Genomic DNA, 144,179 nt, shown 5'->3' on the forward strand with positions numbered 1-144,179 from the left:
AATTCAGTGACATCACTCATTACCTGGAAACAATATGAACATGCACCATCAAATAAGAAGAAGCCAGCACTTCAGAATTTGAATTTCATGACGATTTTTCCCTCCATCACTGATGCTTCTTCTGGCTACTTTCAGGATCTCAACATGACGGTCTGTGGTAGGGGTTGGATAAAAAATCAAAAATCATTATATTCGGATTTTTTTTTGTTTGACAATATCAAAATCTAGAATATTTGTCAAAAAAAAACTTTTTTTTCAAATTCAAATTCTTAATTTCAGTCTTTGTTTATAAACTGGATTGGGAAAAAGTTACCACTTTTCTCCTGCAGAGGGTGAAGTGTTTGTCTCTGACTCATGTAATATGCATTTATGGGAAAATATAGCTCCTGATATTGTCTGTAGAAATTATCATCATCATTTATCTTTTTCACATGGTCTGGCATAAAAAAAACCCTAAAAACTAAAAAACGCAAAAATCATAATAAATATCAAAGAATTGCAATTTAAATCGAATTGGCACCTCAAAAATTTTAATAGAATTAAATTGTGAGAATAACATATCATCCCAGCCCTAGTCTGTGGGGTCGTAGAATCACACAGAGTGTGTAATTTAGAGTTGTTATTTTTTTGCATGAGGTCTACATTGACTTCATGAACTGATATAATTCACACTAAGCATTTACAGATTTGCCAAGAACAGGCTTTAAAGTTTGTTAGTCTGAGTATGAAAATTGGGATTAGGCTGAAGAGTAATTTTGGAATACATGAAAAAATAAGCATTTTTGAAGATACATGAAGCAAAATAGTTACATTAAAATATGTATCATGTCTCTTACAGACCAGGAAGTACATGAAGTTTCTCACTCATGCTGCTTTAAAAAAAAGTAAATTTGACATGTAATCAGCACATGCCCATTAGTAATTAATTAAAGAGGATGTTATAAAGATCTGTTTCAATTAAACTGCAGCTACGCCCTTTGACCCGGGTCACACACACACACACTATTGTTAACATGGCAGGTGTTTGTTTTGGAAATGAATGGAGATCTGATCTTCTTTTAAAATCTACTTTTCTTTGTTCAAGACAACTTTATACCGGATATGACATGAGGACATAAGGTATTTGTCAACAGTTACCTAGCGTGTCAACTAGCAAACTTTGTAGCGTAGTTTAGCAGCTGGCTATATTTAGCTTAACTGGCAGCCCAGTGCTTTAAGACGCGTCATTAGTGAGTGTTCTTCATGAATCTTGGTCATGTCCTACCAGCGCCCATCTACCAAGCAGAGCTAACGTAACCTCCCTCTTCATTTTATTGATAGACTCTTAGGTTTGAACAGACCACTGCAGAATAACTGCTGCATGTGGTTGGAAAGCTCCTGTGTCCACTATTACTACAGAATAAATCCAAGAAATACTTTTCAGCAGAGAAAATCACAGATCTCTGTTATCACTACTAAACTTTGTCAGCCATTGTGATGCTGTCATAAAGACTTTGGCGCGCTGTACATCAATCCAGTCCTGCTTGACCTGATCAGGAAGCTAAAACAAAAATTGGATTACAATCAGGCATATATCTAGAAGGGAGACTCTTTATTACTCCACATTTGCCCTCCGTGTTTGTGTTTCTGAATCATTGTTAATTTTTTTGTCGTTGTTGTTGTTGCTTATCTTGTAAGGGATTTTCTTGATCCTAATAATTAAAGATTGAAGGCAAAATTTGAACAACAATTTTGATTGAAGACCCATAAGCTACTTCATTTACAGTATTCGATTGCTTTTATGATATTATATTTTTACCATGATGGTATTGTTTGCTAAAGAGTAAACAGCATAAGTTTGACATAGTATTTCAGACCAGGAGGCTGAAAAAATATTCTCTGATATTTCTGTTTGATCTGCCATAATTACCTTGCTAACTCTCTGTAATTTGAAAAATTATAGTTCATTGTTTAGTGTCAGATCAAGGCTACATTAGCTCAAGGGTACAGGTGCAGCAGAGGATGGAAGCTGGAGCCTTGCCAAAGATTTATGCAAGAGGTGACAACTTATTTTATAAATGACATATACATATTTTGTGTTTACTGCACCTCTTCTTGTCCTTTAGTAGAAATGTAAATTTAAAGACTATGTAACATAAACCATATATATATATACATATGATAGAAACAGGTTAAAACAAATCTATATAGTCATGTCTCAATAATTAGAAGTGTTTGTGTTGAATGTTTTGCTCCTTTCTGAGAAGTCTCTTTCTCTGCAATCATACCATCATATACAGGTAAACAGGCAGCTAAAGCACTACCCCCACACCCACACATACAGTCACACACACCACGTGTTGTATACGTATATAGAGGTGAAAGTCTAAGCTGGGTGAAGGCATCAAGGATGTCCACAGGAGATAACCCTGAGGAGCCATCCAACAGTTAATACACCATTAAAATGCTATACACATTAACCTCACACATGACAGTAAACCGATACATTACGCTCATGTGAATGTAATTACAGCTAATATGCAAGCCACTCCGCCAACTTTAGTGCAATATTGACCTGTCGTCTTCGATTACTCTACACGTGGTGAACAAGAGAGGCCAACGTTTACGGGCCGTGCAGTCTTAATTAGCAGCCATGTTCGTTACCTTGATTAATATACCGCTGGAAAGGGATTGAGACTAAAAAAGAGGCTAAACTTTGAGACTTTTTGTCACCAGTGGTCATGTGACACTGCTCTAGAAAGAGTTTGACGGCTTCACGGCTGGTCTGCTGTAGCCATCAAACCACAGAAATGATACCAGCACAGGGTCAAACACCAGAGCTCTCAGTCACACAGAGACCGCTAGCTTGAGGCTAACAAATACTTCCTCCCAGTGTCAAAGAGGCCATCCAAAATCCACAACTCCTCCTGACCTTGTTTTGTCCGCTCTGTCCTCTGTCGGACCCTTCTCAGCCTCACCCTGCCTCTGACTAATGGATAAAGGTAATTATGACACGGCTGTGCCCACATTCTGTTGGTGGGGTGAAAATTGATATTCCAGCTTTGTTGTTCTCACCAAACTGTTGATGAAATTGCAACGCCCCAGAGCAATACCGACTTGTCATGTTATAGTAGAGATGTAGAGCATGGGTTTTGTTTCCGTCTTCTTCAATTTAAAGAGGGTGATTGCATGTTTTTGTTGTAAAAAAAGGTGTGTGAGTCTCTTCTGTCACCTTTTACGCTTTCATGTATTCAGAAATGAAGACAGAAAGAGGCTCAGGTCAGGTAACACAAGTGCTGGAATGCAAAGAGGCTGATTAGAAGGCCTTATCGAGTCCTGTCTGGAACCAAGCGACCCCCACAACCACACATGAATAACACAAACACACAGACAGACAGCAAACAACTCAGTGACCTCTGCTCCTTCCCCTCAGTGGCCTCGATCACACAGAATAAGAGGTCTGACTGATATAATGACCAATAGTCTAATCTAAATGACACTCGTCATGTTTATTGCTGAGTTTGGGTTAAAGGATTTGGATTTGTTGACATTTCAAAGCTCTTTCTCTGGAGGTTATCGCAATTCATTGACAGATGTCTGGTATATCTCTGCACCCGTAAAAGAAGTAAACTGTCACTGCAGACAGTACAATGAAATATTTGTGTGGAATTGTTTGACATGATAACATAATTCCTGAGCTTCTCCTGGAATCCTTTCTCTACTCTTGTGTAATAACCACAACCTGGTTAGCCTTTGACTTCCAACCTGGTTCTGGTCCTTAAAAAATCTTGGTGGTTGTCTTTTGTTATGTTTTCACTGCGAGACTACATCACAAGTCATTTTTAAGTGTCACTAAGATCAAGACAACAGGCAGTAACCTCGGGTTTGAATGCAGGAACAGATACAACTGCAGACATTGTAAGAAAAGCAGAGAAACCTTTTTTTTTTTTTTTTTTACCTAGATAGAGACACTTCTGACTGACACAGTGAGATGATCTAGGACACGGTTGTCAAATTTATTTTAGTTGAGTCCACATACAGCCTAGTTTGATCTCATATGGGCTGAACTAGTAAAGCAAAGTATTGTTAATCACGGTTATAGATAACAACGGCCAAAAAGTTTTTTTTTTTTTTTTTAAATTGAAAAGAAACAAAATTGTTCACTTTTTTCTTTCCTTCCCCCCTTATTTATTTTTTTTTTCAACAAACTTTAGGAAACCTGATATTCTTTGAAAAAGAAAGAGCAGTTGCAACAATATTTTACCTCAGTTTATCATTTTCCCATATCACAGTGTATATATACATATATATATATATATATATATATATATATATATATATATATATATATATATATATATATATATATATATATATATAAATATATATATACATATATATATATATATATATATATATATATATATATATATATATATATATATATATATATATATATATATATATATATATATGATTAGTCACAAATGATTTAGTCACAGGTGTCTGAAACTGAACAATACCTTTTTTTACTTTATGACCAAAACAGCTTGTCAAGATGTAGGAATTGTTTGATTTTAACACTTTTTCCTTATTTTTGTTCTAACAGGGAGCTGACACACCTCATCATACAACCTTAAGACTAAGTTAAGGAAAACAGTTAAGTTATCCCCCTGCCTCACATGAACAAACTTCTGTACCACAGCTTCTCCTCTCTGTAATTTTATGTTTTGCAAAGTCATCCAGCAGGCCAGATTGGATATCCCCCCTTCAAGAGTGTTTTTTTTTTTTTTTCATTCATACACACACGCTGTGATGGTTGATGTCCAGTATTTTTATTACTGTTTGTTTTTTTCTTATGATTTTATGAGATATACTTTTTCGTTTTGATGCTTTTTAATGTGCGTTTCAGAGAGACCTTCAAAGACTTCCAGATTTTCCAGAGAGACAGCCCTGAGTCCCTGTGTACTTACCAGGGGTAAGAATAAAAGTTTTTAAGTGCACAAAAGTTGAATTTTGATCTCTATGCTAACACTTATATGGCCTCTCTACTTATTATGGGAATAAATCAATGGAATTCTGGTGAAAAGCAGGCTTCAGAGGGATTATAAACTGAGACTACCTTACACCCTTTTAAAGTGAACAATGACTTTTTTATTCTTCAGATGCTTCATGAAAGTGTAAAGACATTTTCTGTAAATTTCAAGAATACATTTTGTGTTTAACTATGAGGTAAGTGGCCTGCTTTAGATGTTTTGAGGAAACTATTGGGAGTGTTTGGAAGATGTTTTTTTTTTTTTTGAACCATGGACGATATTTTTTTTTTTACATTGGTCATTAAAGTACTTTAGCCACAGGTTTTGAAGCTGTGAAAATGTGCATCCACATGAAAAGCATTCTTTGCAATGCAAACTATCAAACCTGATCAGCCTGAAATAAGAGAAATTTGTATTTGCTGTCTCTGTCTAACAACCTCACTCCTCCATGTCCTTTGGCTGCTATGGTTTCAAAAATATTCCACATTTGCAAATTACAAAAACATTTCTGGAAATGGAATTGACCCTTTAAATGGTTTGGTAATTTTTCAGTTCTTTTCTGCCTCATTACAAGAACCTCTTCCTCTCTGGTTCCACACGTTCTCCTCACAGATCCTCTCCACATACTGTAGATCCCTCTCTGCTCTGCATCATCAATAACTTCAAAGACACAAAAGCAGCTAAATTAGGTCCGCCACTTTCTTCTGTCATGACTAATGAGCTCTCCCTTCATTTGTGTATTAGTCCCGCTCTACTGTGGCCGTACCCCAGGGAGTGGGCTGCTGCTGCGCCTTCCCATGAACAGGTAAGCCCAAACAGACGACGAGGACACAGAATGGAATAGAAACAATGGGGTACTTTTGACTTCTGTTGGAGTCAAACATACTCCTGTAACTATCTGCATCAGTTAAGACCTTATAAAAACTCTCTGCAACTCAAGACTGTGTATGTCAGATCATCTGTAATGTCACATCAACTTACAACTTTCCTCAGTATCATTTTTTTTTCTTTTCTGTCAAAATTAACACATCCTATATTCACAATACTTCATATGTGCTCTTGTGCTGACAGTTTTGACAGAAAACAGAAAGAACAAGGTAGTGTTTCCACTTCATTTAAATTAGAAAATAACTGGAGGACACCTTTTAATCTGTAGTTCAGAACAACCACAGCGCCATATGGTTATGAAAATATCTCTGTGATTGGCAGGATCATCTTCCGCAGCTTTTGGCAGCAGGGATGTGACTGATTTGGCCTGTCATTAAATAGCATGCACCCCCAAATCTAAAAATACACCGTGGCACTGATGAGGTCATACACTTAGAGAAGAGGGAGGGAGAAGAGGGGGAAGAGGGAAGGAGAGGGAGACTATGATTATAGGCTTTTGTCACAGGAAAGAAACGGTTATTTGTCAGCAGCATGTCAGAGGAGGCCACAAAAGAAATCAACACTGACTGGTCAGAGAGACGAAGCCTCGGTGTAGCTTACATCACTCTTTTCTCAAACCAAATGCATTATTATTGAATGAGCAAACTGCCATGTGTCATTGGTTAACTGGATATTGTCTTTAACGCAGAAACAATTGGCTTCCCTGGCATGCCAGTGTAAGTCCTTTTCAGTGAAGTCATCTTTACTGTTGAATGTGTGTGAATGTAAAGCACTCATGATGAATAATGACATTTTTCTAAATTACATTCACGACTCAAATTCTTACATAAATTACAATTATACATTAAGGGGACACTTGAGATAAAATGAACCATTCACAGTTAAGACTGAGGATTGTTTGGGGTGTTTAATCCACACCATTCACAGTGGCACTGGATACACAGTGAATATCCAGACTGCCTTATGTTACTGTTGTATTCAAGTCAATTAAAAGTAGGAGACCTCTGTACTGAGATAAGATGCAATGTTCAAGAGTGGTTTATATGACTCCACAACAACTGGTGCTCAGATAAAGTGGTGTTTATGGCTGCGGGACATAAGATCAGTTTGGAAAGAACACTGGGTTCACTGACATGGATCCTGCCACTCAGTTCTGACTCTCTTATGTAACTGCTCAAAGATTCAAGATCTCCCAAATAAAATACAGACAAAAAAAAAAAACATCTTTTTGGTGTGTGCTGTGAGAAAAAAATGTGTTTTTCTTCTTCTCTTTATGAGTTCTCACCCTGTTTTTGAACATTTGTGTGGATTACAGTGATTGAAAGGAGGGATCCCATGCCCTGGCATGTCCAAAAGGTGGCAGTGTTGAGTTTTATAATGGTGCGCAAAGGCATAACAAGCCTCCTCAATCCACCTTTCATACTTTTTGTCAACGGAGCCTGAGCTTACCGTATAATACTGTTAATTTTGTGTACGTCTGTATGATAAACTATAGTTTTCATATGATAAAATAAAGATAATTAGCACGACCTTCAACGAGTTAGAGCGACTCTTCATGGAGGGACATCTGTCAATATGCAGTTTTAAGAAACAACAAAAATGAGATGAAATATGAGAAAGTTTTTGAGCAAACACGTCAGACTCTACTTTCTTTAAGATAAAACCTTCATGATTCACTTTGTAGAGTTTGTAAAGCAAAACAAATAACAACAACAACAACAAAAGAATAGATATCCATCTCTCGATCTCTCGCTTGAACTATATCTCTTACCATCCATCTATCAATCCATCTATCTGTCAATTTGTCGAACTATCTATCCTATTCTATTCTGTAGTCTCTTGTCGATAAATGATCCATGAATAATGCTCCTGTATAGATATCTGAAGCATGCTCGCTTCGCTTCTTTCCACATGAATCCGAGTAAACAAACAATGATAAATGATTATTCTTTAAACAAACAACGCTTAAAGTTAAAGTTTTAGCAGATAAAGAGTTAAGAGTCCGTGTCCCAGCTGACAGTCAGCTGATGGCCTTTGACAGTTGCGAAAAGTTTTGTTTCTGTGGGCTACTAATATGCTAATTAGCTCTCGGAGTGTGCGACCCTATTGGCTCTTCGTCCGAGTCAATTTCGCAGCCTGACGTCAGGGCTGCTACAATGCTCTTAAACTCATCTGCTGTGTGATCCCTCTAAAAAATCGCCCCACCAGTCAGCGGCTTCTAACGTGCGAGGCTGCATTCACTCCCTGACTTTCGGCTGCTCTCCCTCTCCGCGTGCGCAATGCATTCATGAGGAAACCGTAAAGTGTTAAATGTTTGAAATCCAAAACCGCCGAATTCACATGCTGAAAAAGGACTCCGCTACTCGTGCGCGCGGCACTGCTGTGTCTGTGCAATAGACTCTGCTCAGAAAAACTCCTCTCACACGCCTGCAAGAAGGACGCTGAAAAGCTCATTTCTCAGTTTTCAAGACAAACGCTCAAAAATCAAACTGGCTCACGTTCTTCACAACCAACCCAGTTTGACAGCTGCGCTTCACCCCGTTTGGAGGACTGTCAGCAGCAGCAAGAGGATGGCATCAGAGCTGGCAATGAGCAACTCCGACCTGCCCACCAGTCCCCTGGCCATGGAATATGTTAATGACTTCGATCTGATGAAGTTTGAAGTGAAAAAGGAGCCGGTGGAGCCCGATCGCAACATCAGCCAGTGCAGTCGCCTTATCGCCGGGGGATCCTTGTCTTCCACCCCGATGAGCACGCCGTGCAGCTCGGTGCCCCCTTCCCCAAGCTTCTCGGCGCCCAGTCCGGGCTCGGGGAGCGAGCAGAAGACACACATAGAGGATTTCTACTGGATGTCCGGTTACCAACAGCAGTTGAATCCAGAGGCGCTGGGCTTCAGCCCCGAAGACGCAGTCGAGGCGCTGATCAACAGCAGTCACCAGCTCCAGTCCTTCGATGGCTATGCCAGGGGACAGCAGTTTGCTGGGGCAGCCGGAGCAGGAGGCACCATGGCCGGGGAAGAGATGGGCTCCGCCGCAGCGGTAGTGTCTGCAGTCATCGCTGCGGCAGCCGCTCAGAACGGAGCGCAACACCACCACCACCACCATCACCACCACAGCGGCAGCCACCACCAGGCGCAGGGCGTCCAGTCCAACGGCACCTCGGGGACAATTCACCCACACATGCGCCTGGACGATCGGTTTTCGGACGAGCAGCTGGTCACCATGTCCGTGCGGGAGCTGAACCGGCAGCTACGGGGGGTCAGCAAGGAAGAAGTGATCCGGTTGAAACAGAAGAGGAGGACCCTAAAGAACAGAGGCTACGCGCAGTCCTGCCGGTACAAGCGGGTGCAGCAGCGGCACGTCCTGGAGGGGGAGAAGACTCAACTCATCCAGCAGGTCGACCACCTAAAGCAGGAGATCTCCAGGCTGGTCCGGGAGAGGGACGCGTACAAAGAAAAGTATGAGAAGCTCATCAGCAACGGCTTCAGAGAAAATGGATCCAGCAGCGACAACAACCCCTCATCCCCGGAGTTTTTCATGTGAGTCTCGACACATCCGCGAAAAAGAATATCAGATGAGTTACTCACTCCAGCTTAAAATAAGTTTTTCATTATCAAACTTTTTTTTCATTTGCCTAGACCAAGAACTAATTTATCAACTTTTCGATTTTTTCATTTTATACTTTTTTTTTTCAAACGAGTTTACTCATGTCCGCGGCTGTTTTCAGATTTTGAGGGCTTTGTCGTCTGTCTTTTAATTTTGGAGAGGCATATTCAGAAAACCTTTCTTTTTGCTATCCTACACAGTATATAATGCTTAGCCTGTTTGTCGACATTTTTCATCGTTGTTTATCAGACTTGCAGTGTTTGAGTAAAAATGATTTTTTTTTTTCAAAAAAGTTGATCCAACTTTATGCCGCAGTATACAAAGTGTGCATGCATGCACCAAGTATAAAGTTCCTCAACTCGGCCTTTTTTCATCATTTTTCTTTGAATTCAGTGTACAGATTTCTGTCAAACCTGCATCCATCGACAATATGTTTTTTGTCTTTTTATTACTTTGCCCCTTTTTTGTCTGCCAAACTTGGAGGACTGCGAGCCTGCCGTTTGACGCCACCTCATCTCATGCGTTTGCTTGTTATTGTGTTGAGCAACAAAAAGACTTGATTCATCACAAACTATTCATTGTTTTTACAGAGATTTGTTATTGAACTGTACCTGCATGCTGGACATGTATGGTTTCTTTTTTTTCTCTTTTTGTGCTTGAAGATGTCCTTTTTTTCTCGGATGACTCCAGCATGGCATTCATACTTCATTTGTGGCCTCCTCACTTTTTTGGGACAGCAACAAAAAAGTGACAGGACTTCCCACCTCCCCCCACACCTTGTCAACTGTATGTGCGTTTCAGCTGTGTTGAAGTGCACCACCATCGGCTGTCATTAGGCTGCAGTGAGTGCGCAATGCATTCCTGCTGGAAGTGGACCAGCGGAGAGACAAAAAAAAAAAAAAGACTTCACGGAAATAACAAAACCCTGTCCTGGAAGTAAATTTGTTGCTTAAAGCCTATGTTGTTATTTAAAGATATCCCACCTTGCATTCAAACCGTTTTTTAAGAATAATTTAAGTTTTATAATCAAAGTCGCAAGAGGTAACGTGCCACAGGTTGGAGCATATAGAATAATAATTATTAATGAGATTGCTGCATTTTCTAACTTTGGTTTAGAGGAATTGGCTCGGCTCCAGTTGACACAAAGAGCAGTATTGTGCAGTGCATAAACAGCGCTTTTTGCAGCATGTGCTTCAAACAGAAGTGTGACAGCTCCACTGGATATTGTATTACAAAAAGTATTGTTGAACTTGATAATCCCTCAGCTGAAGTCAATTATAAATTGCCATGCTTTTTTATTTTGATGTGTGTGTCTTCAACGAGCCGATCTTTGGGACTGAGATGCACTAAAATCCATCGCCTGTTTTAATGTGGGAGGAAAAGAAAAGTTCAATGTAGAGAATAAGTTACGAGGCCTTCGTAACATTTTGATACTTTATAACCAGTTCAGGAGAGACTGTTGTTTTGTCTTAAACGAACTCAATATCTGCGAAGCAATAACAATTATTATAATCAATAATGTCTGGACATTGTTAGATGGTCAGGGATTGACACCCTGCATGTACAAAACGAGGGAGTTTCATTCGCCAATAAATCGTGAGAATATGTTCATTAATCTTTCTTCTTCTATATAGTATATTATATATATTTTGCTGTGCAAAATTATTTCACTCACTAACCATATGTGATGTTCATATGTGCTCGTTTTTTTCATTTCATACAATTAAATGATATGCAATAAATGTATGTAATTGTCTTCAACACGTTTCTCACTTTTCTTTGGACTTGTCCTGATAGATTTTGTGTTAGGAACAGAAAGACTCCAAACATGACGCAGACTTCTCACATTTACACCTTGCTTAAATTTGCTGCTTTTAGCGTTAATTACGCCAACACTGAATTAATAATAACGGGCCACTCTGAACGAAGCAGCATCACCACTTTTCCTCCTTAGAGTCACACTGATGGAAAAATTAAACGACACGCATGGACGTTAGAAAGGAGAGCAGGTTAAAACACTTTCCCACTGCAGCGCTCACATGTTGAGAAGGTGACAGATACATGTCTGTTGTTGCAGATAAGTTGATGAAACCACACACAAAGATTCAGGCACGCAGTGGCCTACATTATAACGTACCAATAGGTCACACACGCTATTGTTTCATACATTTAGATCCCCCTTAAAAACCCTTTTCTTAATCTGATCATCAGGAAGTCACACTTTAACTTAAATGATACTGGTTATAATGCCTGTGTTAATATTCCCACACCATTTTCATTCAGAATTTTCATTTGCATTCACATACATGGTGTGATTTATTTTACTTTATTTTTATTTTTTCAATGCTAATCACCACTTGAGGATATAAGAGCCAGATATGATTCATATAATTACATCATGTCAATTTATGCTGTAAATGTGATCTCTGATCAGTGTGTGTGTTTGTCTGCTCCTGTGTGTGCATGCTTGTCTGAGAATTTAAACAGGTGTTAATGTGAAAGCGTGTACATGTGTTCTTATATATCCTACATGTCCGGACGTCATCTTTATTTCTCCTTGCTTTGCATGTTCTTCATTTTCACTCTCTACTTTCTCTTTCATCTCTCTGGCTTCCTGATCTGTGTGTGCAGTGTGCCTGTTATTAGCATCTGTGTTTTTCAGACACTGTGTGCTCTCTGTCATTATCCTGTCATCATTTTGCTTTCCCTGTTTCACCCCGTGTTATCCTGTTTGTCAGAGTGCCTGCATGTTGGTCTGGAGCGACCGTGCCCTCAGAAAGGAGGGGTTCAGAGAGGGCACAGTCATGTCAGGCATGTGAGTGGGCACCGGAGAAGGTGCCAGTGTAAGTCAGCCGCTGCGGTGGACAGAGTGGCTCAGCGCTGCTGTTCCAAATCTTGCATTACGTTGGTGGTTAGACATCTCATTTTAACTCCTTTTTGCATTACTTTTGCTCTGCACTGGTGCTCCAGCTGAAAAGGCCACTTGTCTGAAACAGGAGGAAAAGTTTTTAGTAAGCTCCAGGACAAGAAAAAGCATGCGGGCATCTTGTTACACTGTTCCAGGACAATTTGTTTGTTGAAACAGGAAGAGCAATGTGCCAAAATACACTTAGAAGAAGGTTTCTGAGGACAGCTTCAGTCTGGATCTGTCAGCTTTTCTGCAACTCAGCTATGAGCAGAGGATGTTCACAAAGGGCACCTTTCATAAAAATTAACCACACTGTTAGAGCCTTAACACCAAGTGATCAACTGTTTTCTTTACTACGAACAGAAGAACTTGCAGTAATGTAATTTTCACTTGTTAAATTTACAAAAAAAAGCCGTCTTCTGCGCCATCTGTTTGGGATGAAGGGCTACACAGCTTATCCAAGAGGAAAAAAGAAAAAAAAAAAGGAGCAGCTTTAACCCAACACTTGTACCCGCTCTGTTCTGTGTGATTTCCTCCGAGGTGCTTGTGCTGCTGTGGTGGCTGATTTGCCCAGAGTGAGGGGAGAGACTGAGACAATAGTCGGGCTCAGGCTGAATTAAATGATTTTGCAGATGATTAATAGTGGTGTGGGCCGCTGGCTCCTGCGATGTAGAGATGATAAATCGTGAGTGCGGCTCTGTGCAGCTGTGCCAGTGTTGGGTCTTAGCATGCACACACCATGCAATTTACAGCCAAGCCGCTCTCTTTCCTTCTCAATTTATCTAATTACCTCGATTTGATCTGAGCAGTAGTGCTGCTTTATTTTGATATTTCACATTAACCACAACAATGAATTGAATCACTTCAAGGAGGATAATTGTTTACTCTGCCTCCTTTAAAGAAAATGTTTCTCTTGCCATTTCAAAGAGGAAACATTTTTCCTCTTTATTTTGGAGCCAGGTTTCCCTGGTCTGTAGGCAGTGAAAATGTGTGCTGCTTTTTTGATGTGTTCGGGGTGGCATGTAAAAATGAAAACTTGTTTTCTTTTCAAAGCTGCTCTGTGAGGCTGTTTAGCATGTTTATTTTCATGGTTCCCTCAGTGGGTTAGATCATTTAGACTTCTTATGACCATGCCTTAGCACTGAAAACACGCCACGCACCACTAAAGAAACCTTACACTGCAGACTATGTACACTAAAATAAGCACAGAACTTTCATGGCCTTGCCTTTTACTTTCACAGCATGGTGTTTGTTGTGTTCAGGCGCTTATAAGACTTCAGTAGTTCAGTCGACAAGCTAAACAACATTTGCGTGAAGACAGATCTAATTTACAAAAGATGTTTCCCGTTCTATCTGTGGCACCAGTGTGCAATGGTTATGTAAGAGATAAATCTATCGATTTTCCAATGATGCACTCATATGGAACGTTGAAGCTATGTGGCCTGACAGCACAAGATGCTCACTCAAGTTCCAGCGCCCCATTTGACAAACCCAAAACAAGAGCTGGATGGGCGTCTGACTTTTTACAGACTGAGCAGGGAGCCAAAGGAGGATCAGTGGAGCTGTCTGTGTGTGATTCTGCATCTCTTAACCCACAGCACCCACTGTGTGACGGCCGATTAGTGGCTGTGTGGGTCAGCTGATTCTGCATGTATAAATGTGTAAGTGTGTATTCATGCATGTGTGTGTCCTGTCGTCTTTTGGAGGAGAGGATGAGCAGAGGTCAGAAGTTAGGGCACACAAGGCAGCTCTCAAAGTCATTAGAGTAATCCCTGCCCTGGGGAGCTTGCACTCATTTCCTCTGCCCAGAACCCTCTGAATGAGATGCACATCCGACGTGGTACACTACACAGTCGACTACAGACCGCTCACTGCCACCATTGTTATGCTCATTTCCTGCACTTCACCACAGTCCAAGAAAGTTCCTACAGCTACTTTTATTTGTTCCTTAAGAGACTCCCAACAAATCTTATACATAAGAAAAAAACAACTTTTTTTGTTATTTAGTAAGACTGAAGTGTAAGAAAGAAAGAAAGTAAGAACGATGAGGGAGCTGTAGGACTTTGCTAAAGCTGCAAATGTTTGTTGTGGCCTGCTTCATAGTGAAGGGGTGTGAAGTGAAATAAAGACAAAAATGAGCAACATCCAGTTTATCCACTCACAGCCCTGTAATGGCAATCGTGTAGCAGTATCTGTGGCACTCCCATGATGATCACAGTCTATTTTTTCTCACACTCATGTTATTCATATTTTTTTTTATTGTGGGGGGCTGCAAAGACACAACAAAACAACCAATGACTTTTAGAGCTCAACTCTTCTGAACTTCCTCTGAGTCATACAGAGTTGCCTACAAAGACATGCTCATTCTCAGTCTACATTTAGACAGTGACAAAGATAAAAACAAAACAAACAACTTTTGATTGATTTGAGTCAGTCCCCCTCATCATCCACTGAAACTAAAAGTTACAGGCAGAGTGAGATGACGTTCATTGACTAAAGCCTTTGCAAAGCAGACATTAACTGCTAAGTGTAACTCAGATTTCTCTTTATTCATATGCAGTAACAGGGTGTTGGTGCACGATGAATTAGTTCAACTTTTTATTCATTTTTTCTTGCCTTACATTTTTGTGCAAAGGGTTAAGCTAATCCGCTCAAAAAGGAGAATTATGAAATTGGATTTTCAAATGTAAAATTTGTAACATAAGGTTCTTAAAGCTTATTATAGCAGAAAACTGAGAGGTTATGTACGTTATCCCTTAATAACAGCGTGGCAGACAGAGGACGCATTGGATGTGCTGGGTAACAACAGTGACAGTGGTCAGGTGTCTCCCCTTAACCAGGTGGCATCAACATCTGTGAATGCCCTGTTCAGATTTATAGCAGATATAGATTAAAAAAAAACCTTCCTCTCACTTTACAGTGTGCATGAGAGGCTCAGTACAGAAACACTCAGTGCTGCAGAATGAAACAGACATCAGGGATCAATTAAGTGGCTTATTTTATCAGAGTACGCTCTGCTCTTTCTATACGTTTCCTTCGTTCTTTGTGGCAGAAAGTCACGGCGTGCTTCAAATAGACATTAAGCGGATACGCGCCGTGTCATTAGAGAGTTGTCCTTGAAAGACTGGCTGCAGGTTATGTTGGTAATGAGGTGGTCGGGACTTGCTGGGGTAATTTTATATGTCTGTAAATGGACCCAAACCAAGAGCCCGTGACTTAAATAAATGCAACCCCATCTCTCAGCAGTCCCTCTGCACAAAAGGTGACAGAGTTAAAAGAAAAATGTTAAAGGGGTTATAATCTTTCAAACTGTCCTCAATGTCCTCAAGACACTGAAATGTGATCAAAAGCAACATTTTAATTCATGAATGCAAGGCTTTACTTGCATCTTTAGTTTAACTCCTCTCGCTTTAGGAATATGACGCTGCAGCAAAGCAATGCTCATGAAAAAAAAAAAAAAAAAAAAAAAAAAAAACTACTTGAGGATTTAAAAAGAAAAATGTACAAATAATCTCATTTTTTGTGCTTGAACAGCTTTTCCCTTCTTTATGTTATGTTATGTTTTCTCCTCAGTACTTTTAGCAGTTTTTGCTGTCAAATAAAAAAGATCAGAAAAACAACTACAGCATGAGAAATAAAGTATGCTTTGCAATAAAAACAAAACATTCCCACTTTGTGATGCATTAAACGTGCCATATGAACGTTTTCACTGTTATGTTGATTCAGCTCTTCCCTTCCCGGCCCTTTTTTCATCTCTTTGTCCAAACATATTGCTTCAGTTCTCGTTTTCGGCACAGTAAACAAAGTTTGGGATGAGGCTTGAAATGCAAGCTGTCTTAACTCTAATAAAGTTTACAATCTATCATCATATGTACTCTGTTTCCCTGCTGCTCCCGGCTAGGGGAGTCACATTTTGTGCTTCCAAAGCTACGAGCTAAGCTAATGTTTTAACTTGTTCAGCAACGTAACATCAGACATATGAAAAAGCAGCTCTGTGTGATCTCTGAGGTAAAGAAAGCGTCGCTCATGAGGCAGACATTCCCATCTTCTGTTTACTTGCGTGCATGATAAATCCTCTCCCTTTTGGAACAATTAATTGTGTAGTTTAATGAAACCAGCAGGAGTAATGGCCTCACCATAAAACTATTTTGCCTTTTCTGTGCAATGGTGCTCTGTATGCTTAGATATTTAAGTTTTGTCTCTTGTGGTTACAGTGTTTTGATGCATGGCTTCTGCCTGTAGAATCTATTTGCATGCAAATTTTTACATTTCCCCGCGCATCAAACGCTTACTATGATACATGTACTGTTTCGGCAGACAGACAAGGTGAGAGTGAATCTCGCTCGGAATGAATCTCCTTGTTTCTTTGTGATTGTTTGTGCTCATCCGTGTATGTGTGAGAGTGTGCGTGTGTGTGTGTGTGTCAGGGCGGCGGGGAGCGACATGCACAATAAAAGAAACAGAGAGGAAAGAATAAAATAAAGCGTGTGTATTTGCATTGATATTCATTTATCTTTCCTTATGTGTTTTGTTCAATCTTATCTGCTCTTTCAGGTCGTCGAGAAAATTCCTCCATCTGTGATTCCCAGCCCCGTTCCTGCGTGCCCTTGGCTCTCTGAGGTAAAACACTTCTGTCTTGATCACTTTCTGTTTCCTGTGCGTTGTCTCTTCCGGTAATTTTAACTGAATAACAGTGAAGGAAGTCAGATGTGTAGAAGTCCTTAAAGTGCTAACTCTGAAAGATGAGAACAGCTGTCGAGCACCATTCAAATATAAAGCACTGTGTCTAGTCATGTTGTTTCTATTTTATAATTATATACCTACACAATGAAATCCAGATAAATTATTCATTAATATAAGACTCTCGTATTAAATAGAGTGGATACCGTCACCTCATATAATAGTGCCAGTTTTATAGCTGCTGCAGGCTTCCATAATAGACACATAATGTACCATGGTTTGTCAATTCCTATTCATATGCTAAAGAGCACACACACCTTCTTTATGTTGTCGATATCTCTTCTCATCAAATCTCACACTATCTCCTCTGTGCGGTAACTTTGCAGAGTGTTGTGAGCATTTAAAACCTTATTTCAATCCACATAGAGATCACACACACACACACACACACACACACACACACACACACACACACACACACACACACAGGCATCTGAATGTTGTGTTTTCAGTGGTTTGCATCAACAGCACAGCCAGCAGATTACTTCCACTTATTCAAATGTAAATTGCATGTTTAGAATTTTTTTTTTTTTCTTTTTGAAAAAAAAAAAAAAAAAAGGCGCAGAAAGTCTACAAAAGCAAAAAGCAGAGTGGAATAATCTTCCCGTCTGCAGAGAGGGTGAAAAGGTGTCACATACATTAAATGTGTTTTGCTAATTTTCATGTTTCTGGAAAAGTTTGCTCATTCCAAAAAAATATTTTCATCATGCAACAAAGAGAAAACAGAAAGTCCAAGCGATATCCCAAGCTGTGTGCATTTATGTGTTGTGCTTATGAGTCCGTGTATTTGTATCCAGTGTTATTTACTTGATGTGTCTAAGTGGGGAGTGGGATCAGTATCTGGCCTTTCTCCAGCTCCACTTAACTTCAGGAGGGGACGCAGGACAAAAGCCATCAGGGAAGACAAGGACAAATCATCTTTAGATGAAGTGTTTTAAGTGCTCCGATTCTCCTCCCACGTCATCACTGTGAATTAGGTGCCCTCTGCTCCACGCCGAGGGGTGTGGAATATAAACAATGCCAAGAACGGATGTTAAACGAATGAAAGTGGAAAACCATGAGGGTGTCTATCTTTGTCAGCCTCGTAAATCTTCGTTCCTCTCGCCGTGCCTCTGCGCTATACTGATGCCTGGCTCTGACAGCCTGCCAGCCCAGCTTAGACGGGCTGTGAGCCACACGGTGTGGCCTGGTCAGGTCCATCCTGTTCTTCGCGGTTGCAACTAAGGCAGAGCCATGTCTTTGTTTTATGCAAATCCATGCATATGAGAAAGAGGGGGAGGGTGATGAGCAGTCTGGCCACGTAGCTCCAGGAGGACAGGCTGAGTGATGGAGACGGAGAGCCAGGTCTCTGTGTCCTTGCCTGGGGAAAGAGTGTCCTGACTCCGGCCAGGACTGCCTACGCACCGCGTTGAAAACCATGTTGTATGTGAGAACCCAACATTGCGGGAGGAAAAGCTTTTTTCCCAGCACATGTGTATTTACACAGCAAGAAGTTGAGTTGGGAGGAGATAAAGGGAGGTTAACGCTGATATGAGACTGCAAGTGTGTCTCACCTGCAACTTGAATGTGTGTGTGTGTGTTACGAAGGCAGGCCCTCCTCAGGGGTCCGCCACGCAAAGAGACACAGGAGTTCAGGGCCCAGCAGGGAGCTGAAGGACCCAGAATATGCTGACAAAGATAAAACACCAGGTGTATATGTACTGTAAGTGTGGGAAACAGAGCTGAGTGTAAATATAGATTTGGGAAGCAGGCTTGTGTGTGTTTTTCTGAGCTTTGTTATGTGTTAGCGATCATATCAGCACTCTGTCACAGGTAGGCAGGGCCATAAATGGAGCGATAGTTTGGGTGAAACTTGCTGTAAAGTGTCACCCGTACACCACATCTCATCACAATGATCTGTTTCTTCACAAGTGTCTTTTGCCTCCCGGTTTCAGCTCAGTTTATCTGTGCAGTAAATTACTTCTCGAGAATGTCTTCTAAATAGTTTTGCTTCCACATCCTCTGTCGCTCAGCCCTCCTTGGAGCTGCGTGCTTACAGTGACGGTTGGTTGGTCGGAGGCTCCTCTATCACAGGGAGCTCTATTTCTGGGTGCCAGGATGTTGGTCTCAGTCGTCGAGGGCAGATGAAATCGATCCAGATTGACCTGTCATGTGGAGGAGAAAATGAATGAGATAGAGGGGGGTTGCAGAGGCCAAAGAGAGAAGAAGTACAAAAACAACCTCTTGCTTCATATGGGTCAAAAGTTGGGGGATGATTTATTCAAGACTGGGTGTTACCCCTCCTCCTCATCCTCCTCCTCTCTGCTCCACCTGCCGCTCGGAAAGGAGTGAGAAACTGGAGACTGCTCAGGAGGAGCTGGCTATATTTAGCCCGGGTGACCAAAGACACTGTGGTCTAACTTTAAAGTTAAAAATACAGACATCCATGTACAGTGAGACAAACAACAAGCACAAGTTTGTCAACTTGATCCTGATGGGGCTGAAGAGAGAAAGAGCAAAGAAGCTGATGGACTACCCACAGGTGTAATCTTACATTCATCCTCCATACATACTTAAATGCTCAGATTTAAATCATGAAACTCAACTAAGAAGCTAATCTTTCTACCCTGTTGTGAGTATGATGATTTCCTTGCAAAAAAAGAAACAAACAAATAAACAGAGGGGAAGATTTATGGCTGCATTTGTCTGTGAAGTGGTACTAGATTTAGCTCAGTGTGTTTGGGCAGCGCTCCACTTTGCTAATTATTTTCCTGTGGCAGAGTTCTCAGCATGGCGCTCCTTTCTCGCTCTGAGGAGAGAGGCTCAGCGGTAAGTGCTTAGTCAGCCCTGCTCAGGGTGTGAGATTCTGTTGGGTCTCTGGTGGACTGTGGACGGGCGGGAGGACAGAGCAATATGGACCAAACCATCTCGAGTGATGTTCAGTAACCGTTAGTTCTTTCCTGACATCCGAGCCTGCAAAAAACACAAACCATGTTCTGATCCATGACCTGTGCAGACCTTCACACCACTCAGTGTGAATGGCAGACCATTCAAAACGTAGGCATAGTCTCTGTAATGTTACCCACTGGCTTCTGAAAAGACGTTATCTAGAACTGCTGACTCCAACTAACTTTAAACTAATACCAAAAAAAGGGTTTAGTTTGGACCATAGGTAGTGGTTGGGCTAACAGCTACAACCCAAGTGGCTACCTCTGGTCCAAGATTATGAGACAATTGCTGAAATCTGCTGTTTCTCGAGTGTCCACTTGAGGCTGGCGTTGGACGTACCAGAAGTCACATACACACCAAGCCAAAAAAAAGCCATTTAAAAAGCAGAAACTGACCTATTTACAGCCTGATTCAGAAAACGTCTCCTGTCTGAATTCTTAATTCTACTACGAATTTTCCTCTAACTCGCCCAATCAGAGGCACAGCTCAGGTCACATGACTGACAGGCACCCTGTAGCTGTATGCCAAGCCCTTGCCACTTCCAGTATGGCCGGGATAGCCGATGTGCTTCATTTTCTATTTAGAAACTGACGGGTGATATTCGGGAGACTGTGTCCATGTTTTATACAGTCTATGCGAGAACCACAGATTGTATAAAACAAGGACATTGTGCAGCTCCCATCATTTTTTACACTGGCTTCACCAAGGTTTCCTCGTGAATATACTGTTGTACCTCTGTGTAACCCTCTTTTAAACTTTTGCAAGTAGTCCGACGTGCACCTTCTTAAAAATGTAACCATGTGTAGAAACGACACGGAGTGCAAAGATTTACATTGTGTCTGGAATTGCTCTAGATCAAAGTTACATTTAATCTCCTTGGACGTCTGCTCTCTTTAACATTCTTTTAATAGGTGCTGCAGCATATGTTGCTACATGTATCAACTTCAATATAACATACTGCTGTGAAATGGCAAGTAGAGAACGCATTCTGAAAATCAAACAGAAGACACTGCTCTCATGTGTCTTTGGATAAGTTTAGCAGAGCAAAACAGAAACATCATTGCAGATGGATGTTGTTCTCGGCGACATAGGGTCAGCGCAGAAGTGCAGACCAGGCTTTAATCTGATTGTTATTAGAAGAGTAACCCTCGGTCCATATCTCAGCTTGTGCTCAAACCCTCAGGAAGGGTGAATAATATCACAAGTCTAACCTAAAATCTAGCTGAACACTTGCAAGCAAGCTTCGCTCAAGCCAGCAGCAGCTCGGCTAGCACGGGCTGTATTCACAGAAGTGTTGGAGAAAACGTTTATTTATTGAGAAGCTTTTCTCCTTCAGTGTAATTCTGACTGTCTTTGGACTCTCCTGTTGTCCAACACTGTTTCTGTTTTCTAACATCCCATTATACGAGATCAACAAACATTTTTCTATGCGCTCTTCTGACAGCAATCCTCCAACAGTCATAGCACCATTCTACCAGCCAATGCTGTGCAGCTTTGTTGTGTTGTGTAGGGTTTTGGAGTGGTAAAGAAGAATTGATAACAAGTTAAACAAGCTAATTTTATTGTTGATTATGAAGTAAATCATTTAAGTGGTGCATAGGCCTGTGAACTAAAATCCAATATTGGTTTTAAGGAATTTAGGATCATCATGAAATAAAGCTTAGCTTATTAGACACAGTTACAGAGATGTCTTTAATGTATAAATCTTCATCACGGTAACACAATTTTACTGTTGTGTGTTAGTTTCCTGTATATTTCTCTAAGAGAGCCAGTCATGGGAGCTAAAGCTGCTGTAAAAGTCTAGGTTAAGATTGTAAAGGGTGTTAACATGTCATAATTAGGTTCTATTCTGTTTGAATCTTTGTGCCAGTCCCTCGGTCGTTCAGCCCTGATGATACTGTGTGAGATCCTCTCCTTCCTCTCTATTTATACACCAATGTCAAACTTGTCTTTCCATCCATACCTACTGCTTTTCTTAGAGTGACACGCAGCTCCTCCTCTCCTGTCTGCCCCGCTATCCTCCAAATGACTCTCCTCCGCCTCCTTCTAAACAAACTTAGCTTCCTTCCCCTCGCCTCTGTTCCCGACGTCACTTTCTCTCCTCTCCATCCCCCCACCCTGCTGCCGCACGCTGCACCTGCTTCCCTCCTGCTCCATGCCTCCTCTCCAAACGTCACTCCCTCCCCTCCTCCTCCTACCCTCCTATTCTCCTCCTCGTTAGCTTGATGAATGGCTTCACTGCAGGGAAAGTGCTGATTTTCATCCCTCTGTCTGATTTCTGCTGGCTGTTATTAATTTCAAACACTCAGAGAAAAGCAAGTGAGTCAATAAATAAGGAAATGAACACACTTCATCCTGCCATACAGCAGCTCTCGCAGTCATTCACGCAGGATAGCGGGTCCTCTGTGGAGGCCCAGCCTGCATTTATACTGATAGAGTTCAGCTCCCCTCTTGAATCACAGCATATTTGTTGAAAAGCCAAGAATAAAAAGAGTCCGGCACGGCTGCATCATATCAAATGTTTCTGGAGTATTTTAAGTATCTTGCTTCAGTCAGACAAACAGGACCAGAGGGAGGCGGAGCAGCACAAAGTAAATAGCTCTGAAGAGACCTGCAGTGTCCTCTCTCATCTTTCATCTTTCACACTCGTGCACCATTTAAGAAATGAATACAGAGAGTGACAAGGGGCAGAGAGATAGAGACGACGCAGGGTGAAAGAGAGGCAATGAGAAGCAGCAGCAGCAGCACAGAGTTATTGCTGCACATTAAGCGCTGCTGTCCACACAGTGTGGCTCAGGCTCCATGTCTAAGTGCACATTACTTACATTCCAGGCTTAATGCATTGTGCTTGTGCCCGTTAACATCAAACACAAATAGCCTCAGAGACAATACCGTTCTGTAATTTCTTTTTGCTGGCTGACAGAAAGTCTTGCACCAAAGTATTTATTCTTTACATTATGTGCTTAATTGAACATGAGTTAGGGTGTTTAATCAAAACAAGATCACCATAATGCATGTGCAGACATAGGCATTAGAGCCTGAGATATAATCAGGCTGCTCACAAAGTGTTAATACAAACAGGCTGCATGGATATCCTTTTAATGAACATCCACGTCCTCACTTGTGTTGTTGCTGCTCTGTGTCTCTCTTCACAGAGAATGCTACAGGCATTTTTTTTTTAAAATCACACTGGTAGACATACACATTGTATCATCCCTAAATCTGCAGGTTGATTCATAACATCTCACTTAGATTTCAAATGATTGCCTTGAGTACATTTGGTTTTAAAAAATAGTTTAAGTCAAAAACTAGACAAGCGCTCAGAGAGGCAGACCTCCACCAAGCATATTGTGATTGTCACCAACACTTCAGTCTTACTTTAATGTTATACTCCCTTTCAGCAGACTGTCTGCTACAATTTGGTGTTAGTTGCAGTTGCAGTGTTGAAAATTATGATGACCCAGCATGTATTTCATATTCCAGATCTTTAGTATCCAGAATATCGCCAGGATCTGGATCGTACTTTTACGTTTGTCAGAAATCATGGTGACCTTGTCTTGTGTTGTTTTGCAAAGCAATCGGACCAATTATGGAGTTAAATACACATATGGTGAAAACAGACCTATCTCACAAAGATAAAGAATCCTTTAAAGAAATCCTGGATCCAGACGGTGATTCGGATCGCCACTAAAATGTGATTACTTCTTCCTTGTCCTGTTTTGAACATTTCCTGAAAACCTTATCAAGGTCTGTTTGTTACTTTTTGAGTTTTGTTGTTCACAGACAGACAAACAAACAAGCAAATTCTCCCCAAAACATAACCTCCTTGGTGGAGGTAATCAGCAGGTTTGCGAAAGTACCAAAGGGCAGCAGCCACTGTCAAAAACTGAAGCCATGGCAGTAAAAGCGCAATAAGCTGCACTGCAAAAAGCCCAAGCAGTGCAATTAAAAACTGTGTTAAAATGCAAAAATTGACAGCAGAATTAAAAATGCTCACAGCCGGGTTAAACAAACGGTTTTCGTACCATCAGCTCATTTAGGGAATACATTTCACAACTCATCTGTTGTGATTATCTTCAGGCTCATCTTGCATTTGAACCAAACTCAAACAATGGCAAAATTTGTACTGACACAAATGCTTGAATGTTTTGCGTTTCCTTAATTCACACAAAGACACACACTTGTTGTACACACAAGGCAAAGCCTCAACCCATTGCAAAGGTAAAGCCAGTTGTGCCGATACAGGCGCTGCTAACATGCTAGTACAACTGATAGCTTGACTCCAGTGACAAACAAAGGTGGTTCACAACTAACCAGATAATTAAAACTCCCAACTTACTTTTCTCAAAGAAGCTCCATTTTATTCTTGCCCAAACAAACAGTGAAGTCAGAAAGACCAGGGAGGACACACAGAGATAGAATCAATTCCCATATTGTTGTTATGAATGAACATCTGCTGGTCCTTTCTCTCCATACTGTTTGGCTATCCCAGTGCAAATCAGTAAAGCTCTGGTCACTGTTGGGCTTCAGAACGTATCTGTGGTGACTACTGAATGATGTCACAGGCACTACATTCATGTTTTATATGGTCTATGATAACCTCACATACAGAGAGGCAAAAGCTGTGCTCTCAATATTGAAATATCTTAAATTCTGGTTTGTGTCATAAAAAGTGACAAGAGAAAAATTTGAAATTTGAAGTTTCATGGACTCAAAACATATGTAGTTTGTACTGTGTTCCATATCCCACCTTCAAATCGGCTTTACTACTTCATTTACATATCTTAAACGTTATTTCTGCCAAGTCTTCTGCTGTCACAAGTTTGGCAGGTTATGTATTTCCAGAGCATCTGCTACAGCCCCCATGAAAAATAGATCTATAGGAAGTAAAAACATAAGGGGGAAAAGGTGTGATGAGAGAAACATAAAAACAAAGTTATAGCTCTAAAGTGTTCCTTGTTTACTCCTTCACACCTTGTGAAAGATGCGTCCTGTTATAAAGGAAAATTATGAATCCACACTGATACAAAATGCACACAGCTGTAAATACCCATCAAGTTTCTGTCATCACTCATTTAATCTATAAATAAATAAAAGGCTTTGAAGGCTGAATGTCAAGGAATCAAAACTTTTTCTTTACATAGAGGAGAGGAGAGGAGAGGAGAGGAGAGGAGAGGAGAGGAGAGGAGAGGAGAGGAGAGGAGAGGAGAGGAGAGGAGAGGAGAGGAGAGGAGAGGAGAGGAGAGGAGAGGAGAGGAGAGGAGAGGAGAGGAGAGGAGAGGAGAGGAGAGGAGAGGAGAGCGTGTGTTAGTAGTAGCTGCAGGGGTAGTGGAGCCTGTATGTCTGCTTCATGGCTCTGTGAGCGCAGACATAACTATTGTGTTTACAAGGCTGAGTTGCTCTTACTGTTAAATTATTGGGGTGGGGGTGCGTTAAAGGAGGAGGAACAGAGGGAACGGGAGGCTGTGGGGGGAGCAAATGTTTGTCCCTCTCTCTCATAGTTCTGGCTAACCAGGCTAGAAGAATGCTCTCTGCGATTTATAATTACAGAGTTTGGGTAGTGTCACCCTCTGAGAGTACATGGCCTCAGAGACCTGACAGGAGGGGGGAAGGGCTCTGGGCTGAGGAGCGGCACACTTCTGCATGTAGTGAAGAGTCTGTTAATGGTCATGTGTCGTGAGGGAACTCTCTGACACAGGCACGCCACGCCAGACCAAGCTGTGAACTCAGTTGGTCACCTCACTGCACTCTTTTTCTTTGGCGTGGGAGGACGTGTGACCCCTGGGAAAGAATGTTGTGGCGGAGACAAAAACAGAAATTAAGAGTCTTGGTTTGCTCGCTCTTTCTCAGAACTAAGGAAACCATCCCGTCTCTCTCGCACACACTCACACAAAGTCTTTCTGCTCTGCAACCCTCTGAGGTTCTTCTTCCTGTCTGTGACCTGGCCGTTAAACGGAGAGCGATGAGTTCACAGCTGATAGTCTCTGGTTGCGAGGAGCGGAGAGCAGTGTAGGATGACATTATCGGAAGCAGCTGCTTATAGATACTAAAAAAATAGACACAAACAGAAAGAGAATACTATGGTAGACTTCTCTCAGTATAAACTTCTGTCTGCTTGGATTACAATAATGACCCCTGACAAACCATAATAAGACTCATCTTTATACACCAGCTCTGAGAAGAGATATACAGAAGCTCTGTGTTTACTTTCCAATTACAATCTGCTGTATGAGACTCGTGTTAACAAAAATAAAACATCTTCAGCTTCCCGGTGTGTCCTTAAACCAGTGAGTCATGGTGGGTATAAAATTAAAGGCATTACCAGTATGCCACAGCTACCATTAGAAAGAGGGACATGGAAGGAGGGTGATGGAGAGGGACAAAGCTCTCCCCCCTATCCCTGCGGCTGAAGTGGAATAGTTGCGGTGACGGGTTGTGACAGCTGAGGGAGCGAGGGAGCAGGAGGGGAGTATCACTCCAAAATCCCCAGGAAGCAGAGAGGAGGGAAGAGTAATTTAGGATGAACGCACTCTGTCAGGCTGCATGTTTGTGTTGTCTTTCTCACTTCTGGACAGGATTACAGGACTCCATGAGAGTCAGGACGACACAGACAGACATGCTTAGTTTAATGAATATGTAATAAAAGAAGTGGAGTGAGCAACTCCTAATTCACTGTTTGTTTTCTTTATTGGTCGATATGAATATTTAACAAGACACATATCATTTAACAACTCTTCTGTTTTTATTAGTGACCTGATGGTTAAGTAACTGAATGAAACCAGAGGGCATTAGTTGATTTTATGACATATTAAAGTCAAGGTGAAGTCAGTCTTAATAGTTCCAGTGAAGGTGAAGTTGGATTGCAGTTGGTAGTAAAGCATACATCCATCAAACCAATGAATATAACATGACAGACATAGAAATAAGTTCAGTTATAATAATAACACTACAAACTAAAATTCACAATGATATGGCCAGTCATTCGCAAGGGCCAATGGAATCGGGACAAAGAAGTTATTTTTTACATCAATGCATCCAACAAGCTAACAGGTTATATCTCTAGCCTGGACAAAGCCACGTAAACTCCTCAAACAAGAACTGACTGAGCCTTGTTTACAGCGTGTGGTTGAAGTTGTGGCAAAACGGTTGTGTCAGGCTCCACTACACTTCCACCAACTATAACACCAAATCGATATTATACTGATTAATTTTTTTGGCCCATAAATTCAATGCCCGATACCAATTATTTATATATTCATTTATTAATAGATTTATTTTTTATTATTTTTGTGTTCTGATTTTTATTTTTTTAAACGTTACACTTATAACACAACTCACATGACAAACACTGGTCATTTAACAGCTTTAATGTGCAAACCCTTTGGTGACCTTTAAAAAAATAAAACGTGAAAAATTTTAATTAAATTAATTAAAATTAATTTCAAATAATTAAATAAATAAATAAACAAAAATTATCCTGAATATATAAAATACAAAATAAAACAAATAACTTTGAACATAAATTAAATGACTATGTAAAAAAAAATACAACAACACATGAATAGTAAATAACACATGAACTGAATAACAGTATAGAAATAAAAGAGGTGTTCGGGTGTTTTAAACGGTTGCTTGAGTTGCTGCGAGTGTTGTAGATTTTAACAACAGATTACACCTAGCATACATCTATTCAAGGGTGAAGAGTACACCCATATCTTGCCCCTCTTTCTCTCAGCCATGGTTTTTATTCCAGACAACCTTAGAAGAAGTTACCCTATAAGATTAAGAAGCCACACATATGCTATTATTTCACATTTATCAATCAATATTAATGCCTAATTAGTATCAAGGATGTTCAACTGAGTCATGTGTAAGTACTGATATATTGATACAACAGAATCAATATGTCTACCACTACCACCAACCAAGGAGTTGAGCATGAATGTCAAAATAGACATGTTAATTGAAAACAAGTCGCCTACTATGGTTAACGGTGAACTGGACGGTGTAATTTGCGACTTGTGATCAGGAACATGTCTGTAGTTCATAGTGCACAAAGTGATCAGTTTTCCACATTTTGGAAAGATCCAAGAGATGATAAGAGATGCCGAAACTTACTGATTTTTAACAGCAGCTAAAAGTGGGCGTCAGCATTGCTTACGTTGCAAGCAATTCAGATGTAGTTAGGGACATTGATGGAGCCAGCCACTGTGACCATTTGAAGAAGTTGATAAAAGAATCAGGGGAGGGGATATGGTTTGGTTTGAAAAAGGTGTAGTTTTCTTTGAATGGATAAAAGCCCAGTTTTATATTCATAAAATGGTAACTTTCTGTATTTGAATGTTAATGTCATGTTTTTCTGGCTTTTTATGACTTTTATCCGGGGGAAAAGGACAGAGATGGGAGAGACGTGGCCAAAGGTTGGATTCACTCTATGATTCTGTAGTTGAATACTTCATTTATTTGAGGAAATGCTAGCAATCAAGAGCTAATACGTTGTTAAAAAAATAGTTTGGGTGCATCTGCTCCAAAAAGTCAACTTGAATATATTCATTGTTTGAACAACCAACTTATGGTAGTTCACAATTTAAAGTAGTGAGCTGTTAATGTCAACAGGTTCATTTCACTCTTAATAAGCTGAACTTCAATGTTTCTCCTTGGCATGAACTTGTTGCTCACACTGCTGTCACCCCCTTAAGACATGATCTTTGTACATATTAAAAGTTGCCACTGGTGGTGTTACCGTGACAAGTGAAATACCCTCAAACTGCTGAGCGTCTGTGGTTTAACCCTTCATAGGATGTGGGTTCTCCGCCTAGAAAAGGCACAGACCTACTGGGGGGCTGATGACATAGTACACATACATGGTTGTTATGGAAAGTTAAGATAAAAGAAAAGGTTAGTCCAGTCACTAATACCAAATGTTTTTGAGTCAGTATCTGACAATGTCTTAAACCAGTGGCACCACACACCCATGTGAACATTAGATTCTATAAAAAGATGACCATCCATGTTTTTCTGATCTCCAAAGGGTTTTGTTGCCTCACCAGGAGTTCTTCTTCCAGGTCTTGAGTCGCGACATTACCACAACAAATCAGCCAATAAGTATTAACACTGTCTGCTTGACTGTTCAGAAATGAGACATAAATCAAACACCTATGCCATCACAGAAATATCCACACCGGACTCTTACATTGCCTCTCATTTCCTTCCTCCGTCTCTTGATAGTATCCCTAATAGACCTCTCTCCCTGTGGCACACTGCTGTTGCAACATTCACCTACTATTGCTTTAATGAGATGTCTGCGCCGCTGTGTGTATGTGTCGCCACGAGGGCGTGTGTGTGTGTGTGCCTGAGAAAGAAAGATGTTAGCGATCCTTGTGGCCCTGTTTATCTCCACCCTTGTGTTGGAGAAGAGGGAGGTCAGAGGCAGGGCTGCTTGTATCTATCTCCATTCCCACGGCTGCTGTCTCACAGGCACAGTGGTCACAGGAGGATGAAAAGACTATGGATTTTTTTTGTCTCCTCCTCCCCTACACTCACCAGAGCAGGAAGATTAGACAGAAGATGAGCACAGCCTGGCCAATTCAAAGCAGCTTTAAGCCCAACACTGGAGGCATCTGACCCCAGCTCTCTGGTTCATGGAGCACACAAGTGCACACGGGACACACACACACACACGCACTCACACACAACTCAGGCAGGGTGAGATTTCTTGGTTCGTTTTTCTGGTTCAAAGCCTGGTCATACAGTGCCTGGGTGTTAAACACTGATCCTTTGACCCCTGTGTATTAACACAGTCCACTGACACACAGAAAACACAGGCAAAAACAAGCACTCACACTCCCTTACCAGAGGCTCCAGATGGAGACCAAGTATTGAATGTATATAAAAAGATATTTAGAGGAAACTTGACAGACACAGGGGCGAAGGGATTCAGGGGAAGAGGAGGAAGGGGCGGGATGTTGGGAGACAAAGGAAATTGATGCGGGCGAAAAGAAGCAGGGAGATAAAATTCAAAGCTCTTCTGCTCTCACTGGCAATTAAAATAATTTCTGTATAATTTGAGAAAGGCCTGAGACGTCTTATCAGTTTCCTGATAAGCCTTCTCCTCCTCCTCCTCGCCGTAGCCAGACTGCATGAGAGGCCCTTATGACTGAAAACTGACACAGTGAACATTGATAGCTGCTTCCTGTTGGCTCCGTTCCTTCCACAGGCTGTTTTTTTTTTTTTTTTGTGCACACACTTACACGTGCATGCGTTCACACAAGTCCAATGCACACACAGTGTGACATACTGCAGCACCTAATTTCACCGTAAGCTGGTCACTCTTCAACTTTCCTGCCAAATCTAAGGAGACCACCTGGCTCTTTGCCTGTGGAATACAACATATGCAACAGCTCAAACGAGTCTCCATTTCTCACCTCAAGCAAGAATAACGTGAAGTGTTTGGCTTCCGAATTGAAACCAGTGATGGAAATTTTGCAGAGAAAAACAGAAAAAGAATAAGAGTGAAAGAAGATGAAGGAGCACACATTTGAAAAAGTGTAGGGGGGATGAAGCAAAGTCTGAAACTACACGTTATATCTGTCTTTATGAGGTTACTTGCTAATTAAAAATAGCAGCAGATAAAACATTTAGTGGGCATGCATGCAACAACAAACACTGCTGACACAGGGTAGGTGAAAACGTGTCTTGTAAATATTTTCAACTTGTTTGATGTCAACGAGAGTCAATAAAGTTGTGGGAACAGCGGGGGCAGAGAAGAGCAGCAAACGAGAAACAGCTAAACGTGACAATCTGGCATGAACCTTACATGAACCTGCTGATTTGAACTCTCTTGAAGGAGTTTCCTTCTTGAGATTGATGGTCAAACAGAGGCAGAAAAACTGAGCATCAGTTCCTCATGTTGAGTCTCTGGTGGAATTGTTGAGGTCAAACTGTTCACGCTCCTCTTGGTGTTGGTTTGAGGTGACAACTGACTACTGGCTTTCTTCTGCCTTGCGTTAACAGCAACAGAAATGGTCAACTGAGGTTATGCATGTGTGTGTGTGTGTGTGTGTGTGTGAGTGTGTGTGTGTGTGTGTGTGTGTGTATGTGAAACAGTGGTCAGCAACTGTTTGTCACACACTCAAACTGCTTCCATCAGCACGTGTTTCTGTGAAGGAGATAAGAATGAAGGCAAAGAAGAGACAAGTGTAACACAGGGGTCCCCAAACTTTTTCCCGTCAGGGCCAAAAAACTTTTTCCTTCTCTGACGAGGGGCCAGGGTCAGTTTGTTGGAAAAAGTGTGACTATCGCAGAGGTGTCCAAACGTAAATATTCATTGTTTCCCAGAAAGCCACACATAACCGAATATTAATAACCCTTTCTGGGATCTCGAGGGGAAAGAAAATCAGAAAATAAATAATGAATAAATATAACACTTGTGAAATAAATAATAACTAAATAACCCTTTTCAGGTTTTTCACAGAAAAAAAGACCCTGAAATATTAACTTTCTTGTAGACACCACTGTTGCAGCTCTCTCTCATTAACTTCACTGTGAAAACCAGAAAGTAAGAAGGCTAAAAAACCGAACTAAATGATACAACACCTACCAGCACATTACATTTCACTACCAGTATGGTTGTATAACTGGATTATTATTATTATCTTTTTAAGGGAGGGGTTTCAGATAGGGCACAAACTGCAGAAGGATGAAATAGAAAGACACGTTCTATGCATGTGTAAGTCTCGATCACATGGCCAGACTGAGAAAAAAAAATCACAATGCGCCTCTGGTATTGTTCAGGGGACGGGCAAAATGTGGAGGCGGGCCGTATCCTGCCCCTGGGCCATGGTTTGGGGACCACTGGTGTTACACTTTCCAACAACATTCTGGATAAGTTTGATAAAAGACAGTCATGTAGAGTGTGACCAAATACTGTCAAACTAAGAATTTACCTGTGTGTCATAGAGGTATTACTGAGCATGCTCAGAGTGAAGCAGCGTGGCAGCACGTCTGCGTCACTTGGGATGTTTGCTTGATGTCACGGACACACAGAGGGCGACGTTTCAGTGAACAGGAGGTGGGTGCAGTGACATAAGCAGGGCGCAGCGCCCTTACTGTACATGTTACACACCCATCAACTACATATGGAGGGGTCAAGGGCACACACACTGACTCACACACATACACACTTCCTTTGTGATGCATAAAACATTCCTCTAAAAGGACATGAATCTTTTTTTGTTTGACGTTTTAGGACCAATTTATTTCTCAGACTGTCACGATGTGTGTTTTTTAACATCTTTTTCAGTGTGTATGAAGATACAGCACAACGCAGAACGTGTCTGCTCCCATACTCTTGGCAGCATCCTGCACACACACTGTGTGAGTGCTGTAAATAGCCAGAGTGTGTCGTGCATCTCTGCTGTGTTTGGACCTATTTTAGAGCTGACACAGGAAACAGGGCCATTCTGACAGCCACCCTGCCAGCCGGTACTGCACACAGCAGCCCCGGAACCTTCTGTCGCACACACATTTATACACACACGCACACACACACAGGCATACACACACAGAGTGGATTTTTCCATGTTAACAACCCACCGGTGCTTCATCCACCTCATAGACTTCCACGAATCATTTAATTTCCTTTTTAAGTCAACACTCCTTCTCTCATCTCTCTGCTCTCTGCCAGTTTTCCACAAACTCTGACTGGAAAGACCTTTAACAAAAGCCCCCGCTGCGCCACTTGGCGGCCCCCCTGTCCTCCACATCTTGTCTTTTTTGTATTGAACATTTCAAAGCTTGCGGTTCAGAGGTGATTTCACTTCTGAGCCAACTACTGTAGAGAGAATCTATCTGCTTCTCTGCGCTACATATCCCTGCATAATAAGCAAAATGATAACTGTGGCGGAGGGGAGCTCAATTAGCCGAGACAGGTTTCTACTTTCAGCTACAGCAGACAGCTGGAGACCTGGCGCAGTACACCGAGTTAATTTAGAGTTAATTCATGTAGATTGTTTGCTATTCTAGTTTATTGCTTTTATACCAATGTGTGCTTTATTTTATTCAATTTGCCAAACAGGCTAATGTTTCTGCACTAAGCCTCTTTGTCATTTACACATACACTAAATTTTCTAAGTACAGAAGCCCTGACTCAGTGAGTTTACACCTAAATGAAGCGGCGTGTCAATGATGTGACGGTGCTTGCTCATTTAGAGACCGTTTACACACCACACACACACGCTCACACATATACACACACAAACTCCTCTTCAAAGACTCTAGCACTCACCAGCGTCTCATATTTGGGGTGGAAGATAAATTCTGCAGGCTGCTCCTGCCTTCCTATGTAATTATGTGCATGGTGATGTGCTTTTACAGCCTGCCTAACAGTCGGAAATTATCTCCCGGAAATGAAGTCCAATTAATTGTGGCACTTTGGAGGCACGCGTGTGTGCAGAAACACTGTAATGACACTTTACAGGAAATTGGCTCCTGCTGAAATATTGAATAAATAAGTCGCGGGGTGAAACAACCTTGTATGATACTGACAAACGTAGCTGTTTACGTTCTCTTTTACACACACACTCTCACACACGCGTACATGCCTCCCTTTCATTCCTATGAACTGCTCAGACATGAGGAGTTAGGAAAGAGTCAGCGCTATCACACAAGCTGAGTGTTTATGAAAGGCTGCACGGATGTGATGTCACAGCTTTGATTCAGGATGCAAACCCTCTCGTCCTCCCCGTACTTTTAGTGACAAATGTTTTTTTTTTCACACAGTGTAAAATGGGCGTGAGGAGAAAAGGTGGATAAAACTGTGTTGAATAAGGTGTGGGTGCACCCTATCGATCTCACCTAAAACAGGAGAGTCTATAAAAGGAAACAGCAGTCTTTTAGGGTCAGTGACATACCGTGTCACGCCACAGTGAGTCTCTATTGTAGGACACACTGTGATGAGTCAGCACTTCCAGAGAATAGCACCTTTTGTTTTAGGCCCTGCGAGTCTGGGTGCTCTGCCCAGAACTACAGCTCAGACACAACTCATTCACAAATTTTAACCTTTCTATATTTATTCATGAAACAGGATCCACATTTTTAAATTGTACTTTGAAAATATCTGGACAAATTTACTTGGCATCTTTTAAAAATTTTTGGTCCTTTTTATTTAATATGAGGAATGAATGAGTGAACTGAGAGCTTATTGGCACTTAATTTCTGAATATGCAGATTTTCAGTGGCACAAACAAAAGACATGTCAGATCTTGTGGGTGAGATCTGTAACAGAAGACTGGATGGGTTTTCAAGAGGAGTCTTCAGCTCATCCTGTGAAATGTTTGGATGCAAACTTTGAATGTGAAGTTTAAAAACCTGAAACTCTTGCTTTAATTTTCTGATGCCTCCCTAACTCTCACTCTTCAATGCGATAAATTCCCTAAACCTGGTACGAGGTTATGTTAAAACAGATGACTGAAAAGTGAATGTGCGCATTAGCATTAACCTGCACACACATGTTTATGTCTTCATGTTTGTCTCATTCACATCCACTTGTTCATTACTTTAGCTTCAGTTTGTTCTGCTTGATTACACTCAACAGCTTGCTGGTCAGTGTGTGTGTGTGTGTGTGTGTGTGTGTGTGTGTGTGTGTATATGTGTGTGTGTGTGTGTGTGTGTGTGTGTGTGTGTGTGTGTGTGTGTGTGTGTGTGTGTGTCTGACGCGTTAAGGTCTGCTGTGGAGCCATTGGGCCCGGCAGTATACGGCACGTAAATGGCAGCAGAGTGGTGTGAGTGTCAGCCGGAACGTGTGCTTGGCAGGCAGCGGCTATGCTATTAGCAAGCGCTAACAGTTTTATTATTAGAAAATAAACGGTGCGCTGCAAAACTCTGAATGTTATTAGCACCTCACCATCTGGGTCTGACAGCTGTGTTCAGCCACCATCATGGTTGAACTGCTAACGGCTATATCTGAAATCTGCACTTTTTTATCTGCAGTGCTTTCACACTCGTTCTGTGTGTGTCTGTCAGTGTGTCTTCCTCCCTTTCTCACTCGTTATCTCTCGTTGTTGCTCTTGCTGGGTTTCTTGCAGGCATAAAGATAAGCGAGAGGATAATAAGCGAGCACAGGCAAACATTTATTTCATTGTCTAACACAGACACACACATATGCACGTAGAAATCACACGAGCAGCAGAAGCTTTAAATTTTTCTCCTTTTTTTCTTAGTGGCCTGTAAAATGTGCATTTTGTCTCGAACGGCTGTGTTTCATTTGGGATGGCATACTTGCAGTTATTGCCTTAATTTAGAGGAGTTTAAAAACTGAAAAACTAAAAAAAATCCAGAAGCAAAACCACAAAAACAAATCTGGTGCTCTTCTCTGCAGTCCCTGTCTGCTCTCACAGAAGTGTGCTCCTTTTCTATTGTTCAGCTTTAATAAACATGTCTTACACACAACATACCAGCACAATTCTGCATCTCTAACTGCTGGAAACAACAAGTCATTATGCCATGAGAAAAAAAAAAAAAAAAAAAAAAAAAAAAAACAGTTGTTCTGTTCGTGGTTGTTTGTGTGTGAACTCCTGCATTTAACTTCTGAAAGCATGCGAGGGTATCAGAGTGTGTCTGCACTGAGAGCTTTAAGAAAACTCTTCTGATGCATGTGTGTTTTTGCTCCCCTATCACACAGCTTTGCGGGGCTTTATTTAAACAGATAACCTGCTACCAGACGCCCCCAGCATCCCCAAAACCTCCCGGCTCCTCTCTTTGCCTCCCAGTCTTTCATAACAAACCCCATCGAAAGGAGACACCTCCAGAAATTAACACTCCTACTGCAGACGCTGCAGAAAAAGCCTACCCTGCAGTGCTTCTCCTGCTTCACAGAAAATACTTTTCCCAGCTAAAACAGGGCCAACTCCTTCTCCTTCTAGGGGTGCGTCTCCAGCTCTCGACCTAATCTACATGCATACTTACCTTCCTTATATTTAGAGATGTCACTACCAAGCAGCGTGAAGGACTCTGGATGGCATAAGAATCTATTTCACATGTAGATGCACAGGGCTAGCGTACAGGAATAAGATTCAGAGCAGGCACAGTGTGTTTTCAATTTCACTGACCCTCCTTGTATTGTGCCATGGTTATTCGCTGTCTAATCCCATTTATTCCACTGTTTCTACACTGTCTGGAGCACTTTTTTCTAATGATTTCCTTTTTATTTTTGATTACTTTTGATGACCTTGCCCGTGTTGCTTAAGCCAACAGAACAGACAGCGTCATGTAGGATTTATTACTGTGGTCCTATTTAGTCAAAGAACAAGTTTTTGTCCTGCTGTTTCTTTTCTTTTCATCCTTTTTCTTTCTATGTTTTTTAGAATAGGGGGTCAAAAAAATAAAAAGAACAGGGGGTCATGGTTGTTTGCTGTTTTCTTAAGCGGATATCTTTGTTGATGTCGTTTTAGTCAAACAGTAATTGAGGGTAGCTTTTTCTTTAACACTTCTTTGCTGTTGCCTTATTTCTAGCTCTTAAAGCCTTCGCACACATTCGAAACTTGCGCAAGTCAAACAATAAATTCGATCCCATGCAATGTCAATCATGTTTGCACACTCACTCTGAAATTTTTGTTTGTCATTATTTTTTTGGTTCGATTTCTTGCGTTTTTTTTGCATCCACTCGGCTTGTTTCCAAGGTAGTTTGACTATTCAGAGACACCGTAGGCTACTTGCAACATCATATTTTCACATTTTCTGACATATTTTCTCTACACATTTCGAGCAATGTTTAGTTGATGAATGAAGACTTGTGTATCTGTGTGTGTATATGTGTGTGAGCCTGTGCCTGTGTGTGTGAGAGCCCAATGTGTATATCTCTATCATACTGACAGCTGTTGCTAAGGAATAATTGCTTGATCACTGCTTGATGATTCAATTTTTCTCTTACTGCGATTTTCGCAATGAATACAAAATAAACGCATCGGATTCAGTGTGCGAGGTGTCTGTGCGTGACTTTTTCTTTTTTCGGATTACGGATCCAAAAAGCACATCCGCAAAAAATTGAGTCAGTGTGCAAAGACCTTTATGGGTAAAGTTTTTTAACATTAATGGTGTCTTCCACATGAGTAATATCACAAACAATGTAACAGCCAAAATCAGCAGCTGGTAATTTATCATCAATCTTACTGAAAAGACACAACATTGTTAACTTTCATGCTCAAAGCAGTACAGCCCATTTGCTGATTCCACCCTGTGCAACAAAGTGTTGCATCCCTTAAAGTTGTGTTAAGAGTTTTGAACTAATTTTGAAATAATCTCACTTTATTTTGATTCCTTCTCATGACTCCTCTAAAACTCCTCCTAAAATGAGATTATCCGCAACAACAGTGGTTATTTCATTATACTGAAATTAGCGTCTGCATTTGGCGTTTACCCAGAAGTGGCTATGTTTAGGGCTTTGGTGACAAAGTGTGTGTGAGTCAGCAAACAGGAATGGTTCTTGTCTTTTTTTCAGAGTGAGAAACTCTGCTCTTGAAGAGCAAAATTGCTATGGCAGATTTAATGTTAATGCCAGTGTGTGATGCTTCAGTGCATTTTGAGGCAAAAACAGTGTAGATACTGTCATGTGGACACTTACTGGGATATGGACAAACACAATATGACACCAGGGCTGTGACAGGTTGTTTCGTTTGCAGTTAAAAGGTTTGGTAGCTACAAGTTAATATGTGACCTCATCACTCTGCATCCTACAGGAAGTGGTCTGAACAAAGAAAGGTGGCACCAAAAAGATCTGTTTTCCATTTTATGTTTTCAACAATAAACAAACGTTTTTGAAAGTGGGTGATGGTACTCACGGGAAATGTGCTCCTCATTCTGGTTGAGAGAAGAGGGTTATCCCAATCAGAGATCATCGTCAAAACATAGCAGAGGAACTTATGAATAAAGGGTCCCTGAGTCTGATGTCGACTGCTTTGTTTGAATCTGACACGTTTACAGCAGTGATATAGTAATACCTGATTTTACACTAGATGTCTGGTTTACTTTTGTAGCTCACAAAGAAAAATTTTTAGTAAAAATGGTCATCAGTAACTGACAGCTACTTAATGTTCAGCTGCTGTAGCTATGAGACAAGAAGCTGGGGTAACCATGTCTGGAATATGCATGAAAATAGAATGAAATAAATCATCATATGGACAAAGCATTCAACTTATACTGACAAAGATGATATGATTTTTTTTCTATACTTTTTTTTTTTTTTTGGAAAAAAAGAAAAAAAAAGTGTGAGAGGATGTCAAATGTGATTGATCAGAGATCAACTGCTCAAGTTAATTATTTATGTTATTGATTTAGTTAAGGATTCAGATAAAGACAATACATTTGGCAATGGATGTTTGTATCTTGTATCTTGTATGTTTTCATTGTTATTTAACCCATAAAAATGTCAGAGGTCTGTGTAAAACCACAATTATTGAAGGTGTAAAAAGTGGGCATAATACAAACGTTTAATCGAACTTTGATGAAGCAGGAAAGCTTTCCTTTCTTTGCGTTTCTAACAGTGGCATTATCAGACAGTGTCATCAGCTGCAAGACTGAATATGCATGCATCAAAACATACATTTCATTGCATACCATGCAAAACATATGCATCTAGCTCCTGACCTCAGTTTGCGTATAAGTGATTCATTTTCAGCTCCTTAAGAATAGTTAAAAGTGTGTTGGATCACTTAGTTTTACAGTATAACTTTGCAGTAATTTGGAATAATTACAGGGTTAGAAATCTGGATGCAAGAAAGGCAGCAATTTCCAGTTGTTTCAGAGCAAATACTCTGAAAATGAGTCACTTTGGCAGAGGAAGAAACTCTTTGGCTCTGAAATACGCAACAGAGCATCGACTGTGTGTGCGAGTGTTTTCTTCAGCAGCACATGAACAGTCTAAACAAACAGTTTCTGAAACGATATCAAACACCCCGCAGGCGAGCACATTCATTTCACTACTACTGAGGTTTGCAAAGAGACCCTTCCTTCTTTTTGATGCTGAGTGTGTTTGTGCAGCTGAATGTACACGTCTGTGTGTTAGGTGGTTAATGCACTTGACTTGAGCCTAACCACAAATCAAAGTGATGGTTGGTGAGTACCACATAAGAGAACAGAAATGAAGCAGATAAGTGTTGAGATCAAACAGACCATCCCCAGTTGAAAGCTCCCCTCGAGGGGCAGGAGGGCTGCGAAGCACTGCTCAGTGTATGTCTCATTTAGCAGAGAGACACCACAGCAACCGCTAACGAGGTGATAACACGGACAGTTGATAAGTTATTTAGAAAAAAAAAAAAAAGATCAGCTGTGTCACTTTTAGCTCTGTGTGTGTGTAACTCTGTGTGGCTGCAGTTTTTAAAGGCATCTTCTAAATTAAATGTTTCATGCGTGTTAAAGAAAATCTGACTCGCCTGTGTTACGTGTCATGTGACAAACTTAACTTGTCTGAACTGAGATGAGAGCAGACCCAGCAGACAATGGGACTCTGAGGACAGATGAGGAATGGCATTGATGAGAGGTTTCCGTCACCAGGCTGGCTGGGAGCCAGGACCTAATGTGGACTGTGGAGTGTTGGAGTTTGACAAGACTGAATGCTGTTCTTCTGACAGCCAGCGCTGTGCTTTGTACGTGAGACCAGATCATATCCAGACCACTTCTGCCCCCCACACCCCTGACCATTTTTCCAGTGCAGTTTGACTTTTAGTCCTCTTTTCTCAGACGTGTCAACTTTTGTACAGACACCATGGGTCATTTTCATTCTTTCCCTTTCTCCTAATAACCAACCCTCATCCCTTAGATGTTAAGCTGTGACAGATCCACCAAAAAATGCTTTGTTTTTCCACCAGAAAAGTCAGCAACTAATCCAAAAATATATGTTACATTTTTTTCAAACAATCCATATGGCATTCTCAGTCATTTCAAAAGAAGATGTCAAAACTTTGAAGATTGAGACATCTTAAATGTAATGATATTAGGCTTTGTCATTTAGGATGGTGACTGAAGAGTTTTGGTTTTAGAACTTGAGTTTCATCGTAGATACTGTTAAAATCCTTTTAGTATCAGCCCTAAAACTGATCAGTTGCAACACCTTAAAGAGGTAGAGATTATACAACGTCCACACTCCCTATAAACGAAGCACTTCTCTCTTAAAGCATTCTGGTCGTCCACATGGTATTGTCCACAAGTCTTCATGTGGATTTGTTTTGGTGTGATTGGGATGAAAAACTAACACCAATAAGGGATCATTCAAAAATAAATTTTCATCAGAGTAGGCTGTCTGCTTTTGTTCTGTCATCTTTAATGTCATTTTGTCTCGTACCTCAGAAGTCAAATAGCCATGGAAGGGATAAGTTATTGTGGAGTTGAGAATCCACAGTGAGGTGTCAAATTGTGTGCACAGGAGCCAGGTAAGAAGCTAGCACATGAGACGCTAAAGCTACAAAGACTGCAAGGTGAGGAGCTTGAGAAACTGAAAACATTGAAAACATTTCCTACATATTTATTTATATCGTACTCTGGGAAGTGGATTTAAAACATAGTTATTACAAAATTGAGAATCTTTAAAGGGTTTTCTGGCCAGCCCTGTTTGATAGCATACCGTGTAAGTACTGTATCGTTAACCCAGTATTATGATGTTAATCTCTATAAAAGTAAAATACATAAAATTTGCAGATTGACTGTCAATCCAAGAGGATATGACATCATTCAGTGACAGCCACTGGATTCTGCCCAATATAAAAAAAGAAAAAAAAAAGACCAACATTGGCCAATATCGATAACAATATTGATGAAATGATGAAATTTCACCAATATTGTTATCGGTATTGGCCAATGTTGGTCATTTTTTTTAACGTATCGGTATCGGCGGATGTGCAAAAGTGGACCAATATTTAGTCATTATCTGCCGGCCATTTTCAGAGCATCTTGAACAACCTTTCATGACCCAAATAATATTGTTTTCTGTGACTATGTAAACATCAAATCTACCTAAGAAGAGTGGACTCTCTTCTTCCATGTCTCTCTTCCTACTTTTGATCCAAAAAAACAGACAAAACGTCCTTTTTCGATCGCCTTCGATCCTCTCCATGATCATATTTTCTCACGATCACGTTGCTCTTTCTCTCTGTACTATCTCTACACATCATCTCAGATTTTTTTCTTTTTTAACAAATATTGATATTGGTAAATATCAGTTATTGGCCACAACAGCAATATTAATATCCGATATCTGTATCAGCCAAAGTTTTCATATTGGTGCATGCCTAATTCTGGGACTGCAAGATGCAAAACCTTCTGACACACACAGATCACGACTAGTAGTACGTCCTCTTTGGATTCATTTCATGTGCAGCCACAGATCCACCACAGTAACTCTGGTTTCCCTCACATGACTTTTTTTAAGCTGAGCTATCTCCTGCAGTCTGTGGGGGGCTGTGTTGAAGTGGCACAGGAGCCCATTGGAAAGAACACTGGGAATAAGAAAAACGATTGTGAACTGCTGCCATAGTCGAGTGTATATTTAGTCTAACATCCCACTGTTGGGCTCCCACTTTCTCTGCCTCTGTCATCATCTCATTCATCTCAGGTACTCACAGTCCGTCCAGGAGCTGTGTTTTAGCGGCTCTATTAATGGCAGGGTGGCAGAATCAAAGACAGCTTTATAACAGTAATTCCTGCCTGCCGACAGCCAAATTGTTCTGAGGGAGAAATATTGACTTATCTTTTCTATTGTTCCTCGGGTACAAATTCAAGCACAAAGTGATGAATACAACAGCACATTTTTACACTTGAAATGAGGCTTGTGTTCAGCTCCCTTTCCCTTTGTCTGACGGTGTAATATGCCAAAGTTATTTAGGTTTTCAAAGGGGATGGATTTGATAAGTTATGTCTTTTCTGGAGGAAATATGTGGCTATGAAAGGGTGAGAGAACGCCATGAGCACTGCATTGAGAAAATGTTATTACATAAATGGACTATGCAAGACAAAGACTTTGATATTATCATAATTAAAAGTGAGCAGCACCATATGGTGAGGGAGAGGAACTGCTCAAAAACAATCAAATTGAAAGCTTCTCAGTGAGCAGAAATACATGAAATGCTCATTTTTCAGCCGGATGAACTGACTAAATCTTAACACACAGGTTTCAATAACCTTCTCCTCTCCTCGTCCTGTACGTGTGAGCGTGGTCAGTGCTCTGGGCCTGTACGGGGTCTACAGTATGCTCCAGGAATAGTGCGGTCACGTGGCCGCTCTGTGGGATCTGTTCCCCTGGCAGGAAGCTGTTATATGGTTACAGTTATTTTTGTTGTCTGTCTGGGGATAGTTTTTACTGCGCTCCAGAGGATCAATAATTGTCATAAAAAGACTGCGTCACCCCGTGCCCTCTCTGTGCAGGACAGTGAGCCACTGAGTGTAGGTTAGCGAGGTGTGTGTGAGTGTGTGTGCACATGTATATTTTTGGCGAGACATTTGTTAGAATGAGCGAATGTTTGGGTGCTTTGAAGTGAATGTGCATGATATGATGTGTTTACATCTGTTTATACACCGAGGGAAGGTGAGGTGTGAGCAGAAGAGGAGTGTTGTGGTTTATTTCTACAGCAGTGTCTGACAGTGGAAATTATAAAAAGTGTTTTTTTATGTGAAAGGAAATGAGCTGCTGACAGTGTGGTCTGCACAGTTGTGTGGGGTTTTTAGATGTGTTGCAAAATATGATACAAGCTCATCTTGGCATAGGTCAATCACAGTGCAGCACAACTGCACTTTGCTAATTTGTGTCATATCTACACCTCTTTGACCTGCTGCATCCATCTGCCACGCTCTGTCTGGTAGGCCTGTCCACAGTGTGTCTGCAGAGTATCTGTGTCTCTCCTATACGATGTCTACTGTATACAGTATATGTGCCACCACAGCCCTGAAGCTGCAGTCGGCCCAGGGGACTCAGAGAGGAGGTCCTATAACAGCGCAGGCAACGGAAGCTGGCTCCTAGCTAATTGGTTCCTGTGTTAGCGGCACACAGAGACGGTGTCAGAGTCAGCACTTTCCCCCCCTCTTCCCACATTCCCTCTCCTTTCTTTTTCCTCATGCCTTCTAGCCTGCCAACCACAGATGCCGCAGGTTTGACATCCCTTCAGGACATGTGCCTGAGCTAATATGTACATTACTGGATGTGTGTGTTGACAGACGGTTGGGGGCATGCGTTTGCTGCTACAAAAAGAAGCCTCAGAAAACATTGTGTTACATTTTGTAAAAAATTTGAGTGGTATTTCTAAAAAAAATATTACTTAGAGCCTTGAAACATTTAAACATGTTATGTACAATTCTCCTTGTGTAAAATCTGCCCCTTTCCAATTCGTTCTGACCCTCAACTTGTTAAGCATCAATCTCAGCTGCTAAATACAACTCATTAAGGTCCAGTTTGTTGCTTAAAAAGCAGTCATTTTTGCAATAAAAAGTGAACACAGTCTCAGTGACATCATCCATCAGTTTTTAAAGCGACATTTCAAAGGCCAGGGATGGCAGAGGCCATATTGGAAATGCTGACTCATCCTAACCTAAACCCAGGCAAAGCCATGGGGCTGAGGTGGGCTCTAAGCCTCTGTCCAACAGATACAACCCACCTAATTAATGCAAACCAATGCACAACTGCTAGCTGTAACAAAATTTAAACAGATGTGCCATAAAAAAGATCTACCCACATACAGTGTGCATGAATAAATAAACAGTCTATGGACTGTGTTTTCACATTACACTACTTTCATGTACTGATGGCAGAGGCTTCTTTGTAAAAGGCCATCATCATTACCTAACATTCACACACAGATAACACCGGGACAGTTTGCAATTAATCAATCTTACATACCACTTATAAATGTCTTACCCAAAGGAGATTTTGGCACATCAAGGGCAGGACCCCAAAAACTTCACGATGAAGTTACAACAGACTGTGCAGCTGCCTGTACCACTGAGCTACAGCTCCCCCTGCACAGTTAAATGTGTTTTTGAATCAGTCTGTTAACATGTTTAATTTCTCTTGTCAAAATAAGCCTTTCAACAAGCAAATTTCTTGACTTTTGCAGTCATCCTTAAGTGGACACTCAAGGAACTGAAGGTTTTTACATTTCTGCAATGGCTGTATTTTTCAAAGTTTTGCTTGGCTAGTAAAGTAAAAACTGGTCAGACTTTTAAAATTTAACAGTAAGGTCAGCAGTGTTAAAAGAAAAGCATCAATTTCACAGTGTGTTGTTGATTACCTCTATTATCTCTAATAATTGGAGTAAAATAGGCTCAAACATTTGCCAAATCAAGGAGACTCTTTCATTTTAAATACCCTGTCAACTTAAACACAAGAGGCATTAAAATGAAGCTAAAAGTTACCTTACAGAGGCTTTTTTTCTTATGACTGTGGAGCAAGAACTCGTGTGTTTTTGTCTTTCTTGTTCCATCTATGCCTGCAATTTTGTCAGTCATTACCACCTTGTGTCCTTTGTGTTGGTACCAAGCCACAGACACATCCCACTCAATGGGCAGAGTAGATGAAGGTCACTGTGTAACTGTGCTGACGTTGTCCCTCCCCTTCCTAAACACACACTGACACTACTTCTGCTGATGGCCCCAATGACAGGGGAGGCAGCTCCTAGTCCAGGTAATCACAGCTTGCAGGAGTCTCGGCTCTGGAGTGTGTACAGGGATGCTCCGACGTTTTGAGTGTATGTGTGTGTTTGGTGTGTTTGCTTCTCATACTGTGAGGGGAGATGACTCCAAAGTGTTACCCACTGAGCTGGAGTAGACCTGAGGAAAAGCTACCTTTCTCTGCTCTGATCACTGAGTGGGCTGTCTGATCGGCCTCAGATTGCATCAGTTTGTGAGAGGACGTCCTGCAATGATAAACAGAGGGTACTAAACTTTGTGAGACCAGGGTACAGTCACAGTCATAAAGTATCATCCCAAACATCCCCCTCCTCCAAAAGACTAGATACGACCAACTGTAGGACTATAGCCCCTCATGTCAGGACCATAGACTGTAAAAAAACATGGACGTAGTCTCTTTGACCTCACCTGTCTGTTTCTGAAATGGAGAATGAAGCATATCAGCTATGGTGGCCATGTTGGTAGTAATATCCTCTAAACAGCAGAGTTAGAAAAAAAATCCCCCCCCCCTGTACAGAGTGTGCCGATAGTAAAGTTAGGGATTCTTTGAACCAGGCTGTAAATAGGTTGATTTCTGCTTTTAAAACAGCTTTTTGGGTTGGTGTGTATGTGACCTCCAGTACTTCCTGAGCCAGCCTCAAGCAGACACTCAAGAAACAGCAGATTTTAGCACTTCCGCATTGTCTCATATTCTTAGACAGGAACTTGCCACATGGTCAGGATAGGTTAAAAGGAAAATATTTAATTTAGACCAATTCAGTCTGATCTGATTTTGAGTCAGTTTGAATTCTCAAAAAGTTAATCAATGATAAAACAAAGGAAATCAAAGAGTTTTTTTGTTATTTTTTTAATGGTGTTGTGGAACCGTATGAGGAATAAGGTGCGCAGACAAACTCACACAGTGCCATCCCACTCTCCCTGCTCCTTTATGTTTTCTGTATATTGGCAGTGTGCTTCGACAAAGGTGTAACAGCCCCCTCTTAAACGGTCAATGTGAAAGGAGCTGTAGATGACCCCTAGAGGGAGTGTTCCCCAGTAGCCGACTTGTGTGACAGACCCCTGTCTCCTCTCACACTCCCTGAACATCACTGTGGTCTCCCTCCAGCCTGACGACTCCAGCACTGACCTCCTCTATAAGGGTGAGAGCCCCGGCCCGGCCCCTTCCCTGCCCCACTGCATTAAACATTGATGGAGCTGTAAGGGAAGGCTGGAGCCTGTCTCTGACTGTGGTCTGGACCTAGCCTTTAGCCAGTCTCTCTTCTTTAGCTGCAACCTGTCTCCTTTCAATTTCTTTTTTTTTCACTCCTTTATTTGTGATTTATATCTTTGCTTGTGCTGTGGTTATTTGAATGTGGCGGAATGAAGCTGTCTGCATCGAGTGCTGCTCTGTGTTAAGAGAGACATCAAATCTGAAGAAATGAGAGTGATAAGTGTCTGCTGCTCTGGCTGCCTGTGGCCAGCTGCAGAGCAAGAGACGTGACTTCCTGGAAATGACTTTGTGTGTGTATGTGTGTGTGTGTGTGTGTGTGTATGTGTGTGTGTATTTGATTCCTGTATTTGCATCTCTTGTCTATGTGCGGTGCATTTATGTTATGCACTATGACTCTTACCACAGAGTACAGCTAGATGAGAGGAAGTGGTGGGAGACATAAGACGGCAATACTTTCCTTCCCTTATCAGTGTGTGCGACTCTGTGTGTGTGTGTGTGTGTGTGTGTGTGTGTGTGTGTGTGTGTGTGTTTGTGAGTGTTCCAGTAGGGCTGCAGAACATAATCTTCACACCTTGCTCATTCGCTCATTTTATCTTTTCTCAAGATGTGAAGAAAGGTCAAATTAGTTAATATGCAATAATCAAATAACCGCTTTAGGCGTGGAATCAAAATGAATGCATGTGAAATGAATCTAAACAGGGGTTATCATGAACTTCAAAGAAATTCACAGGATCAGTAGAAAAGTTCGCACTAACAGTGACAGATGTAGGAAGAATTACTTCCTCCCACCTAAACTCATCCATCCATCGCCCTGCCCTGAGAGATCTGCCTCACAACCAACAAGTGTTAGAGTTCAGCAGCATACCAGACCTGAAACCCAGTCCTGATAGGACTGTAAATGTATTTATAGAGTGCAATGTGAGCTGAGTATGGGTATTAGACTGTGAGAATGAGACGTTGTAATCTAACATTTGTGAGAATCAATGTCTGGTGCTCGTGTGTGGGAATAAGCCAAATCTAAGTGGAGTGTGTGTGTGTGTCTATGTGTGTGTGTGTGTGTGTGTGTGTGTGTGTGTGTGTGTGTGTGTGTGTGTGTGTGTGTTTATTCATGGCAGGAGCAGGCTTGTGTTAATCGGGATCATGTCTGATTATGTGGCCATAGGGCATGAAGGGTTTACAGACAATGTGTGTGTGTTGTGCTGGCAGACCGGAGAGTCAACGGGCTGCTCTGCGCTGCCAGTAACGTGCCATACAGCCCGCAGGCAAACCTCCATTCAATGGGAGCGAGTACAGTACAGCTTTTCTTTTATTATTCTGAATTACACAAAGCAGCAATTTGATCCCGTCTGCAAGCTGTGTGCAACACAAGAGCAACACACTTAAGGAAATCAGATTATGACAAAGAGGAGATGCGTAAAATGGTTGTGATTGCAATAAAATTTCCTGCATCTGTGTTTATGATTTTTCCAGCCAGAACAATCTGATATGATAAAATCCACTGAATGGCAAAACAAAGCTGAAGAACTCTCATTAATCTGTGCGGCTCCCACCAGTTGTCTGCTTCAAGTAAGGAGAATCACATGAGAATAATCTTAAGTGAAATAATCACAGCTCAGAGCAACAGCAAACGGGGATGAATAAATAAGGCTGACTAAATAAATGATCAGTGATTGTTTGGCTCTAAGTGCCGTTGCTGTAGCTCGGCATCCTGATTTAGTCGAAGCCTTCAGCCATCCCTCAGCCGAGCTATGGTCTTAGCGGAAGAGAAACGGCTAAAAAGCCCCATTCTTCTTCATACCTTCAATATTCAATGAGGGCGCTAATTGCACCGTGCTGAAAGAAAGAAAAAAGGGTGGGGGAGGTGGGAGGGATCTACTGGCTAATGGTCCGTAGGGGGAAAATAAAAGAGAGTAAAAAAGGGGGATTTAAAAAGTTAGACATATCCTCAGGAGGTTCCTTCCTCTGTGTTTTTTTTTTTCTTTACCTGCGCGTCTCTTAGCTTTAATGCTAATGCTCATTAGCCAGTCTGTGTGATATCCGCCGAATCACGGCTACTGTTAGCGACCGTCACCGCAAGCACTCTGGCAAAGTGAGCGCATCCAGTGGTAACACACACATGCTCCTCTGTTGTCAGCCGGAATCCAGCCGGGCTTTTTTTTTTCCTTTTTTGTTTTACCTCAAAAGTTAGTTAGAAAGATATCTTGGAATATTTTTCGCTCAAGGTGCACGCATTTGTGAAGAAGAACTGGGGGATGCATATGCATTAAAAAGTCTTTGTGTATAAAATGCCTGCGCAGCACTTTAGCCTTCCCTCATCCTTCCACCCCCGTTTCTCCCTTTAATCTTTGGCAGAGTTATAATACAATAAGTCTCTATAATCAGTAGATCTCCCTCTCTCGACCTACCTGGGATAAATGAATGGATTTGAGAAGAGAGGTGGAGGAAAAGCGGAAAAATAAACGATACAAACATTAAATCAGTCATTACTATACAGTCATAAAATGTATCCCTTTTAATGAGTTTTTCCGAATGAATGTGCTACCTATGACCACAAGGGGCAGTGTGTCAGGACGTCTGTCTCCTGCTCTCCCCTACAGTCAGCCCCTTTCACTGTCCCCTGATACCCAGCAGCTAAAATACTGCTGATCAGAAGTTTTTCTCATAAATCATGCCATGCCCCAAACAAAGCAATAAAGATGTTTGTGTGCATTATTGAAGGGGAAGTATTGCCTTGGGTCAGCTTTAAGCCGGGGTGTGTGTGTGTGTGTGTGTGTGTGTGTGTGTGTGTGTGTGTGTGTGTGTGTGTGTGTATGTATGCTGGCATTCTTAAAAATACATATTTGCTCAGGTGTGTGCTTGCCAAGAATTTTTCAGTTAAAAAGTAATTTGCTTTAGAAAAGCATATTTTGTTGAGTTCACATTCTCTTTTTTCCTCCACACAGAAGCCAGTAATAGTGTTTTTGATTGCTCAGGCAATCACTAACAGTGGTGTGTGTGTGTGTGTGTGTGTGTGTGTGTGTGTGTGTGTGTGTGTGTGTGTGTGTGTGTGTGTGTGTGTGTGTGTGTGTGTGTGTGTGTGTGTGTGTGTGTGTGTGTGTGTGTGTGAAAGTAGCCACAGCATCAGTGAAGGTGGAGCACACGCTAAACTTATGTTGGGCTTCATGTCTGCGCTTGTCCATGCCAGTTTGTGTCCTGTCAGGTTTCACTTTTGTCTTTGGGGATCACTTACAACTCTGGACAATTTTGTAACAGTCCATTAGGTGCTATTTATGAAGATCACTCAGGCCAGACGCTGCTCAGAAAACAGGCTTCCACAGTCTTAAATTCTTTCTTTCTTTCTCGTTGTATCTGCTTTTCTTAGACTGCTTGACTTCCTTCATGCACGTTCATGCCCGCTCATGCTCTTTTTGTTTTGTTGTTGTTGTTTGTTTTTTTCTTTTACAGTAGAGTGTGATCACTTCCTGCTAGGGAGGCTAAACTGATAGTCAAGGGTGTGAGTGGCTTTCACCAAGAACACTGTACCTCATACTTACAATTGGGGGTATTGTCCTTTTTTAGGTTTCATACTGTCCCTCTGGTACACTTGTAATAGCCTGACATGAATTACAGCCACAAACTAGTACTACTTACTTTAATGTTATACTTCCTTTCAGCAGACTGTCTGCTACAATTTGGTGGCAGATTTGTAGGATAATTTGTTACCTGACAGTGTTGAAAATTATGATGACCTAGTACATATTTCATATTCTGGATCTTAGTATCCAGAATATTGCCAGGATCTGGATCATACTTTTACATCTGTCAGAAATTATGGTGACCTTGTCTTGTATTATTTTACAAAGCAATCCGACCATTTATCGTGGAGTTCTATACACATGTGGTATAAGCAGCCCTATCTCACAATGATACAGAATCCTAAAAAAAGAAAATCCTGGATCCAGACGATGATCCGGATCACCTCCAAAATCTAATCACTTTTTCCTTATCCCATTTTGAACATTTCCTGAAAATTTCATCAAGATCCATTTGTCACTTTCTGAGTTATGTTGTTCACAGACAGACAAACTCCCAAAAACATAACCTCCATAGCCAAGGTAAAAATCTGAGGTAAAAACCCCAAGTGTTTTAGAAAATGTGTATTTTAGCCTCTGTCTTAAACTTTTTTTTTAGCAGCTGTCTCTTTAAGGCTCACTGCTCCACAATCCCCCTTCCCTCTGATTGGCCGGCCCTCTGAAGGCTTGTCAGGGGCAGAGCTACAGACCAACTTTGGTTTTTGAGACCTGCTCCTCCAAAGTGTTATGAACCAATTAAGAGATTCTTGTGCAATGGCCCCATCACTTTTAGCATAATTTTATTTCACAGTGATCTCACAGTATTTTTAAGAACAGACTGTGCAGAACAATCTCCAGGCAGATTCAGGGATTTCTACATCATACAAATATGGAGCAGTTTGAAAATCTGGACATGGTTGCTTCACGCCACCATGTTTAAAATACAGTAAAGGATATTACGCCCTCCCCTTGAATCTTTTTAGTAAATTGAATTTGATTCTACTTGTAGCTGATATATAGATACTAATAAATGACCCTTTGGCTTGCGTGCTCGTTATATGGTGCCTCTCTTATTTTGGTGTTTCACACATGTCACCTTCATACTTGCAAAAATGCTCTACTGGCAATTCCCCAGCATCTTACATGTGTGGATGCAAATGGCTTAATTTTTCACTCCCAGGAAATATGCAGGCTCTTCCCAGCTAGCCCTTTTGTAAAAAATCTGCTTGAAGTTGCTCTTGTATCACTCTACTCCTATTGAGCTTGACTGGAATAATTCCAGAGCTTCTCTAAAATGTTTAAATTCTACTTGTTTATTCACGAGTGTGTAATACTCTTATCAAAGGTCATTGTAAATGTGACATTCTGGCATAAAGTGAGGGCACACATAGTACCTGGAAGATCAAGTCCCCCTGCTTATTAGGGCATAGCCCAGCACGGGCCTCTATCAATTTGATCCTCTACTCAGTTGGTCAGTCAACAGCATTCCAGCTTAAGCCTGAACCTGGTACTCTCATTAAAACCAGACTCAACTATTTGGTTTTGTGGTCATGGGGCTTGCGTGCGATTCATCATGGCATGTGTTTGTGTGTGTGATGAAAGTGTATCAGCCTGGCCCCAGTTGTGCTGTAATATAACCTGGTCCATGGGAGTCTGTTCTGGGCTCTTGGCTCTACTCTTGAGGCCTTCAAGCATTCAGCACTTCATCCAAGGAGGAGTCAGAGAGGGGCTTTTAAATGCTTTGCATGGTCAACACGCTTCTGTCTAAATAAGATAGCTCCCAAAGAAGACTTAAGTTTCTCCTGTGCCCGCACTTACTGGAAAAACAAGGTGTCAGGGAAACCTACATACAGCAAATGAAATCATGATAAATGCACTGGAAGACAAGAACGACATGAGAGAGATGGTGTCTTTTCTTTGTCTGTCTACTTTAAAAACTTTTTTATGACCCTGGTAACTGTGCCTCTTCCTCCTCCTTTCCTTCCCTTCTTTTCTGTCACAGAAATGACTAATAGTAAACGCTTGTCTGAAAGGTATCTGCTGAGTGAGGGGGCGAGAAACTACCTGCTTTTGTTATCTTTACATCCAGCGGCACGGGGAGACAACCATCAAACATCTCGCTCTACGCTTGACACGAGCAGACTCCACTGATGTGGAAGGAGCTGGCAGTGACATGGTTAGTGGAGTGAGAGGACCCTGCATCCTGGGGCCTGGCAGCTTTATGAGCCCAGAGGGACCGTAAAGAGACAGGCTTCCAGGATCTCAGCTGGGTTAGGGTTAGAAAAGCATGAAGCGACAAGGACAGGATGCCTGTTTGGTCAGAGTTCATTGTTATCAGAGAGGGGTCTTCCCATTCACAGTAGCACCGCTAAAAGTGGGTGATAGTGACAAACACTGCCACAGATCTCCTCGTTGTATCTTTGTCTTTTCAAAACATTTTTAATTCACACAAATGCATTGCGCAAGTGTGGTTTACTGGAAGAAACAATGATATCCTGCTTTACTCATACATATGTGGCGTGTTGCTGACGGATGGATGGGCCTGTGTTTGTTTAAGCAGCCAGGTCTTGGGTTGAAAGGAGGAAGCTCTGGAAGAGCTGTATCAGTGTTTGGACAGATACTACTGGGCCTGAAAGGCACGGGCTATCATCAGCCGTTGGGATAATGCAAACAGAGGAAGGGAAAGACTAAAGAAACTCTTTTAAGAACGTCCAATTTTGTGCTTAAATGTGCTCATTTTACTGTCAATTACTGATGCAGAATGAATCTGGAAATGAATACCTGCAGTGTGGATAATTACCAAACCATCCTAATTACCACAAGTATCAAATGACGGTGTGAATACAACGGCCTACAAATACTCATAGCATTCACTGGTAATAAACTGTGCTAATTTTGTCACCAACAATCACCATAAGACACAGGATTATTTTCCCAAAGCCAATGATTTTTTTACTGGGTGTGTTAGCTCTTGTTTCCCAAGCTTTCATTGTGACTGGAAGTGTCCCATTTGGCAGGAGGTTTAACTGCGTTTTATAGAGTGATCCCCATTGTCCCAGCTTCTCTTGGTGAGGAGGAGCCAGAGACACAGCTTCAGGAGCACAGACAGGCTTAGACACAATGGGAACACACACATGGGAACATCTGTTTCTTCTGTCCAAGATCCCACTGATGGAGAACAGAGACTTCACCATCTGCAGCTGGAACACGCACCCTCGCAGGTGCAGAGGCACAGACCTGAGCATACACTAGATACCCACATTCTGATTAGCATAAGCAGATCAGGTGTTGAAAGACATTTTGTTTCAGGACAATCTTGCAGCAAACTTTGTGTAGCTGTTGTCCGGATGTCATGAATAAATGCGAGCGTCCGAGTGACACGGCGGAGGAGATGTGAGTCAGTGCCAGCCAGGGTGGTGCGATCTCTCGCTGTTTTTCAAAGCGTGTGAGCGAGTGTTTCTCTACAACCTCTGACAGTAAAGAGTGAATCATCACTTGTTTCATCATCGGTGAACTCTGCCTCCCTCAAGAACCCAGTATGGGGGTTGTGACCACTCCAGTTTTCTAGTAATGTCTGAGCCAACTGAGAGGCACCGTTTATCCTCTCTGTGTTACCACATTCTCAGAACCGCCTTTCTTCTCTGTCACGCTTCTCTTACTTCTCTTCTGATCGCAGTTAAAACATAAATAGCAGTTGCACCTTGCTGCATCAGTCTATTGGGTTTGTTTCAGTGTGCCAATGAATTTCAGAATGAGCAACCACAGCCCCTCATTTTACTTCTCACAGCTCCTGAGAACAGAGGGGAGATGGATGTGAGGTTAGAGCTCGGGGGGCGGGAGGTGGGGTTCCAAAGAAAACCTGCGGTAAAAGTGGTCACACCGAGGTTCACAGATGTGTGTGAGTGCTGGAATGTGTGCGTCTCTGTGTGCTGTGTTCACCTGAAGGCAGAAAAAAACCCTGCATCTGTGGCAGGAGGGGGGGCGGAGAAACAGGAGCGTGAGGTAGGTAGTGAAGTTTCTGTTGCGGCAGATACCGTATCATTTCTCACCGCCTGAAAGTCACCAGGATGAGAGACTGCTACCGCTGCTGCTGCTGCTGTGCAAAACGAAAAATACTAACAGACTCCCGAGATCTAAAATGCCCGCTGACATGTTCCGCTGAGCGAGCTTACATAATGAATGTGGGTTTTCAGCAAACTGTCTTGACAATGAATTAACTGGATTTATTGCAATAGCACAGAGTGACCCAGGCTTTCTGCTGTTAGAGACACAACACTAATACATCCAGCTATGTAGGTGTGCTGGGTTTGTTGTTGCCTGCAGTTGTGTGTTGTACTAAGGTTTTATTAATATCTGCATTTTTTGACATTTCCAAAAATGCTTTTTTTGTGATATGGATGTATTAAATCAACACTGAGGAAGTGTTTCATGGCCCATAAACAAAGGCTGATCAGTGGGAATCAGAAAGGGAGGGCAGAGTTTGAGAGTTGAACAATCTCAGGCCGTTTTATAGCCATTTTATTCAGGAGCAGGCCAATGCTCCTACACTTCCTTTTTCATAAATTTGTATCAGTTTTTATCCCCTATTTCTCCAATTTGGTAGCCAATAAAACCCAACCTATTATCCAGGGACAATGGGCTACAGATAGAATGAAGCTTTAGGCTAATTCTGGAGCACCCGTATGTTTATGCAAACATTAAAAAAATGAGAGTACATTCTCCTTTTGAATAAACAAACTAAAGCCACGTTCCCACCAAGCAGTTCAGTTTGGTTAGTCTTGGTATGGCACACATTTTATGGCCACTGACTTATCCCAGGACAGATCCCCTAGTAATCTAACGAGTTACTATTTCCAAACTCACTGTGCGTTACTTTTATTTTATTTTTTTCTGGTAAAAAAAATATATATGCTTTTTTCTTGTGTCTTAGGGAATGCCGGGTGTGTTCATCACATTTTCAGAATGAAGGCAACTCGTGTAATAGCAGCCATCACACAAAGGTAAACAGTGGGGGAGAGGAGAGATGCATGTTTTCTAGCTGGAAACACAGCCACTGTTTTGCGTTTGTCTGCTAAAGCTGACAATATCGTTCGTTGTTCACTCTGTGTTGGCAGTTTGCTTGAGATCTTTGACTGAAACATTTAGGAATCAGAGAGAGGTCAGCGCATGCAGCCATAAACACTTGAGAAGTTGTCTGACTTTTACCTGTGGGAAAGGTGAGTCCTGTTTTTTGCTGTAACTCCCTCTATTCTATGAGCTGAACCCTCTGTTTAACACAAATCAATCCACTGAGGAGCAGAGCAACATAACATAGACTACAACGAGGCACCCGGTGGCAAGCAGGGGCGTGCCCAGAATTTTTTAGACTGATAAAAACCAAACTTGACTAAAACAAAGCATTAAAAAAAGAAAATCATTCAAATGTTAATTTGAATTGAACAGTGCTGTAGAGCACCAAAAATAATACTGAAAAAGCTTTCTTTACTTGTATTTTGAAATTCAGAATGTATAAAATGAATATTTTGTTTTTAACTGTAAAGTGCATGTTTTACAACTACCAATGTCAAAACATGTAGACTCATTATATTATAATATTATATTAATTTCATCGCACAATTTTGCCAAATTATGTCACTGCAGATGTTGTCGGCGGCTGCTGAAAGTAACTAATAAAGTAACTTGTAATCTAACTTAGTTACTTTTAAAATCAAGTAGTCAGCAAAGTAACTAAGTTACTTTTTAAAGGAGTAATCAGTGATTGGGTTACTTTTTCGAAGTAACTGTGGCAACACTGCCTTCTGTTGGGGTGCCAGACTGAACCGATCTGATCCGAGAAGGTGGAGCTACATCACTGCAGATGGTTGATTGGTCAAAAAAAAAAATAGTGACTCTGTAACAAAGCTTGATCGTGCTTTTGACACGCAAATCACTAAGAAGGTGAATTGCTGGGTGTCTCCCATTTCTTTTACTGTGTCACATTTTTCCTCTTTGTTGGATTTAAAGCAGGGTACACTATTACACTGCTATGGTGTTACACTATCACGTAACTGACGCGGCTATCGGCACCAGGCTTGCATGCTGCCTGTCACAGGGGGGCACGGTTGGCTGTGGCAACGCAAACAGGACCAGGATTAACCAATTCCAAACTGTACTGATCTAAACCGGACTGCTTGGTGGAAACTGGGCTTAAGTAGCAGTTGCAGTGCATCACTACCTCTGAAAAGCTGAGTTGGCATAGAGAGGTGGTACTCCTAGGATGCTTGGCGGCACTTTCCAGACCTCTGGATACAGGAACACAGGACCAAATTTTGAAAATGTCTTGGAACTCTGTGAACATAGGACTGTGGGACCACTGGGCTGTGGTGACATAGGGCTGACCCCTTTGATCCATGCATGTGAGAGAAGAAGCAACTGCTCCTGCTTTATGTGCAGTAGAAAATAAAGCTTCCTGCTCATTTTAGTGCAGAAGCCTTTGCATGATTGTGTGAATAAGATAAGTAGAAGAACAAGTGGTTAAGAAACAAAGAGAAACAGTTGATTCAGCGAGGACTGGCTGAAAACGAAAAGATTAATCAGCACTATCAATACTTAAAATTCTGAGAGGAGTCATCACCGCAGTTTCTGCTGATGAATTTGATCCGTCATAGGTTGTAATGGAAACCAGTGATCACTTCAAACAGAAGTGTATTTACATCCACTTTTTATTGAAAGAAGCTTTAAAATTACCTGTACTTTGAGAGTGTAGAGTGTACCCCTAAATGTCTCATTTCTTGTCTTACAGTTGTGTTTATTTTGCTCGGTAACGTGATTGTCCGATACAAGCTGCACCTTCCCAGCACTGCGGAAAGAATAGTATCTATTTCTGTTCCTTCCTGCCATGGCTGCGAGCAGGCATCCATATCTTACCATAACCCCATCGAAGCTCTCAGCCGACCCATATCTCTGTCAGCTCGCAGAGCGAAACGCTGCTTCCTGTTTGGTTTGACCAACCACTGCATTCTCTTACAGGCTGCTCTTAATGTTCCTATGTCAACTTTGACCCTACTTAACTGAAACCACTATCGCACCAGTCACAGGAAGTCATGCTCTGAACTCACAGCCTGAGAGATGGTTATAAAAGAGGGAAAGACACGGACTGTAACACAATCGCGTAAATACTTTTAATGGAAGAGGCTGAGGTAAAAATAAAAACAAGGCAATAAAACGTAGTGATATCAAGAGACAAAGTGATGTCAGTTTCAGTGGGTTATGTATAATTTATGTTGCGTGGTATGGCTTTGAATGCATTGTGTTACAGTGCTCTTACCATTTAAATTAAACAAACAGCCCCAGCTTTAGAAAGCTCCTGGAGTCTATCAGCAGAAAACATCATCTTTCATTCACACTGTCAGAGATGTTTTCTATTTGACTGTCTTCTCCGCCCGCCTACTTTTCTGGTGTAAACTCTAAACCGCTACACTCCCACACGGAGCCCGGCAGCTGAAGGCAGAGACGACAAGTGCAAAATTTAAAAAGACAGGCCTCCTTTTTGGCTTAGTTACAGCAGCAGACACACACAGCTAGTAGGTGCTAAGTCCCATGCTGAGTCTGCGGACAGACGACGTGAGCGCCTGCAAAGCTCTGTCTCCTGAGTTAGGATGCTGCGTGTCTGTTCTGCTGTTTCAACGCTCAGCGAACTGACAAAATATCTGCTGGGAATCTTTGAAGAGTGAGTAACGTAAAAGAAAGTAAAGAAGAGGAGGAGGAGGAGCGAGAACTTGTATGTGAGCATCTCTGTGGGAGTGCACAAGGGAGAGTAGAGAGATACGAAGAAAAAAAAAGATGAAGAGGCTGAAGATATGAAGAAGGGACAGACAGCACGGCGGACCACTGAGTGTCTAAGAAAGTGAGCGTAGCAGCAGCTCCATCAGCCTTAATAGAAACACGCACAGGCCCATTATGAGGAGGTGTTTGAGAATAAATCATCTAACAGGCCCCTTTTCAAAGCATTACCCTGTCAAACCCAATCTAACCTGCCCGCGTCTGCTTTCCCCTCCCATCCCAGCCCACTCTGCACCCCCCGCTCCTCTCCTCTCTCCCTAAGTGAGCAAAGCCATTTGCCGCCTCAGGCAAGGGCTGGGAACATAAGAGCAAAGTCACAGCCTCGCCGCTGGTTCCAGTCACCACCACAGTGTCTCCTCTCACACTGTGTACTTCACCAACATGTGTTTGGTTATCCACTGTGAAATTTACATTTTTAAACCACCATTAAGTTAAGGAAGTTTCAAACGGTCAATTTTTTAAAATTAATTTGAGACAAAGTTTTGACACAGTCTTTGGAGAACAAAAAGGGAAAGCGAGTTTCCAGCCTTTGATGTGACCAATGCTTCAGTGAACATGGATGAGAACCGCTTTCCTCATGTCTCCTCTGTGTCTGTCACACAGTGTGGTTTTCACCACAAGACACATCCCCTATCCTTCTGGGAACCATAAGGCAAACCTCCGTGACAGCTAGGCGAAGCAACAAATGGGCTAGTGCAGAGAATCTGACCGCGAGAAAGGAGTTTTAGCAAAAGGATGGAGACTGACTGTATCTTTAATGCTGCTTAAGGAGAGACTGCCTCTCTCTGCATGCGCAGAAGCTTGTCTCCTGAAATCAGATTTATGACTTTCCCATGCACAGTTTGAGTCCTGTAAGGCTCTTTCCACTTTAATTAAGTCTGAAAAGTGTAAATCTGTTTTTATTTTTTATCTGCATACTCAGAATTAACACCGTAATGACTTGGCAGCGTGTCTGATACATGAGAGCCGCTTCGCACAGGTTTGCACTTCCGTTCTCACTTAAGGACAAGCCCCATTGATCGGTGGGATATGGGGCAATAAGCCCTGTGTGTTTTTCCATGGCTCCCTCCAGTGCTGAAGCAGGCTGATGCTGGAGGCTGCTGTGTGTGTGAGAGACAGCTCGGTCGGCTGACTGACAGCTCAGGATAAGGGATAGTGTGTCTGCCCTCAGTGCCAGCACAGCTAGAAGTGATAAACACTGGCAACCTGATCCAGAGACAAGAGACGCCTCTGCCTCCGACAGAGTTCAAACTTAATGCACTTCTATTCTCCTCCGCCAAGTCCACAGCCGCTTGGCTCATCCGTGCCGGGCTATAGGTGGAGGTCAGCAGAGGCTTTTTAGGCAGTTTCAGCCGCTCCTGGTTGGTTCCTTCTCTTGCCAGTCAATCTCAGTCCATCACGATTTACATCTATCCACTGCCTCTGCTTTACAGCCGAGCCTTTCAGCGTCCATTATTCCAAAAGCCCATCCTATTCAATATTCCTATTGCGCCAACAGGACCTGGGCATTCTCTCTGCTCTGGAATATTTATGGAAAGTTTATTTTATCTGTTTTTTTATTGCTACTCTTGTGCAAATCGGCCCCCAAAGAGTCCCCAGTCCCTGCCCTTGCAGTAATGGCAATGTAAACATGGGAAAGTAATTTGAATTCTAACAAAGTGGAGATTAGCTGGTGACAGTTTGTGGCATGGGCGATTATTTCTAAAATAATCCTGTTTTGATATGCATCTGCGTCCCGGCAGGAATTTTCAATTTGTTTTCCCATTGCTGCATGTAAACAAGCTCTAGTGTCTCCTTATCATGGCGTCGCACGGACAAGGAGAGAGCGTATGCCTCCCCTCCACCTCCCCCCTCCTCTTGCTTTCCTCCATCTCCCCAAACAACCTGTCTCCTCCACCCAGCATCTGGTTAGAGGAGCTGAGCAGCCGCGCTTGTCTGGGTTTCAACAAGTCTCTTTATCGAGAGCAGGTAGGCGGTTTTATGTGTGTACCTGCAAGTCATTTGCAAACATGAAGTCCTCAAAACGCACCCCTGAATATGTTCTGCTTGAGAGGTTCTGCCCATTCCTGGTCTGAATAGGGGCGAATATGCAGCATGGCAAAATGGCCTCCTGTCTGCCAAAAGGAGCCGTCGTACCCACAGGCCTGGGGCAGGTGATAAATGTTTACACTTTTGATTGTCAGCTAGGAGTCATGGAAAGAATGGAGACTATTCATTTGAGCATAAAAAACACTTAATTTCAAGTTACAAACTTTTTCCAATTCCTTACTGAAAAATTAAGTTTTATAACGATTTGTGGCTCTGTTTCAGATGTTTACTCATTTCCCATGATGCCTGTGGAGCCTCACAAAGTCCTGCACAAAATGATATTAGCTGTTTACCTACCTGTCTTTGATGTGCATAGAAAGCCAGGGGGCTATTTATCTCGCTGATTGATTGCTCCTGCCTGAAGCTAATCAGCATGTAGCTCGTTGTGTCTTAATGTTTATGGGGATTATGGGAGGATAAACATAGTAATCCCCGATGTTGTGCTGGACTTCCAATTATCACGCCGCTCCACCAAAAATAAGGTCGCCATAGATTTAACCTTTTAATGCAATATAAGCCAGCCTACATCCCTCTGCTGTTCATCTCACCAAAGTTAAACTCGACTTTGGACGCAGATCCGAGTCATAGGTGACTCATCTCAGCTGTAGTGCGTTGTGACTGGAGCTGACCAGCTAGGTTAGGCTGTGGTCACTGCTCTGGCTGAGGCAGGCTTCCTTACAGATAGAGATAACAGGCAGAGGTGAATGTCTAGTCCATGCTGACAGTCTGGATCGATTAGGGATGGATCACTTACACGCAGCGATCGTTACAACCCCACCCCAGCGCTCAGGTGGAGACATGGAGCGACTCACAGCAGCAAAGAGGTGAAGCTCCTGGCTGAAATGTGCCCTTGCAGAGATGGAGGATTACTTTTTAAATTCTATATTAGACACTTTTCTTTGGCAGTTTACGTCGAGTTACATTTAAAAGAAAACTTTCAGCCAAAGTGCCCTGATTGACACAGACTGGATGATTGATAAACCTCCTCTTTCATCGCCATTAGGGCTGTGTGAGGAGAGCGGATGCAGAGTGGCCCAGCTCTCACTGCAAGTCACCTCCACATCCCTCCCTCATTAATCTACTCTAATACATTCACTGTAAAGAGCTGCTTTCCCAGTGAAGAGCAAGCAGGCCTTAAATTACAATACAGAGGAGTGGAATCATTACTACCTTTAATGTTCCCAATCTAATTGAGGCATTAATTTAAGTAGAGTCCCCAGTGAGGATTATTCATAACTGCTTTTTAATTTAGAAGGGGGATCAGTTGAAATACTCTACACATCAGACACAAAGTTCCTCCACTGGTTTCCCCTTTTGACTGCCCTCAGTGTTTTCCAAGACCCTTGACATTTGCTGGGTGGAGCATGAGGAATAGAGTTGTGCAGTGCAGCTCGTTTGTTGTGTTTCTTTTTCATGTAGTGCTTAACAGGTCTTGTTTCTACAGACAGAGGTGAGTTTAACACTATAATTTGACAAGGTGAACAACTCTCTTGTGCCATATCAAACTATATCCATCCAGAGCCCCAGAATAAAATCAGTCATGAGTTTAGCCACCACCTTTAACCAGGGAGTTTATAAGGTTTTAAATACACTTCTTATTTTTTAATAACAGGGACACAGCTTGAATAGGACAGTTGCATCACCACTGAAAACAATGTGAAATTATAATTACCACCACCAAGGAGGTTATGTTTTTGGGAGAGTTTGCCGGTTCGTCTGTGAACAACAAAACTCAAAAAGTGACAAATAGATCTTGATGAAATTTTCAGGAAATGTTCAAAATGGGATAAGGAAGAAGTGATTGAATTTTGGGGGTGATCCAAATCACTGTGTGGATCCAGGATTATTTTTAAGGATTCTTTATCATTGTGAGATAGGGCCGTTTTCACCATATGTGTATATAACTCCACCATAAATGGTCAGATTGCTTTGCAAAACAATACAAGACAAGGTCACCATAATTTCTGACTGATGTAAAAGTACGATCCAGATCCTGTGAATATTCTGGATACTAAGATCCAGAATATGAAATATGTACTGGGTCATCATAATTTTCAACACTGTCAGGAAACAAATTATCGTACAAACCTGCAACTAACAACAAATTGTAGCAGACAGTCTGCTGAAAGGGAGTGCTTTTCTTGTGTAATTATGTTTTGAATATGCCAACTAGACTCAAAGAAGTCTGAGCAACAATAGTAGGAATTAAAGTGAGGAAAATTCATGTGACTAGAAATGTAGATTTTATGTAATACACTGCTTACGGTACAGAAAACAAACAAAAAAATAATGAAAAAAGTATCAGACTTTGGTGGCAAACAGAACTGCACCTGCACAGTGAAGTCAGCAGAAAAGGAACAGCAGAATAACATCAGGACCTCTGTTATTGGGACATAATGAAGGCAAATCTGCACAGTGTCCTTAAATACTTAACCAGTCAGCTGAGAGTAGAACACCTGATATGATAATGAGCCTCTGATGGTAAAATAAAAAGCTGATCGAAACATTACTTCAGTGTTCTGCTTTTATAAGTACACTATTTGCTTATGCACTGTGAATACAGGGACTTAAAAGCCTTATTTAGTTCTTACAACACAGGGCAGTGTCATTGATAACACCTTGTATTGTTGTTGTCAACATTTTTTTTTTGCTGTTGAAACATACTGCAGTCACAGCAGAGGACAGGCTGGATTTTAAGCTTACCGGTATGGTCCAGTAAAAGTATCTCATCCTGCTAGTTTCAGTCTGTTTCAGCCTGTTTCATAGCCAGCCACAAACTCCTCACAGTAGCTTTAAATCTTTGAGTGAAAAACAATGAATGAGAGAATTTATCGCCGGTAGTGAAGACAAGTTTTCCGGCCCTGTTCCCCCCCTTGAAATCTCATACTTAAACAGCGAGGCGCAGTGGGAAGGATTATTAGTGACGCAGCTCCATATTGAACCACAGCAGCAGAATCTGGCCAAAGGGGAGAAATCAGCGGCCCACGAGATACCAGCATTTGATTGTTGGGACTCTTTAAAACACACAACCAAACAAGAGCACTTAAGGGACAAGCACACACACGCTCACACACCAAACCAGGCATGCACGAGGACCGTACCCTGAGGGATGTGAGTCACACAGATACCACCGCAGTCCCCCTGTGGCACTAGAAGCAGGCATGGCGTGCCATCTGGAGCTGGGAGGAGGGTTTGTTAGAGGGGTGTTGAAACCGAGTGGTACATGCTTCGACCGTGTGGCCGGCCATCTGGCTTGGCGTACTGTGTATCAGTAACTTTGAGCAGTCCTGTACGGGAGAGGAGGAGGGTGGATGGATGGATGGATGGAGATGGAGGGGTGGATAGCTGTAGGGTTAAAAGCAGCCATTGTGCATTGGCACCAATTTGACAAATGTATTTTGTGTAATACTCTGTCTCTTATTAGGTGGTCCTTTTTGGCTTGATGTGCTGAGGAAATAAACCTAGTCCATTGTAGTTCACAAAAACACATTCCCTGACTCTACGTCTCTTATGCATGGGATTGCAGTTCACATACTTCATCTTTTTATTCTTTTCAGTCTATCACACTAAATGTAAAATCCTATTAAATGAGTTAGAACTTTCAGGTGTCCCATCCCTGGTCGTAACTTCTTATTGGCCTCTTCTACAGATGAACACATTGTTTCTTAACTTTCTGTCTGATGTGTTAAACTTCTAACACTCTTTTTAGTTGCATTTGGGAAGAAAACGTGGGTTAAGGTAAGGAAAAAAACATCATTGTCCAAATAAAAAAGAAACACAACATTAACTCTTGGCTTCACTCTTAATTCTCTTTACACTAACAGCTGTTTCCCTGAGAGTCTAATACAGACACTAACACTTTCACACTGCAGTTCAGTGCCAGCAACCTCTCATGCAAGCGCTTTGTGTTGCTCTGAGACACTTCATACTGTGACAAAGTGCGGGTATTTTGAGACTATCGGAATGGGAACTGGCTGGTCTCTGAAGTCCAGAGTGAACCAATAATCTTAGAGTGTGACTACTTAAAGGAGAAAAACAACTAAACTAACCCTGCTAATGGATGATGCTTGTTTCAGTATTATTGGTTAAATGGAAACCATTACAGAAAAGATAGAAAAACTCCAGTATCAGCATCATTTACCCACGCTTTCAGCAAAGAAAGAAAAAGACTTTAATAGGGTCAACTTTTACCTTTTTTATAGTTCTGATTTTGGCAGCTAATAAAGCTTTATTTGATTTTTTTTTGTAATTTTTTTTTTACCTCACTTTGCTTTTGAGTGAATAAATATAGCAATTAATTTAAGTAATGTATATTAAGGAAGATTCTGTTATCCTTACAACAGTGATAAAGTTAGAGAAAGTTTCCTGAAGCAAAGGTTCAAATCATCACAATGCATCACTAACTGTATACGGGATCATATGACTGTCTATTCAATGAAGAAAATTCAATCTAATAATATTTTCAAATACTTAAGAAAACAACAGCAGCCACTTAATTGTTCAGTTTAACAAAAATTCACAATAGATGAAGATTATTCTTCCTTTTTACATTTGGATGACTTTTCTCAACAAATAGAGTAATTAGCAATCTAATACAAGACAATGATTAAGGATCTGTTTAAAAAACCCTGGATCCAGACAGTGATCCAGATCACCTCCAGAATTTAACCACTTTTATCTTATCCCATTTTGAACATTTCCTGAAAATTTCATCAAGATCTGTTTGTGACTTTTTGAGTTATGTTGTTCACAGACAAACAAACAAACTCTCCTGAAAACATAACCTCCTTGGTGGAGGTAACAAAGGCATTGCTCCAGGACTGCCAAAACTTTTAAGTTATAGGCAAGAAAAGCTGCAGTGGTTGAAAAACCCAGACCCCTTTCTTACACTGTCCTGGTTTGGATGGGATTTTAACTGGGTCCACATCGCGATCTGTAAACCAGTGACCAAAGCAATCTATGACCAAACAACTTGTACTGCTTCTCTACTCTGTGCAGGTTATACCAGGGACAATTCAAAGTACGAACTTCAATTTTATTAAACTGAAGAGAATTTATGAGCTCAGTTTCTGTGACTCACTTAAAAGAGACTTTTTAGGGAGTCAAAGGATCCCTGTCGTGAGATTAAGAGAAGTAAGTGGAGGTTTAGCTGCAGCTTCAGTGGTTTAGGTTGCTGACAAACTTGACCTCCTGCTGTGAATAGACCTCCAACAATCACTCTGAAGACTGCGCAGCTTGGAGCTCCATGACCTTTTTCTGCACTGCATAGACCAAGAGAAAGACCCAGGAAAGGATAGGAAAAGAGGACACCCAAGTAAAGGAGAGATAAAAGAGGAGAGAGAGAGGAGATAAGGATTTATCTTATGACCCTCTGTGTGGCCTGACTCACGCCTGACTCAAGTCAAGAGAGATATCCACTTCCTCTTAATATTTAATCATTTCCTTCAAAGAGGTCCTGCTGGCTCTGCTCAGGCTCTGCATGGATTCAATGCAAGACTCTGGACTTCCTACCTAGACCTGTACAGATACACCTCTCTCTTTTTTTGTCTCCTTACACACTCAACGACAGCTAAACTCCAACTGCACTCCTCAGGTTAAACCACAATGCATCTGTCAACACAGACAGTTAACACAGGTCAGATATTTCTAATGCGCCCCCACGCAAGAAAATCTGCAGAGGGACTCTGTGGATCCAGTGTTTCAGTGATGGTGTGAAAGAAAAACTTCTAGAAAGTAATTAATCCAAAAAGTATGTACAGCATGTGTTTATGTTGGTGCCCAATTACTGACCAGCCAAAGGGACTGAGGGTTTTCGTGAGCCGGATGAAATCTGGTATCGCTTTGACTTCAAAGCCAAGAAAGGGTATAGAGTTCCTAAACACATCATGAATATTGCAAGATTGTAAAGTCACTCTTTCTGATCTGTAAGAAAAACTTCTGAGGAGCTCCACCCAGCCTCCTCCAGCCCCCCCACACTTACAGTAGCCAGGCGGGCGGATGGGCAGTCCATTAACTATTTAAATGCACACAGAGATGTGAGAGGTAGTGGCCAGCATTTTAATGAAAAACAGCGAGTGGATTGGCTCCTGACGGGACCGCTCTGTTTCTGATTACCATTACTACAGCTCCACAGTAACATTCAAAGGTCTGGATGTGATTAAAGTTACATCGATATTTTCTTTTGGTCTTTCTGAGGAGTTTTTTAAACAAATCTGTGGTGCGAAGACTTTGTGGCAGCTGCAGTTTTATGTCTGCAAGTCAAGACAGTGACAAAGTGCTACTAAATTCAAAAAGGTCTGAGTCAATGCCAAAGTGTCATCTATCCTTCCTATTTCCCCTCGGGGAGTTCTCACCTACCCAGCCTTCACACTCCTATCTTGGGCACTGTGCTAATAAGGAACACCCTGCGTTAAAGCCGGGAGAGGCCCTGTCGAGGTTTCAGCTTCAAGGCTAAGGGTGCCCACAGAGGGACACTGTGCCAGGTTTGAGATGAGAGATGGGTGCAAGAATAAATCTCCACTTCAGTCATTTACTGATGATGCCTATAATTAGGAAGGGGCTGTGGAGCTACATAGCTGTAGATTACCAATGCAGACACAGTTTAAACTTCTCTTCACCTTGTCTCTATGAACAGGAGCAAATCAATATATTCATCATTCATTTCATTTTAGACACACTTCCTGTTGAGTTTTAGGTCAGCAGTGACTCCAAAGGCAAAACTAACATTCAACAAGACCTTTTCAGTTTTTTGTTCTAGTGTAGTTTCACTTTCAGTTTGGAGTTTTAAAAAATGGGACAATAAATGAAATACATGCATCAGCTTACAAAGTCAAATACTGCAAATTCATCCAATTTTTAATGACCACTGTCCACTACTGGGCTGGTCTAAAGAGACTTTCCATTTGCCTAAGTATAACTAAGTGATTAAACAGGAGTTAAGTAATTTCAGGAAAAGCTTTTAATGATTAAAAATCATCCACAGCATCTGAAAGAAATATGCTCCAGGTTCAGATAAAACAATTAATATCTCTTCATCCACTGTCATTTTTATCTCTGTAAGGCTGTAAAAATAAAAATAATCTTTGAGTTTTATTCTTCGGTTTAATCATGATTTATTTTGCAGGAATTTTTCCAGTCTTTGTTCAAAACAGCAAATTCACACGTCCTGTTTACGTGCCCAGAGTGATGGGGGGAAATATTTTTGGATCATCTAATCATCTTGTGAAATAATTTTTCTGACAGAGCATCTATCTGAACATTCAACTAATTATGTGATTAAAAAGCCAGAGAAATAAACCGAAACAAAATAAATAAATAGAAAAGGGGTGTATTTCTTTTACACCTGTTTCTGCTTCTGATCTTTTTTACCTGTGATCCCAGCTTAAGATGTGAAAAGACTGAACAGACTTGAAGGAAAGAAAGACCATGTATTGTCCTTTTTGATTTAGAGATAAAGAAACATCTTGAACAGAGATCTGTTGTTTCATTTCAAAGCGTCCGGCTCTTTAGTATTTTTACCCCTGAGATGTTGAAACAACAGCCACTTGAGCTCCCTCGGGCAGGGTGCTAAGTGGCTGAGAGGACTGGGAGATTCTTGTGTAGCAGACGAAAGACATGCCTCTGTAAACACGCATGCATCTTTGCAGCGCTCTCACTTCACACACGCTCTCGCAGGCAGAGTCAATAAGCTGTTTGTTTTAAGTGTCTCTCACTTTCATTCACTGTGTGTGTGTGTGTGTGTGTGTGTGTGTGTGTGTGTGTGTGTGTGTGTGTGTGTGTGTGTGTGTGTGTGTGTGTGTGTGTGTGTGTGTGTGTGTGTGTGTGTGTGTATCCATCGCTTTGCTCTCTCTATGCCCGTGATATGAAACGCCTTTTTTTCCCTCCCTCTTTCTCTCTGCTCTTCTGAAGCAGTGCTCAATCTTGTGCTGCAGCGCAACAGGAAGCCGTTTAGAGCACAGTCCCCACCATTGTTCCAGTCTGTTTCTCTCAAAAAGCTTTTATCGCTTCTACTAAGCGCTCTGCCAGGGGAGAAACAAAGATTTGTTGATAGTTTGCTGCTGCTAAAATTGCACCCTAGAGGTTTGCACGCTTTACGTGTGAATCTTGTCATAAATTAAGAAAGGACGAGATGCAAACTTGGATGATGGAGGATGTTTCTGTGAGCGATGACAGCAGGGTCGTGTACTGTGGCAGGGACACTGCAGTTTCCTCTTTGTTATCTCAGGGCCTGCACTCGAGCTTTCCTGTTTCCCTCAAACTTTACCGTTGTCTTTTCTTCTCTTCTTCAGAAAGAAAGTGTGCCTTTGCTTCACACACAGAAGAATTAAGAAGCATGAAACTCCACTGAGCAGCAAAGTGCTGTTATTGGTAAAAATCTTTGAAAGAAAATAACTGAAACAAACAGTTCAAATATCTCACCTGGATGGCTACATTAAAAGACAGACAAAGCTGTTTTCACATGTGTATTAAAGAGAATCTCAAGAAGTTTTAAGGAACTTTCCAAGACACTTTGCAGATTTGAACAGAAAGCCTCGCATTGATGAAAATTCTATAATTATATATAATATCTATGATTGTCTATTTGACAATTGTGTGAGTGAGGGGGCAGATACTATAAGATTGTTCTTCTTTCTGCTCATTTTCATTCATTTTGAGACTTATTTTGTTTTGTATTGTACTTCTATTTTGATGTTATCAAGAATGAAATAAAGACTAAGCAAGCAATGCTCCGTCCAAATTGACATAAAACATGGATGTAGTATCTGTGACATCACCTACTGTTTTCTAAGAGGAACTTTGAAGAGCTTAAAAAAAGGTCATCCTACTTAAAATCCTGATTCAACCTAGTATTTTGTTAATCTTACAAAAAGTAGAGATGGTGTTAAGATTGTGCCTGCCTGTCAGCTGACTGACCCTACAAAACTCAAAACCCTGATATCATAGAAATTTATGATTTTTTTTGTGAAATGTTATTTTATTTATTAAAAAAAAACAGAAACACAAGCAATTTTGGCAGGGAAATGGAGTTTTACAGCAGCATAATTGTTGACTTGAGAAGAATGTCTTCTCTTTTGCAGCTCAGAGATAACAGCCTTATTTAACCTGCATAAAATCTGAGAGAGGTGAGAACCTGCAGCACCTTGTTTTTATCCATCATGCTTCATGCTATGGTCAAGGGGAAGGGCTCTTAAGTTGAAACAGGACTTACTTGTCAAAACAAAACCTTAAAGTCAGCTCACTGTCTCAGGTGTGTCTGATCAAAGATAACTTTTATATTAACACACCCTCATCAATCGTACCGTAAACAAGTCACACCCTTTTTCTCTGTGACTGGTATTTCCCAAGCAGCATACGCTTATTTTTCCAGTAAAGACAAGCTTCTTAGAATGGGTGTGTGTTTCGTTTCCAGAGCTTTTACACCCAGCCTGAAGTGGAAGAGTGGCCGAATGGCACTTTTTATCCACTTGTAGTGGCAAATCCTGCCATGTGTTTTAAAAGCCACCTGAATGAGAGGAGCCAGCTGTTGCCCTGACGTGTGTCCACTTTTCAAATTTTCAAAAATAAGTCCAGTACTCACGAATCTGGTCCATGGTCAATTTATTTTATAGATGCAAGCTCCATTTTTGTAATTCATTTCTTAGGAATCTCATCCCACAAAAATTCAACATAAAAGACTTTTTTCCATCACACGGTCACAAAAATGTTTGGCATAAGCTCCCCTCACCCTGCATGCAAACCTGCACTGACTGCCCTAAAAAACAAAACTCCACCCCTAATCAAGCACTTAAAAAAGGTCGAATTAACATAAACTACCTACTTAAGTATTTTAAAGTTAATACATTTAAATGAATTTGATCCCTAGAACTCAAAACTAAAAACTCATATGAACTTAAAACTATAATTAATTTGCTCTGCAAGAAACAATTTAAAATGGCCTTCTACATCACTGGTTGTCTGATAATCGCACTGGCTTCATCATCCTCCCTGCTTGCTTGTAGTGAAACTTCCTGAATATTGCATACATTTTTTTCACATCAGCTGCTAGCCTAACTCCAGCCTGACATTTTACAAAGGGGCTGGTAGGAAGAAGTCTGGTAACGCAATGACAAAAGTTTTGGAAATTTGCATAAACATCAACTCACCCTAAAAACTTGAAGAGTTTAGTATTTTGTCTAACGGTTAAACACTCACACTTTGTAACGCTTACACAACAAAGCCTCCTGTCACCTGATTCCTCAAGTCCACGAAGCAATAAAGTGTTCCAGTATTTAAGTGAAAAAAAGAAACACATAAGGTCAATGCATGTGCCAAGCCATGTGTGTCCTCTATTTGTTCAGTACACACTGGTGGTCAGAGGGCTGTGGCTGCCCTTTGACCTCTCCTCTCCTGCCCTGTTCCCACTAAGAACCTAAGACTCTGCTTTGACCCTTGCTAAGGTAAGCTGCTTTTGGATAATCAATGGACATAAGTTAATTGCCATGTCACAATGTCACAGACACCACACACTCACCATTGAGGCCGTATGTATGAGTGTGTGTGTGTATATGAGTGTAGGGGGTATAGAGGAGGGGTTGTAAGAGGATTACATTGACCAGATGTCTGAGTGTTTAGTTTTGGCTTTAGCCCGGTGAGGTTTGGCTCTAACTGTGCAGGCTGATCTTCCAGAAAACAACAGAATTCATGTTCCTGGAAATTGTGCATCTTGTCCTATTAGAGGCGTTGATGTTTCCTGAGATTTACAGTAATGAAAGGCATATCATAACAACAGCTAGAGCATGTAGTACAGCATATGTTATCAAGGAGGGATAGAAATATCCCCCATAACTTCAAGACAGTGCTACACTAACAGGCAGGCTAGTTTTTCTGCATAACATTACACTCTAACCTTTATGTAAATAATTTAAAGAGCCATGTGAATTATTCATCAAAAGTGGCTTTAAAGCCGAGGGAGCTCTCAATATGGCCGTTTTCCATTTTTTAATGTTCTCTACTGTAGTGACTAAATGTATTTATGGTAAAAGACGTCACCGTATTGGTTTGTTGGTGCCTGGCTAAATACATAATGTGAATGTATGCAGTTTCCAGCTCACCGTTAAAGGCTCATCGGCGTAGCCACTATGTCTACATGTCGATGCTGCACGGGCGGATAGTAGTGTGCTGATGCTAATGCTGTAGTAAGATGCTATAACCATGCTTTAAGTGGTCCAGGGATAATCAGGAAAGTTGTTTCCTACTGGGGAAAATTCACGAGATGGCCCCATAAAGTCGGACCAACTTTGGATGTTTGAGAAATATTGTTGCGAATCTTGTTAACTTAAACATGGTGATCATGAAACAGCAGACCACAGAAAATATTGGCACAACAACCAAAAATTATTTGTCTTTTTGTTCCATTCGAGTGGCAGAGTGGCCTAGATTAACTCTGAGAAATTAAGCAGAATAAAATCAATTTGTGGTGTCCGTGTTTTATATTCATATTACAAACTAAAACACATCTCACAGTGGAAAATATACAAAGCTGCAGCCTTAAATCTGTACTGCCTCAATAAAAGTGGTGTAGAGTTTAGGATGTTAATGTACAGGTGTAAATTTCTCTTCTCTGTGCACGTCTTGTGGGAAACAGCGGTGAAGATTGATCTGTACCTGCCCTCGGAGCAGCGTGTGGGCCTGTGGCTGTCACAGAGACATTTTAAATGTACACTGTAGCAGCTGAGAGGCCACACAGGATATTACAGATGTGCTCCCTGTTAAAACCCCCAAACCTCCAGCCATCATCTACTAAAAATCTATCACAAAGCCCCCCAGTCCTCCGCGTGTTAAGGGATGTGGCTGAGGAAAGACCTGAACAGGTTACCACAAAGGATTCGGGAGTCGTACCTCTTCAGGCCTGCACCTGAGGGTGGAGGCACCCATCTGTAACGAGCTTTTGTCACTCTGTCACCGTCTCTTTTCTCTGTGACTTATGTCCCCTCAGGCAGCTTTGGGACTCCATTACCTCTGCGTGTATTGTGGGAATGTCAGGACCCCCCTGTGTGGAGAACGTGTGCTTCAGATTGATGGGCAGAGGTCTAACTGTGACCCAGCTGACTTTCACTCTTGGAACATAGACAGATTTACATGGTGCAGACGTGAGGCTCTGGTGCATTATGGGAGAGGAGTGTGAGGTCTCCAGATACATGTTGTAAAGGAGGAAAGCTTAGAGATGACTGATTTACGAGCTTGAGCTTCTAGAGTTACTGGAAATTTGCTTCCAGTCCCAAAATGTACACATCACAAGAAGATTAGCTGAGTAATGCGACATGAAAAGGTGAGCCTGGAAAAAAAAAAGAGGTTAAGTTGGGGTGATATCAGAATGTGTACATTTCCCTTAATGTGAGATAGCCTCAGTCGTAATGGCAAAGCAGCAATGTTGAAGAGATCTAAAGCACAACTGGGTTTCACTTCTGATGAGTCAAGTGTGGTTTATTCCACCACACCCAACAGCAGTGCAATGTTACATCACTTTTGGAGCAGGGGTTAAAGCTCAGAGTAGATCCTCTTAATGCTGGCATACACTCTTGAAACACTGAAACATATAATCTGAATAAAATAAGAGTATGTTTTCAGAAAATTTTCAATTAGATTTTCTTAAATTTGTTGGGGGAAAGGGGGGATTTCTTTGTACCTTTGAACTTGTGTTTCCTTTCCTTGAGGTGATGTGGCCTTTTGAAAACAGCTACAGACAACAAGATAAACAGTTTGTGGAAAAGTTCTTTTGAAATTTATCAGGGAAATTGGGTCAAAAAAAAAACTTTCCAAAAAGTCAGATTTTGTGCAAAATAAAAAAATAAAAAAATGAATGAATAAAAAATAAACAAAAATAAAAATAAAGAAATAGAGAATTGGTAAAGCCAAAATCAAGGGACAAAATCAGGTTAATAAAAATGAAGCCAATGTGGAAGTCGCTGTTCGCCGACAATCCACTTGAGGCTGGCTGTAGAAGACCAGAAGTCACATACACACCCAGCCATAAAAACAGACTTTAACGGCATTAAAAAATATATTTACTGCCTGGTTCAAAAGACGGCTTGGGTCAAAAGCACTGATTTCACTATCAGCACACACTGTACAGTGAGTGTTTTTTTTTTTCCTATCTCTGTGTTTTAAAAGTTATTAGGATTGTTTGATTGTCCAATCAAAGGCACAGCTCAAGTCACGTGACCGGCGAGCACCCTGTAGCTGCTTGAAGAAATACGCACAACCGGCATCATAGTGAATGTGGCTGCTTCTGCGGATTGGCTTCATTTCACGGTTTCACGAATAGACGGGTGACGTTGCAGAGACTACGCCCATGTTTTATAAAGTCTATGGCTGAAATACAATGTTTGTAATGAATCCAGGCCCATTCATCTTGTTGTTGCTTTATTAGCAATGTACAACCTTGGTGCTAAGTGAGGCCCAAGGTAAAAAGGAATTTGATTAAGTTCTTTTATTGTTTAAAGTGTGTATTTAGAGTAAAGGGAATCAAACCAACATTTTGTCTGCAGTAAGAGCAAACCCCCTCCTTCCTTTGTTCCCCCTAAAATACAGAAAACAAACACAGCTCACCATATGGGTTTTTACACGGATGCTTGTATTGATACTTTATCCAGTGAAACAGTCTCTCTGCACAGTAAAAGTGATCAGGGTCTGGACCACTGAGCATAAATGTGTGTATTTTCTTCATATTTATGATAAAGTGCATCGAGAGCTTGTCCATGTCAGACTGAAGTTTGTGGTCCCTGCAGACTGAGGCGGCTCAGGTTCGTGAGGAGATAGCTGTGACAGCGTCCTCATCTTCTAACACCCCTACATCAGACCCCAACTGAAAAGCAGCATTATGATGTAAAGAGGTGTGGGGATTAAACCTGTAGCCATCTGTACCAATAAAACACACAGTTTCCCCGTTATCAGCAAAAACACTGATAGATTTTATTATGAGTGGGAGCACAGCTGTGTGTCTCTGTGAGTAAAAAGCAAAGGAGAGCACGCAGTACACTCTTATACTCATCTTACTTTCTCAATCATGTGCTCTGTGAATATCAGGAAGGTACTGCACTGCTGACTACAGACTTAAGACCAGAATGACACAGGTCCCTTATTTTTTGAAGAAATCCAGTGAACTTAGAAGCCAATCATTTTTTTTCTTCATAAATTATAGAATAGTAATTTTTTTGTCATCCTTACAAAAAAACAAAAAAAAAACAAAGAAAATGTCTTGAAAGCAGGTTTGTCCTATGATCTGGATAATCTGGTAGTTTAGAGTTGATTTAATTTTGATTTTTTTAGAAGCAGACTCAGGATTTTAATGGTGGTGTAGTCTGTTGTTCTGACTGGGTAAAACACGCTAACCTACGTCTTCTGTTTGACTAATTCTTTCCACTACAGCACACTACAGTTGTCAGTTCAGTGGGTTGAGGAGGATAGTGTGTTTTTTTCTCTTCCTCCAGAGAAGCAGCACAGAGCCCGGAGCAGAGAGCTGAGGGAGGCTCTGTAATCACTGTCCTGTCTCTGCCTCTGCGTTTCTCTGTCTGTGTTTTCTGTTGGTATTGGAGCTGACAGCCCGTCAGTGGAGGGAGGGCTTTGAACCTGAGGGCTCCTCTCTCTACCAAAAGGCTAATCGCTACTTCAGAACAGGGGACTGGCCCTAAACAAACATTTACTGCAGTAAAGACAGGGTCGGCCCCTAACGATGCGGGTCAGCTGGGCCTTTTTTTCTTTTCTTTTTTACAGCGAGGGTCTTTATGGAGACGGATGCCAGAGATGAACAAATAGCAGGACATTAGCTGTCAGCAGCAGCAGCGGGAGCCAGATCTGGCTGCGCTTTAATAGCTGTTTGTTGTTGGAGAGGAAAAGGCTCATAAAAGTGGAGACTCTTATCTTGTGTGGACCCTGTGTGTTTGTGTCACAGCCAAGAGTGACCACAATGAAAGACATGCAGGATGGTCCAGGATAGGGATGGACTGCGCTCAGACTGATAACTGCAGTGCATCCTCCATGAGCTGAGGTATGAAACAACACAGCCACAGGCGTCTCCATCGCTCATATGACACCGCGACATGATTTGTCAACACAGTAAATACATTTTTGTGAGGAAGCCGTAATGCAACACTGTGTATTTTTGTCTGACAGAGTGATCATTTCATCCAACAAGCTTTTATTTGGTGACAGCGCTGAGGGTCTTTCTCCGCCTGAGGAGCCGCGCTCCCCCACTCCACACGCTCACACCTTTAACGACTTCTTAAATGTCACAGAATGTCAGGCGCAGGGATAAAAGCAGAGGACCTCCTCCTGCTCGCCAGTGATCCTCAGTGGGTTTTTTACTACGCCACAGTGCTGCCGGGCAGGACTGACGTGCTCAGGTGTGGCCTGGATTTCACCAGGCCGGCTGGTGACATGATTTAATGCACTCTCTACTAAGGAGGCGAGTGAGAAGAGCTCTGAGTCAGTGGAGGAACACTGATTGAGCACATTGTGGCTTTACAAATGTCTGCCCTGCGTGGCGTACTTTGAAGAAAATCATACTTCACAGGTCGTTTCCAAATACTTCAGATTGTGCAGCAGTCTCTGTGGCAGCACTGTATCGTCTCTTTGTTCACAAGGGTTTAAAATCAGTGTAAGTTGACTGAGTACTCCCTCAGGAACAGACCACTGCTGTGATGAAATAAGCATCAACTCTGCTCAATTTTCCATTGAGCTAACCAGGCAGCTCATCTCCATTAGCGTTAGTGTTACCAGCTCCGCTCTGGATCTCTTTGGCTGTGATCTCGCCAGAAGCCAGCTGGGTGTGTGTGTGTGTATGCATGTGTATGTGTATGTGTGTGTGTGCGCGTCTACACACGCCTGTGTGATTTTGTGAGAGCTCAGTGCTCTGAGCCTTACAGCTGTGAGAGATCTGAGTGTAAGGCCATGATGGGGCTCCGTTAAGCTCAACAGCATGAGCCTGTATCAATTACGCTGCAACAGCGATACGGACACAGCGTGCAGTCTTCAAAGACAAAGACTTATGACCGCCCGGCGTCTCCCTCGGCTCCTCTGGCCACACAGTCAGCTGGATAACCTTCACCAACACACACACTGACTCAAGAGAGGGAAGACACAGAGCTACAAATTTCTCTGACAGTGAGATAATTACTTTGCAATATGGAAAGCAAAAACGGGGGAAAATCTTTAAATTTTGTTTCAACATTTCCACAAATAACTGGATACTTCTTCACTTGAAGTACTATCTTTGCAAACTGCGCTTTCTGCCCTCTTTGTCTTTGAATTTCAAGTGCAAGACAAAAATCAGCATGCCTTCTCTCCGAGGACAATGTCATGCCCTGTGGCCTGCCTCACCTCTCGGTGGAAAGTCTCTCTGTGGTCCAGCGCTCCTTTGAACGTCATATAGATCTACGTCTTGGGCTGGAGACTAGTGGTATAGATGAGCTATAATCCATGTAGCTCTATATCTCCTCTTCCAACCTTCTTTCCGATACCTTTGTACCTCTGCACTCAATACAACTCCAAAGGCAAGCTGATGCCTTTGAGGACTCTGACAAAGTTTCTGAAGGCAGAACTGTCATGCATAATACAGTATGTGTGGTATTTTCCTGCACTCCTGGTTAAAATGACTGCCATATCAGCCAGTCAGCTGTGGACTGTGCGGAGTGTGTGGGTATGTGTGAGGGTGTGCGGTAATGAATGAAGGTAAATGGCAGGGTATGAAGCACTTCCTATCGTAATTTCACACTTGTCAGCTTTTGTGAGGAAACTTCACCTTTACACAAGGATAGCAGAACAGGCTAGGCTTTAAGAAACAGACAGAATGTGTCTCCATGTTGTGGGATGGCTTCTCTATGCAAAGAATTTCCCTTGCAAATAGATCCTATTCCTGAATCTTTGAAGAGGGGGCAGAAAGCTTCACAACATGGAGACTTAACTGAAAACCCTCAAGCGGTAGTTCTGCCTTGAAATCACAATTAATTCCTGAATATCAATCAGTGCAATTTGACATGTTGGAACCACAGGTTTAACTTGCAATTCAAAACAGTGTTTATGTCTACATAAACTGTCTCTGCAACGTAACAGTTCCTATATGTGTAAAACTATTCTTCCTCCTGATGATCAGCCTGCGACTGGTCACATCAGGCTAACCCAGGCATGGGCAAACTACGGCCCGGAGGCCACATGCGGCCGGTCAAACGTTTTAATCCGGCCCACCAAACTTGAAAAAATTAAATGTATAAACCTTGTTAATGTTTTCTTTTCCCTGCAATTCTGATGTTTTCCCACTAGATAGCGCACTGTAGAGCCATTGGCCTTGTTGAGGTGAAGCGTAGGCCTATTACTCCACGTTTGCACTTTACCCTCTGACCCATCAGCCCTTCTGTAAAGATGAACGGACCTAAGAAAAGGAAAGTGGACAAAACAAAGCTCATTGAAACACATGGAAGTGTGCATATGGGCGCGGATAAGATGGAGTGGATCGACAGCGATCTGTTACTTATAAAAAAAAAAAAAGCTCAGGAACATGTCTGTATAAACCTTCAATGTGAGTTATTTGTCTAATTTTTTTATAGAGATGTTCACATTCAATATCAAAATATCACACAAACAATTTTGACACAATCTTTTATTATTTTTTGGTTTTTCATTTTTAAAACCAGGACAGAAAAAACGCTTTTTTCTGTTTTTCTGCAATTCTGTTTTTCCAAAAACAAAAACAAGTCCATTTTTTTTTTGTTGTTTTGAAACAGAATGATGAAAGAACGAACCATACACAGATTAAAAATCCCATTATAATTCCATTCTCTCATATTCTAATTTTAATTTCAAAACCAAATCAAAACAGTGAAAAATAGACCATTATTTGTTTTCTGATTTTTGATTGAAAATGAAAAATTGAATAACAAGTCATTATCCATTTTCCGATTTTGAATTCTAAAACGGATATGGAATGAACAAATGACACCCTGATAGTTACCAAAGCACTCCATCCATCTGCTCCTGGTCCGTCCCCTTTGTCAAATCTTAGAACCCATTGTGGGCCACGAATCAAGAAGTTTGCCCACCCCTGGGCTAACCTGAGGATGTGTCATTGATCTCAGCCTTTGACACTGTTAACTGGACTGTTGTCGCCAAATCAGCGACCACTGTACAAAACCTCTCTGACTAAATGCCCATTTATACTTTCTTTAAGTACGAAAATGTATCTGTCCGTTTCAAACAATGTCATCGTCACTGCCCACAGACTTCCATGCGTCCTTTACATTGGCGTTGCAGTTAACCAAGACATCCATCAGGGGGCAGCAGCCCAGAGTCAAATGTTTATGATAACGAAAGTTAAACTATTTCTCCTTTGTGTCTCCCTTAAGCTACGTATTAAGTAGTAACAGCAACACTGCCCCCATGGTTTCCAGTGCTACAGCTCTGTTTGGTCCATATCTGCAAGCTCCATGGAAACGTGCAGAAATACAGACAAAATAAACACAGAGCATGGACAGAAGGCTCCGCCTGTATCAATATCCGTACATTAATGTTGAGCATAAAGGGGCATTTAGTCGCATCAAATAATCAGTGGCAATGCCCGCTCTGAGATTTACCTGACACACCAGACGGACAGCTTCATATATCCGCCACGGAAATATTTCACTAATCCATCTGGGTAGCAGCTCTTCGGATTTGTTTTCAGAGACGGGACCTTCAAAAAATCAGCAGCTGGTGATTGGACGACCATTCAGATTGACACACTCACCACAGACCAATCCACATCAAGCCACGGTATGACGCAGCTTATGTGCACCGCTGCTGAGAAACAACAGACTAACAACTACAGAAACATGAGAAACAGCTGTGATCATGGTGTTAGACGGCTGCTGACGTTTTTGTAAAGTGTCTGAAAGTCTGCTGACGTCACATCTTCTCTGCTGCTCATGAGCTCCCGCCTCTCTTCCCTGAATGGGCCGGTCAGAATACGCTTGCTCTGCAAGGTTACTCCGAGATATTCATGTGGCTATTTTTGTGATGTGGCTGTTCACTGACATCAGTTTGATTATCTGCACCTGTATGCTTAGCTCGTGGGCAGTAGCTCAAATTAGAGGTACTTCCCCTGACATCTTAATTCTGCTTTACAACTAAGCTGATAAGGAGTGCTTTAAAGTGAAATTTGCTGTTTAAAAGCAAAGTGGTGTCGTTATTTCCCACCACAAACAAAACAAACAGTTTACTTGATGTGACACAACGGCATGCACTTTAAAACAAAAACATGTTCATTTCTGACCTTAAATGGTGATGATGAGTCATTTTGTGTCTTTCTTAAAGGTATAATATATTTCAGGACTGTTAAGTGGAAACAAAATAAGTCCAGTATTACCTCTGACTACGGATCTGCATGCATTTATACAAGACTGTTCATGTGTGTCAGAGACTTAGGTTACTTTCATGATTAGTGATGATCATGATTACTTGCATGTGTACACACAACTGTCTTGCATTTTGTAATCAATTCAAAACACTTTTTAAACACGAAACTAAATCAAATTCACCACAACAGGATCCTGGTAATTTTCAGGCATAACTTAAGGCACTCTCACACAGGTTTTAGACTCCTTTCAAAGAAGTTAAGAGCAAAATCTGAAATGCTGTCTCTCTCAAATGTTACTGTTTCTTTAAGACATTTGCGGTAATCAGGTTATCTTTTATGTGAATTTGTGCCTCTGTAACACCTGTAGAGTATATTCTACTGAGTCAAAAGAAACAGGTTTATGCATTGTTTTATGAAATGATTTATTTTTATATCATATAAACATTTATTCCCAGCATAAATTTAAGCGGCAGTCTTTAAAAAACCTTACCTTATACTAAAATGTCTTGTAAAAGAAAATGCTTACTCAATGCTTTGCATTCAATTAAGTGCTTTTTTTAAGGATGCACATTACATATCAGAATATTTCTCTGAAAGTTCACCATGTACAGCAGCTGGCAAAATGTATGTTTCCTTTAAATGAAACTAAAATTCTTTGTTCAAACTTGAAAATCAGGGAGACATCTTTACCAGCTGCAAAATAAAATGAATAAAATGATGTGTTTGGAGAAAATGAGGTTTAGAGATTCAGAGATGTTAGTCAAGTTATCACATGCCAACCTCTATCTGTGCAGCACAGTGAGTGTGTAGGTGGCCCTTGTGTTAGTGTGCATGTGTGTGAGCGCAAGAGACACAGAGCAGGAAAAAAGAAAGGGTGAGCAGAGGGAGGATATGAGAGCCTTCTCAGGGGACCTTAAACAAACTGACTAAAGTGGTCCTGTTTTCTGATCAGGCACAGAGAGGAGAACACTTAGCACTGCTGGAGACACTCTAAACAGCCACTGAGGAATTAGCCTGTTACTGGGAAACTTCATGGCTCCTGCACTGGGACACGTCCCCAACTAAGTAAATCAGAAAATAGAACAGGCAATAAACAGTAACAGATTCATGCATGCACACACACACATCTATCCTTCATCTGCACACACAGGTGCAAAAGTTGAGGCTGCTTGTGTACCAATAAATGCACAGCTCATGATGGGTGTCGCAAACCAGCACAGATAAACACAAAAACACAAGACACCATATGTGCAACGCTCTCTCTGAGGGGAAGCCGTAGATAATGAATGGGCCCCTCGTACACTCCAGAAAAGTGTCGCCACTGACTCCAGACAAGGAAAAATATGTTTTCTCACTGAGGAAAAGCGATGACCTTATTCCTTCTCTCTGTGTCGTATTCAGTGTTCTTTTGCCTGCGTTGCCAGGTTCGGCCAAACAAAGATGCGCTTAAATTTAGGCCCCATGATGTCAACACAAACACAGGATAGAAAGTTCATGTTTAATTAGGTGTCCCCCCTTTTTCTAAAGTTCATTTCAATTAGTCCCACCTCGGCCCCACTTTCAGGTCCCAGTGATTTGTCAATGCCTCAACTTCTATGTAGTGCACTGTGGTCACAATGGAAAATACAACTGTGCCCGTGTGTGTGTGTGTGTGTGTGTGTGTGTGTGTGTGTGTGTGTGTGTGTGTGTGTGTGTGTGTGTGTGTGTGTGTGTTTGTGTGTGTGTGTGTGTGTGTGACCTCAACAAAAAAAGGGACTCCTGTGCCCTTGACATTTCCTTCTTGCTCTGATGATGAATTGCGGGGGTTGTTTACTAGTTCGTAGGAGGCAGATCCCTGCTTTGTTCACCAACACTCGCAAAGAATGCAGACATTCATAAAAAGATCTGCTGGAAACTTACACTGTCATAATCACAAAAGGTAAAATGTTGGAGTTGTATCACATATATATATTTTTTTTATGTCATTGACATTGTCTTGTCAGTATTCCACCTATAAAAGTAACTTTCTAACATTTTAAATCAAAAAGCTTAATTACAGGAACAAGTCAATGCCCCATTTAGAGATACATGGCTTTAAAACATATTTCAAAACATACTTGAATGTAAGGTTTACGTTATTTTTGTAATGCAATTTTTGTACAATTTTTTTTTTTAATTTGACTCTTCATCACTTAAAAATTTGGTGACACCGTCAATAAATTGTAATTTTTCACGTTGTATTGAAAATAGTTTCGAGTCTTTTTCAAACTGCAGTCAGACAAAAGAAGAGAACACTGTAAATGATTATCAGTGTATCAAACGTTCATTCCATATCTGCTTTACAATCCATAATCGTAAAATGGATAACGACTGGTTATTTCATTTCTCATTTTCAAATAAAAAATGGGAAAACATATAACAGCCTATCTTTCGCTGTTTTGATTTTGTTTTGAAATTAAAAATAGAGTATGAGAGAATGGAATTATCACGGGATTTTTGTTCTGTTCGTTATTGGTTTGTATCATTTTTGATGTGTTGTGACCCGCGAGTTGTTGACCTTTTCTTTCTCAGAAAGGTCAGTTAGTCTCTACCGGGTGATTCCATTGATGGGTGAATCGAGCAGCATGATAGCTAACGTCTTACAGTTATTATAAGTTAACGTTTTAGTCAAGGATGGTGGACGTGTATGTGCTTTTTAAAGAGGGGCAGCGTGTCACACTTATGAAGCATCAGTAATATGACGTGTCCCCCTGAGGTTGTGTTGGATGCAGAAACGTCTGACACACATTGCAGAGCATCTCCAGACACCCATGTCCTGCATCGTGCATCGTCTCCGAAATGTCTGTGTGGGTCTTACTAGCTTTGAACAACTGCTTAATAACATCAGCGTATTGTTCTAGTGCGGCCATAGTGGTCTATTTATATGTCACTCACTGTATATCACCTTCTCTATCTCTGTGAACAGGTTTCAAGATCCGTAGGGTTAAAGACTGACCTCCCTGAAAAAAAAAGTCGACAACATTCCGGTCAAAACACATCAAAAATGATACTCTATTTTTAATTTCAAAACAAAATCAAAACAGTGAAAAAAAGGTCGTTATCTGTTTTCCGATTATAGCTCCCAAAACGGATATGGAATGAACGAATGATACACTGATAAAAGATCTCTAACCCTCAGATGTTCTCGTTTAGTATCAAGTCCTTCCTGCAGACATGTCATTCAGATATACAGTCCTTGCTTCCTGTATATAGGTGCCGTGGTTGGTCGGCCTTTATGTCCCACGCAGGATCCTGAAGGTGTTCTGTGTCTCCCCTGTCCATTTTGTGACACCCTCACATGAGCCGATCAATCAGCTGTAATGAAACCCATCAGGTCACCTTTGAAATTTATCATTTTTGTGAGTGTAAAATGAAACGCCCCATGATGGTATGGATGCTAAATTTAGATTACCTATATGCTAACATGTCTCCTCCTCCTCCCCTCAGGAAAAAAAAAGGTTTATGAATTATGCTGAGATGCACAGTCTATGTTGTACGTATGTGGAGGAGAGACTTCAGAAGCTTCATCTTGTTCATTTGACTTTGCTTGTTTTCCTCACTCCTCTCATTGTGCTTCTCACAATTTGTCTAAATCCCATCGCTCCTTTCCTCCCACCGTGATGAAGTACAGCAGAGAGTTTTGAAGGTAAACGTAGTTCTGAACTGAGCTTTGTTGATCATCAGCAAAATGAAAGAAAGAAATTGAGCAATCACCTGACTGTGTGACTTATCTCCTTCACCCTGTGGTGTGTGTCTGTGTGCGTGTGCGTGTGTGTTTGTGTTCCTGTCGCTCGCAGAGGTTTGAGGTGCTTAGCATCTCTTGTTTGCACACAATCCGTCTGTGATTATTGCCTGCTTCAGGCTTCACGCACTGTGATGCGTCTTTTCACAAAGCAGCTTCATTTGCATAGATTTCGCTGAGAGCCTCTCAGATGTTGAGGAGTGTGCTTAAAGGCGAGTTAAAGATGAGCAATCATGACGACACATCGCCTTGTTTTCGTTAACGGCAGGACGGATCGGAAGAAGAGGAGTTTCGTGCAGTAAATTGGCTCTTTGAGGAAAAGAAGGCTCAGGAAAACTTTTACGATTTGTTTTGATGTGGATGAGGAGATTTCTGGCACTCTTGCCGATTTTTTTAACAACCTTTTGAATTTTTTTGAATAGTCAGGCCAAACTGCAATCAAGGTCCGACTACACGGTTCATTTTCTGCAGATGGCACATTAAAAGTCCTTATTCAAGCATTTGCAGAGGAACACACTTTTCTTATGTGTGTCTTGATTTGTTTATTTCTTTCTTTATTTTGTTGTTGTCATTTTTTTTCTGCTGAACACAGCTGCTCAGGCCCCTCCATGCAGAAAGGCCCAATATGGCTCTGTCTGTAAATCGGAGTCCGGGGGCCACAAGACAGAAAACAGAAGAGAACCACCCGGCGAAATTTAGCGCACGATGGCTCCCAGCGGGCATCATTTGGGGACCGGGGAGACGGTTTTTTTTTCCTCCTCCTCGCTTTCCTTTTTCCTGCATGGTGAGCAGGTTGGAAGGCTCAACCCTTACATTGCTGCTGACACAACCACTCAGGGACGGCTGTAACAGCTCTCTTAGCATGGCACCTGTTATTGAGCCGTCAGTGAGAGAAAGAAAGAGAAGGAAAAGGAGGGGAAACAAGGAAGGGAGAAGGAGGAAGGTGTGAAAGCGCAGAAAGAGTGAAACTCAATTGTAATTTCAAGGCTGTCACAGTTCTGAGAGCCGGTAATTCTGCAGCCGTATCCGGATGTACTTGAACGCCTCTCTGTGCTGAGACTGATCCCTTCCCTTTTTGTCTAGACTGCCTGCATTTATTCATCCTGAGTCTCCATAAACACACTGATCAGAATTAGATCCACATCAGGCTGCTTTGCAAACAGAGAGCGGTGTCTTTCTAACCACACTCTTTCTAATTCTCTCATTACTTTATTCTTGTCCTCTGCTTTGACACATTTTCTTTCCACTCTCTGCTTTAATGCAGCTAAATTTACTTTGACGACCCAGCTTGCCCTTTACGCAGCTCTCTTTCATCCGTCTTCTTCAACTCAACGGAATTGGCTTTAGGATTTTTCTTAAGTGATACATAAAGCTTTCATCAAACTAATGATTATAAGTACTCCCTCTGTCTCTGGTGTTACTCAGATAAATGCCTACTGTGGAGTGAAAGAGGTGTAATAATTGCAGACATACTGTTAACTTGTACTGTAATGTTTGTGTCAGTAATTCATTCTTTTGAGACAATACAGTGGAAAACATTCAATTATTTATAGATGGTAAACATAATGTATTGTTACTCAAAAAAAACAACTTCCAAGTTTGAGAGAACAACAGAAAGAAAGAATAACTTTGGATTATTTTCTCTGTAAGGCAATCATCAGAGGTGCACAGCGAGTAGCTGCCCATTCATGCAAAGCAGCGGCATTCCTCTGCAGAGCAATCAAAATGGATTAAAGCGAGCACGCTCCAGCTGCCTCTACGCAAATCAGATATGCCTGTGATGATGATAATCAATCCATAATAAAATAACACAACATAAATCTGATAGTGTTGTTCCAACACTTTTAATAACATAGATTTAAATATTGCCATGTGCACTGGAGTGATTTATTGACCAAAAAGTGCTATCAAGCTTATATACACCCCGTTTCTGGTGGCTCGCCAATAATACCATTAACTGCATTGTTCAAACTCATTATGTGATGAGAAACACAATAATAATCGCAGGACTACAAACGCACAGTTTCTCCCATTGAGCTAATCACTTTTCTGACATTATTAGTCTCTCTTCCTCCCTCCTTCTCCCGCCTCTGCTCTCCTGCTCGCTTCGCCATAAATCCTGTGAGAGGCTGCCGTATAAATCCCCAGTCTTGAATTAGTATTGTAATTTCTGGTATCCGTGCATGCTTTGCTAGTGCAGACCTGGGAGTTATTAATCTGGAGGGACAGGTGCCATAGAAACAATATGCTGAGCGGTTGGCCTGGATACGGGGCTGACCCCACCTGAGCCAACACGCTCAGCGAATTCATCCAGAGTTACAAGGTGTGGACTGAAGCCAAAGAGTGGCCATCATAAAAAATATCAAAATTGAATTTTGATTTTATGATTGTTTTATGTTTCACCATTAAGAAAATGTATGTCTTCAGTTGACAATCAAAAGCGAGGGGTGTCCACACAAGATCTGTTCTAGGAACACGACGTGTTTTCTCCATGCATCTAAGTTGTGGTCTGGATTAATGAGCATACCTTCATAATTATTAACGCATAAAATATTTTCCTGTTTCCTTTAAATGAATCAAATATATTCGAAAGACCAAGGTTTAAAAACTAAAACTAAGAATTAAGTTACTGTAAGTAATAGAAAACATTTTGTTTAAATTTGCTGTTTTACTTCATACAACAGCTAACAATTACTTTTCATTATGTCACCCCAGGATTTCATTGTCCAACATAGTATGTGAGCCACCACTTAGCAAAAAGAAGGAGTGCAGTCATGGAAGAGTAGAAATTGCATCACTTGTGTTCTAAGTTTTAGATTAAAGGTTTTCAGTTCTCTAAATGAGCTGCAAGTCTTCCAAGAGAGCGAAAGATGTCCTCGACATTTAACACAACTAGTCACAGTTACGTCACCATGGCAACTAAGAAATATCAAAGAAATGTGAGGGAGTTGTAGTTGTAGCTAGTGTTAGCCTGAAAGCTATAGCAGTTAATGACACAATCACTAAAGTTACTGTACTTTATGATCAATGTTTTTCGAAGCTTGATGACGTTTTCACACGGATGGTCATGCCTCTATCTGCTGTCTATGATGTGATCTCACAAATTCACAGGATAAAACCACCGACACATGAACTACTGTTGTTACCAAGACAAGTCTGCTCATCCGGCCACTGAGAAGAGATTTAAATATGGCTGACGTTTGTAATATACATTTTGAATACTTCAAGAGTTCCCCAGTTTTTTTCTGTTTGCTAAATTCTGCTTTAGCAGACTAAGAACTTATCCAAAGCTAGCTTAAGTCAGCCGAAGAATGTTTATTGTAAATATTTTTGGTGCACTTGAATTTTTTTTTTTTTTTTTTTTTTTTTCATTCAGTAAAAAAAGTAGTTTGTATTTAGAATCTCAGGCCATTCAGCAGATATGTTTTTTGGTACAAAGAGAAAAAAAAAAAAAAAAAAAAACTTGGTATGCATTGATGCACTGCACGTTAAACAAAAAATTAAGTGATGAATTTAAAGTTCAAACTTATATTTATATTATAATTAGATATTAGAAATCTAGGAGTCAGCGAGCATTTAAGTGTATATGATTTCTTACACTAATGTTAAAAAAAACTATACCTACACATTGATTTTTTATTTTATTTATTTTGGTAAATATTTTTTTTTGCCAACGTCAGGCCGTCGGGACCTTACACTGTGAAAAAAATGAACGTCATATTGCTTGGCTCGAAGTGAGGTTGCCACAAAAACTGCTCCCCCTGGTGGCTGGCTGCAGTATAGGTCAAACAATCTGACTCCCCAGTCATTCCAGATGAGCTGTGGTCAAAAATTTTTAAAAAATTGATACACCTTGTAGAAATGTTTCTCATGTCAGATTGTTGTGGGGATTTGAAGATATTATTTGGCTGTCTTGTATTCGAGTCAATTTTTTCTGAAAAGTTTCCTTTTTATTAGTTATGAAAGGTTAAAAACAAGGTTTTAAGTCACGTTTAACAATGATTGATAGCTGCCTTTCTGGCGTATTTTCTTGTGACAAGGGTATTTGGCTTCAAAACCGTACAATTGTAAATGGCGCCGCCTCGCTGTCCACTCCATGTACTGTCAATGGTCGGGAACACATAACTGTCAGATGTTGGTTTTGGCTCAAAAACATCCATTTCCCACATTTCAGAAAAAAAGAAAAAGGAAAATATTGAAAATATAAAAAAGAATAAATCGTAAATAAAGGTATAGAAATAAAATGCAAACTACCAAGTGAACGTTGTTCCTCTCTTGACACGCAGAGTCTCTGAAACAAGTCGTTCAGGAGTCCCATACTGTGTGATATCATGTGGTTTACCACCTCTCTGATATAGCTGCTGTTATGCTGCACATATGGCCCTCTGACAAACATGACAGATGAAACACTTTGTTTGCTTTTGTTTAAGCACCGGCTCCTCTCTTAATACAAGCCTTTTAAGTGATCAAAAAGGCCCAGCAATATTTGATGTTGTCTGCGGAGAGATGGGAGGGGGAGAGGCAGAGGAAGTGTCATCCGGTGATATACAGCTCCAGTCCGCTGTCACACAGCGCAGTGTCTGCTGGGAAATAATCTGACATCTTGTGCTCGACACATCCAGGCGATGAGTAGAGAAGGAGGAAAAAAAAAAAGGAGGCGGGGGGGAAGAGGAGATGGAAGGCAGAGAGTGACGGGACAAAGGGAGAAGAGAGGGGCCAGGGGAAGTGGGAGTCGGCGAGTGAAAGGAGAGAAAGGACGCGATCAATTCAGCAGCCCCATCTCCATCATGTCATCGCCTGTCAGCATAGATTTAAGAATAAAGCTTTTGAGAGACCTTCCAGCACTACAGGCTGATCGATGCCCCGACGTTGTTGGCCCAGATGCTACTGACACACGCTGCACGATAGCTCAAAACACAACAGACCCCTTTGTGACCCTAAGTTTGTAGATGCTCACTTTAAAAAGGCCACAGACCTGTCTGAAACTCATCCCACATACAGGCTCCTCCACACTCTGCTGAAACTAGGTAAGTAGCTAGCCATGAAGCCATAACTTAAATATTCCTCAGAGAACTGGGAGTGCATATGGGCAGGACCATTAGAGAAAACAGAGAGGCAGAGATGAAGATATAGTGACGGGGTGAATAAATCGAGTCATTAAGCATGTGTTTGTGGGAGCCGGGCTCCCATATGACAGCGCAGGGCGGCATGATGCTTCTGCTGCCGGTCCCTGTAAACAGACAAACAGATTGGCTCGTTTGCCTCTCTCCTCTGGGCAGCTTCTGCCTCCTGCTTTCTGGGGAGCGCTTAGGACTTTCCTCCCCTGGGCCTCCACAGAGACGGCTGCTGGTGCTCCATTTCAATTTATAGCATGGCTTCTCTTAATTAATCTACACCACTGTCAAGTGTCAAATTAATGCTGAAAGCAGATCCCAATTCAAGAACGTGTCTGAGAGTAGCTACAAAAGGAAATAAAACCAGTTAGATTAAAATTTTCATTATGGAAAAAATGCATCTGCTGTCTTTCACTAACTAAGTTCATTGCTGCAAAGTTCTATTCTGTAGACTGAGACAAGAGCAAACCTAAAATCTTTCCATGAGGAAAAAAAAAAACAGCTTTCTGATCATCCTAAAAGAGTTTTTAACTTTGTCGCATATGGGATGTAGAATTTTTTCATTTTCAAATTATATATAAAACTTTGTTATTGTCTTGTTTTGGAAAGAGAAAAATGGTCTCAGTGGAACATCAACTATTTTTCTTTTCTATCACAGATTTCTTACTTCTCTTAAAACCATCAGGTCATTTCTGTCCTCATATTAGCTGACATGTAAGTGAAAATCCAGGCTCAAATGTGCATACTTGTGGCTTTCTGACTGACCCAGCTGTCTGTGACATTTTCCGTCAGGACCGACAGGAACTTTTCCTTCTTGTTTCCCGTCAGTGCTGTCAGCTCAGACAGGAACTTTTTTACTTATGTTTCCTATCACTGCTGTCAACTCGTTTTTGTGTTTGAACGGAGACTGCGTGATCATACGAGCCATTTTAGAAGCATTTTTAAACTTTGAAAGATGAGTGCAAAGGTCAAAACTTATAAATGCATCTTTACCCTTTTGTTTGCTCAGGAAATGAAATAATTAAAAAAAAGCATTTGCAATGCCTTTGGAGATTTTTTTAAAATATATAAATAGGCAATATGGCTTCAAACTTAAAAAATAATAATCCAGGAGTGAGTGTGAACTTAATCTGTCATCTGAGAGGAAAAAGTTCATCTCTGGCCAGTGGAAACAGAGAGAAAACCACAGCCGTTCCATCTCAGCAGCGCAGATGGTAAGGTCTTCCTCTGAGTTCAAAACCTTATAAAGCTCCAAAAAAGAGACAGTTTCCGAGATGAAGGTGAGATAAAAAGGCTCTCTTTTCCTCTTCCTGTGTGTCTCTGTGAGACCCAACCTATTTGTAATATATATATATACTTTAGTCCTCCAGCCTTTCCTTCCATTTGTTCGACTCACTCTCTCATTCATCTTCTCATCTTCGTGTGAGTGGGAGGGGGATCGTTTCGTGAGTGATGGTACCCATCAGTGTAGTGCATGTGTTGTAAAACTGTCAGCCACTGACAGATTGACTGACATGGTCAAACCCGTCGATCACCGTCGCAGAGAGGCCAGTGTAAGAGGGAGGAGGACACAGAGTGAAACACACATGCAGGGGAACAGGTGCACTAAGGAAGTCCTGCTTTGGTGTAGTTTGTTGTGTGAGCACTGATCAAATCAGGCACTAAACTCAAACCATAAAACAAACATGGTTGGTTTTAAAAAGGAGAATAAAAAGAAAGTCTGATATATGGAGAAGGAGTGTTCCCGCATAATTCTCAACAGCTGTTGATTCAAAGGGAAAAACTTTATTCGGTCCAGATGGTCTCAGTCAGTGGCAGAATGAGAGAGCTGACTTCATTGGCTCCAGCCATGTGTTTTTCCTCCTGACAGAAATTAAAACGGTCGTTCGTTTGTCACCGCTCACTACACAGCTTAAAATGTAGCAATGAAACGTTCCTTTGCGATAATGCACCATAATTACTCAAACGCCTGTTCTTTATCTGCAGCAGAGGGACGACAGAAGGAACATTTTCCCCAGAAGAGATTTGAAAAAAAAAAAAAAAAAAGTCCTGAGAGCTTGAAAAGACAAAGTGTGAAGTAAAAAGCGACAAGGCTTTTGGAGCAGGAGACATTCATGTGCTCTGTGACCTTCTTTACACAAACAGAAGCGGAGAGTAAGCCGGTAGCGCTCATAGATTGTGTGTGAGCTGGAGTATCTCTGCCTGCGATCAGTTGTAACACGCTGTAGTGAAGTGTTGTACTCAGTATCAGGGTGTGATAAATGTATTTATTTTAGCTGTCTGATGTGTATTGATCTCCTCCACAGGCTAACATTATGGGACCCAGGGAGGGATGAGAAGAGAGATGTGGGCGACTCACACACACACACACATCTCACACCTCTCAAACGAGGTGAAAAACACACCGCTGTGGAGGCGTGGAAAGGTTAACGGTGGCCTCTGACTGCCAGTTAAACATAAAATCAGTCATTTATCGGAAATAAAAGTAAGAGTATCTCAGCAGAGATGAAGAGCCGACACATGACGGAAGTTGAGTCACGGCATGAAACTAAAAGCAGAAAATAAGTCCACATGCTGGTTTTTGAAGCTGCGCTGCACAATGAAACACACACACACACACACGCGTGAGTGGGTCGGAAAGGTTGAAAAAGAGAAGAAAGACGTGACCTGTGGTTTTTCGACTCAACATTACTCCAAATCTCCTCCCCTGTAGCAGAGCGATAACCGTGAGCTGCTCGGTGATTCATGTCGGGGGATATTCTGCCGGTTCGGTTGTGTGGTCTCAACTCTTCCGCAGGGTGAGGTCAATCATAACGCTGTGTGAGAAATCTCACAGGTACTCTTCATAAGCTCAGTTTCATTTCTGTGGCTTGTCTTTGATCAAACTCTTTTAACTCCTTTAAGTTCTCACAGATGATTCATTGAGCTTTTTGATGCCTGCAGAAAATGTCAACCTCTCAGCCTCTCTGGACAGTTTCACCTTTCTTCACCCACAGAAAAAAATCTATGTCGATTACATGAATGTAAAGTGGGGGGAAAACAGAATGTCTATTTAATTCATACATCATCTAAACCCATGTTTGGTAATTATTATACATAAAGCAGCAGCTTGATTAAAAAAGTAAATCATTACAATTTTATATAAAAGACAACACAGAGGCTTCTATTAGCTCAAACTCAAACAATAACGCCATTATCCTCATTCTGAATTTATCCAGAATAATATCTAGTAAATCAATTCACAATTTAAAATGTGTACTCTTAATTGCAAAGGAATTTACTTTGATGTCTTTTAAATGCAGCTGAAGTGTTTAAAAGACTCATTCATGGTCATAATAAATAAATAAAAGGAGAGAATAACATGATGGGATCTTTTTTCCCCTCACATGGTGTCTGTCTGCATAACTTTCTATAAAGTGGGTAAATGTGTGAAATTTAATTAAACAAGCCTTTTATTGTACTACATTAAAAAAGGAAGCTCAGTCTGCAATGAAATATAACACAATCAAAAACATTTCTCTTGTTGTTTTAAGCTCCTCAACAGACGCAGAGAGACGTTCTCTGCACAGCGCGTTAGTCTGCCTGTGCAGAGACGGCTGTGCGACCACAGATTGTGAAACACTGAGCAGTGCCACTCTCATTGTGGCTTGGTCTATAAACACAGAATGGGATTGGGTAATCTTTGTCTTCACTATTGTGTCTTACCTCAGTGAGCTTTAGAGAGCTCTCTGTGGTAACTTCACAGACACAAGAGCTGAAACACTTTCAGCAAAAACAGAACTTCTACAGATAGACCTTTAAAGTTGGGTAACAATAAGTGATAATCACTTCTACATACAAGTTGTAAGTGTCAAAAAGTGTCAAATTGTTGACGTGTGTTATATTACACGGCCACATAACTCGCTTTAGTAACACGTTACTTAGAGGTCTGCAAATTTCATCACACTTAGGTAGTAGTTAGACAAAGTTTTTTCTTATTTCTTTAAAATAAGCACATAACTTCTTTAAAGTAATTTCCAAATTAATTGTTGCAAGTCACATTTGGTAGGTTAATGTTTTTTTTTCCAGTTTCTTTGAAATTTACTCCAAATTTCATGGAAAGAAGGTGATGATTAGCAAATAATTTATTTGAAAATAAATCACAACCCACCACAAAATGTTTCCAGAAGTATCCCAATGTTTCTGCTGTTTCCAGAGAAGCAGGTGATAAATAGCTGCTCAGTTCTTGAAAACAGAAGTTAGGTTCATTGTTTCCTCTGATAATTACCTTTGAAATGTAAAGTGAATAATTCAATTTCCCTCTACTGTTTTACATGATACAACTGAAGGCTTCAGGTGTGATTTTCACAAAGAGTGGGGTTGTAAATTGGCCTTTCCTGATTGTGATAGACACTGCGAGTACAGGTGCACTGCAAAACAGACTCTGGTCAGAAGTTATGTGCTAGTTTTCACCAAGTTTTCATGAAATTTCAGGGGTAATTTCAAAGAAAGAAGAAAATAACTTTGTCTAATTTTTACTTAAGTGTGATGAAATTTGCGGACCTCTAAAGTAAAGTGTTACCCTCACTTTAGATGAGAAAGAGGCTGAACTACAAGAAAAAGGAGAGAATTTAAAGGCCAAAAAAAGAGTAAATAAAACAAAATCTTTGTTGTAAACTGGTATATGAACCATGTATCCAACATTAAACACAGGCCAGTGTCTGTTTAGTGAAAGGGTCAGTGAAAGGTCACTGCATATCAGATCAACAATGCAGCAAACTTTGCTTCAGAGCAGTGACTCTTTCATCCTGCAGTTCAATAAAGAGACACTGAAAACAACTACTTTAATTTCACTTTCTTTGCTTTTTCTGTGATTTCTTCAGTTATTCAAACCGCTCTTCTTCAGTTTCAGTGCAAGGTTGCTAATGTGAAAAATGAAAGCAGAAATTATGGCCTCACTACCATCACTTGTAATTTCCCTTCAACTGCAAAAATATTGTCAATATTACAACAAAGATTTCACTCTTTTTTGCAGATTGTCGTGTTAAACTTCATCTTTTTCATATGTAGGTGTTTCCGTTAGTTCGTGAATCAAATAGTATAGAGAGAGGTTATTACTGTTCAACCACGAGTATTTGCATCCAAGTATGTGTGTCAGCTGAATGGGACAGTCCCCAATCTTAGCGCCGTTTTACTTTTTGACATCAACTCTCCATTACATGGCCATACTATTGAGAAACAGCGGTGCTGCTGTAACAAATCTGTGACACTGCTTAAACAACAAGCAGGCCTTTGTCTGTCTTTTCTTTTTCCATTTTTACTCAGCGTCAAGTTATCTGTTTCCCTCTTCCGGTAATATTGAATTAGGTTTCCAATACTCGTGGTGTGTTTTTCCATCTTTCACAGATCAAGACTTCATGAGCTTTTTAGATGAAAAATTATCAATACAAGATGAAGCATCAGCAGAAAAGCAGTGACACATTGCCAACATTCCTCTTGTTCCCGGTGCCAGCATCAATAATTCAGCCACCAGCTCATAACTTTATTTTCAATGCATAATTGAGGCCAAGCAATGTTTTCATTGGCCGTTTATATGTCGAGCAATTTTTAAACAATAAGAGGAGCGCTCCATTAAGCTTTTAACATCTTCTCTTTGTCATACTTCACTAGATGTGGAAAGTATGGACAGCGGGGCCTCTTTGATGATGTCAGAGGTGTGTGGCTGCGTGTGTGTTTTCTCTTTGTAGTTGTAGCTTCTGTAAGCATGAAAGTGTTTCAGTAACTGTGGGAAAGCTGTGGTGAGTGAATGACAAAGTGCAGACTCTACATTTAAAAAGTGTGGTTTGGAAAGGAAGGGGGTCTCTGGGTGAAAGAGGTGGGGTGTCTGTACCTGAATTCCTGAGTCCATATGATGATATCTGCAAAGTGGTGTCAAGATGTGGATATCTCAGCTGCTTTTAAAGTAAACTACATAATGTGAGTCTAAAGGCCTCTTCTCTGTCCAGTAACTCATTATATGACCTGATTACATTTCTCATTTGGTGGGTATTACTGCTTAATAAATATTGATTTACTATTTTAATTACATGTTAATCTCAAAACACATAGGTAGACGGGGTTATAGCTCTCTCAAGTCACGCTGCAAATTTCCTGTTTGCAAATATTTATTGAGGATGGCATCCTGAGAGGGCCATAAAAGTGAATGGCAATCATTAAACAGAGTATCTGTCTACAATATCTGCCCAAGTGTCAATATGAGCTACACAGACTGACCCAGCAGCTAATCAATTACTTGTAGTGTCTTAAAGCTAAATTTATCAGGATGAATACAATGAAAAAGAAAAAATATGTATTATTTATTATCATTTCATCTTTGATAAAGTTTTATCAAAATAAACAAATAAATAAATAAACATATGCCTAATTACTGAGGCTTAAAACTCAGATAATTTAGCTCAAAGGCAGATACTCAAAGCATCATACATTTAAATTTTAAATCAAAAGACCAAAAGGAGGTTGAAATCACATTTTTTTATACTTCTTAGCAGATTGTATAACCAGATTTAGAACCCATTATGGTGTCTTATTGGTTTGTGACTCCCTCAGTCTAATGCGTAACTGGGGATTCAATGTCAGGAGAATCAATGTGGCCTAAACTGATCCCTAAAAGGTCAAGAGCCAAAAGGTGATGCGAAAATACTTTGTGAATCTGACTTATTTTGTACATTGTTCTTGTACATTGTTCTTGGACTCATGTCTATGAGAAGCAAAACCTCCTCAAATACCAGTTTTTTTTTTTTGGCTTTTATAATCAAGCCCTAGATTGTAAGAATAAGGGTAAATAATGGAGCAGATCACTTGAGCTTTTTTCTCCTTTATCCGTACTTTACTCAACATTCCATTGGCAATAACATAAACTTGTGTATTGTTAGATCTGTTTTCCAGCTGACAAAAGATGGTTGTATAATTTCTTTCCCTCTGTGAGTTTTCTGTGCTGCACACAAATGTAAGCTAAAAGTAAACCAAACACAGTGATCTTCCAAAGCACGAACAAATAACTACAAATCATTTAAAGTTTGGTCTTCTTTTGGTGATCTCCCCAAACATCAAAATTGTAAATTGTGACTTATCTAACAGTCTAAAAATATGAAATCACTTAAAAAAAAAAGTAAAAATTTAAAATGATAAATGTGTAATCCAGGGTCTACGGGTAGAACAAAGTAAAAAAATGGGTTTCTAAATGTGGCTAATGTTAGCAAAGCTAGCACCAACAATTGTCTTGCAGGTTACCTGCGATGGCCACATTGCTAAGGTTTACTTGTTACATGCTATTTGAAATGGACAAAGCCTGCACACAATTTCATTGCATTTTCTAGATCAAAACAGTCACACAACAACAGTTTGTGTGTATAGTTGAGCATTACAGTAAACTGGCAGCAGCAATCAAGTGTAGCTTCAGCTCTGACTGGTAGCGCTTGGTATGCTGTACCACTAAACAAACACGTCATACGACCAGCATTTTAGTCCCACCATAATTAAGTATCAATCAGTTTGACAAGTTCTGTTATTATTTATTTGACTTAATGTGCAACTTCCTGTATGTAGTGCAACTTTGTATTTCCTTACTTTGTGAACAGCAAACTACTGTTGACAGCACTCTAAGTGTATGCTGCATTAGAGAATGGACCGAAAGCTTTACATTTATAAAATAAAACTGAACAAAGAGCCAGGATTTTAAAAGAGGAACTGTCTACAATATACAGGTACAATGGTGAAAGAAATCTCTACATGCTCCCACTCATGCAACTTTAAGTTTCTTGATCAGAATCACAATTAGTTAATAAAGTAATTTACATTGTGTGTGTTTTTTTTTTGCCTGGAATTGTAAACCTGCTGTCTGTAACAGCCGGCAATGCCCTGCTATAGGGTTCCACTACAGCAATGACCCTCAGGAGTTTAGTATGCATCACTCCCCCCCTCGCTTTCAGCCTCTCTCCCTCCCTTTCTGTTGCTCTTTTTCACTCTCATTCTAAATGCCTCCATCACAAAGATATATTGAAACTGAGAGTGCATTAGGATGATTGGGAAGCAGAAAAAGTAAAGCCTCTTTCTGCAGGAAAAAGCTGTAAATGAGGAAAAGCAAACAGTATCATTTTAATCTCATCCGGCCTAAACAAAATAAACAGTGTGTAAAATATCAGCTTTAGATAAAGGTGTGCAGGTCTGTGTGTGTGTGTGTGTGTGTGTGTGTGTGTGTGTGTGCGTGTGTGTGTGTGTGTGTGTGTGTGTGTGTGTGTGTCTGTGTGTCTGTGTGTCTGTGTGTCTGTGTGTGTGTGTGTGTGTCTGTGTGTGTGTGTCTGTGTGTCTGTGTGTGTGGAGTAATCTGGGTTTGCATGGTTTGTTCCTAACATCAAGGTTGCTGGTTTAATTGAGCCTGTTCTGGACCCAGGGCTGAGAGAGCAGGCAGAGGAGCATCGATAAACTATGAAATGGTTCCAATATGGTCGATCGATGAGGCTTTGTGAGCAGCTCCCTGGGGGCTTTGATTTTCCTCTCAAACAACAATCCAGGATCTCTGCTCTTCAAAGGCAAACTCCATCTTTGCTGTTATTGTTGTTGTTGCTTCCCCCTTTCCATGTTTGAGTGATGTCACTAGGGTCGATTTTATCCATGTCCATAAAGGCTCTCCCACACTTGAATCACCCGGGAGACGGCTTCTGTTGGTCTGTGCAATGGTAACAACAACCAATAAAGGTCAATCTCCCATGGTAATGGCCAATTGGGTTTGTTCCCATTATTGGCCCTCTGAGTAGTGGTCAACAGATGGAGAGCTGGCATCACTGACACAAGTAACACTCCAACCCTAAGGAGGCTCAGTTCTGTCTCCCAGCGCTGTCTCTCCCCTGTTAGCTTATGTTGGCCTGAACATCACTCCGTCATGTGCAGCTCCTGTATAAGCAGACCCGCCGCTTAGCGTAGCGTCACAGGAGCGCTGCCAGGGAGGGCTAACCGTCTAACCATTTCAGCTAATTGCCTCATTAATGATTCACCGGTGTTAGGCTGCTCTAGCACTTCGCTGTGGGGAGCAAATTGTTCTGATTGGTTTGCCTCTGTCAATTATTGATGAGGCAGTGAGCTGAAGTGCTAACACCTGGCTTTGGAGGTCCAAATGGCCCTGCATTCCCATCACATACTCTGTTATCACACACCCTGGGACCACATTTAGTCTTGAAGGGCTGGAGACTTGACTGTTGCTGTTCTCAGAGAGTGGATGTAGCATGCCTCGGGGCGATGGCTGTGATCTCAGCGGTGAGGATCTTAGTTCATAGACCAGGACTCACTGCTGTGTAAAAGGTGGACAAAACAGAGGCCATATAGCTTGCAGTAATTTGATCTCTAAGTGATAAAAAAAGCAAATAAATGAAAAATTTAAAAGAGCCACTTCATGTATCAGTCTGTGATTAGGTTTGGGCATTTCAAGGATTCAGGTAGCTTTAAACAGAGGGCACCATATTTCAACAGTACTGTTTGTATGTAATGTATTACAATGCTGTATATTTTTTCTGCAAAAAAATTACAAGTCAGTTCAACAATTTGGGGCAAAATTGCCACTCATTTATTTTAACCAAGCTGTAACCCAGCCACCCATCATGGGCTGGGTTTTTAGCTCCATTTACCGTCATGATGCCTGAAAACTTAACAACCTGGATGTAAATAAGCACAGATGACAGAGAGCTTTTGTAAGCGTGGCAAAGTAGGGCAGCATTTTGATCTAAAACTAGAAATAAAGTATTATGATGGCTGAATCTGGTTGTAGTTGCATACAACCATTAAACCAGAGCAATGCCAAACGAGGACAAGCACTTGGATGTTCACCTACAAGGACAACACTGTGTAAAGCAATTTAACAGCAGGCTCTGGACACCTAGCCATAATTTAAATGTGATCACTGTGTCAACGATTTTTTTTTTCTATTTTTTAATGAGAGACTCAAAGGAAACTATGAAAAGGAGCTTGTATTTGACAAATACATGGTTTAACTGTGCTTGTGTTGGCGTTTCCCTTGGTCTGTCCACCTTTAGAAGACTCCTCCTGAGCTGCCGCCACTTAGGAGATTTCAATTACCTCTTGACCTCAGACTTTTTTTGTTTGTTTGTTTACCTTTGAATAAGTCAGTTAGTGAGGTTTTTTAATTTTCATACAGACAACTGTATGGATATTAAAATTTGGAGTTTCAGGTACTTTTGCTTTTACTTTAATTCAGATGGTATCATAAATAAAAGTAGTATAGAATAAATTAATAGCTTGGAAAAAAGTTTTAGCCACCTTACACAAGCTGTACCAGGCTCTTTTCATGTCTCTGGGAATACTAACTTAGTTTTAATTGTGCATTGCTAAAATATCTGATCATCAATAAATTATGATATTTTGGGACAAATTAGGTTCATACTTTAACAGTTTTACTGCCAAGACTGGGACCCTAATAAACAATGCAATGTCAATATGTACTTTGTTTATGGTGATTTATAATGGGCACAGGCTGGGCACAGGCTTTACAGTTGGGTCATGTAATTGGATCTCCAGAACACAGTAGCTGAATTCCACCAGAGTCTGTATGTCTAATGGCCCACCCACAAAGCGCTCCCCCTGGCTACATGAATCATCCTGCAGAGCTGCAGAGGAGTCCCTCCAAACTTTGTGTGCCATAGAGACGCACTAACAGACGAAATAACAAGTACCTCAAGTGGAGTAAAACATGAAGACATGAAATAAAGGGAAGTAGACGTGGAGTAGACATATCCACACTGAATTTGCTTGTCTCTCCGTGGCCTTAATTGAAGCTGATTAAAGAGTCACCCCCCATGCTGACGCCACTGTCACTCTGAATCTGAGCCAAGTGGGCTCGCCGTGTACACTCACAGGGTGGTCACTCCGCCTTTGTTTTTATACTGGCACCAGAGGAGCCGAGCCCACCCCACCCCCCAAATACAGTGACTGACTCACTGCGTGTCACCATAAAGCCTGGTCTGAGGGACATAGTTATAGCTCACAATGTGGACCTCACTCACTGCCTCGTGGTGTACTCTACATGTGTGTGGGTGTACGAGTGCATGCATGGAAACACTACACATCAGCGTGACAGCGAACTGTGACCTGACTCACTGTCTAATTATTTTCTTCTTCTCTTGTCCAACCTTTCCTTTCTTCTCTCCTCCTGTCCCTCTATTTTCCTCTTTCTGTTTACAGATAACCCAAGACTGCAGCAATGACGTCAGAGCGGCTGACCAATCGCACGAAGACACCTACAAAGCACAACATTCAAAAATGACTTCACTGAAGAACAAAAGACGGGACCCGCTAAAATCCCTCCAAATCCCTACAGCGAAAGTCTTGAAAGCCTCTTACCACTCCTGGTTCCCTCCCTGATATTTTACCTCCAGCTTTTTTCTACAAAACACGATAAAAGAAGAAAAAAAATGTACAGACTCATAATTGTGAGATGGTTGAAACGCTGGATTAATACACTGAAAGGACTATTTTCTCTTTGGTGGGAGGATCGTTGATGCATGCTTCTGTAAATAGATCATAATAACACCCTATTCTTATTCCTTATCGGGGAAACATACCAAGTTGCTCTCACCTACTCCATCAACCTTCACCACACTGTATAAATGACTCATGGTTTAATATTTCCCATATGAAGTCAGTAATATTCTTACCTCCTCAGAGACCTTGTAATTATCATTTCCAATATCATTTCTCTCTATTTGGAGTGAATTGGACTGTAAAAATTGTGCTTCCTATTCTTCTTATTCTCGTTACCTTACAGCCTAGTCTTCCTCTTAAATATCCACATTAGTATATGTAAATAGAGATGAATGAAGTCAACAGCATGGAGCAGACTATAGTCTATATTTACCACTCCCCTCGTAGATCACAAACCTCAGTGCGTGGATATTTTAGACCAACTTTTGAAAAGTTTTAAGGAACTTGTTTTCTGATAGGTACAGACGTTTAGTCCCAGGTTTTTGACACTTTTCCTGTGAATAAGATAGTCCTTCGCTACAGGTAATTTTATCATTTGACATTCTTACAAGGGTTAAGAGGCAGTAGCTACTTTGGCATCTTAAAACAGCTCAACCAGGAAATAAACCATCAAACTGAAGAGAAAACGCAAAAAGCTCACCCAAGCTTGGAGCAAAAACTCAATATTAGATTTTGTATTGTTATTTTATATATTCTCCCAATACCTACATTTTTATTCCCACCAGTTGCAATAAGTGTCCTCTCTCCCCCCCCGTGAGTGGGGCTGTAACTGCTGTAGCTAAGCTACTGTCGACATGAGAGGGCCTCTTCGTCGTTGCATGGTCTGAGATGGTGCTCCGATCCCGAGCCAGTGACACCCCATTGATAGCTGTGTAGACATGTGGACTCTGGCCTCTGTCTTTCTATGGACTATGAATAAAACCAAATGAACTGAGAGATACCATGCAAAGGAAATGAACAGATGACCTCAAAGGTTACACCATCTCTGGTGCAGACAGAAACCTTTGCATGGATAACAGCGCCTCATCCTCTACCACCGTGCATCCTCTACCTCTTGGCCTGTGCCGTGCATCGTGCAAATCTGACTCTATCAGCGACCACCCATCCCTCCGTTCTCTACTCACAGTCCACTCCTGTGCTGCATGTCTGCAGAGCCCAATGAGGAAAGAGTTGCTCTGTGTTGAATGCCTCCGAAGGACACACAAAAGGGAAAAACAAATGCTTGTACACTGACACACTCATAGAAGTGCATGCATACAGGTGCACAGTCATACACAGCGCCACTCAGATATGTTGCTGTATATATGTACACTATATCCACTATGTATAGTTTCAGATGCTGTACTCTGCATGTTGACTTGTAGATGAAAGGTGACCAATATTCATATCAGAGGTTTTACAGGTTGACTCTCAAATCATTACAAGGTTTTGTTTAGCTTTACATCACGTTACTTTCCTTTCAGAAAATGATGAGAACATGATAGAAATTGCCTTTTCGCTATTAGTATTTTATTTAAAAGTCCTCACTGGCCAAACAGACACCCTGATAGGTTTCAGACTCTTTAAAGGGGCACCTACAGTAACCTCGTCTTGGATGTCAGACAGAACCTGGCCACAGTGAGCACGGGTAGCAGAAGAGAGGAGGGGAAGGCAAACTGGGGCGCTCCAATTAAGTGGCAGCACACAAAGTGGCACGGGGCATCCTGCCAGCAACTGTCTATTCATCCTATGTCAAAGGGATTTGCACATCCCAATGAGTCTACCCGCTGCCAGAGAAGTCCAGAGCAGAGAAAGGAAGGAAGGCTCAGAGGAAGACAATGAAAAGGAGCTTGAATTTGACAAATAAATGTATGGTTTTACTGCGCTCATGTTGAAATTTCCCCTGGTCTGTCCACCTTCAGAAGACTCTTTCTGAGCTGCAGCCACCTTGGAGAGTTCAATAACCCCTTGACCCAAGACTGTTACTCCATCATGCAGCTCTCTGGGCTGTCACAACCTCACGTCCTGTCTGAGGTTAACTCTGTGATAATGAGCTCAGCCCTCGGCTCAACCAGATGTTCAGCCTCTTGGTTGAACACTTGTTACTCTTTTTCCTGGTCATTCTTTACTGCCTGAACACCACAGATGGTCTTTTTCAAACAAAGCTTGAAATCCATCAAGTCCGTGCAGCTTTTGTTTTGCAGCTAAAAACATTAAAGCAGAACACAGGAACTGTCAACTCCTGAAATTGCATACATCCCTGTGAAGCCAACACATATAACTCACATGTGGTACACTCATGTGAATCACATTAAAATCATTTTCTCTTTTTTTCTTTCTTTCTTTCTTTCTTTCTTTCTTTCTTTCTTTCTTTCTTTCTTTCATACCTAAAATTAAGTAAAAAAATTAGACAATATCAGGACGAGGAGGGACAGGAAGAAGCAACGATTACCATGTCCTGTCCCAGTTTATATAGCCCCATACAGACATATTCAATATTATCTTTGTGTATCACAAAATAATTCACTTTATGAAGCAAAAGACACAAGTAATTTGAATTATCAACAAATTTTGTGTCATGGGCAATTTAAAAGGCAAACAATTCATGTAATAAATCTAATGACCTAGAAGTGATTACTTCAAGATTTTACAAACAGGAAGGATGAAGATGTCACTCAAACGAGAGCTCACATGTGGTAGGAAACAAGGCATTGAGTGAACGCTGATCTTCTCCGAGCCGCGAGGCTTCCACTTTCACAGAAGTCAAACAAAGCTCTGTTTCTGTGCAGCTGCACACACTGTCTGACAGGTTGATATGTTGTTCTGTACTTTTCAAAGCAAGGGGAGAGATGTTTTTCCGCCCAGCAGTCTGCGCTTTAATCTGGCACTGACCCTGAGCAGGGTCAGCACTCGCACATAAACATTCAAAGATGCAAATGTTCATAGAGAGAAGGTGCGAACGTGCACACAGACACACAGAGCCACATCCTCTCTGTGTCTCTTTCTCTTTCTCTCTTGCTCCCTCCCACACCGTGCTAATCTAAACAGCGAGGCTGTATGTAAACAGATCGTCGACATAATGGGATTGTTCAGTGTGCAAACAATGAGCTGTTAGCGTAATCACAGGTCAAAGATATATTACCCAGAGGGCCACGCTGTAGGTATATTAACATGATGGATATGTGGATGGAGGAGGGGGGCAGGGATAGGGAGGATATAGAGCGCTACTGATTCAGATTTACCCCCTATTGGGCCCTGTCCGCTGCCTTTCTCTACCCTACCTCCCTGGTATGGGCCCCGCTTTAGCAGCTTTCCTTATTCTCTTCTTGGTCCCTCCCTTTATTCACCCTTCTCTTTTTCACTCAAGTTTCCTTCTTTTCTTTACCATTTCTCTGCTCTATTACTTTTATTCCCCTCATCCATTTTCCTCTTGTTTTTTTGTTTTTATCAGATCTTTTGATCTAAGGTCAGTTTGGGCACAGAACGAAGCAGCTCAGACTAAGCAAAGTGTCATACCGACCCGTTATGACAAGACATAAAGACAGCATGCTGTAGCTACCATAGACTGTAAAAAAAATGGACGTCATCTTGCTGAAATGAGGTCGCCACAAAAACTGCTCCCCCTGGTGACAAGCTGCAGTATAGGTAAAAAAAAAATCTGGCTCTCCAGTCATTCCAGATGGGCTGTGATCAAACTTTAAAAGATTAATACACCTCCTAGAAATGTTTCTCATGTCTGATTGTTGTGGTAGTTTGAAGATATCATTTGGGTGCCTTGTATTCAAGTTCTCTTTTTTCTGAGAAGTTTTGTTTTCAGTTGTTATACAAGGTTAAAAACAAGGTTGTACGTCAGGTTTAATGATGACTGACAGCTGCTGTTCTTGTGTATTTTTTTCCGGGATTGTAAAATATGTCAGGAGGTAGAGTCAAGAAGCGATTAGTAGCAATTATTTTTGTCACCCAGCCCCACTCCCAGAATCCCTCACAGTCTCTACTGCATAGACTCTGGCTGCACCTATGACGGGGTTATTTTGGCTTCAAAACCGTACAATGGTAAATGCCAGAGCCACGCTGTCCACTCTATATACAGCCTATGATAGCTACAGGCAAAAAAGTACTCATTTATATTTCTGTGACTAAAGAGATAAGAAAAAATTAACACACTGACACCATTTATCTCATAGATGTGTGTTTCAGTAAGTAGCAGCAAACAACCCTGTATCTTACTCCATTACACATCCAGCTTTTTAACTTATCTCTGCTTTATTTGATTACCATCTAGTCCATTCTTTCAACTGGTTAATAAGTCCATGTCCTCCTGGCTAAACACTCCATTAGTGTCATCACTGGCTGGCTTGTGTGTGGCTCTGTGTGTACTGCATACGTCTGTGGCCCACTGAAGCAGATACACAGTGGGGGGGGGCAGAGTGATAGAGTAAACACAGAGGCAGAACACCAGGGAGACAAACAGCCTGTGTGACAGACAGGAGGTACAAAGGTGGCCGGTCTGATAATGACGTTAATTCTCGACATCTTTTCCTCGAGGACGGTTGATTTAGGATGCTGTTTGAGGCTCCTGTACAAACAACCCTACAAAGATACACTCACAGTCCTTTTCATGGTCTGTTTCTGAGAGTTGATAATTGTAACATAGGCGCGTACACTCAATAGGCTCCAACCAGCGCCCCAGGAAAAAAAATCTGACTTTTCCATGAAACTGTCTTAATAAATATTTTAAGGGAGAAGTTAACTACAACTCCCTGTGTGCATTTTTGTTAAAGAGCTGGGCCAAAAGAAATCTGCAAAGTGCAAAGCTGAAAGCTCAGACGTTAAAATGCACTGACAGCTCAGAATACGATCTACATCTGAAACATTTTTATTTTTGGTGGTGGATCAATTTTGGATGACTACACCATAATCTTATTGCTCTATTTTTTATGGTTACTATTGCTGTAATCAGCACCTCCACCTGAAGGACTAAACATTGCATTACGAATCAAACATGAGTTATATCAAAGTCTGGTAAAATTCATGCATGCGTATTAGGGGTGCACCAATCACAATTTTCTGGCCTATCACAATCCTTAAAAAACCTGACCTGCCGATACCGATTTGGGCCGATACCAATTTTTACTTTTTTTTTTTTTTTTATCTGACAGCATATGCCTTCAATGTTCTGAACTTATTTTATTGAAAATCATTGAACAACACCTTTGAAACAATAAAATCTTTACGTTTTAACTGAAACAACCAATAAAGTGTCCTGAGTTTTAGGTCTCAGAGCAAAAAGCAACTATGGCTGTCAGACCTTCCTGGAGGTATATAAGCTCAGTTTCCCCCAAAATTAGGGAAATCGGCACTGATCAATTCATTGGTGCATGTCTAATGCATATTCTCAGTACATCTGATGAAACTTTAAAAATGAAAAAAAAAAAAAAAAAGCGAAAAAATATTGAGTTAAAAACAAGAATACCAGCAGCCATGCCTTTTTCCACACATGTACTGTATGTTTTCTCCCCTCTCTCATGCTCATGGCAGCTCATGGCAGCACAAGGACACAAACACGGTTTCTGTGTCTGCTGGGGTGGCATGATTAACAATGATCTCAAGCCAGACATGGTCGGGGTGGTGGGAGCAGGGTCAAAGGTGAAGGGATTACAGTGAGGCAACCATGTCAACCGCTCCGCTCTAATCCTGACCCGCGACTGTTTCAAAACGAGCACCGTCACATTACTCACTGAATTACTGACTTGTTCGGTTAATTTGACTGACAAAGATCTTGTGAAAGGCATAAATGTAGCACACAGAGTACAGCAGCATGGAGGTACAGTGAGTGAGGCCTGTTCTAACAGGCAGACAGCAGCAAAGACACAGCAGACCTCCTTATGTCACAAAGCTAATGACAGAGCTGAATAATGGACCCCTTAAAGCCTTTACTCCCGCCTCATTCTGCCCCGTGCATAAGCCTGAGCTCTGTTAGCCTTCCAGCCCCTCACTGAGATGAGATGGGCTCCTGAGAAGATTTGAGGGTCGGGCTGAATCGGATTAACCAATATGCCTCAATTTGAGTAAATGCACCGAGCCGACCTCGGTGTAATACCATTGATAAATGCTGTAAACCAAATCTTGAGCTCCTGATTAGGTAATGGATGAAAACACATCCTTAAAGCAACAATTAGCAGTGGGGACATTGCCAAATTCTGGAAAGTAGGTGTTGTTTTTCAATGCAACAAAACACAAACAGGCCTGGTTCGTCATAAGCAGCAGGGACTTGGGACAAAAACCCAAGTTGCCTCTACGGAAATAAATAAACAGTGAAGTAATAAATCGCCAGAAGCTGTGGACAGGTGGCATTTCAGCCTGCGCCGTTTAGCTGTGCAGTCTGCTTTCTGACAGCTTGATTTAGTCTCTTGCACCTGAGCCAGAAGAGAGAGAAAATTAACTGCAGGAAAAACAGCTTAACTGGATTCCAATTTGCCTGCTTTGAAACACAATTGATGAAGCTAATGGATAGGAAAAACACAGGCCTGACTGTTCTTGGAGCTTATTGTGATCATGCAAAAATTGTCACCCAGGGTCAGGTGCAAGCAGGGAGTTGTTTTAGTGTACCCTTCCTCTGCCATCTGAGCCTGGTGTTGTTTTGCCGGGACATTGTCTTTGGGGTGCAGAATAGAGATTAAAGAGGCTCAAGGGGAGATGCTCGGATGCATGCTGTTCTTCCTGCTGGGAACAGGGTGTAATCCTTCAGGTTTTTTTAAGAAGTGAAAAGTTTGGAGAGTCCAGAAAGTTACGCATACATCCCTTCTGGGCCTCCTACAGAGCAGCGAGTGTGACACAGCAGGGGATAACCATATGCTATCAAAGCGTTCTTCAAAGCTGCCGTCTTTGGTCCACAAAATTATACAGTATCATCACATATACCTGACAAAACAGAGGAAACATAATTATGCAGCTTGACGTTGGAAGAAGAAAAACAATGGATACCTTAGAAACGGGTTTTATGAAATGTGCTGCCTTTGAACTTTGAAGGGACACTTTTGATTTATCCTCTTGTTTAAACTTGATACAAACAGTAGCCACGTCCCCACAGTGAGGGTCAGCTCCCCTTATTGTATTTACATGCTTTTAAAATACTGCTGCTACCGGACAATTAAAAATTTATGATTCCTATCACAATGAGCCCCTGCTCTGCTACCAGAGGTTAATTTGTGCTCACCCCTCATTTCAATTGTACTGCAGTAAATGTCCACATTATTTCCCACATGGGCCAAGGCGAGGGCTTTGATGATCCAAAGGTAGCCCTTGGTTGGCTCTGATATTGTCAGAGGGGTCGTAAGCTACAATAACAGCTTCTGGGGTCTTATTGCTATGGCGATCAGCCCCCTGCCACTTGGCCTTCATGACCCCAGTCAGAGATAAGCTTTATGGGAAAGAACATTAACATGCTCCTGCAGTCACCTCCCTCTTTTATCAAAGGCAGTTCTGTGAAATAAGTGTTTATAGACCCCCGGTGAGGACACAGGGCAGCTGATTGCCTTTATTAGAGGTTGAGTGTAATTGAGCTGGAGGTGGACACAGGACTTGTAGTAGTGGGCAAGAACTGGTGGTGTACTGATGTTATTCTCACTAAATGAGCAATATCTTTAATGACTGCAACGCCCCTCGAGTAGGTTACTGCCCCCTGGATTACAAATACTGCCTGCAGTCTGAATACATCCATGTCTTCCAAGCTTTCCAAGGTTGTGATGATTATTTAAGACGTCAGGAAGTTGTGAAAAATGCTCCTCTCAGAGAGTGATGTCTTCCAAAATGCATCTTTTGTCAAGCCAGCAGTCAGAACTTGGACGTATTTTGATTCACAGTATGACAAAAGGAGGCAAATCCTCCCATTTAAGAAGCTGGGATCAGCAAACTATGATTTTTGGCTTGAAAAGTCACCAAATTGATTCATCAGTGAATGATAAATAAGTATTCCATGCAATACATTTACTTCTTTACTGAGTTTGTTGTTGCTGCTTTGTGAACCCACACCACCCTGATGATCTTAGAGGAGTCAAATGTGCGTCATTATTTGCATCTCCTGTGTTCTTGAAGTAACAGAGTCTCACTTTAGCGTCCCACTCTTTTTTATGTTCTTGCACATGTGTTACACCAACATGGACATTTCTCTGTGGCAGTGAACAACATGGTGATAAAAGAAAAGAATAAATACTGAGGTGTCAGCGGCGTATGCCTGCTCACAGCCTGATCACTGCTGAAAGATCCTCTCAGTATGTCTGTAATGATGGATGGTGATAGCCCCGTGTCTTTGTACACATCAGGGGGCCTCGTGTTGTCACCGGACAGATAGTGGAGAGGGAGAAAGAGAAAGATGTAGCCGCAGCTTAATGTCCTTCTCTGGTGCTGTGCATGCTCTTTCCTATTTGCTTTTCCCTTCACGGCACGGTTAACATCGTAAATTAACCTTTCTTAGCCCCCTGTGCTCAGAGACTGCTGCGCAATACAGACAAAGAGGGGAAATAGATCTATGTTATGCAATGCAGCAGCCCTGGTCAGAGATGTAGCTTGTTACAGAACTGAGCGCTCCTTTTTTTCAGTGTACGGGAATAAAACAACACACTTTGTTCAGTCAAGCAAACATTCTATTTTGTGTGCATGTCCTGTGTACTCTGCAAATCGGTATGAGGCTGCTTTTTGTTCTCCATCTTAGAAATGTAAATGAACCACATGAAAGAAATCCCACTGTAGGTCCTCCTCTTCTTAGTTTGAGTCTGTAAATATGATGTAAATACCAAACAGCTATGCATGCTAATATACAAGCAATTTGTTCAGGTACTTTTGTAATCCAGACTTCTCATATGGCATGTAACGAAGAAAAAAAGAAAAAAATCAAACATGGAAAAATGTAATAAATTGTGAACACAGATATGCTTTGTAAACAACTTCAAAACTGGAGAATATATGTCTTTGCTGTTAATGTTTTCTTACTGATAACTAATGCATTGGCCTGTCATTTACTACAGTGCTCTGCTCATGTTACCTGTTATCTTTTTTATGGTTTTTAAGGTAGGGCTGAGGCAAAAAGGGACCATAAATCTCTGCTTCATTGCCGGGGAGGGGAAAAGAAAGATGAGGGGGAAAATGGCGGTCCAACCAAACTCATTGTATTTTTTTGTCTCATTTTTACTGCACGAAAACATGCATAAGCTTAATAATGAATTGCGGAACATATCTTTAGTGTCTAACACAGCCAATAAAATGCCATGGCAAACGGTTGCTTAAAAGCAGTGGAAAAACAGGGCTGCCATTTGAGTGATCACTCCAAAAAGACAAATCACCAGCTTTGAAGTGTGCGGTTATTCTGAGAAGACAGACTGTGTTTCTGGCAAATCAACACAACACCATTAAATAATCTGCGAAGCTGGTACGACTCATTCCAAATTCTCCAAATCAAGATTGCAAGGGGGAGAGATTTTGAAAACTGTCAGTTTTTTTCTAACACTGTATCTGGTAACAAATGATGATTGTCTATATGCCAAATTTGCCTCTGCCCTAGCAACTCTGACGTGAAATTTGAAGAGGAGAGCAACGGGAGGAAGTAGGAGGAAAACTTTTTGGTTTCTAAGAGTGTTTATTTTCAACCATGCTAGAACCATGTTCAATCCCAAGGCGCTCATGGTAGATGGAAGTGTCTAATTTTTAACCTGTGCTAAAGATATTTTAAATTTAATAAATAATTATTGTAACAAGAAAGGTTGTTCTGGTTTCTGTACTTTGTTCTCTTGTCCTTTGTGATTGTCCTGCACACAGTGAAGGAACATTTGGGATCTTCTTTGTTTTTGGTAAGTGCTGTCTTCAACTTTCGTAAACGGTATGGGGGGTGGTTCACACACTAATAAAAACATAATTTAATGATTTGTAACTTATTTAAACCCCAGAATTTTATTGAAAACAGTGTGAAAACAACATATCGTTTTAAAATTAAAAAAATATTGGTGCCAGCACCATGTCTCAAAGAAGTTGCATCAGTTGTTGTGTTGCTTCACCTCTTTTTAAAACAGTCTTTAAAAGTTTGGGACCAGTTTGCTCAAGATTTAAGGCTCTCTTTTGTTTAGTTTGATAAATTGTCATACTGATGCTCCAAATGTTTTTAAAAGGAGTGCAGATGGTTTTGTATGTAGGCCAGTTTGGCACCATGTATTCCCCTTTGAACTGTTCAGTTCTAATTTTTATTATTTGCATTCAGTGACAACTCTGGTCATGTCTGTTGTCAATGCAGTGCTGCCTGATAGGGCTGCGCGATTATCGCAATCGCAATCGCAATCGCAATCGCAATCGCAATGTCAGCACATGCAATTACGTAATCGCAAAAGAGGTTATCGCAATCGCAATCGCAATGTCAGCACATGCAATTCAGATTTTTCTCTATGATAATCAAGCAAGTCTGTAGACTCATCATGACACAACTTTTTTTATTAAATCGCAAGCACAATCGCAATTGCAATATTGTCCACCTAATCGCAAATCGCACCTTTTCCCCAAATCGTGCAGCACTACTGCCTGAGGGCCCCAAACCATCCAGTACTGTTTTTAGGCCTTTTCTCCTTCTTACAGATGTTTCCCTGAATAGTTTGAATCTTTAATGACATAATGTAATGTAGCTCCTGCAGGGAAGTCCCCATGTTCTTCAAGGTGTTACCCTGAGGTATATTATTTTGAAATTGTTGATTTTTTTTTTTTTTTGACTTTTGAGAGATTATGCCTCACTTTTTATTTGCAGTCATGTTACTAAGCTGTAACTAGGGATGGGTACCGAATTAATAATATTAACAATACATTTTACTTCAAGGCGCCTTTCAAGACACCCAAGGACGACGTACAAAACATAGTTTAAAAGCATTTCAACAAAAGTTTAAACAAGAAAATGGATAAAAGTTTAAAAAGAAAAGTGATTTAAACGATAAGATGGATGGGGGACAGTCAGTTTGAGTAGGCCAGGCGGACTGGATGGGTTTTGAGGAGGGATTTGAAAATAGTCAATGAGTCAACAGCACGGATGTCCGGTGGGAGGGAGTTCCACAGACAAAGAGCAGAGCGACTCAGGTATCTGGATCCCATGGTGGACAAGTGGGCTGGGGGAATGTTGAGGCTGAGGGAGGATGAAGATCTGAGAGTGTGGCTGGGTTTGTTGATGAGGAGGAGATCACTGAGGTACGGCGGGGCGAGGTTATGGAGGGCTTTGAAGGTGAGGAACAGGATTTTATAACAGAGTTGTCAGCAACAGAGGGAAGGACTAAGCAAGCAAGTTAAGTAATTTTATAGGTACAGACTGAATCCTGCCAGAAGTACCAGGTACCAATTCATGTAAAATCAGGTACCATGTTTAGGTGCCTAAATGCATCCCTGTGACTGTAAGGGGGCGGGAGAGTAGGTGATTTTCCATGCTGGATATGAACACAGAGTTGCAAGGTTATATATTGAAGAATAAATATGTCAAACTAAAACAAATTATATTTAATTAAAAAAAAAAGAAGATATTTTTACCATATAAACACAAAAAACTACCAAAAATTGGTACTGTTGTGCACCGATACCAATTGCGAGGTACCGGGCATTGATACTGAATTGTTTCAAATGTGAAAGGTAACCTTCCCACGATGCAAATATTTAGAAATAAGAGGTGAAGTCCAGCCTTTTCAGTGTTTTGCTGTCTAGTTCCCGACTTATCTAAAAATTTGAAATTACACAGTTTAAAGGTAAGAAATTGAGACTTAACAGTTTCAAGACTTGATTTGTCATTTTTGTGCTTCTATCAATAACTAATAGGCTTTAAATGATTTTTTTTTAATATGATTAACATATTATTTTTTTAAATTAACCTCTTAAACGCTGGAGGCACTTTGTCTGCCTCCAAAGAAATGACCTTTGACCCCTTGCCCAAGTTGTACGAGACTGAGATGATGCGATTAAGACTTACTTTGTTTTATCTGAGTGACACTTTTTAAGAACAAAGCATCCTCATAAAACCAGAGCTCATGTGGTAGTGATGGTGAATTTTGTGATATTTGTTGGAGCATCTTTGCTGTTTGTCCATGAGCTCACTCCTTGCCTGGAACCAAAGGCTGGGATAACAATTTTCTGAAGGTTATCAGACCTGGTTTTCAATTAATTAAAAGCCACTCACAGTCTCACAGAGGCAGGCAAGACGTGGCTGTTTGTGTTTTGTGCGTTCCAACAAATTGTTTACAAGAGGACACATTCAATTAGTTATTTCATTATGGCCCAAGGTGTAATCAATTGACAATGCCGATAACAAAGCCACATCAATTTGTGGGGCAACTCCAGCACATTTCTCTAAATGATTGAGGAGCACTTCTATTTTCGGCCCTCGAGAAATCTAGTCTACTTTGGCACTGAAGTAGAAACCCATTTAGTGACACATTATCATCGGTTAGAAGGAGGAAATTTCTGTCTCTCCCCGTCTGTTCAAAAGTTTCTGTCAATTATGATCGTGGTCAGACATCTTTCCACATGTTGCGTGTGTCTTGAGGGGAAGACTGATGTGTCCTTTTTCTACTCCCCCCTCCTCTCCTCTTGAGTGATATATGGCAAAGAAAGAAAGAAGCGCTTGCTCTTTCTCTGTCACTGCTCTCCCCCCTCCTGTAGCGTAGATAAACAATGCGAGTGACAGTCTCTCATCACTCAAGAGGCTGAATCTCTAGCCCTGACCCGATAACATCAAGTGTGTGTGTCACCTGTCAAGTGGCTTCTGTCACACTTCAGTGGGAACTCAAAAACAAGACTCTGACTGTGTGTGTGTGTGTGTGTGTGTGTGTGTGTGTGTGTGTGTGTGTGTGTGTGTGTGTGTGTGTGTGTGTGTGTGTGTGTGTGTGTGTGTGTGTGTGTAACGTTGAATGGGGGATGGGGTTGTGGGTTTAAGAGGGCCTGTTGGCATGCAAGCACCGGCCTCTCAAGGCATGAGTGGAGTTGAGAGTGGCAAAGGGGGGGTAGTGCTTATGAAAGTATACTAGGAAACTGAGAAAGACGGAGGGGGAGCAGGCGTAACGACCCAAATGAGAAGGACTTGTGCAGACACTGTGAAACTATCTCATTTTGTAGGCTCCGCTAGTCTCATTCTCATGTTCAGAACGGCCAGGGTGATCTGGGAACGCAATTATTTTCACCTATAAAAGGCAACATATGCCAAGATCATAAAAGTTCTTATTGGACAGTAATTTATTAAAGCAAGTCATGGAAATGGAGAGAGGTAGGGCACCAGCTATAATGTGAATGTGTCGTTCTGCTTCTCATTAAGAGGCTGAGTGTCAGTGAAATTCAATACCCCAGGTACCCGACACTGGAGGGGTAGATGGGCTCAACATAAGATGTGCTCTCTTTATAAGATCCTGGGGAAATGGGGACATTAACCGTGGCCACAACATGTCCAGGGTTAATCCTTCAATCATTCTCTATGTCAGACAGCATCTGCTGCTTTCAGACTGAAGTATCATAATTGATCCTTCAGAGGTAAAAATTGTGTGAAATCATCTCTGTTCCTGACAACGCATTGCTGTTCAAAGGTTTGTATCTTCTGTCGAGCTTTGAGGCAAACAATACAACCTCTCAGCAACACATGGCTGCCACTAAGCAGGACTGGCATCCTCTTAAATGAAGGCATGATCTAAGACTGTGTGTTTGTTCGCATATTGTTAATGTTTAAATCATTGTTGAGCTCTGAATGAGCAGTAATAAACCATCATTGTGATCCTAACAATACTGAATAATGTGGATTAGCCAGTGGGGAGCAGATTGTATGGAGGAACTTATCAGCATCTTCTCATTATCTAATACACAAAGTGCGGGGCGAGATGATTACGTCTGCTGCACATTTTACACAGAACAATAAGAGCGCGTGTTCCTCTGTTCATTTGTTGCACAAACTGAACGTGGCGGATATATGCTATTGTCTGGGCTTATTGTAATGGTAAAATACAGTTTTTGTTAATGTAAATGATTGTAAATGACTCTTCTTTCACACAGCGGTGAGGGTTTTTGTATTCTTTACTGAAATAAATACCATCACAAATGAGGCAGGACGAAACAAAAGCAGAACAGAGAGAAACGGGCAACTGAGAGGGAGGGAGGGGGGCGTTGGTCTATTGTGTTACGCTTGGCAATGTGATTGCATGTTTGTTGTCGTCCTTTACACTGACAACCACGGTCTGACAAAAAGCAACTGTCAAAGCAAAACACTCACACGCACACTACCTCACATACCAGGCTTCAAAAGCCACAAAGAAAACTTCAACGCAACGTCTATTTACCCCAACAGAAAATGCTGCGTGCACATCTGCATAAGTGTCAAAGTTTTATTTTTAACTTACAAAAGGTTCAACTTAGGATTCATTTCAACTTTTTTCAGTAGAAAACACTAAAAAGTTGTAAGAAATGTTTTATTTAAGTTATAAGATAATTTTCAGATTTCTTACTGGTACACCACACTAGTTAGCAGTGGCCCCTGAAGATCCTCAGTTTGGAACCTGGATGTTAGGAAGTCAACTCCTAACACTAAAGGTGACCAAGCTTTTTCCATCAGGGGCCCTCGACTTTCAAATGATCAACCCAGGGAGAAAAGGTGGGCTTATTCAGCTGCAACTTTGAATCACTTCTTTAAACTTTGACATGCTTAAATGGGATATCATCTTATGTCTTGACTGGGGTTGGGTTCCTTTTACATTTGAAACGATATGGAACCAATTCCCAGTACCTGATAATAGGTATCAGTACTCAATGGTACCAATTGTTGGTACTTTGTGTGTTTCTGTGGTAATAAATATCAATTTGTGTAATATTATAATCTAAACTCTTTCAATTAAACATATTTATTCTTCACCATATAACTTTGCAACTCTATGTTCACGTCCAGCATGGAAAATCACCTTCTCTTCCTCTCCCTCACAGTCACAGAGATGCATTTAGGTGCCTAAGCATGGTACCTTTTGATTTTATGTGAATCAGTACCAGGTACTTTTGACAGAATTCGGTCGGCTACCTATGGAAGTACCTAATTCAGTACCGATCCCTAGTCTTGACTGTTTTTTAGCTCTTAATTTATGAAGTCTTTTTACATTCAATCATCACTGCTTCAATCTCTTTACAGTTCCACTAACCTTTCCCTCACGTTAACACCTTGCTGAATACATATACATATTCCTCAACCTGTTTATGTACTTATGGCTCTTCTGTCTTTCATATTTTGCCTGGAAATAATTCATTTTTTGTCTCACCTTACTCTTTTGCTTCCTATCTTCTTAAGCTTTCAAAAACTCTTGGTCCTCCTGGTTCTGTGCTTGAGTTGCCAGGATCCTGTGTTGTTGGGTCAGTGTGTCTCCTTGGTTTTTCTTCATGTTGTTGTTGTTTCTGTTTGAGAAATTAGGTTTGTGTTTGAGTTAATTGTATCTGATGTTCTTGCTTTGTTCTCATGTATATTTTGCATCTCTGTCTAATTAAAATTTTGTAGTTTGTTGTATATAAACATTTTTTTCTATTTCACTTTGTATTTCAGAAGATGTAGTTTCTGTGCAGCTAAGAGCAAGCTAAGCCCTTAAGTATTATTCTTTCTTGTCTTTCCAGTTCTAACTGAAATCACTTAAGTTAACTCAAAAAGCAGAAACCCCATCTGGTTCATAAATTGTAAGTTTTGTTTCATTCATTTATTTGTTTCTCTACTGCAAACTAAATCAATCTAGTGTGAGCCTAAGTCTCCATCCAGCCGCTAGGCCGTCAAACTGAAGATGTATTTCTCTTTTTAATTCAGGGGCACTTCGACCCTTGGAAAATCTAGTGAGAAATTTCTTCCAGTTTATTGGTGCTGGTGATAGCTGCCACTGCTGCTACCTTGTTTTTTTACTCAACAGACTGAAGAGAACTGAAGAGTTTTCAGATATTAATTCGTGATGTATTCCTTCTTGAGGGCTTTCTCCTCTCAGAATGCTTGTGTCGTGTAATTTCTACATTGCAGAGTTGTTATTCACCTCTGAATTAGTCAAATACACTCAATTCACTGTTTCGTCACCTTTCTATAACTGCTCTCATTCTTCTCGCCTGTGTTACCACAATAACCAATCGTCAAACACTCTCTTTTAAGGGCTGTTAACTTGACATTTAAAGAAATTTTAAGTATTCGGTGAATAATTTTCTTTGCCTTGGTAATTCTATGAGTCATTTCCCAAACCTTATGTTGACATTATTTAATGGAAATTTTTCATCACCCTACCTTTCTGTTACTTCATTTTGGAAGATCTGACATAAAAAGGACGATGATTCACTTAGTTACAAATGTAAAAGATTAGAGAAAAGATAGAAGTGTGACTGGTTTCTTACCTATGTTTATCTTTTATCTTTTATTTGCATACACTATGTGATTAATGAATTTAGTGTCAGGCCAGGTCATAGCTTTAAAGCAGCACACACTGGGCTGCCATCTGAGTTATCACACTGGAAAGAGGACTCATCAGCATTTAAATAGTTTTATTTATTTGTTTAAAATAAACTAAGCTTGTACAACTTTGTTTTTTTAAATCCACAAATAAAGTTTGTGTTGGCTAAAATCATGTGCCTGCCATTGATCCAAACAGCAACTTCACACTGATATAAGCCATAGCTGTAATAAGTTGAGTACTGACTAATGCCTGAAAGATGTTTCCTTTTGGTAACTTCTCACTCCATCTTTTCCCATAACCCCTGTGTTCTGTTCAATCACATATTGATGTAAACTTGGTCAAGGTTGTATGGGCCAGCTGGTCAGCCTGTCGAACACGTCCAGATCATGTCTGCTGAACTGACCAGAGAACACAGAGAGCCCTAATCCCCTTGTTTGCATTGGAATCAATGTCATATTGATCACAGACTAATTATATAATCATATTACTATCAGGTGGGGCTGATTTCCAGACACTGCTCTGATATATGAAAAGTGGTGCAGTTAAGCTTGTGGAGGAGCTCTCACTGTATGCAGACACGCAAAGTCGCCTCGTCATTGATCCCGCTTTCATCCGGTCGCTGTCGCACAGGTAAAATATGCAAATTTAAAAAGACCAAATGAAGGAGGCAATTTGAAGTCCAGCAATGAACTTCATTAGTCACAGGCATGCACACTTGAACATATAGACGCACATGCAGCACACACACACTTTCAGCCCACACACAAACTGTACAGGGATGCAAGCAACCAATATTCACACATGCATTCAGCCTCTTGGACATGTCTCATTAAATTCAGGTGAGCAGATTAATTAAAATGATATTTAAATCCCTTAGGACTGTAATCTGCACCACTGGCATGTATGTCACACACACACACTCACACATATACACACACAGGTACGGCAGCAAACAATGTTGAGGAATAGATGCTGCAATTTACAAGTAAGCAGAAACATTTATGTGAGGAAGTTACACTAAAAAACAAAATTAGAGATCGTCAATGATTCTCCCTGGTGTCCACCTAAATTTCTGTTCAAGGTTTCAACAGTAACACCTTCAGCTCATACTGCTTTGTTATAAATCGCTCACCGTCTTTGATGATGTGTTAATGTGACCTTGTGTGTCCCTCCTCAAACCCTCTCTCCTGAGCCTGCTCATCCACAGCCCTCACCTTAACTGCAGCTGTAATTGTAAGAACAAAGGTACGCTTTGTTAGCCGCCTGTAAATTCTGTAATAACTTCACTGATTGCCTGGTACTGTCACACTTTAAAGGCTCTGCTAAGAGCATGATAAATCAAAACAGGGAGAAGAAGCAAAAAAGTACTCAGATGACACTGAGTAAGTTCCTACATATACTGATCTCAAATGCAAGTTTCATCTCGAGAAGTGATCAAACCTACAGTTCAAACAAGCCATGCAACAATTACAAATTCTGTTATGTGAGTGTTATTGTTCTTTCAGCACATGGTGACCCTCTGAGTTCCTAAAAAGTGGGGTGTGAGATGTATCAAAAATCTACTGAGGATGTCACTTCACATAATGTCAACAGAATGACACCACATACATAACACGTACAGTAAAGGTGTGAAGTCTGAGACGCTTTTCAGAGAACGCTAACCTACTTTCCCACCAATCAAATCAAGACATGAAAATGAAAATGGTTAAGTATGACTCTTTTCTTCTTCCTTTTTTTTTTTTTTTTCAAAAAAGAGGGACACGATGAGGTGTCAGGTTAGTGTAATGCAGTTTTTTCTAACACACACACAAAACACACATCTTATATATCCTGGTCTCTCCTCTCCATTACTCCATTACTCCTGTACTAGCTTCACATGTTTTGTAGCTCCAACAAATATGTTTTTCTTAGACTGGTGTATTACGGTATTTAAGAGCATGTCTGAAGCAAGTCATTTAAGCTTAAAGGGTGGATTGCAGGTTATTTTTTTTTATTTTTTTTTAATTAACACTTAATACCGTCTGATAATGGCAGTGGAATAAGTAAACACTGATTTTGTATGTTATTCAACACAAAAAGGCACAAATTTAGAGAAAGAAGTGGCTGTTTATTGTTTAATAATCAACTCTTACATGTACTTCTTATTTTTGAAGTCAGTTTATCTGATTTCAAGCTTTAAATTTTTTGATGTGAACACAGCATTAGGCTACATTTCACTAGCGAACAGCGTTCACTCACCGGGACAGTTCTCTTCTGGTTCTCCTCACACCACAACTCCACTGCTCTCCTACGGACGTTAGTCCTCCTAACCCTGCCCTGTTCCTGGTCTTCATCTTTCATAACAGGCCCATAATTATAACCCTGAGAACCATCATATGGAAAGGAATTGAGATTTTCTTCCTCTTCATTGACAGGAGTGACAGTTGGATCCATGTTTATTAATGTTCAACAGAGGCAGAAGCAGCGGGTCTCCCGACTGTGACATCACATTCCAATGCCGGGTCTTACGGAAACCCCCGTACTAAAACATCTCCAAAAGACCCTGTGGTTCATTCATTTAGGTTTTTTTTTTTCAGGATGTTATTTTCCTATCAATTTCTTAACAGTTGTCATTAACTGCAATATGCCCTTTAAGGTTGCCTGCTCCCCAAACCCCCGTCCTTCTGATTGGCCAGCCCTCCTGAAGCCTGTCAGAGGCAGAGCTATGAGCAGACCTTGGTGTTTGAGGCTCATCCCTCAAGCAAGACATTCATCAGTGAGGAGGTCCTTATGAGATCACCTCATCATTTCAGTGAGTAGTCTGTAAAGCTTGTTCTTTCAGGATGATCCATTTTGAGCAGTTTACAGACAGATTCAGAGATTTCTACAACATAAGAATATGTAGAAGTTTGAAGATCTGCACACATTTTGTATTAACACACAGCGTTGTTATTCTTTATCCATGTATAAAATATGGGAAGGCATTATACTGCTTTTTTAAGGGAATGACTGCATGCAAATAAAACAATTGAGGAAACTTGTTTTAGACACACACTTTGAACGTTCGCACCATATAAAAACTAAATCCTTGGGCAAACTTCTCTGTTCTTCAATGCTGCTGTTTTACCTCTAATGCTCTAATTCACCAAGTGTAAGTACAAAAGTGTTCATAATTCTTAAAAAGAATAAAGGCCAAGAAGAAAATTACCCTCTAACCTTAATTTTTAACATCAAATTAAGGTTAGAAGTCCTTTATTTAGTTAAATAAATGGCGATGCTGTTTTTGTTTGTTTTTTTATAATTTTTTGTAAAGTGTGTCTTGTAAATACTGTAAGTTTCCAATAGAGAACGCTTTGGGAATGATATGGAGGAGGAAAAACGTGAAGAAGAGAATTTAAAAAGGAAAAAAAAGGAGCCATCAACGTCCACACTCAGGGCCCTCTCCTGACCTTCACCTGCCGCAGAAGCAAATTGCATTAGAGAATGACACGTCATTCATTTGGGCTGCTCTTGGAGGATCATTTAGCTAATTTAATGATTAATAAGTTTAACACCTCTTAATAATTTCATTTGGCCCTGTGATTGAAATCCTGCCGAGCTGGGCAGAGCGCAGCGGGAGGCAGATGAGGATGTCTGAGACTGAGACGGCCTGTCTGGGAGCGAGAGGGAGAGAAAAAGAGAGATCTCCCTGAGGACTTCACATCAGTCTATTACCACCATGACCTTTTCCTTCCACTGGATATGCCATTAGAGGGGAAATCTGAAAGCAAAGCCTTGATTAACACAGTTATCCAACATGTTGGAAGAAAAATGGAAAAGGAAAAATATGTTCCTTCATTAGGAAAATGTTCTGCATTATTAATGTTAGTGAAGCCGGGCTAAGTGGACCTTTGAGCATTACGGGTTCTTGGTTTAACCAGAGGTGATTGCTGCAGAGACTCACTAAGTCCATACTGTACAACATGACTCCACATCAGCGTGACAAAGATCTACCTGCATGCTAATGAATCTACAGTATTTCAACTTCAACTGTAGAAGAACTGAAACTTTGACATCCTGAAACCTTTAGATTTTCCTGACCACGTCAAAAATATTCAAATACACGTGTGACATAGCAAACGAGAGATGAAATTTGAGTCATTTCCCTTTTTTCAACACGTTTCTATAATCCACACGTGTAGGAAGTTCTGTGCAGCACTACTCACATGTCAGTTCTCACAGTCTGGCCACTGTTTTCTCAGAGCTCTCCACTGAAACTCATGACAGAGTTTCCTGGTAGAGGTGTGAGTTAAATTTATGGTTAGATTATGGTCAGATGTGATCAAAGTGCAGAGCAGTGACAGACAACTTGTAGGTGTGATGGGAATTCAGGTTTGAGAAAAGGTTTCACAAGTATAAGCACACATTTTACACACACACCAGCCGCCCGCTCAACTGATGCACACCTCTCGATTATGTTGCAGTTTCACCGTGAAAGTCACGTCTTGACATTTCTCGGTTTTCACAGCTTGACCTGCCAGCAGAGCAAGTCAACATATTCACAAGGGGGTTGTTTTCTTGTTTCGTTATGCTCAGAGTTGAAGTTTGCGTGTATCTGTGGTGATGGGCTGAAGTGTTTGAGGCTGTAGATGATCTGATCATTTTTTTTCTCATCACTCCTTCATGATTTATCTGAAATTAATACAACCTAAAACTAGAAAAGCTCTAAGAGAGTGCTCAACCTCCACCAAGTATATTGTGATTGTCACCAACACTTTAGTCCTACTTTAATGTTATACTCCCTTTCAGCAGACTGTCTGCTACAATCTGGTGTTAGTTGCAGGTTTGTACAATAATTTGTTACCTGACAGTGTTGAAAATTATGATGACCCAGTACATATTTCATATTCTGGATCTTAGTATTTGGAATATTGGCAGGATCTGGATAGTACTTTCACATCTGTCAGAAATTATGGTGACCTCGTCTTTGTATTGTTTTGCAAAGCAATCTGACCATTTATCGTGGAGTTACATACACATATGGTGAAAATGGCCCTATCTCACAATGACAAAGATTCCTTTAAAAAATCCTGGATCCAGAAGGTGATCCACATCAACTCCAAAATTTAATCACTTCTTCCTTATTCCATTTTGGACATTTCCTAAAAAATTCACCAAGATCCATTTGTAACTTTCTAAGTTGTTTTGTAAACACACTTACAAACGAATAGACAAACTGTCCCAAAAACATAACCTCCTTGGTGGAGGGAAATCTGAACATCTAATTGTAATTTTATACACATTCTTAGTGCTTGGAAGTGTAAGAGCTTTCCTGACAAATCTATTTGTTATCTAATGATGATAATAGCTCAGGGCTGGAGTTGTTACTTGGTCATTCTGGTATCATTCTCTGCTACATGGATGCAGATTTTTACATAGTCTTTCTGGTATCAGAACCTGGACTTTAGAGACCTGAATAGATACCAGTCTAAAAGAATAACTCAACCTCCACATCATTTTTTTAGAAGTGGTGTTGATCAGTGCAAGAGCTCACTGGTAGAGTCACCAGCCCTCATTTATCAAACATGCGGATCTACGAAAAATGGGTGTACGCTCATAACCACGCATGGATCGGCATCTATCAATCTGACCAAAAAAAGTTTTTTGACAAAGAATCCAGATTTTTTATATTGTCAAACTAAAAATTTGATATATCTCACCCTTGCTAACTATGTCATGGTAATTCATTAGACCCCCAAATATTTGAAAACCCACACTCAGTCCTACGTACAGTGTTCAACAGCATTTGAAGGCCACAGCCAGAGCCTAATGTCAGAGGAAAATGTCTGGTATGTTAATATGGTAAAAGTCTGCAGGCTAAAACCGATCGGTATCACTGGAGCCTAAACGCCTGAGGGTAGCACACACTCAATATACTTGTTAGAGCTTAAACCCTGTGTACTGAGAGAGTATCTATTAAAAGCCACCCACCTAACTCTGTTTTTCTTTATAGATCAGATTACCAGTAAACCCGTCCACAACAGGCTTTGATGTGCAACATGGGAAAGACTCATGTTCACCATAGCATTAAATTCAGATTGGATTTAAATGGGACTTTGCCCCTTCTCACCTTGGTGTCCACATCTCAAGATAAGCCCATTTACCGCGATCCTTGTCGACTAACTAAACAGCCTCCTATTGCCTGTCAAAAAATGCAGCGACCTTGTCCTTTTCTGCTCAAGATCACGCTCTCTACTTCATCCTCTCTTCACTCCTCATGACCTTTGCCACATTAGGTCAAGACAGATCCTCCCACGTTCCCTTCCATCTCCTCCTTGGAGAAGCCAGCTCTGTGGTGTTTGTCGGAGTGCAGAGCTAAACACACAAAGACCTCCAGACAACCTTGAACGGCCTGTTCCAATCTATACAGCCAGCAGGTGATGCTTATCTACAGTATGGCAGCAAAGAGTCCTCTCTAATTGTGTGAAGCCACATATTGTCAAGGTGGACAAAGAGAGTCTATTAAGTTCATGATATAAGGGCCAGATGAAGCAAAGCAAAGACTGAGCGATATTTCAAAACCAGGTGGAATCAGCCTGTGACAGTGTGTCTGTATGTGCCACATAAATTAACGTGCCATAGCAGCATCTTTGAATTCCTGTAGGAACATCACGTTCATTCTATTAGAAAGCAAAAGAGGAGGCACAAAGGTTTCATCTCCATCTTTAAATAATGAAAAGCTGAACTGTGTCTGACCAAGCCCCAAAAGTGTGAAACTTGGACGTTCTCTAATTGTGTTCAGATCCTCTCGCTGACCCGTCGAATTCTTGGCTTGCAAAGTTAGTCTTGTCTCAAAAACAAACTAGTGTGACTGAAACATGCAGAGGTCTGCTGAGGGACACGCAGAGAGGAAATGGCTATGATCTCTGTGATGATTTTGGTTGGATGCCGGCACACATCGTGTGTGTGCCTAAAAGCATAGGTGAAACTCAAACCTGCTCAAAAACTACTTGGGAAAATAAACTCAGCTCCCACTCCAAATAAATGTCTGTTTGAACTGAAACGTTGGGCCAATATTTTGTCTTTGGGTATAAACTAGAGAAAAGAATGGGATACATTCTGTAAATGGACTTTTGGTTGAAGTGGGACTCCAGGGGATTCTCACTTTGAGGGTGGTGCAGATCAAAGGTTAGACACTGCCTGTTTGTTAGGGCAGACTACCAACAGACACATTACTCTGGCAGCAGCACCCTGCCTCTACAGGGTGCACCTGGAGAACACTGAGGCCAGTGTTTTGGTAAGAGAAGTCTGCAGCTTTGCTTTCAACACCTTTGCTGCCCCTTTTTCTGTGTGACTGAAGCAAAGGCTGAAAAACACAGGCACAAAGTCACTAAACTGGGTGCTAAGACACAACATGCATTTACCCAAAGATGTGACATACCACGCAGATCACGCACATAAAGATATATGCATCTTGCTTTGTGTGCAGATACAGGTACAGACAGGAGCGCACACAGATTTTTGCTGATTTGTGTTAATTGCCATTTAGTTGGGGTAATTACGGCTGCTTTTCTACTGAGTGCTGCCGAAAGGAGGCCAAGGGGGTTAATAAGTATTTCATTTGGAAATTATTATTCTATCAGCAGCTTTTCCTCTTCTGATTGGTGTTTATTGGCGATGCACTCAACTTGGTGTGGCTGCCCTGGCTGTTTTTCACTTACTCATTTCTGTTTTAATTGCCTTCTTCCACCTGTAGAGAGAGGAGGGGAGAGGTTTTCCCCTCTCGCTGACAAACACAGCCTGCTTTGAGATGCCAGCCGCTCTCTTTAACAGGCCAATGACAGTTTCCTCCTGTCACAACTCTGACTTCCTGTACAAACATAACCTCATTAAAACTGCCACCCCGGTCTGTGGGCGGGCCTCCTGGTCCTCCCCTCCAATTAAGAGCGGTAAGGGCTGTCGCACTGACAACTCCCACTTTGAGTTAGGAATCCAAAGCGCTCTAGGGGCTAACGCCATGTGTCAAAACATAATTATGATCTCAGCCATACCTCTGTCCAAAAGAGAAGAGGAGGTGTGAGGGAGACGGAGTGAATGAGGGAGAAGGGGTGGAGAGAGATGGGGAAAGAGAAGCAGAGGGCAGTGGAGGGAATAATGAACTGTGAGGGATAATGAGAATGTTTGACCATAGTATGTTATCCGCCCTCCCCCACCCGCCTTCAAAATAAAGTGTAATATTTATTCTGTGTACATCTGGACAGGGCAAGGGCACGTTCATCACATTTCTGTCGATGCCGGATCCTCCCAGCAGCGAGGGTGGAGTTCAAAGGTGGAGAAGTCACAGCCCACCGTGTAAAGGATTTCTGAAGATGACGGAGTGTCATACTGCTTATTCACCCTGTTATTCCTTTTTCACAACAACATGCATCTGTGTGTGTGAGTGTGTGTGTGTGTGTGTGTGTGTTTGAGCTATGCAATCAATTCACCTCCTCTAAACTCTTATCCCAGCATGAAACGCGAGACATGTTTTGCATGCCAGTTTCCTCCAGCTGATACAAGTCCCCCCCAACATTTCATCCCAGAGGAGGAGAGGCAGAGATGAAGAGGTTGTGGATGCGAGAGGGAGGTCACAGACGAATCTGACACTAAAGGCCACCCCCTGTCTGCAGCGCACAGCGCCACAGCGAGGCCTCCGTGACCCAGTAACAGGACACTGCAGGGGCCAACACACTGCAAGCTGTGCCCACTGTCACAGCTGCCAGTCAGCAAGGTTTGATATCTGACAAATCATCTTACATGTGTATACCACACACTGATAAAGCGTCTTTAATTAAACCTCCATTTCAGCAAATTAACAATGCAATTATTGTGAAGGAGCGAGTTTTTTTCTTTCTTTCCCTTTCACACATGAGAATTTTCTGTCCTTCAGCGATGTTTGGAACAACCCTCCCCCGGTTTCGTCCTTCCCCTCTTTTGTCCTGTGAGAGGGGGTTGAGGTTGAGTTGGAGACAGAGACAGACAGGTGCTCAGGTGTGTGATGTTTGACATGCTCACACAGCGTGCGTTCATCACAGGGAAGAGACATTTTTGACAGCAGCGACTCCCTGACCATGATTACATTATCTCTTGGTGCGCTGCTGAAGGTCAGGGGAGAGCCCCGGCTAGCGAGTGGAAACAAACACTTGTGAGACCATGGTACGAGAAGGCTGAGTTAAAACTTAGATTAAAGTTTAGTTTAATTAGTTATTTGAATTTACAAAGATGGCTGGTGGTGAGATCTGTTCACAGGCTTCTTCACTGGATTAGCAGAGTGGATGAGGAACAGGTTGATAAAATTTACATTTTTCTTTTTGTTTTATCCACCAGACAGGTCTCCTCTGTGCTTTGGCAACACCAGGACAAGATGTTGATGCAGTCTCATGACTTTACATCTCACTTTGGGCAGAAGTGAAGAAGGGATGGAGACAAGTATTCGATTACTTATTGTTAACTCCATTATTTGAGTAACATTTTTTTATTCACACACCTATGCAAGTGCTGCTTTTGGCCACATAACTTAAACACATACAGTGTTGCGTATGTGACCCAGCTTTTTGTCTTCGCCTAACTGAATATACAAAGTACATTTATATATATACATAACATTTAATGGGATACAAACTTATGAATTCTCCGGCCATGACCTCAGCACACCTAGCCAGATTGATGGCATCTACGGCAACTCTCTAGGAAGAAGTTGTTGCACTAGAACCAAAAGCATTACAAATGCAAATGCAACCATCTGCTTCACCTGCAACATGTCAGTCATAAAAAGTGTTGTCTGGAGGTACTTCGACAACAATAGTGAAGTTAATGTGCAGTGCAAGATATGTGGCATTAAACTCAAACATGCCATTGAATAACTAGTTTGGTGCTTAACCACGTGAGCTCAAAACAGCTGAGACAGATACAGTCTCGTATCACATCAGTTGAAATCAGAGCAGGGATGATTAGCCTGATAATAATCAAAATGGTAACTGGAGAAATGCACCCGCTAAGTTATACAAAAGGTGAAGCCACCGCCACAGAGAACAACATCCACGAGAGTGGAAAAGATGTATTGGCCCTTTTTTGGGTACTTTTATGTGTGTATGTGGTAAAAAAAATATTACTTTGTTTAATAATAAAAAGGTTTTTTTTCTTTTAATTCAACATGTGTATTCTTCAATACATGACCTTATAATGCTGTGTTCATGTCCAGCATGGAAAATCTCCTACTCTTCCACTCCCTCACAGTCACAGGGATGCATTTAGGTACCTAAACATGGTAACTTCTGATTTTTCATGAATCGGTGCCCGGTACTTTTGACAGAATTCAGTCGGTACCTATAAAAGTACCTAATTTGGTACCCATCCCTGTCGACCGGAAACAAGATGCCTGCAGCCTTCTTCTGCTTTCCTCTTTTATTCGGTTTACGACAAAAAGCCACAGACTGAGCAGCAAGTATACTGTTGCCTCCAAGTCCTCCAATGTTTGCGACTGTTGTGTCGTGCTCAAAATGATGTTGACGTGGTGTCGCCCAGCTGTTTAATGGCGACCCCACCCCCTGGTGGTCAAAGAGGCAGAGATGAAGAGGTTGGGGCTGCAAGAGGGAGGTCACAGACAAATCTGACACTAAAGGCCACCTCCTGTCTGCAGCAAAATGACGTGAATGCAGTGTCATCCAGCTGTTTTATGGCCTGGCTAGTGGAAAACCATCACAAAACAAGTAGAGTAGAGTCGGGCAGAGTAGAGTAGGGCCAAGGCATGCTAGTGGAAAAGGGCCATATGTAAAGTCCCATGTAACAGTCTGGAAGGTCAGTGTTCAATAGACCTTATTTTTGTTTAAGTTTAAGAAGCAAACGAAACAATCTGCAAGTACTTTAGTATTTGTTCGTTAGATATTTAAAGTAATAGAATACAGGGATTTCGGTAGATTCCCCTGCCTAAAATAAAGGCCTTCTTTTTCTTTTTCTTGGCCATTTTTTTCTACAACACAAATAGTCAATGTTTCCTTTTACACTACAAACTGGTGTAATGCGTGAAAACCTGGACTGGTGTTCACATGGCAGATGTTTACAGAGGATGCTGACTGAGTGAGAAAGACATGGCTATGAACACTTACAATTTAATTTACAATTTAAGGCACCTTTTAACTCTGCTTCATCAGATATCCTTATAAAGTTTTTTTTATTATTATTTTTTGTTTTTATTTTTCTATTTTTTAATGATCATCTTACATTGAAGTGGTCTGCAGTATCTCAGCTGTGTGTGCCGAGATCACAGGTCATCTGATGTTTTCCACCTCCACAATGAGCTTCAAACCTTCTAGAAAGATCACCTGAACCATATGTTTTGGGGATTAAATATTGTGAGTAGAACATGGATAACGGCATTATGAGATCTGGTTACAGCTTACAAGACTGTGATAGAAGGAAAGACTTTTTTCCATGTGCTGATGTGTCCTGATTAATACTCCACCCCATCCTGATGTCACACTGATGATGGGATAAAACATAGGAATGCATTTTTAATAAAGACAAAAATAGGGAATAAGAATGAAAAAGAACAAAAGAGACTCATTTGAAAGCTAGTTTGCGAAATAAAGAGAAAGAAAATAAAGAAAGTCACCTTTGCAGAAACCTTGCAGAGACTGATTCTGTTCCCACCATGGTCTGAGCAAGCAGCGGCTGCTGGGATCAGGCAAACACTGGTTTAATTTTATTCAGTTCAGACATTAATAAAATCTAAAAAGTAAACTGTGCAGGAGTGCAGTTATGATTTGCCTGGGTGGACACTAAAGAGGAGAGAACAGATCGTTTCGGGTCGGCTGCAGAGATAAAAATAATCCATGTGTTGAACCTCATACTGATGCTCCAGTCAGGGGCAAATTGCATAATAGAGTAGCTCCTTCATCTGCTGGGTATTAACACAGTCGAACTTGGCTGGAAACAGGAGACGACTCAGATTAAATATGAAATATTTGTCTATGCTCCATAAATTATACAAAGCTTGGCACAATGATATAATTATCCTCTCCTTTTGGTTTTTCCTGTGCACTCTTCATTTTCTGTTGAATATCAACAAACCAAGCAGGGCAAAACAATAAACATTAGCTGCATAGAGATGTCAGTTACAGTGGCTACAGAGCCATTATGTGGCATTCCCCCCGGGGTGGCACGGTGACTGGAGAGGGGGGGCGCTGGGATAAATGGGCCCAGTGTTTGTAATGGAGAGGAGTGTGGCTGCCAGCCAGGGATTTGAGTTAGCCGGCCTTGTACTGGAGAGGAACACTTCACACTCTGCCAAGTGGGGCTGCCCGTGCAGGGGATGGCATGGGGAGACCTCTCTCTTTTCTCCTATCTTTGTGTCTTTGTGAGCGCGCGTGTGTGTGAGTGTGTGTGTGTACATGCATGGTTATTGCGGTGCAAGAGTGTATGCATGTGCACTCGCGTGTTTAAAGGAGGTGATTAAGGAGAGTCCTCTGGAGCACGCTACTGGGTCCTCCTCCTGTATGTAGGCGGACAAAAGAAAGCGCTGCTCTGGCCTGTTCGCAGCATTTCCAGCTTGAGCTGCGGAGTAGCCATGGAGAACCTGAGTGTTGAAATGCCACATTGTGGGAGCAGATACGTCTCTGTTGAGAAGGTCTTCATTGGACTTTAAACAATCTTAAACATTTGTTTTTAAAAACAGGTAGGCTGGTTGAATTTTGCCTTTACACACACACATGTACACAGGAGAAGAGCACAAAAGCACAAACACACCAACACACACTCTAATTGCAGTAAGTGAGTGAGCGTTTGGAGCGGGTGGACAGGTCTGGCTGAGTGGACGGTTTCACGCGTTCATGCACTGCTGCACCAGCGGCATAATGAGGTGTGACGCATCAGACTAAGTGGCTAATGGGGTGTGAAGTCATTAGAACACTGCCTGTATCCATCCAACCCTCCCTGTCTCTAACTCCAAGCAACTCTATTTCATTTGTTTCTCTACCACTACCCTCTTTCTCCATCTTTTCCCTTTTTCCCCCAAATATTTCAGTTCACGTCACGACAGCTGGTTCAGTTCATCATTTCGTCATCAGCTGTGTCTTCTTATGCTGCATGTTCATCCAACCCTGAACAAATATTAAAGTTGTTTATCAGATACTTTGCATTTTACCTCATATGAAGTGTGCACACTTTAATCTTTATCTGTAAAGGTTATTTATTTTGCTCTGCCTAGGATTTGACTGTTACACTTACTAAATGTGAGATGTTCAAGAAAAAAACAGAAAGAGGGGGAGACCACCATCTGTTCCCAGAGATCAGACATGCTCGTAAACAGCAGTAAGAATAGAGAACTGACTGAAGACAGTGAAACTAAATATCTTTGTCCTGCTGTCATTTTCATATTTGGCACCCTCTGATCTGTGCTGCTCATTTGCTCACTGGAGTACAGGCATGGCTATCACTATGTGCCCCCTGACCTGCTGCAGCAAACTGAGACATTAAGAAAAACATCACAAAACATATGGTCAGCAATCGTAAAAATGTAGCTTCAGTGTTTTCAATGGTATGTCTGCCCTCTCAATCCAAACATGCTGTTTATTAACGCTGGGTTTCCATGTCAGAAGAGGTCTAAATTAAATTTAAAGACCCAGCATCCACACATGTGTACATTACATCTCTGCCTCTCAGACCCATGATACTTCATTTTAAAAACTTTGACTTATTTTTAGTGGGGAAAAAAAAAAAAAAAAAAAAAAAACATATTTAAGTACACTAGCACTACTAACGAACAACTAAAAAAAGAGCTTGTAACACAAATAATCAAACTTCCTATATAATGACCAACTTTAGTTATTATACTTATAAGGTCTTATTTATCCCACATAGCAACATTAATTAAAAATTGCACACCAGACAAAAGCTCAGGTCTTAAGACATTAAGATCAAGGAATTTAGGACCTAGAATGGCCTGGAGCTCATTGTTTATATTTGTTTTTTGTTTTGTTTGTTTTTTATTACAGGAACTTCCAGGGTGCGAGTTACATGACATTGACACTGGTGTTGAAGTTATTAATGTTTTATAGTTTAGCCACCAGTTCAAACAATCAAGCCTCAAACCAATAGTGTTCTTTGAACTGTGACAAAGCAGATATTGCTCTGAGAAGATATGGGCAAATAAAACAATAACAAAGTGTTCATTTGTATTTTTTTTTCTTTTTAAAATCAGGATCTACAGCAATGTGACCTGAAGTTTAGCTGAAGGGTCATAGTTTTTGCACAAACAGCATTTCATATGTCATCACAGTTTTTCTAATATTGACAAAGGACTTGTCAAACAAAATACTCATGAAGTCTCAAAACACCTTAATAAAATCAAAACTACTTAGAATTGCATATTTCACCCCATTTTTTTTAAATGATTTGATTTTTATTCCACATTTTCTTGTTGCAACGAAATCCCGGATGAGACTAAGAGAGGATCATGATGAAAGCAGTGGCAGCAGAAAGAAAAAATTACCATATAGCACATAGGTAACCATTTTTTATTATCATTTATTTTAGGGATGCACGATATTGGATTTTTGCCGATATCCGATATGCCGATATATCGGAACCCCTTTTGGCCGATACCGATACCGATACCGATACCGATACCGATACCGATACCGATACCGATACTCACAAGTTTGTTTGTTTTTTTCACTGTAAAGAAAGCTAAGTCTATTCTGTACTGGAATTTATATGTTACTCTTATTGTGACGGTCTTATTTGTTTAAGAAACACACATAACACAAGACAAAAAAACATTTGATTTTACCATAAATAAGAAATGTATTATTTTTTCAAACTCAAGACATTCAGTATTGAAATACAGAAAAATAATTTCTTTAGATCACATGAACTTTAAATGTACAATGCATTTTTAAACATAACCAAGTTGCATTTGATTATTTTAGAGCTACTGTAACAACCTGGTGACAGACAGAGCTCTGCAGTGCAAATAAATGAAGTTCTACATTTTATTTAAGGAGCTTATTTTTCAGATGGAAAATAAAAATAATGCTAACTGAATAGCACATTATCGGCTGTGCATATCGGCAGAAATTTTCATATCTGCTGATACCGATAAACAGGTTTTTAAGCTTTTATCTGCCGATACCGATATTGTGCCGATAATATCGTGCATCCCTAATCTATTTATTTATTTATTTTGTCAGATTTTGGATCAGCCAACATTCAAAACTAAGAAAAAAATGGGGTCTTTGAGTTCCTGAAAGACAGAGGCAGATGTAGAACTTTCTAAAATAGGAGGCCCAACTGGGACATCAGCTTATATAAGGGTGGCTTTGCATGTGTGCAGGTACACATAAAAATAAACAGTCTGTATTTACCCCTCTTAACATCAAAAATCATATCTGCCCTAAAAACTAACATATCGTACTAAAAATACACATCCAAAGGCTTATTTGTAAAGTGGAACAATAAGTAATCTACGGCATTAACACTGAAAAAAGAGAAGGCAATCAGATTAGTTCCTCTGCTCGAAAGTCCCCTCAAACAACTCAAATTCATCATGATGTAATTTCAGTAAAACTTTTTTTGATGAAAATCACTCAGACTACTATTGTTTAACATAGTTCTGGGTGGCTTCAGCAACACATGTCTCAGTGTTGAGCACAGTCACACACAAAGTAAAGGAAGATACACTGTATTTGAAAAGAATTACCACTACTAGAAACAGAAAGGACACAATATCCAATTGTGTGGTAAGACTCTGACAAAACTGTTTAAAACTGGCACAGTCAAGACAAAGTCCACAGAAATCAGAACCTCATATCTCACTCTTCTCAGCTGTCCTCTGACTGCTCAGATGTTTGTAGTTTATGATGTTTGCGTGTCCTGTTTAATGCTGTTTCAATGGACCTGAGTGTAAGAGAGCACACCTGCAGCTGAGGTTCCAGGCCCCTGTGTGACTTCATTAACCTTCATTATCCTCGCAGCCAATCCTCCCACACATTTAGTAAAACAGCACAACTGAACTGTGCAGAAGTTTCACCTGACAATCTGAAGTGGTCTTGTTTTTGTATATTTCCAGAGCAGCTTCAGTGTTGACATTCTTTTTTTTGTACTATCTATTGGCATGTGCTCAACATGAATAACACAGACTTCATGGTAAGACTTGGACTGCAGGGGCTGCAAAAGCTTGACTAAACTGTGATGAAATCATTAATATGAGAGGATTTGCTCCACAAAAACATTTCCATATTTTTCAATGCTGGCTTTTTCTTGTCAGGGAAACAACCACTCATAAAGACAAGTAGTTTTATGTTATAGTCTTTCCTTACACTTTCCTAATCATTCTTCAGCACTACCCACCAGTAAACATGTAAACAGTTGCCTTCTGTTGGTATGCGATTTAAGTCTGAGCTAACTCATATAAAGAGCACAGAAATGTGTTTGTAGTCTTAAATGACTCAGAAATCAGTCTTTTTGGGCAGGTCTGGCTTTAGAACTAGTCAGATAATGTGAGAGTGTGTCTGTGTGAGTATGTGTGTTCATCCACCCACTCCCACTCTCCAAAGTGAGGGGAGAGAGAAGTCCTGGAACACAGTGAAACATCAGATTCCCCCGACAAAGGCAGACACTGTCCCCAGGCACTGATCCAGGTTAACTTTCACATTCTATCGTATAACAGTGAGGTCAGGGGCTTTGATAGGAGAATCTGATTCCACAGCAGCCCATGGTGATAGCCCTTCCCGTGGAGCATGTCTCCTCCCACCAGGGAGAGGGAGATAACACTGACAGGCCGGGAGCTCTCACAGACCGGGGGAATCAACAGTTTAATGCTGCAGACTTCTCTCAACTCCCATCAGACCTCATCAGGATCTCACAGTTTGTCTTCTTAAAGCACCATGCCAGGGGGGTTTGCATGTCTTTGCACATTTGCTACTTTTCATGAATCTTCCACGTAACAACAAGTTACACTGCAAACATCTCCCCTGCGTTTAGAAGAGTCTTTTTTTTTTTACTCTTTCAAGTATCAGTGTGCCATCTTCTGCTCAATAGACCAATAGATGAACTGGTGGTTCATATTCTATCACTTAAACAAACTGGTCAGCTCTCCTTTGATCCAGTTTTATAAAGTTTTGAGATAACTGTTAAATTTCCAGATGAAGCTGTAACTAATACTTATATCAGAAATACTGTGGTGCACTACTGATCAAGTAAGTTTGCTCAACATGTAGGAAGGTATGGGTACTGTTTTTATCATTGACTGTATATATTAACCATTGTATGGTTCTGAAGCCAAAATACCCCCATCACAGTCGCCAGCATTGGCAGCCATTGTGCAGCCAGAGTCTGCGCAGTAAGGACTGTGAGGGATTCTGGGAGAATCTGAGTGGAGCCGGGTGACAAAAATAATAACTATATTCCTTTAAGAGTCCAATCTCTTTTTGGCTCTCCTGCCTGATGTATTTTACAATCCCCCCAAAAAAATCTACAAGAACAGCAGCTGTCAATCATCATTGAAGTAACGTAAACTTAGTTTACGTTACTTTTCAGAAAAAAGAGGACTTGAATACAAGACAGCCAAATAATATGTTCAAATCACCACAACAATCAGATGTGAGAAACATTTCTACGAGGTGTATTCATTTTTTTTTTTAAGTTTGACCACAGCCCATCTGGAATGACTGGAAAGCCAGATTTTTTTACCTATACTGCAGCCAGCCACCAGGGGGAGCAGTTGTTGTAGCGACCTTACTTCAAGCCAAGCAAGATGACATCCATTTTTTTTTACAGTCTTAGTTATTTTTACTGAGCAGATACAGTACCGCACCTACTGTTAGGTGAAAATATGTAATAAAACACACAACTGAAATTAATTCAAACCCTTGCATTTATTTCTTTTAACCTGTGATCGGTTTCGTGCTGTGAACTCAAAAGTGGTGAACCTGAGAGTGCTCTCACGATTCATGGCAAAGTTTGTAGGTTAGAGGCTGTGCCATCTAGTCTTGATCCAGAAAAACCTGGTTTCAGTGTGGGAACTGCTCTTCACTGTAAACCGTGGCATGTGTTGTTCTGTGAGTGCCTTTATGTGCAAGTTTGTGTGTTTGTGTCTCCACATCCTTAAAAGCAGGAGAGAAGAGCTGCAGTAACAATAACAGCACAGTAAAAATTCAGATTTATTATTACTTAATTAGGTTACTGTATAACAAATATAACTAAAACTTACCAGCCTAAAATCTGTGAACATTTGGAATTTGAAAGGGGTTAATTTTGGATCTTTAGTTATTCAATTCTTTAATTCTACTTTCAAAGGATTTTTTTTTAATAATATTTCTTTTAAAATTTTATACAACATGAAATCCCAGTCTGACCAGGCTATAACCTTACTGTATCAAAACTAAAACAGGAAGTCAAACTGGTTCTCATTCACAGTGAAAAAGTCTACGGCAGGGTAATAAACAACCGCAAGCCAGACGTTTCAGCCTTTGTGTCACAGCTCACCAAGCCCCATTGTGAGAAGCGATGTTCATCTTATTTAAGCAGGGGATAAAGAAGTACCTCTCTTTTTATAACTTTTTAAAATCATAATCTGCTTTCCTATTCATTCACTTAACAGAAGTTAGGAGTTATCCATTGTCTGTACAGCCTAATATTCTTACACATTCATAAATAGTCCTGGTAGCAAACATTTAACCCCTAAGGTAACCTTTAGTGAAAGCACTGTGTTACATGATCACATACACTTGTTTAAATCTGAACTAAAGAACTTTAGTTTTATTAAACATTGTGAGTTGGTGTTCTTGACCCATTTGCTTAGAGCAAACACAGTTGTTGAAAATGATCATGAGCTTTGCCTCTAACACATAGTTCTTACTCAGCGATTGTATCAACTCTATTCTTCAACTGCACAGCTGCGGTATTCCTGTGAGCCGCACAAGTTGGGGTACATATTTGTCTAAAACATATTCTCTTACATAAGCATAAAACTACATTTACTAACAAAATAAACAAAACCAATTACATTTCCAGTTCATTGCACCTCCTACTACCAAGGGCTTTAAATATGTCCTTTAGAAATGTGCAAATGTTTCAGAGAAAGTAATCCCTGTGGAGATTGTATGTCCTTGAATGTCTGAGTCCAAGTCTGCAGAGCAGTGTATGAACAAACTAAAAGAGTAATGAAAAAGAAGTATTTTATCAATGACAAGAAATACAAACTGACCTTACATACACTACCTGGACCAAGTTTAACCTGCAAATCAACTTAAAATACAAACACTCATTAAAGGTATAAAATTCAAAAGCAAAACGCTACATGATTTTTTTTTTTTTTTTGAGTTTTTGCATCATGTGGTTAACACTATTAATTTCAACTTTTAAATAAAAGGTATGTTATTAAAGGGGTTGTAAGGAGTTTTTAAGTGATCTCGAAAACATCTCCCTTCTAAACATATGCCTGATAATAATCCACACTTTAAAATGAGATTATCAGCGCCAATATGGGGTATTCCAAAATGCTTCTTCTTAGGTTCCTGATAAGGTCCAGCAGGACCAGATTGATTTCAGCATGTCAAAGTCTCTATGACAACGCCACGCCAGCTGATGAAGTTTAGTAGTGAGAGGAGAGATCTGTGTTTTCCTCTGCTACAGAAAGGGCAAAAAAGGACAGAGACAAAAAGGACAAAGCAGCGGAAGAAAGCTAGACTGGAGAATGATAGAACACAGGCTAAAGGCTAAAACATGAGCTAAAGACAAAAACATGGGCTAAAGTGTTTGCTGAAAACCAGTCCTAGAACTGGTGTGGAAACTAAACCATGAACCACCAAATTCTATCAAGAAATTCAGATAAGCTTAACAAACCCAAACACTAAAAGTAGTGTTAGTGTATAGTCATTTTGTTATTATCAAGTTAAAAGTCCATCAGTTCCAAAGTTTTGGCTCTCAGTTTACACACCTGCTCCTTCAGGTAACTTGGAACCTTGCCTGCTGTCCCGTTAGCACAGAAGTTTCTGCCCCATCTTATTTCTTCCATTTAGACTCAATCTCTGTAATTCTTCTGTTGATGAAACCCCCTGAGTCCATAACAGGTGGGAATCATTCAAAAGTGGCATAACTCTTTTTTTTGTTTGTTTGTTTGTTTGTTTGTATAGTTGTATTTTCTGTCTTTCGAAGCTCACAAACCCGAACAGCTCAATGTGCCGCAGACAGAAGGACACCTATGTGTCACAGACAAGAATAGTCCGAGAACAAATGGACTTCCTGAAGGTACAGTAAAGCACCGTAAATGGTGCTTTGGCAGAAGTTTGGTAAAATCAGCTCAATCACTGAGAAGAACTTCTCTTCTAGGTGGTTAGCAGCTTAGCATCTTTTCGGGTTTTCAGGCTGGTTTCTCAATAAAGGGGCTGTGTGACTTGGGTGTCCTGTGGCTATTCACCTCAAACAATCCCTCCTAAAAAATGCACAGACAATTCCTTTAACTAACCAAACCAACCAAAACAGAACAATACATTTGAAAGCAGGTATCAATCCTGGCCTTAACTGTGCACTCAATCAAATATTACATGGAGATCAAACACACTAAATCAAGAAACAATAAATGTGCAGGTCTTGTATTGACTGAAAGTTTGACATATTGAAAAAAGTCGTTAAAAAAAACGTAACATTGGCATCCTGGTTAATTGATATGGCTGTTAACAGCCAATCAGATTGCTTAGCAAAGTAATAAAATCTAGAGGCAACAGAACAAAATCTGCCTTTGTTTGGTGAGTCATTGTTGGATCGCACATTACACTTAAGCATTGGCAAGCATTCCTGGAAAAGTTATCGTCAAGATTAAGTCAAAGCAAATATATCTCACCCTCTTTCTTCTATCAGTGGGTTGGTTACGTTGTATAACATGGTTTAAAAAAAGCTTGTTAAAGGGTAAAAAATGGGTAAAAGTCATTTTAATTTAATTAATATATGAATATTCTAGGAAATGTTTAAATGACAAGCAAAGATACAGCACCAAATTCAAACCAACCATGTGGTCTCCCCTAGTTTCTCCATGTACTACACATTTCCTGACAGCTTAACATATCTACATGTGCTGTGTGCTACATGTGGAGCACATTTAATTTTCATTGCTCTCCAGAGCAAACCATGTGTAATTAGATCGATACTCACATTTGGCTATTTAGCTTTTAATATGAAAAGATTAGAGGTGCCCACGAAAGGATTAAATGTTCATTTAAGGACAACCAGAGTGTGGCCATTAGTCTTGAAAGGATTAAGTAAACTAATTAAGCAGAATTTGCATCCTGAGCTAATTGGGTGGATATATATAGAGAATCAGAGGGATGCAAAGGGTCAGGGTTGTGTTCTTTGTTTTTAACTTAACAATCAGACAGGGAAATATCTCTTTCTTTAACACGGCAATTCAAAGCTTAAAGATTTTCATAAAGTGATGTGAAATGTTCAAATTAAAGGGGCATGACAGACCCATCGAACAATGCAGATACCTTCATTATTAAAGGAAGAAAGGAGACCGACTCTATTGTCAGAAAGGTCTGATCATCGGTGAACAGTCACTGCAGTGAAGCAGGACTGTGGCCATATGCACACAGCTGTATAAGTGCATCCTGGGATGGAGACAGACAGGAAACTGGGGCCTCATTAAACTGGTGCTCAACCAGGTAAGCAGCAGGACTCAAGAAGCTTCTGCATGTGACACTGCAGCCAAAATACTCAATAAATCGATAGGTTAGGAGCACGGTATGAAGAATATGAACATGTCCCCAATTTTGGCTGAGAACTTTACATTTATCAAAGCACACACTAACCCTTCATTGTCCCTCTCAGTGTGACTCTTTAGCCACACTTTCCTTGAGCCCTAACTACCAACAGACAGAGGTAATGGCGAATGACTCGCTCACACGGTTCCATTAGACCAATGGTTCCCCCTTCTATTACATTTCATTCAGTGATGTTCATGGTCATAACAGGCCGAGTGAAATGCACTTGCCATCACAGTCTTACCGTAGTCCATATGTCAGATGGGGGCTCTATGGCCTAGCCATTGCGGAGGGGTCAATCTCTCAACCCTAATAGCTCTCTTTGGGTCATGTGACTGCCAAGTACTCTGGAACACTCGTTACGGCAGATAGGAGCAGGAAATGATTATCAGGAGGTCAATTTATGCAAGGGAGAAGCAGAATGACAGAGTGAGAGGTCAGAGCTCGTCCATATCTCTAGGCATTAAAGATTGACATGCAGAATCTGAGAAGGCCCCCACACCGCCGCACTCCGCACCACACACACGCACTTCTCCATTTAAATATCTGACAGACGATGAAAGTGCAGCCATTAAAATGTCTGCCGAGCGCTTCAGGAATGAAATGGGGGAGATAAAAGAATTCCCCTGGGTAATCAACGGGGCTATGAATTAGCCCTGAGTTTTAGATGGGGGGGTTAAAGGATCCGGTGCATGTTTAACTCATTTGTCGTTCCATCCTTCTGAAAACATCAGTCCTGGGAGGATGCTATGAACAACTTTATGCTCTCCAGCCCAAAGGAGAAAGTCTGGCACTTGATAGCACTTGAAATGAGGGAAATGGAGAAGGTTGAAGGTATGGGAATGCCATTTTCTCTCTTTTAAACGGTAATACATTTCCTCAGGGCATTTATGAGCGTTTCTATAAGTTATACTGCTCACTCTTTACTTTAACAAAGTTTGGGCTCATCAAAGTTGCTCTGCAAAGCAGATGTCAAAATTAGGTGTCTATCAACCGTTAGGTTCTGCGCAATATTGCTCAAACTGTTGGAATTCCTTCAAAGATAGGGTTTCTGCATTTAGCCATAGTCTTAAAAAGAAAGATTGTTTTTCCTGTTTCCACCAATAGTGCAAAATCAAACAGGCTTTCTGATTTCGAAGTAAAATGCTGAAAAAAATTAAACGTAGAGCATACGCTTAAACTGAGATGAGTTCATGGGTTAGAGTCTCTCAAAATTAGCTGAACCACATGGAAGACCAAGCTAAATCTGCAGGAAACTGTAGCCTAGCTCGTGTGCTGTTTCTCTGGGCAGCCACTCATTGTGGCTTGTAGTCTTAATAATGACATGTAATAAACAAGGCGCCACCCTGTTGGTTGGGGGTTCCCCTCTCTTCTTTGTCCGTTTCTTACCATTTTTCATCTTTTTTCGTCATCTTTGCATTTGTAGTGGACCATTACTTTGTATGGTTTATTTATTGGTCGTGGACACCAAACTGGTTTTGTCTTCAGTGTTATTTTGACTATTTTTGTCTGGAGATCCTTCATGTAACCATGGCCGCATTATTTACATGTGAAATCAGCTGTTAGCAGCCTGTAGCATGTCAATGCTAACTGGTTCAAGGCCTGATGTCTTCTCACAAGGTGTGGACGACGTGCTGGTTCTCAGGTGTGAGCTAAAAAGTGACAACATCAACCTGTCCTTCCATCCATTGTTATTGGGAACGTACGATCTATCTCCAGTAAGATGGATGAGCTAGCTGTGCTAACCCAGCAACAGAGGGAATACCAGAAGGCAGAGTAGCGTCATGCTATTCATAGACATGGCTACATTGGAAGAGCTTCACCTGCTGTGAGCAGACAGGATCCAGGAGACAGAGACTGAACAGACTGCTGAAGAAGCTCAGTCCTGGACCCTGTGAAGGTGGAGGCTGGCTGAACTGAAGAATGATGGACAAACTGTCAGCATCCATTTTCTTATGGACCTTTTCGCACTTTCTATACACTTACTTACTTTTGTTTTCTTGATTGCTGCTGTGAATCTGGAATTTCCCCTTGGGGGTAAATAAAGTATTTGTTATTCTTTCTATACTAAAAGACCAGGACTTGCTGAATTTATACTGTTTGCTGTTGAAGAATGGTGTTTTTTCTCTCTGGATGGGTAAGAGGCAAAGCACACCTTAGGTTCTTGCCAATATTAGGAAGCTTCGCTTCAAGACCAAACCAATCAGGCAGTGGATATAAACCACCAACTCTTTCCCCTACCGTTGGTTTTGCTCTTTTAGGACCTCAAGGGTAGGACCTTGAAGGAACAAGAGTCAAACTGCTGCTCCTTGACTCAAAAAGGATGTGGATCAAGATGCTTCATCTGGAGGTATTCCTGGAGCATCCCACTGGGAGTCAACTCAAGGACACCCAGGAAAGGAAGGGATTATTCAGGCTCCCCCTGGAATCTCCATGGAGCTGAAGGATGTGGTATAGGAAGGCATGTGTGGGCTGATTTTCTGACTTGGCTGCTATCTATCAAGTACCTGACTTTGTACAACACTTAACTCTATCTTTGACACACACTTTGTTCTTCATTTCTTTGTGGTTATGCTTTTTTTTCAATAAAAAGAAAAATAATTAAAAACAAAAGCTGCTCTTTGGCTTTTAGATTAGTCTAATTTAAACCTTTAAAAGGAAGATCATCGTCTTTTTAATTGGAGTCATTTCAGAGCTAAACAAAGCCAATGACAGGGAATCCTCAAGTTACAGACCAGCACCTGCAGTGGATTATTTTGCATACAGGTAATAATAACATTGTATCCATTGTACTGGTATAAGATAGGAGACGTAAATGAGGAACCAGACCGGTCACACTGAAGCTTTCCTTAAGTGAGGTCTTATCATGTTTGAACACCATATTTCAGACGTAGTGGTAGTGTGAGAAAGCCAGACTACCATCAGATAAAGCCGACTGCGAGGCAATTTCAACCAGACGTGATATCATTCAGCTGCCTGAGAATGTACACATTGTGCGCCCTGAGCAGGAGTCCCTTCATGAACATTTTGTATGGCAACTTGCATGGCTGAGTTGTATCAGAGCTCCAAGCGAAAGCAAAATGTGTTTCTGTTATTTACCATAACAGCAGATAACAACAATAACTATTCAGCTGGCACAAACAGGAATGTATCAGCTTATGCAATTTTCCCAAATGTGAGGGTATTTCATGCTTTCACAGAAGGAACAGACCATTGTGAGGTTTTTTTTTTCCTTAGCAACAGCTAAATGTGTCATCTGCTAAATTGTAATTCAACTCATTCCTGTGAATCTCCTTACAGAGCTATGAGGAGATGCACAGCTAGAACGGACACTTAATTTAATTGACTAAAGTGAGGGGAAGTGAACGCTACTTCATGCAGTGATTGCAAGAGATGCATGATAACCACCAGGTGGAAAAAAAACACAAAACAAAAAACAACTGCTACTTACAACCAACACTCACTGAGCTGTAAAATATTTATTTATTCGCGAGGAAACGAAGCTTTAAGAAGGCTGATAAAAACATTAGCGATGCTTGGTTGGAGGTGCTAATGTGACAGAAATTGGTCTCTGTTTCTTACACCCAATATCAGCAGTTCTCAGGAAGCAGATACTGAAATGCACACAGACACACAAATCTCTAAATTTTGAGACAAATATTCACAGGTTGAACCTTTCCACACAGGTTCTCTTGAGGTTAAAAGTGACTTTAGAGACTACAAACACAGCAGAAGTTGGGATTATTGTTAAACTGCCTACCTGGTATGTCTGTTAGCATGGTAATTTCTCCTCTGCTTGTTAATTCGGATGTGGTATGTTTCACATGACACGCTTTAAAAACACTTTGTGTTGTTGCCACAAATTAAAAACGTCCAATCTATTTTTATAGGTGCTGCTGTGGATCAGCAGTAAGTCCTCATCTTTCAGACAGAAGGTGGGGGGTTTGATCCCAGCCCCTGCAGTTGAACCTCAGATTGCTCTGCTATTGGTCCCCTACTGTAGCAGCCTCTTCCATCAGTGTGAAAATGTGGTCTGGATGGGGCGACAAGCTTAGAGTCGACTTAGAAAGACTAGTACAAGTCCATTTCCTCGTCCAGCCACTACATTTTGTCAGTCTGTTGCTCCATGTGACAATTCACAGACAGCACTTTCAACTGCACTCAGGGTTCCCCCCACACAAAAGGATATCTAAAACTTATACATACAACATTTTTAGTTTCAGCTTTATCAAATATTTGTGGGCAGCTGTGGCTCAGTCCTGAGTCGTCTCTCAATTAAAAGGTCAAGGGTTGGATTCAAAGTCCTGCAGTCACATACCAAAGTGTCCTCCAGCAAGACACTGAACCCCTTGATTGCTCCCAGTGTTGGTCAGTGTTGTTTGGATGGATATGAATGAGTTAGCTAAACTGATGATTCCCTACCATGGCGGTATCTGCCATCAATGTATGGATGTGGTGTGGATGGATGAAAGAGACTAGAAGTGTAAAAGCGCTTCAAGTGGTCAGAAAGACTGGCAAAACGATACACGAGTACTGCTCCATGGTCCAAATATGTGTAGGCATGATTATCTTCCAAGCAAATCTTGGGATATAAGGTCAGTCCTAACCCCTTGATGCCTGTTGTCGCCAATTTGTGACATACACTGTCAGGTCTTGATGCAGCTGAAATTACCTTTGCATCTCATTGTTACCTATTGATTCATATTCTACACAAACCAAAAGATCATATCAGATCCACTATGTCACAATATGTTGTAGGGATAGACCGATTATCGGGGCCCATATTTGGTATTTTGAGACATATCAGCATCTGCCTTTTTTTTCATCTGACGGCCGATCAGAAACAAATTTAAAACTGCGTTATTGCGGCTCTAATGCAGCTGCTCCACTGTCTGCAATCACTAATCAGTACCCAGCACTGTCCCACCCACAGTACCATCTGATTGGTTACAAGCAGAGCCATGGCTTAAGAAACAGCCAATCAGCAGTGCAGTCATTACAGTTAAATGCAGTTACATTGAAATTTTGGAAAACTTTAATTACTGTGGAACACTTTAGCTATTTATTTTTTTAAATTTTTCATTTAACTTTATAAAACCTGCTGCTAAGCCTCGTAGCTGTTTAAAAAACTCATGCTTAAAGGTATTTGAATGAAGTCAAGTGTTGGAGTTTGTATTGTTTAAAATTTTTACGCCAATATTTTCACTTCGACTGCAAATTAATATCGGCTTCAAATATCTGTTATTGGCCTCCTTGGCTACAATCGGTATCGGCCTAAAAAAACAAAACAAAAATAACATATGGGTCTATCTCTAATATATTGGTCAGGGGATGAACTTCTCATGTCCGTATATATTATATAACTTAGTTATAACCATTGTGTGTAGTATACTCAAATGTACAATCTCCATTTAATAGAACATCTGTAAGACTGCAAAAACACATAAAACAATCTACTTTTATAATTGTTTATCAACTCAGGCAGTAAGGGGTAAATAAACTTCACAGAGCAAGATAATCAAAAAAAAAAAAAAACAATACAAATCTCTGGGTTTTGCCAGTTTTTGGTGGGACAAAGGATCCACACCAAAAATCAGCTGATTATCTTGGAGTGTGTACCCCATTAACTAAAAAGTGGATAGTTGGTTTCACATTGCATGGTTAAACATTGACAGGACTTGAATGAACATTTGAGGAATTTTTATTGGAATATTTATACTTTGTGATCAAATGTATTAAAACATATTTTTGGTGTCTCCTCTGGTGCTAAATGTGCTGATCACAAATTGTTACAAAAAATAGAAAAACACCAAGTAGGAATCAATGTGCTCCTTCAGACCCATGCAGCAGAGAAAGTGTTAAAGCCAGTGCTTGTCTCTCGGGTGGGCTGGACTGAAGCTGGCTGAGGAGGATGACTGAGGTGAAGGGGTTAGGAGAGGAGCGAGCACAGCTACAAGGGCCTCTGTCCCAGGCCAGGCTGTGAGCTGCAGCCCTGTGCTGATAAGACTGTAATAGTCCTCCTTAGAGGACCCAGGGCTCCGCTCCCCTTATTAGTCATTTATCACACCTGGCAGCCTCACTGAACCATAATTACTCTTCCCTTATCCCCCCGCACTGTCATGTCCATGAGAGCGAGTGGGGCAGAGGGGGAGGAAGAGAAATAGCTGTGAGAAACAGTGTTCGCAGAGAGTGGACCCAGAGAAGGACAGAGGAGTTAGAAGGAGAGTGAGGAGAAGGAGAAAGTGCTGGTGAAAAGAACAAAGTGTAAACGAGACATATGAATACTATGAAGCAAATATCTGCCTGGGAGACATCACAGAGTTTTTTTTTTTTTTTTTTTTTTCACAGGAAAGAGACAGAACAAAACTGCTTTGAAATTTATCTGAAAAGAAGAAGAAAGTCTACCCAGGTCAAACCAAACAATTCGGTATTTGATGACAAATATTTTTCTTGCAATGTTCTTTTGTTGCACTGGATACATTAAATCCAAATGTTTATCATGCAGATGAAGAGTAACAGCGTTTCAATTAGCGCTGATGGAAATGTGATTGAAGTAGAATCTGTCACTGATATCAAATATGGCACCTCATATCTCTGTATTGGCAGCAGCAAGCTCTCCCCTCTCGTGCCAAAAGTCGTTAAACTTTGCACAACCTCTCCTCCCCCGTCTGTTTTGAACACAATACTGAGCTTGTCAAAATTGCTTGCAACACTTACATTTCTTTCACGAGTGAGTTAGTGGGGCATTTTGTGCGCCAAAGTTTAACTTTGTTGCCACGTGCCTGGCTGTCACGAACGCGCCCTCCTTGACACTGTAAGCAGATCCAGA

General features: G+C 41.0%; 1 protein-coding gene across 1 annotated transcript; it reads left to right on the forward strand.

Moving 5' to 3' along the window:
• Positions 1-8,067: 8,067 nt before the first annotated feature.
• mafa (MAF bZIP transcription factor a) lies at positions 8,068-108,897 on the forward strand. The gene is made up of 3 exons (XM_074666175.1): positions 8,068-9,441; positions 16,971-17,036; positions 98,878-108,897. The coding sequence occupies exons 1-2, from the start codon at positions 8,474-8,476 to the stop codon at positions 16,996-16,998; spliced, it is 996 nt and encodes a 331-aa protein (XP_074522276.1). The 5' UTR covers positions 8,068-8,473; the 3' UTR covers positions 16,999-17,036; positions 98,878-108,897.
• The last annotated feature ends 35,282 nt before the right edge of the window (positions 108,898-144,179 follow it).

This window comes from Halichoeres trimaculatus, unplaced genomic scaffold (assembly GCF_033239565.1).
Source record: "Halichoeres trimaculatus isolate MK-OKI-2021-1 unplaced genomic scaffold, fHalTri1.1 fHalTri1_scaffold_3, whole genome shotgun sequence".
In the NCBI taxonomy this organism is placed as follows: Eukaryota; Metazoa; Chordata; class Actinopteri; order Labriformes; family Labridae; genus Halichoeres; species Halichoeres trimaculatus.

Coding starts and splice junctions, on each gene's coding strand:
- mafa (XM_074666175.1), top strand. CDS start 8,474: ATGGCATCAGAGCTGGCAATGAGCAACTCCGACCTGCCCACCAGTCCC. Junction 9,442..16,970: donor TCATCCCCGGAGTTTTTCAT/GTGAGTCTCGAC, acceptor CTGCTCTTTCAG/GTCGTCGAGAAAATTCCTCC.